The following is a 144,179-nucleotide window of genomic DNA, read 5'->3' as shown; positions in this document are numbered from 1 at the left end:
AATTAGAGGTAATGGCTAAGTATGATGTTGTAATAAGAATGCTAATGTAATGTATGTAGGTTATACAGTCAGCCACCTGGACAACCGATTCTTTAGAAATGCTTAGTCGCGCTAAAAGTCGATCGATACATGTTAAAATCAGCACAATTCAGAGATACACCTTTTTGCAATGAAATTAATTTTCTCGGTCAAATATAAAGCAATATTTTTTTTTTTCTTCAGTAATGTCAGTTAAAAACTTGGTGCTTGGATATGCATTTTTTTTTAAAATCCTGGTGTTAAAATTAAGCATCAAATTGTGTCTTTTAGTGTGATATTTTTGATTTTTATAGGCCTTGAATTCGCCCGCGAGCTTTTTACGGAATTCATGTTTTAGCGTCTCAAACTAATATAGTTTGCTAAAGAAAGATATTTCCCACCCCTGTAAGGAACGTCGTGTGGGTCTATATGTTATAGTTTTGTCAGAATTTCCGTTTTTGTTTTACCCTTTTTCCCTTCATGCTCCGATAATGTCAAAGTCAGTACTTTTATCTCGAGAGCAACCAGCAGAAATAGTCGATATTTCCTTTGTTGTTTATCCAGGTCAATTTTCCATTGAAAGCAAATTGCCCGACCAGCGATTTGGTAGCCCAAATCCCCAATTGAGTGTTCTGGTTAAACATGATCAGTAGGAGCGCTATAGGCCTGGGAATTTCTTTGCTATATTGAAGTTCTAGCAACACTGTAGCCATGCCGGTATTCCTATTAAACCCAGGGATATCGATCCACAATGCTAGTATTAGCCTTAGATTTCACGCGTTGATTTTGAAAAATGGTCAGCCGGCAGTAAAAATGGTGAAATGAAAACGCAAATTCTGACAAAACTATGATATATCGCTCACGGTGATGTGCTTTAGAAAGTTGGGAAAAATCCTTCATTAGCGAACTATCTTACTTTGAAAAGCTAAAAGGTTGATCAAAAAAAAGGCTCGCGGGCAGAGTTTAAGCCTATCAAAATCGAAAATCTTACACTAAATGACTAAATTTCACGCCTAAGTTTAACACTAGAAATTTAAAAAAAAAATACAGTATCAAGCACTACAATTTTTCCTGACATTTACTGAAAAAATGAAAATGATTGCTTTTCATTTGGCCGAGAAAATTAATTTTACATCGAAAAGGTGTAACTAAAAATTTAGCTCATTTCAACACCAAATTCGATCGTTTGTATTGCCTCATTAAATGACTGAGTGAGCCTTGCATAACAAAAGAATCTGTTGTCCAGGATGCTAACTGTATAATGAGATCTATTCTACAAAGTATATTCACACTTGGTACACTTCTTATAAGAACTAGGGATTTCGTAAAACTCGTAAAAATACAGAGCAACATGAAATTATTTTAAAAACATTTAAAATCGAAGAATTACTAACTTTGTATATACTTTTTTATGTATTCTTTTCTCCTAGATTAAATTTAAACCTCGGTGGCGGGGCTTGGTGTCCAGACAGCGTACGGCCAGAGAGCACGGGTGGATATGAGTACCTAGAGATAAGCCTCCTCAACATGACCATGGTCACTGCCGTTTCCATGCAGGGCCGTTGGGATTACGGCCTTGGTAGGGAATACGTTAGGAAGTTCCGTTTGGAATACACAACGAATGGTGGGAGTTGGTCGAGATATGCAGATCAGAATTTAGAAACAGTAAGTTTTTGCAGCAATTCACAAAGTCATTTTCATATGAAACCAACAATTTGTCATCAATACCAGTGCACATACCCTACGAATTGCTATATTATCGTTTATCCCAGCCCTCAGGAGATGAAGGTGATTCAAAACTAAGGAGAAGATACCGAGTCAAGTTAAAAATAAACACTTTAAGCATAAAGAGTTCAACAATGAATGATGCTTTAACGGTTTTTTAAATTGTTTTTATTTTAATAAAATGCAGGTTTTTCTACATCGTTCCTTCTTCTATCTTGTACAGCTTCATTTTGTTTATTTTTTTTAAAACTATAGTTTGTACTTTATGCTTCTCATCTATCATTACATTATTAAAAATCTCGTTTATTATATATGTGACACGATCTGCTCCATGGGGGCCACAGGAAGCATTTTGAAAATTGAGTTATTATAATAATTACCTTGCAGTAACATTAGGCTAAAAACTAGGTCTAGCATACTTGGCTCTTAAGTTATGAAGATTCGTGATGTGTATTTTCTTATGTATTTCTTTTTTTGTTCATTCCATATTTTTTGCTTTTTTCTGAATTTCAAATTTGCCGCATTTCTCTCCCCACATGGACGGGATCATGTCACATATTTGTTTTAAACTTTGTAGGTATTTGATGGTAACTCGGACACACAGACCATCAAGACGGTTGACCTTAGCCCAGCCATTATAGCCACCAAACTCAGGATTGTTCCTGTAGTAGAGAAGGTCACAACGGAGTGTATGAGGATAGAGCTCTTTGGATGTCTATGGCAAGGTATGTGATCAGAACATCAGGAATTCATTTATTGAAAGTTATCTGAAGTATCAAACTGCGTAGACTCTCATTCATCTTGGTATGTTGAAATTAAGATTTAATTTAAATTTGGTCAACCAGACATACCTATTTTGACGGACTAACCGACGTTGCGACTGAAACCTTCAGTCTTCAGCTGGGTTGTGATGCAAATGACCTTGAGTACCGGACGCTTCCGGTATTGATGACAATCGACGAGGAATGTCCTTTATGATTCAGTTGAGCAAGCCTGTGAATGTTCGGGTGAGCAAGCCTGCGAAGACTCTTACACAGGAGAAACCGCCCAACCTCTTCATAATCGCATGGTACAACACCGCAGAGCTAGCTCAGGTGGAAACGACTCAGCGGTTTTCTACATCTGAAAGCCAGCGGACACCACTTTGACACCAAGGATGTCCGTATTTTAGACCGTGAGCAGCGTTGGTTTGAGCGGGGTGTGAAAGGGGCTATCTGGGTGAGAGCGGAGCAACCATCTCTCAACCGTGAAGGAGGCGTCCGGGCCAAGCTGTCACACGGCTGGGACCGAATCATAAAGGACACTCCTCGTCGACTGTCATTAATAATACCGGAAGTGTCCGGTACTCAAGGTCATTTGCATCACAACCCAGCTGAAGACTGAAGGTTTCAGTCGCAACGTCGGTTCGTCCGTCAAAATAGATATGTCTGGTTGACCAGATTTAAATTAAATCTTAATTATCTGAAGTATGTTTATTTGATACATTAATGGTGTGACCGATTCAACAAGTGAGGTCATAATGACAAAAACATTTTGCTTACAAGGTAAAAAAGGCCTAAAATCTAAAATATCACAGTGTCCAGCATCTGAAAGAGGGCAAGATCTCTCACAGGTTTAGACCTGCCTCCTTGCCCCTGTTACCTACATACATACATAAAACATTTCTATAGCGCTTTTTTGCAGTTCAAAGCCCATTCTCTTTGTCACATGTTAATAATCCTTTTTGTTTTTTAATTTAGGCCTAACTACACCACAATCTACGCCTTTAGCGGGTACCACTGAATCATCTACCACAGAAGTCTTAATGACAAATGATCCCGGTACGTTATTTCTTTCAGCCTAACCATCTTTTGCAATATAAAGTTTGTCACTACTTTACAATACCTAAATAAGTATGTGATGTTTCACTGCTTTTTCTCAGCAAACATGATGGTAATAACTCTGGATATAGGATTCATTGGTTTTACGATATTTCTGTTTGAATCGGAACATAATCATAATTTATTGTTTCTTTTGTATGTTTGTATTTAAAGAAACATGTCGTTCAAGTCTCGGCATGAGTGACAGACGGATATCAAATAACCAGCTAGCAGCTAGCTCTGTGTACAGTGATGATCCACTAACTTACGGACCACAGAATGCAAGGTAGGCCTACTTAGTGTTGTCAAATTTAACCAATGAAGAATTTTGTTGTGTGAGAATATTGAGACAAAGGAAACTTTACAATTGAATTCCACTTTCACTAAATTATTTGTTGTAGATAACACGTTATATATCTTTCAAACTGGGTGCAGAAATTACGTACATTTTTAGTAACCGAAAGCATTCCGTTGGAGTTTTGACATACTAACGTATGGCGATTTTGGGGCAAAATGAGTTATATAAACTTTCAAAATCTATGAATGAACCTCTCTCTATATATATATATTCACAAGGTTTTGAGACGTAAATATAATTCGTTAATGAGATATGGCACTAATTAGGGTGATCGTTCTATGAATTGACATACAGTGCTGTCGTATCATCATGAAGATACGTCGCCATAGGCCACCGTGAAACTGCAGTTGCCTATTGTTTTGACATACTGTCGCATCACATGACGTATCATTATTAATTTATAGGTTGTCAAATTGGGCATGTTTTGGTATACTGTCGTGTGAGTTTAATTAATTACTTCGAACTAGTGAATGAATAAAAAGTTTGTATTATGTTGAGAACAAATACAGATATATTATTGATTATATTGTTTGATACTAATAAACATACTTTACTTTGGTGCTCTCCAGTTGATCTTCAAAAATTGTAAAAACTTTAAATGCGATTTTCTCAAAACTACATTTTTCGTCACAAGACAGTATGTAAAAACATCGATGATCATCATATTGCAATTTTAAAATGCAATTGGTGAGTGTTTGTTTAAAAATAACGGCTATTTTGTAGATATTTGCAAGTAATGAGGTTTGCAGTTTCTATTGCCTATATAGATGCAATATTATTACAGGTTTGTTTAAAAATGCATTTGAAACTGTGTACTACTGGTTACTGGTATGTGTTATATTATAATGGCAACGATTCCATAAAGTATATTCACAATTGGTACACTTTGTTTTTCTAAGAACTAGAAATTTATAAGAGAAACTCATAAAAATACAGAGCAACATGACATTTAAAATTTAAGAACAACTAACTTTGTATATATACTTTTTTATGTATTCCTCTCTCCTAGATTAAATTTAAACCTCGGTGGCGGGGCCTGGTGTCCAGACAGCGTACGACCAGAGAACACGGGTGGATATGAATACCTAGAGATAAACCTCATCAACATGACCATGGTCACTGCCGTTTCCATGCAGGGTCGTTGGGATTTCGGCCACGGTAGAGAATACGTTAAGAAGTTCCGTTTGGAATACACAACGAATGACGGGAGTTGGATGAGATATAAAGATCAGAATTTAGAAACAGTAAGTTTTTCAGCAATTCACAGTCACAAGTCATTTTCATATGAAACCAACAGTTTGTCATCAATACCAGTGCCCATACCCTACTAATTGGTATATTATCGTTTTATCCCAGCCCCCAGGAAGATAAACGTGATTCAAAATTAAAAGGAGAAGATACCGAGTTAAGTTGAAAATAAACACTTTGTACTGTAAGCATTAATAGTTCAACAATGAATGATGCTTATACGGTTAAAAAAATTTTTTTTAAAATAAAATGCAGGTATTTCTATATCGTTCCTTCTTCCATCTTGTACAGCTTCATTTTGTTTATTCTTTTTAACTATAGTTTGTACTGTATTCTTCTCATTTATCATTACATTATTAAAAATCTCGTTTATTATATATGTGACACGATCTGCTCCATGGGGCCACAGGAAGCATTTTGAAAATTGAGTTATTATAATAATTACCTTGCAGTAACATTAGGCTATCATATACTGAAAACACCAAAGGTCTAGCATACTTGGCTCTTAAGTTATGAAGATTCGTGATTTGTATTTTCTTATGTATTTTATTGTTGTTTTTGTATTCCATATTTTTGCCGTTTTCTCAATTTCAAAGTTGCCGCCTTTGCCCCCCCCCATGAACCAGATCATGTCACATATTTGTTTTAAACTTTGTAGGTATTTGATGGTAACTCAGACACACAGACCATTAAGACTGTTGACCTAAGCCCAGCCATTATAGCCACCAAAGTCAGGATTGTTCCTGTAGTAGAGAAGGTCACAACGGAGTGTATGAGGATAGAGCTCTTTGGATGTCTATGGCAAGGTATGTATGTGAAACTATGTGATCAGAACATCTGGAATTCATTTATTGAAAGTTATCTGAAGTATGCATACTTAAATGTTGTGGAAGATTCAACAAGTGAGCCCATAATTTGTTTGTAGCGATATTGTTGTTTTGCCAAAAGCGTTATAAAATATATCCCACAGAATCACAATTTCTGTGTCTCTACAAGTTTCTCTACAGATGAAACAGACTTGTTTGATTAACTAAGATGAAGTATTATTGTTGAACACCCTGTAGTAGTTCATTTGTCTTATTGTTGACCTACACATGGGTTAGCCCACTTTACCTTGGTAACAGTCAAAACATCGTATTGCATAAAAGAACTTTGCATACAAATTACCTCTAGATTTATCACATTTACATACATTCTCAACTGAAATATTCTAGAGAGGGGAGTACACCGTAACGTGTAAACATTACCATACTAGTTTCTATTTTGTTTGTCACTTACTGCAGATCCACCGGTGATAACTCAAGAGTTACGAGATGAGAGTGGTTTAGAGGACCATCCCATCGCCTTTATATGCAAAGCATCCGGGCACCCTACCCCTACATTTGAATGGATGAAAGGAAACAAAAAAATAGCATCCAACACAAGATACACATTCATGCCCATACCAAATGGATACATTTTATGGATCGAACTACTGAGAACAAGGGACAATTCACAGTACTCGTGTGTCGCTACAAATTCTGAAGGTTCTGCGACAACATCAGCCAACCTGCATGTATTTCCATGTAAGTACCTTGCATGCTCATTATCGGATAAGAGAATCATAAGTCGGACTTTTCTTCTCAAATGCGATCTTCAGTTGATAGCACCAATCAGTGGAGAGTAACTCTATTTCTTAAATTTACTGTCTACATAAACAATAAGAACCTAGCAATTGAGACGAATATAGACAAACAAGGACTATGTTAATACTAATTTCGGGAAATAGTGCTCAAAAGTATGTATCTCATATTTTTAAGCATATTAGTGCTCTTCTGTGGATTGATCTATGTTGGTTAAGCGTTTAAATATTCGATTTTCAGTTTTCAGTTGTAACATGAATATTGAATAATATTAATAATTGATAGGACAAGTATAGTCATACAGAAATTTGCAATCTGATTTCATATTTTTCTTTTTCACAGCACCCAGCATACCAAGAAGTTTTCCAGAAATCACAGTTTCTCCTCGTTTTACCGTAGTAGAGAAACATCGCCAGGCTGTGATGAGCTGTGCTGCCACCGGTACCCCAGATCCAGAAATACTCTGGTTCGTTAATATGCTCCCTGTGGACACCAGCTCTGATCGCATTCATATATCAGATAGTAAGTAGCGCCCTCTACGTGTACTAAAGATTTCCAGTTCCCCCTTCCTCTTACATGAGCACATACAGAAAGTTTGCAATTCAAGCGATAGTTAATCAAGGAAAGTGTGTGGTTATATTACATGGCAGTGTGCTTATCAACATTCATACTTTTGTGCTTTATATAATTTGTATTATCTTACTAATGGTACTCCCATTCCAACATTGTTGTCTTTGTATGTAATTCAAGAAACAACCCAAGTCCGGCATATATAATGACCCCGACGAAGTCCCTGAAATGCTAATCGTCATACCTAATAAACATGATAAAGTATAACCCACTCATTTGCATGTAAAACTTGCCCTATTGTCCAGGTAAATCTAATAGAAGGAATTAAAATGATTTAGTTTTCTCAAAATCACTTTACATGGACTTGGTCGGGTTTTGTACTCATGTATTCAATATATATCAGGAATGTGATTGAGAAATGCAGAGAGCATAGACTCTTTACATGTGCCTCTTTACATGTGCTTCATAGATTACAAAGCTTTTGACTGTGTTAGCCACCCTCAGATGTGGGAAACTACGAAAAAGATGGGTTTCCCAAGTCATCTTGTGGATCTGATCAGCTGCTTATATGAAGACCAAGAATCGGCAGTTAGAACAAGTAGTGGAGACACAGATTGGTTCAAGATTGGAAGAGGCTTACGACAGGGCTGTGTGCTATCCCCAAACCTATTTAACATCTACTCTGAAGACATAATGAGAACAGCTTTGGAGGGGTTTGAAGGTGGAGTGAAGTTTGGTGGTACAAGAATTACTAGCCTGAGGTACGCCGATGATACCTTTCTTATTTGTAGCAGCATAGTAGAGCTGATTGATCGCATCAAAGAGGCCAGCGAAGAAAAACACCTTCTCCTGAACATAAAGAAGACAAAAATAATGGTTGTAGACAGAGAGCGGAAAAGTGATGAGTTTGTGATAGATGGACAGCAGATTGAGGAGGTGAAGCAATTTGAATATCTGGGTTCGATGATTAACAACAGTGGTGACAGCACAACTGAAATTAAGAGAAGACTGGCTATTGCAAGGACAACTGTGCAGGCCATGTCAAGCATATGGAAAAGCAGAGGCATATCCATTGACCTCAAAGTACGCCTACTTCGTGCAACTGTGTTTTCCATTGCCACTTATGGATGCGAGTCTTAGGCTATGACCAAGAATGATAGGAAAGAGTAGATGCTTTTGAGATGTGGTGTTACAGAAGGCTTCTACGAGTGACATGGAAAGACAGGAGAACAAATTCCTGGATCCTCGACAAGATTGGTACAAGTCTAACCATCAGAAGCGGCATAATGGAGAGAAAGCTAATGTACTTTGGCCATATTGTCAGGGAACATGGAGGTGTAAAAAACAGATTTTGCAAGGGGCTATGGACGGCAAACGAGGAAGAGGACGTCCACCAACATCTTGGACTAATGACGTGAAGCTGGTTTCTAACCAAGGAACGCAAGGTGAAACACACTTGGCATCAGATCGAGTGAGATGGCGTACTCTTGTGAAGACCACAGCAGCGCTACACAGCGCCACCTGACACAGAGAGAGAGAGAGAGATATTCAATAGATTGGGTGTCTAGTCAGCAGATATGTTTCAAGTGCTTCAAGGTATTGTGGTTGTAAATCAGAATTTTAGAATATAGAATTTTTAGCCAATCTTCGAGGCATGAAAAGGCACCCTGTGTGTGTACAAACAATCTTAATTATGAAATTGCTGACAACGTACTCCAACAAAACGTGTGTGCATAATGATAATGCATCCATTTTAAATGCCACAAACATATCAAGTATAAAATGTCGGATTTAATTATACATGGTACTTGCCATATTCTGACAATTCAGATAAAATATGTAGACATTTATAGGTATCTAGGCCAGACAGTGAAGATGGCAGACAACACAAGAGAAGAATAAAGGCTGACTGGAGTTGCTTTGGCAGACACAAACAAATCCTATGTGTCTAAAGATTGCCAATGACACTGAGGACGAGAGTCTTCAACTAGTGTGTATTACCTACAATGACATATGGTTGTGAAACCTGGACAACACCCATATCAAAAAATGAGACCTGTCCGGATAACTTCCCGATAGTCACCGGGTAGACACCGGCAAATTTCACATGCCAATTAGGTAGGTAGCGGGTGACTACCCGATAAAATTTTGGGAAACCATAGTGGATACCTTTCAGGTAATAGGTACCGGATGACTACCCGATGACTTTTTGGGGAAACTAGCGGGTAACTTACTACCCGATGACTTTTTGGGGGAACTAGCGGATAACTACCCGATGACTTTTCGGGCACCTAGCGGAAAACATTTGGTGACGATATACCTGGTGACCTCTTTGGATACTTCCTGTTGATCTTTTGGGGAATGCAGAAATACAAATTCATGAGTATGCACAAATTTATTAGGCAATTTAGCTTATTTTTTGGAGAAATACAACTTTGCAGTCATGGCAGTTCAGCTAGTGCTATCTTGCTATAAGAAACTTGAAAGTGTACGTACAACCAAATTGATATGATATCAACATAATATACATGTATTACAGTACCTAATGTGATCACATCACTGACACAGCCTATAATTTTTATATCAAATATTATAATTTATTTACAACAAATAGCTTAACATAAAGCTTATATCAGTTAATTGAGACATTAGCTGATGATTAGTAATTTAATTGACATTAATTTACTGTCAAAATCATGTATGATTTACTAGAAAAGATTATACTAAAACATTCAAATGTGTCATATTGGTAGGCATGTCCACTAAAAATTGAAGTACTTTTAAATTGATTCAGACCTAACTTATTGGCTGGGAATTGATGAAAGAAACATTTTGGCGTTTAAATAATCTTAATCGGACGTTTCATTCCAGAGATATGGCCTTTCGAGTGTCACGGTTTTATATAGGGCTGCTAGAACAAGTTAAAAAGTTAAAGTCCAAAAGGAATACCAACAGAAAGTGCAACTTTAAGGTACTTTTTCTTAATGTATTTATTAACTAGCGTTATCTGGAACATTATATTTGCTTATAACAACATGAAAATAAGATCATCCTGAAAATTTAATCGATTTTGTTGACATACAACAAAAAATATAAGACCTCAAAACCCATGGTTTGTTTGGTGAAACCTCAAGCATGATCATAGATGGCCGCCATGGAAAATATCTCCATAGAGGAGATGAACAATAAATGCATTATTTCAAATGAATAGCGGTAGTCTTAAACATTGTTCAATCTTTTAAGGTCAGCACATTTTATCTTCAAAAATTATTATATTTCATCATGGCATAAGTTTGGTAACATTAATCACTACCAATTTTGAGACTGGCAACCCGGATTCCATCATGGCCGGACTTGTGTAATTTTTTCTCGGCCACCGAGCCTACATAAATTCAAAAAAAAAAATAGTATGCAGGGGAACAAAAACATTCTAAATTGTACATATAATCTTCGAAGTGGAAAGCCGCATCAGTTGAAACACAGGACATCAAAATTTGACTCAACTGAGATACAAAACCAGCGAAGACATGAACCAGGTAGTACACAGTACGTGAGTAACAACATGGCGGGCAATACAAAGGATGGACCCGATACCGTGTCCAACGCCGAACTAAAGACTATTATGTTACGCTTAAGGCCTGGTCACACAGTGACGAATAGGGGTGAACGGCAAGCGACGATAAGCTGCGAATTGCAATTTTGAATTTATCGTCACTCATCGTGGGTTGCCGTTAGTTGTCGCTGACGAATCCGTCAGCGACCGCAGACAACCGATATTATTCGTCGGGAAATTTTCAACATGTTGAAAATTTTGTGACGACAAAAAATCGTTGTGATTCCGTTCAAATTTCGTTGAAGACCGCAACCCTCATTTCTTTGACGTTTCCATACCGTGCGAAGCCGTCTCTAGTCGTTTTGAGGTCGTCACAATTTCGTTGGTAGTCGTTGTCAACGACCATTGACGAATAAACAACGGCAAGCGACGTCACATCACGAACCCTGACGACACGTTGCGGCAAGCCACGAAATTGTAACGATCTTGGTGCGACAGTGACTTGCGAATTTTGTCCGGAGAGTGACGGATATTGACTGTTGATGGCGGGTCGTTTGCGAGTACCTGCGGCATTGAAACGGCGGTCTGCGATGGGTTACGATTTCCAAACGATGGTCAACGATTGTAAACTTTTTGTGCGATTTTTGACGTTTTATTGACGTCAGTTCGATTTCAATAGACTGTCCGGCGCGATGCAATTTCGATGTTCATATAAAAAGAAACTGTCCCCCTGTTCTTCATCAAAGCTATTTCATCATCATGGAGGACGAGGTTAGGGTCAGGCTGCAATATGCCTTGGCCATGGCGTTTGTAGATCACCAAGTCCAGGTCGTCAACATTTACCAGTTTGTGAGGTCGCGGTACAGATGGAGAAGAGGCCAGAGAAGAAGAGGGTACTGGACCAGGCTGTGGATTCTTCGCAGACGTCAGTTTGGTCTCTACGACCAGCTCCTTGTAGAACTCCGCAATGAAGACCGGACAGCTTTCAAGCAATTTATGCGGATGCCGACAGAGATGTACGATGAAATTCTTGCCCGTGTTGAACACCGCATTCAGAAGCAGTACACCTTCTACCGTGAGCCTCTACCGCCAGGTCTCAAATTGTCATCCACTCTGAGACATCTGGCGTCTGGAGCTAAGTATAGGGATATGCAATTTGCATGGCGAGTTCCTCACAACACCCTCTCCATTGTCGTCCGAGAAGTCTGCCAGGCCATCTGCGATGAATATGCTGCTGAAGTGATGACTGCACCCACCGCCGAAGGCTTTATACGGAGATGGAATTTCCCCCATACCCTTGCTGCTATTGACGGAAAGCACGTCGCCATCAAGAAGCCTCCGAGAAGCGGAAGCCTTTACTACAACTACAAAGGTTTCTTCTCAGTGATCCTCCTGGCTATGGTTGACCACGACTACAAATTCATATGGTGCGACGTTGGCGGTAAGTATCAAATTATATATTATTAATGATGTAAAATAATTCAATAAACCTAATAATTAAATGTATTTCTCTCCATAGCATTAATAGTGAAGAATTCTTTGTAATTTTTGTATTTTCAGGATTTGGTTCCAGTGGTGATGCCAAGATATATAATGAGTCAGAGATTGCTGAGGCTGTCCAGAATAGCACCATTGGTTTCCCGGAACCTGATCCACTTCCAAACGACGACCAAGACGTCCCATACTTCTTCATCGGCGATGATGCTTTCTCCCTGAACAAGAACTTCCAGAAACCTTATGGACACCGGGGCCTTACTAAGGAAGAGCGCATATTCAACTATAGACTATCCCGAGCCAGGAGGATCTCAGAAAATGCCTTTGGCATTCTGGCCAATAGATTCCAGGTAAATATAAAAAAAATAATTCACAAGTATACTTTACAAGTGACTAACTTTGGAATTTAGAGTGCTCAAACCCATTACAGGTGAGCTATAGAAACAAATTCAAAGTATAGACCTCTGGCAAGGCAACCGTTACTTAAAGTTTCACGGAATACCCTCACTTCGACATTTACCCAATGATCGTAAGTGAGGAGGGTATTCCGTGAAACTTTAAGTAACGGTTGCCTTGCCAGAGGTCTATACTTTGAATTTGTAAAAAAATTAATTCATATTTAATCATAACAAGTCCTCTGAAATATCATATTCAATGGCTATATTGCAATATAACATTTGATTAACTTCTTATTAATGATTATGTACATTTTCTGCCTTTGCAGATTCTTCTCTCAACCATGGGGCATTCCCCATCTACTGCCCGGTTGATTGTGAAGACATGCTGCGTCCTCCACAACCTGATGAGAATCAGATACCCCAACATGCAGAACGCCCTGGTGGATAAGGAGGATCGCCGTGGAAACTTGGTAAAAGTTGAATGGAGGCTTCACAGAAACATGCAAGACACACAGAATGTCCAGGGCCACAACGTTGCCAACCGAGAGGGAAAGAAAGTTCGGAACACAATGAAGCACTGGTGTAGTAGTCCTGCTGGCAGCGTCCCCTGGCAAGACCGGATGGTCTAAAAACCTCTGTATTGAAGTGACCAAATGTTATTTGGAGGACTTTGGGAATTAAGTTAACGTTTTGCACTCCCCATTTTAAACTAGGGGCCTACTAGTACAGTATGCACAATAAAGACAAAGTATATAGAAATATGGGCTGTATTATTACAACACAACAAAAACATACAGTTGTCAGGTGGCATGGGTCACTTTTACCTACCTCCATATGAAAAAGTTATGTCATTTCGCGTAACCACGCTAGTTTCACATGCTCGTCAGTAATAATAAATAAAGCTAAAACAAAGTTGTTCTCTAATGGTGAACACTAGGGCATATTGGACCAACATATGAGATAACATATTGTTCTTTCTACTAGATATGTTTTTGCTTATAAATAAGAAGTTCAAAGTTTCATGTGAGCATATTGGACCAACATATGAGATAATAAATACACTTTATGTGTCTTTGCTTATCAATGAAAAGTTGCAAGTTGCGTGTGAGCATATTGGACCAACATAATGAGATAACAAATTGTTCTTTCTACTTGATATGTTTTCGCTTATAAATAAGAAGTTCAAAGTTTCATGTGAGCATATTGGACCAACATATGAGATAATAATACACTTTATGTGTCTTTGCTTATCAATGAAAAGTTGGGTCTGGCTGCCAGAAGCCGCCATAAGAAGAGGTCTGTCTGGATGGTGCGCCCATCTGGTTGAAAGGGGGTACGTTCACACCAGGGGGAGAAAAAGTAGAGGCCATGGAAGAAGAAGACATGCGCATACCCGCCTGAGACTCGTTGCAATGACAAAAAAGATACAAAATTAAGAATCAGAATTGTATAATCTCAAAGTATCATTAAATTATCAAATTCAATAATAAGTACAATAAATAACACAAATATTATACTTACAAGGTACAGGGGGCAGTGTTTGATGGCATAGTCTTCCTCGGAGGAGAAAAAGTATCATCCTCGGAGGTGCAGGGGCTGTATTTATGGAGAAGATCATTCACATCCTTCCGGAAAGCCCTCCCCCTCTTCTTCGACATCCTCCTCATCGAAGCGACCACGGTACTTCCCCATTGAGTTAGATAGTCATCTTCAGATGTGGATGCTGACTTCATCATGCCCGCGATGGTTCCGCGGCTCTCGTCAAGGCTCCTGAGAAGTGCTTCCTGGAAATCGGCCTCCTCCGATCTGGACTTGGATATACGCCCGGATACAGAAGCAGCAATCTGAGAATGGCACTCCTCAGCAACGTCCGTTTCAACGGCTTCAAGATCACCAGGGTGTTGCTGTACAAGGGCAGAAATCTGAAAAATATAGAAACATAAATTAAAATGCCGACGTAATAAAATGGAGCGTGCTGTCACCTGAAAATGAAAGACTAAAAAGACAACTTGGACATCCATTTTTCCAGAGTTGCAAATCTAAATATAAGGCAGGACATCTGAACCAAAAATAGAAACAATTATTGGTTTGCAAGTATTCTCCCCTCAAACTATACTCACACTGACCACTGGCGCCTTCATCGTTGTCGGTCGCTGCTTGAGGAAAGCAAAATTGTTAAGGATCCATTTCTGTTTATATGGGAGATCAGGCAGCTCCTTACCACTTTTCCTCTTGCTGAGTTTGGTGTAGGTATCACGATTGCTTTTCCACCATGCATTAATATGTTCAGCTGAAATGACACAAAAAAATAATTAAGTATATTTCAGAAAATAATCACAATTAAAATTGACAATAAATTGTATTTTACTGTAAAGTTTGACCGCCTATAAAAAGGCATGCAATGCACACTAATTAGTTGTAACAATTTTAAAGCCCCGGTAGAATATGAAAGTTGAAATTTTACCAGTGACCCCCAACTCCTTGGCCTTGTCCTCAAGTGCGTTGCTCTTCTTGGCGTGGTTCATATAATCCTTGTCTGTGATGAGCCAAAGGTACGTGTTGTCTTTATACCATTCTATTAGGTCTATTTCAGACTTGGGATCTTTGATACTCCACCTGTTCTTCGCAGAAGACTTCTTGGTGGACACAAGTGGTATGGGGTCATCTTCCTGGTCACTTGATGAATGCATTTCTTGTAGGCCTTCTTGTTGAGTGGGCTCCTCATCTGACCCAGGGGGAGGGGAGGGAGGGGGACTTGGAGTTCTGGGCCTGAAAATAGAAAGAACAAATTCTCTATTTTCAATCATACGTGACATGTCACAAATTTTACAGAAAATATTGACGACAGTTTTTTGTCTACACACAACATTTAAAACGAGCCATTTTTTACTAGAAACGAGCAAAACTTCATCAGGACTTCATATTTAGGGCAATCCTTCAATTTATTGTGTAATCAATATTGGATCTGTCTGGCCGTGTGCTAAATGTTATAAATAAATAAATATTTGTTACAGAAAAACTTGACTACACATTTGACCTTTCTCAGGACTGACTGGCTGGCAGCACAACTTAATCATGAACACACAGAGCAGCGGGCAATATTTTAAAAGCAAGAACAACACCAAACTTACGAACTGGCTTTTCTTGTCTTGCCACCTCTCTTCACTCTGCTTCCCCTTCCCCGTCCTCGTCCAGACATAGTAAGTTAGTAGAGCTCTCTGAGATGGTAACATGCAAAGAAAAAACAGACTGTAAAATTTAGTAGATTCTTCTCAGGCACAGCACAGTGTATGTTTGAGTGTATGACCAGATTCTGGTCATCCACTCTTAACATACGCTGTGCTGTGCTTGAGAAGAATCTGAACGTTGTGAACACAAGCCTGAAAAGGTGGAAGTGTTTGTGTATCCCAGTTCATCATACTGGAAGTCATTGACATTATTAGTCATCCAATCACAAGCCAGTATCCAAAATTGATTCTACTTTAAATTCAATATAACTTGATCATGTTCAAGATGTTAGCACGCTATTGTTATGCTGGATTGATCAATAAACTTGAAACTGTGCTTCACAATGAGCATGGCTAGAAACATGTAAAGGCCATATTGATTTAGTATAGGGCTTGTGTGCCCATAATAAGTTACCAGTGACATGTAAAATTAATGCATTTTTACTTTTTATGATTTTAGCTTATTGCAATTTGAAAAATATTTAGAACAATATGGGTTACATTTAGACAAGTTAAAGATAGTATAATTGTTCCAAAACGACATAGACGAGAAACATTTAGACTGACCATGCTACATAAAGTCAACAACAGTCAGGTAGCCATTCCAACGCGAACATTCTTGCAGCCGGTCCAGATGCGCAGCTCATCCCGGCTCAACCATAATACTAGTAAATCATCCTTTAAGAAAGTAAGTGGCAGAACCGACTACTACACTGTTCTTTCTTTCCGAACACCAAAAACAATTGGAACAGTACCAGAGCACATAGTAAACATAGAGGACACAAATCTATTCAAGGAAACCTTGGCTAACTACATTAACCAGCGAAAAGACCTGGACTAATTACATTCTTGCGCACACCATATCTTCTCAGTTGGCTTCGAATTCAGATTCAGATTCAGACAAAGTTAAAACTAAGTACTTCTATGTCATCATCTAAGTCAAGCTCAAACTTGAGTCAGAACCTTTTCTGGGGGTCTGGTTATATTACAAAAGTTATAAACCCATTATACTTAAATATTTAGGCAAGTCCGATATGTAAATATCCATATGGGGTTACATGTAGTATATTAATTTAAAAGTTATCAGGGTTTAAATCCGTGCAATATGTGACCGACAACTTTGGAAGACTTTCGTTTCCTCCCATGGCATTCACCTTCCAAAACTAGATATCATACAAATTCCATGCTTGTAGAGTACTTTTAGCTACTTTTTGAGGGCGGATCTTAGTATCCAGTCACGTGATTTTGAAACAACAGAATTTGTGGATGGTTCTCATTTTGCTTGTGCACGTGGCAGTTAGTATTTTTTTGCAATGTTAAATGATGAGCCTGAAAAATGTGGAGGATATCTCCTAATAACTTCCACTGACCTGTGTTCTCTGAGAATTGTGTGAGGAGTGGAGACGCCAAACCCCCACACACCCCACACACAAACAAACGTACACATGCTTCGATGTGGGGCGCTGAGTCACGTCATAGTCGCCGCAATCCACCGTCAGCTGCCGTTCCTTGCCGCCAGCAAATCCGTTGCCAGCCGTCTGACCTCGTTGCTTGTTGTCGGGCTCTGTCGAGACATCGTCACTTGCCGCCCAGACAACGTCCGATTTTGGTCGTTAGTCTCCGTTTCCTGCCGCAGACTTTCGTCCCTTGCCGTCGTGTTGTCGCTGAAGGTCGTTACCACTCGTCAGCGAATCTTGTTTTTCCTCTTTTTGTCGTCGCTTTGCCGTCAACATTTTGTGATTTTCACGTTCGTCACCTTTCGTTGCTTATCGTCCGTCACTGTGTGACCAGGCCTTTAGAGAGCACGCTGAATAAGCGAATGGATAAACTACAGTCACAAGTAAACAAACTAAATGAATCTGTTTCAATGAATGAAGAAACGATACGGAACCTAGAAGAAAAGGTAACAAGGGACTCAGAACAAACAAATGAGCTAGCACATGAAACAGTTCCAAATATAGACAAAAAGCTTACAGAACTAAAGCAGGACATTGAGAAAAAACTCTTACTCAACGAAATCCACGACAGGAAAACTAACCTACTGATTTATGGAGCGGAAGAAAATAAGGATAAAACTATTTATGAAGTGGTGAGAGATTTCCTGATCACAGACTTTAATGTACCACAGGCAGATGTATATAGTATCTTTATTGTCAATGCCCATCGCTTGCCCCGGCGAAATTATGGTGGTCAAAGAAAAGGCCCGGATCCCATTATCGTCAGGTTCGGAGCTATTGGAGATAGGGACTGGATCCTGGAACTAGCAAAAAACAGATACCATTATATGTACCTGGGCGGAAACCAGTGATGGTATATACTGATCTACCCGCAGAAATGAAGCGAAAGAGAGGAATGTTGGTAGCAGAAGCGAAGAAACTAAGAAGAGAAGGCAGAGTAACAAGAATCAAAGTCATAGGCACAGAAGTCATCATGGAACACAGAGCCAAGGAACAACGACAGGGGCCATGGGTGAAATACACAGGATGAATATGTAAATCTGCATAAATTGACTTTAGCACTAAAATACATGAAATGTTATAAACTCCAAAATGTGAACGATTTAAATGCAATATATAATATGAACAGTTGAACAGATCAAATCTAAATATCAAGGAGGTGTGAAAATCCCCCTCATATGTTCTCGTTAACAGTAAAAAGGTGCATCTCTGATATAAAAAAAAATATCAGTATAAATGAAACAACAAGTTGCTTTGAGAAATTATTGTATACAAATGTTTTGTATCACTTATTTGCTTGCTTGCACATTTATGAATAGTAAAACATACGGTGTAAATTAATCTGTGACAAAAAGTTTCTGACATGCTTGATGATTTATAAATCTTTGAAGTAAAAAAAATGAATCTCTGATATTAAAGAAATATCAGTATAAATGAAACAACAAGTTGCTTTGAGAAATCATTGTATAAAAATGTTTTGTATCATTTATTTGCTTGCTTGCACATTTATGAATAGTAAAACATAGTGGAAATTAATATGTGACAAAAAGGTTTTGACATGCTTGATGATTTATAAATCTTTGAAGGTAAAAATCATAATTTTTCCCAAAATTTATCTTCTTGGTGGGCTCGGTGGTTGGATTTTTTTCTCTTTCTTGCTTTTTTTTGTTTTTGCAACTTTCTTTTTTCTTTCTTTTATATAGTTTTGTGTGTGGTATGTATTATATTTTTCATAAAAAGACAGCTGTGAATCAAGTTATGTATGTTGTAATCAAAAATCAAATGAAGGTTTCTGTTAAACATGTTTACATGGTTAAAGAATATGGATAGTACTATAAATATATGTTCTGTAAACTGTAGAGGATTGAGTGATAAATCTAAGAGAAGAGATGTTTTAAATTATTTAAGGAAAAAGAAATGTTCAATTTATTGCCTTCAGGATGTACACTGGGACCAGAAATGGGAAAATATGATCAGATCAGAATGGGGATATGAATGTTATACAGCAGGTTATAAGACAAATGCCAGGGGCGTGGCAGTGTTAATGAATAACAATTTTGACTTCAAAGTGCGTAATATTCAGCGGGATCAAACAGGTAATTGGATTGTACTTGATATTACGATGATGTCAATGGATATCACGATAGTTTGTCTGTATGGTCCAAATGAGGATAATCCAGATTTTTATAATCGTGTTAAAAATGTTATCGAAAACGTTGGTAACCCACATTGTATTGTATGTGGTGATTTTAACTTAGTCCAGGATCAAAATTTAGATACATTTAATTATTTGAATATTAATAATCCAAAGGCAAAAGAAGCTGTTTTAAAAATAAAAGAAAATTTGAGTCTGTGTGACCCTTGGAGAATTATGAACCCAGATATAAAACGTTTTACCTGGAGAAGAAACAATCCCATAAAACAAGCTAGGCTGGATTTTTTCTTGATTTCTTCTGACATTTTGAATATAATTGGTCAAACAGACATTCTACCAGGATATAGGACTGACCATTCCATGGTAGTCATTGGCCTAAGTAAGAGCAATAATATACAAAGGGGAAGAGGTTCGTGGAAGTTGAATAACGATTTAATTGAAGATGATGAATATGTAAAAGTAGTTAAGGATTCGATAACTAAAGTAAAACAAATCTATGCTGCTTCGCCGTATGACAGAGAAAATATAAACAATATTGATCCAAATGAGTTGGAACTAACTATTAATGACCAACTGTTTTTGAAGCACTGCTTTTGGGAATCAGAGGCGCTACTATAGCATACTCCTCAATACACCACATTGTATTGTATGTGGTGATTTTAACTTAGTCCAGGATCAAAATTTAGATACATTTAATTATTTGAATATTAATAATCCAAAGGCAAAAGAAGCTGTTTTAAAAATAAAAGAAGATTTGAGTCTGTGTGACCCTTGGAGAATTATGAACCCAGATATAAAACGTTTTACCTGGAGAAGAAACAATCCCATAAAACAAGCTAGGCTGGATTTTTTCTTGATTTCTTCTGAAATTTTGAATATAATTGGTCAAACAGACAATCTACCAGGATATAGGACTGACCATTCCATGGTAGTCATTGGCCTAAGTAAGAGCAATAATATACAAAGGGGAAGAGGTTCGTGGAAGTTGAATAACGATTTAATTGAAGATGATGAATATGTAAAAGTAGTTAAGGATTCGATAACTAAAGTAAAACAAATCTATGCTGCTTCGCCGTATGACAGAGAAAATATAAACAATATTGATCCAAATGAGTTGGAACTAACTATTAATGACCAACTGTTTTTTGAAGCACTGCTTTTGGAAATCAGAGGCGCTACTATAGCATACTCCTCAAAAAGAAAGAGAGAGATGGACAAGTCTGAAGAAGTACTTGACAAATTAATAGAAAACTTAAATACGTCATACGAGGAGGCATCATTGAAAACAGCCCTAATGTTGAAATTTTAAAGAATTAGTTAGATAATGCTAAACATGAACTTGAGGATATTCGTAGTAGAAAGATTAAAGGATGTTTTATTCGAACAAAGGTCCGATGGCTATAGGAGGGAGAGAAACCCACCAAATATTTTCTTAATCTTGAAAAAAGAAACTTTGTAAACAAACAAATGGTTAGAATTGTGAGAGGTAACAACACCGAAGCAACATCTCAAGATGAGATTGAGAAGGAGGTAGTATCTTTTTATGAAAATCTGTATAAAGAAAAAGGTGGAAATAATAATGTTAAAATTGATGATTATGCTTCCATAAACAAATTAATGCAAATGCAATCAAATACCTTAAGAGGGTGAAATTACTCTTTCTGAGCTCACATATGCTTTGAAAAACATGAAAAACAACAAGACACCCGGACCTGATGGTTTTACAGCGGAATTTTACAAATGCTTCTGGTTGGAAATATCTTGTTTTCTTCTTCGATCATTAAATGAAGGTTTTAGAATTGGGACTCTAACTCAAGTTCAAAAAAGGGGTCACGTTACTCTTCTGCCAAAAGGAGATAAACCCCGTCAGTTCTTAAAAAACTGGAGGCCTATTTCGCTTCTAAATGTTTCTTATAAATTGGCCTCTGCATGTATTGCAAACCGTATAAAATCGGTTTTGCCATATTTAATTTCAGAAGATCAAACAGGTTTTGTCCCAAATAGATTCATTGGTGAAAGTATTCGCCTTATTTATGATTTGTTAAGTTATACAGAGGTTAATGAAATTCCGGGGATGCTTTTACTAATAGATTTTGAAAAAGCTTTTGACACGGTTTCGCATGATTTTATTCTTGAAACTTTAAGGGTATTTAATTTCGGATCAGACATTTGCAGATGGTTTATGGCTTTGTATAAGAACGCATCTTCTTCCGTAATCATAAATAGAAATATATCTAAACCGTTCCAAATTCAGCGCAGTTGTAGACAAGGCGATCCTCTGTCGCCATATATCTTCGTTTTATGTGCGGAGGTATTATCTACAATGATTAGACAAAATAAGGATATAACAGGAATTTGCATTAATGATATGAATTTTAAAATTGCACAGTATGCAGATGACACTACATTAATTCTTGATGGTACAGAAAAATCACTGGAAAGTGCCTTTAAAACATTGCAATCATTTTATGAGATGTCTGGTTTGAAAATTAATATTGATAAAACGGTTGCAGTATGGATTGGGTCTCAGAAATTCAGAAATACTATAATTAGTAAAAATTTAAAAATACAATGGAATTTCAATGGTAGCTTTGAGTTTCTAGGCATTTCTTTTAGTACAAACCTTGCTCAAATTGGAAATGATAATTATGATAAAGCACTTCTTTTGATACGAAAACTGTTATCAAGTTGGAAAAAAGGAAATTTAACGGTGTTGGGACGGGTTGTAGTTGTGAAATCATTAGCTTTGCCAAAAATAAGTTATATTGCTCAAATGCTACCAAACCCAAGCAAGGAATTTATCAAAACGGTAAATGATGAGATATATAAATATATTTGGAACGGCAAGCCAGATCGAGTTAAAAGAATACAATTTGTGCAAAATTATGAGAATGGTGGAGTAAAGATGCCAAATGTAGAAATACATATAAATGCTTTAAAGGTAAATTGGATTCGGAGGGTTGCCTGTGGTGATCAAAAATGGGTTAAGCTATTTCGTCTTTGTTTTAATGTAATAAGTGATGATATTTGTTGCCTTGGTATGTATCGTTTTAATGACATGAAAAACATGATAGATAATAAGTTCTGGTATGATACTCTGTTTTCTTGGTCCTCACTTATAAACATTGTAAATAATAATAATCTGGATTTCAACCGTATTGCAAAACAATATTTGTGGTGGAACGATAAAATAAAGATTGGTGGTAAATCAGTTTGTTATGCCCATTGGAAAAAAAAAGGGTGTGCTGTTTATAAATGATCTCTTAAATGCAAACGGATCCTTTTTGTCGATTGTCGAATTTACAAAACTTTATAAAGTGAAGACCAATTTCTTAGAGTACAATGGTATTATTAGGGCAATTCAGTCAAATTTTAATTACAATGGTACTATAGGCTCCAAACTAGCCTCCCCTTTTCAGCCGTATAATATGGAACTACTTTTTAAGCAACGAAAATGGTGCAAAATGTTCTATGACATTTCTATTGAATCAAAGATGAAGAATACAATGAGTAAGTCAAAGTGGCAAATGGAATTTGGAATGGAGAATGATGATTGGAAAAAAATATGTACCTTAAATTTCAAATTTTCCACTGATATTAAACTGAGAAACTGAGATGGTTTCAATACAGAATTAATCAGAGTATCATAGGCACAAATACATTGTTGTTAAAAATGAACATAAGTGATGATGACTTATGTACTTTTTGTAAGATAAATCCAGAAACAATCAAGCATCTCTTTGTGGATTGCCCTTTTTCTAGAAATTTTTGGGAAGATCTCAAAGACTGGATAAAAGACAAGATCAGTATAGATCTAGCTATGACCCCTCAGTTAATTCTTTTTGGATCTAAATATGATTTAATTCTAACACTGATTTTGACTATTGCAAAATTTCATTTGTATAGAGTAAAGATGACAGAGAAACGACCAAACTTACATGTTTTAAAAGGGAACTTAAATGTTATTATAATGTTTTGAAATACCAAGCAGTATGTAGCCTAAAGTTACAAAAGTTTAATAATGAGTGGCAATCCTGGCAACTATTAATGTTATGATATAATTTGTCATTCCTGTGTATTTTTAAGCCATAGTAAAGAAAGTAAAATATGCTCAACATGCTCAATGTGTGGTGGAGGGGGTCGGCGGGGTGGGTCGGGTGGAGCTTATTGTTGATTGTTTGTTTTTTGTTTTCTACTCAATTTGAGTACAAAATAATCAGCAGTTAGTTCTATTCGCTCATTCCGTTGCTCTTTTCCCTTATTTTTGTTGCTTGTTTTTCAATCCTCTTATAACTCTCTTGAAATGACTATGTCACTAATATTAATAAATAAAATGCACGTTAATGTATTTTATGGTCACTGATTAAGTGACAGTACTATGTATTAAGAAACTTGTAATAAAGACAGCTGTCTACAAAAAAGAAAAAAAAAATTGAGAAATTTGCTCCAACTCAAATGTTATCTTTACTACATTGAGCAATACACTGTGTGTGCATGGAAGCCATGATCACATGATGATGGATAGCATATGAAATGGACATGGTAGTGAGAAGTGCACAGGAAGTCCATGATTTGAGATGGGCCGCGGTAGGCTTAAACATTCTTAAATTTCTTAACATCCTGTACATTTTGTCTGCAAAAATAGTTAAATTTTATGAGTATGTAAGTTTGCTTGTCTGATTCACTCCAAATTCGGAGATAATTGCGTTTGAACACCTGATGCATGGAATGGTGTCACTTCAACCTGTTGTAGTTCTCATCTCATTAAATTTTTCATTAAAAAAAGTTGATCTCTTCATGAAGGAAGGTCCTCTCTATTTACTGACCAAACAGGAAAAAGTTTGGTTAATGTTTTCTGGTGGAATCAGGAATTTCTTGAAACACCCTGATATAGGCCTACATTTGGATCAAAACAAGTATGTACGCCATTTAACAGGCCTGGGATTTCTTGTATCGATCAGTTTCTCCATAGACAATACGTGTGTGAGTGCACGAACACAGTAAATGAAAAATCGTTCTGGTGGAAACTGTATTGAGAGTGGGCATCCCTAATATTAGGTACATGTATAAAGACTGCATCAATATACAAATCATTTCATACAAATTTTCTTACCTGCATTGTCATATGAAATCAATCATTCAATGCTTTATAATTGCTACAGCGTGTTCCAGATTAATTAGTAAACATCTTGTAATGTCTTACACGTAAATCCATACATTTTGGACCACAAATAACTTGAATATTCTGCACAAAATAGCCCAACTGCCAACAGCTAGCTACTCCATTTTGAAATCATTCAGTGACCTTTGACCATATACCCACCCACAATGCATTCTCAAGATGCCTTATGCTATTTTCAAAGCGGATAACCACCGGGTAACTCCTGCAAAGAATCTAAGTTTCTGGGAACCTTCTGGGTAACTCATTTGAAATATTTGAGTTTTTGTGAGACTTCCGGATGTCTACCCGAAAACTTTTGGATAACTTAATTAGGCATCCGCAAGGTATCCGCTAACGGGGACTTTTTGATAACTCTGGAAAAGGTACCCGAAAGGTTTCTGATGACCACCGATTGGTCATCGGGTGGTCAGCGGGAAACTTTTTTTTTGCTATGAGCAACCAAGTTTTTGGAACAAAAACTCAAGGTAGCACAGCATGCTATGGAGAGAAAATGCTACATATCACCATACGTGACAAAGTAAAGAATGTGGAAATTGGGGACAAAACAAATGCAAAAGATATCATTGAAAGAATCAAAGAGGTAAAGTGGAGATGGGCGGGACACGTAGCTCGTAGAGATGACAATAGATAGACAAAGAGGTTAACAGAATAGCAGCCAAGAACAGGAAAGGGAAGAAGGGGAAGACAAAAACGAAGATGGCGTGATGATCTCACATCCTATTTGGGTACAACATGGGCAAGAGAAGCACAGAACAGAAGTAAATGGAAGCTACTTGAGTTCGGCTAGTCATTCGGCAAACATCGGCATGATCTCGCTGAGTCGACTGTGATTGGTCCAGTGGCTGGAGCATGCGCGAGTAATTTAACAAGCATTTGGATACAGTAATATTTGTAGTGCATGGGCAAGAGAAGCACAGAACAGAAGTAAATGGAAGCTACTTGAGGAGGGCTACATTCGACAGTGGGTGCCACAGCCTGTGACGGACAGGGTCTAATTCTGCATACAACCGGGCAACGTTATTTCTATAGATCTGCTGCGCATTCAAATTGCATTGTATTGCATCGTAATTTCATTTGTGTCTATGCTAATTATGTTTACACAACACGAACTCACGTGTTTTCAAGCAAATTCGCCGATAATAGGTGATCAAAAGCGATCGGAATGTTACAAAAGTACAGATGGCATTCAGCTTACTTCATCGTAGAAGTACTTCAAAATCAATTGCCATTGCAGTGTTGTATTTCCGTGATAAACTACTACATGCACGCTCGTAATATCATTATGCATTTAAAGTGTATTTTGGTCAATCATATATAGTAATGCTATTCTAATTTAATTATATTGATTTAATTGTTACTACCTAAATGTATTGATATTTATTTATACCAATGACTCTTGTTTACGTTTAACTTTATTACTTTGTTGAGCTATTAGTATCACTTGTATATTGATGTTGATGATTGATGAAAATAAAATATGAATGAATGAATGAATGAATGAGATGATCTTTGGAAAAATACGGCATAATTGGTCTTGGTGTTTGCGGAATACCATGCAGTAAAATATTAATACGTTGCGGCAATTCATGATTGACAACTAACAATCGGCGTGTCCTTCACTGTCAATTTCTTATCCACTCACTAATCTTCACAAAAGCTTTGTGTTCATTACGTAATGTGTGGAGGCAAATTGCAATAAGTACAATGAAATAATGAGTAGGGCGGGCTCCGAGGCGGGTTTCTTCTTCATCTTACGTAACAGTATTGTTCTCCAAAAAAACCCGGAAGCTTGTCGTTTGGAGCTCTAGCTGAAATACAGCAAGATAATGTAAGATAGTAAATGTAAACCTGTATTTTAGCTAGAGTATCTCGAGCTAGCCTGTGAGGTGAGGTGAGGTGAAGTGAGGTACTTGCAATAATAATTTTTATTATTTGTTATTAATATTAATTATTATTCGCAGCATTCACACTCACAATTGATAATGCTGATGAGAGCGACCAAGGGCGGTACCAGTGTGCGGCTACTAACTCAGTTGGAACAAGATATTCATATTCAGCAAACTTGTATGTCAGAGGTATGCTTATTGGACATATGGAGTGGCTCAACTATTCATGTATTTTTTGTTTACCTCATGGAAAGTGGAAATACAGAAATAAATAAGATGTTTTCTATCATGTATAATGTATATTGAGTTATAATTTCAGATATTAATTAAACCTAAAAAACAAATTTGGAATTCCTGGCTCGAATTGATTTGAAAAACAAATGAGACCTCCCAAATGTAAGTAACACTTCGTCAATAAAAAATAGAATTCCCCATGCCCCTGAAGAAGACCGGTAATTTGGGGAATTTGCAGTAATTTTAAAAAGAACATAGTTTGTTTTGGAAATGTCCACTGTTAAATGATGATTTTTCTTACGAAAACGGTAAAAAGGGGCAAAAGGTGTTGTGAATGTCCATGTCTTCTTAACGTTTTTACGAGGGGGTGTCAATAATGCCTTTAATAGCCAAATCCATGATGTTACAATTTTTTAAATGATCTATAACTCTACTTGAAGTCAGGTACTAGGTATAATTCAATGATTTAAAAAAAATGGTTATATTGTTCCATGTAGTCTATTGGTGAAAGACGGGCGCAATTTTGGAGCTCATAATAGTGGAGCTGATATGAGAATGATATAATAGGATTAATGGACCTTGTGTTGTTTAACCATTGCGTTATGAGAGCATGTAATAAAAGTTTACTGGTGACACATAATTATGATAAGTATAAGTGACTGGCTTCCATGCATGTACGATAATATGAAATAAAAATTCACTTTTGAGGATCAGTCTGCGTATGTCTTTAGGTATTTTGAATCCATGTTTACAACATAAGAGTCAGACCATACACAGACTACAGGGTGACTTCAACTGAAGCAACAATTTACCTCCTTATTATGAAATGATTAACTTTATTTCAGAAAGAAGAGTTCCACCCACGTTTACAATCGATCCGGTTAACATGGAAATAGTTCCAGGCGGGAGTGTCAACTTAACATGCGTGGCTGCAGGGAACCCTATGCCGATGGTCAAATGGACACACGGCGGTGTGGATCTGACCACTGGAGAGCTGCCTATCGGCCGTAATATCCTTCAGCTGACCAATATTAAAGAGACGGGAGAGTACACCTGTGTGGCTATGAGCAGTCTGGGAACAATACAGACATCGGTTACCGTAACTGTCAGAAGTGAGTTATTCTACCAATCAAACAGGCCTCCGGGACAGGCCTATGGCACAAGATTTGATTTGATTTGTGACAAACCATAAGATGAACAGCAAATCTTTAACAGAAAAATCTGGCTATTTCCAGTACGTTTGACAATATTTTTAGGTATTTTCAACACATTTACTCAGTAACTCAGTAATATTTGCACATATGCAAACAAGATTAATCCTGTAGAGCAATTGTGGTTGTAAATGAGGCCTGTCAAATCGCATGTAAGAATTAATTTCAAATTATAAACATGCTTAGAAGTAACTTGTTAACGGTAAAATGTTTTAGAAATCGTTTTCACAATACATCAATCCCATGAGGATCACTCTATGTTTAGCTAAGGGCACATACTAAATTTAATATTATGCATGCAGTAGCGTAGCCATAACATTTTCACAAGGGCACGGGAGAAAGTCATCTTTCAAGGGGAAAAAGCTAAAAAAAAAAAAAACGATGGCCAGCATCCCAAAGGAGGAAAAGATCAGTCACTGGGCTAGGCCTGACCCCCTTTCCCCCGTTCAGCCCATTTTTAGTAAAAGATGAACAATTTATTTCCAATGCAGGCCTAACAACACAGCAGGCTACGACTGAACCATTCATGGCTTTATTGGGGACCACATACTCATCTACCACAGAAGTCTTAATGGCAAATGATCCAGGTACGTTGTTCCTCTCAGATTAGCATATTATGTTGCAATGTAAAGTTTGTCATTACTTAAAGTATGTGTTGTTTCATCGCTTTTTCTCTGCAAACATGTTGGTAATATCTTAGCCTGGCGACGCCACTGGATAAATTGTATCCATTTAGGATGTTTAATGAATATTATATGCAAACATTTATTGTTTCTTTCGTATGATTGTTTTTAAAGGAACGTGTCGTTCAAGTCTCGGCATGAGTGACAGACGGATATCAAATAACCAGCTAGCAGCTAGCTCTGTGTACGGTGATGATCCACAAACGTACGGACCGCAAAATGCAAGGTACTTAAAATCGAGACAGAGAAATAAGCTTTTTGATGTGTGTAAATTTGACAATATAACAATTTAATTCCTGTTTTCTATATTATTTGAAGTAGCTAACACTAGACCTCTAATTAAGACATATATTTCACACTGGATGCAGAATTGCGGCACAACTTGATGTTGTATTGCTTTTGTTTTTGTGTACAAAACTCATTCCATTGTACATCATATTGTGAATTTAAAATGCAGTTTCTCAGCCACAAATTTATTCTTGAGTGTTGGTAAAAAATAATTACTTCCGATTTTGTAGATATTTGCAAGTGATTAGCTTGGCAGTTCTTTTGCATTACAATATTTTGTATGGCCTAGAATATCGTATATTTTTGGATCAGTTTACCTATGCTGTTTTTACCATTTTCTTTAGCCGTTTTGTTAAAACAAATATATTTTAAACTGTGTACTACTGATTGCTGGTAAAGAAATTAGAGGTAATGTCTAAGTATGAATTAGAATGAAAAATGTCAATGTAATTAGTTATAATGGGTTCGATTCCCATAAAGTATATCCACAATAATACACGCTTTGGTAAGAACTACGAGGAACTCGTAAAAATACAGAGCAACATGAAATTCTTTTAAGGACATTTAAAATCTGAGAATAACTAACTTTGTATATACTTTTGTATTTATTCTTCTCTCCTAGATTGAATTTAAACCTCGGTGGCGGGGCCTGGTGTCCAGTCAGCGTACGACCAGAGAACACGGGTGGATATGAGTACCTAGAGATAAACCTGATCAACATGACCATGATAACTGCCGTTTCCATACAGGGCCGTTGGAATTACGGCCTTGGTAGGGAATACGTTAGGAAGTTCCGTTTGGAATACACAACGAATGATGGAAGATGGATGAAATATACAGATCAAAGTTTAGAAACAGTAAGTTTTTGTTTTGTTTTCTGTTTCCAAAGCCTTCGCGTATGAAGCTGACAGTCATATAGCAGTGCACATCCATCGTGTTTACTTTTTCTATTTCTTCCTTTTTCTTCCATTTATATTCTTCCTCTTGTTTTACGTCTCTCTTCCCCCATTTTTCACGCATTACTTCTCGTGATTATCATCTTGTACCGTTTCAAATTGTTTATTCTTTTAACTACAGTTTGTACTTTATTCTTCTCACTTTTCATAACATTATTACATCTTGTCTATTATTATTTGTTTTAAATTTCGTAGGTATTTGATGGTAACACGGACACACAGACCATCAAGACAGTGGACCTAAGCCCAGCCATGATAGCCACCAAAGTCAGGATTGTCCCTGTAGTAGAGATGGTCACAACGGTGTGTATGAGGGTGGAGCTCTTTGGATGTCTATGGAAAGGTATGTATGTGATCAGAACATCAGGAATTAATTCACTGAAAGTTATCTAAAGTATGAATATTTTAATACATTAATGTTGTGACAGATTCAACAAGTAAGGTCGTAATGTGTTTAATGTGTCGCTAATGCTGTTTTGACAAAATCAATTAAAATGAACAACAACATTCAATTCTCGTTCCTATGTGAGGCGTAAGGAGGCATGGTGGGCTATCACACAAAATCAGAATTTCGAAAACAAGATTTAAAGTTTCTTTACAGAGGAAACAGACTTTTTAATTAACTGTCCCATATTTTATATCAGATTCAACAAGTGAGGTCGTCCCGGTTCAAAATTCATATGGGTCCCTTTTTTCATATCTGAAAATGCCAAGAATTATCACATTTATATACATTCTCGAATGAAATATTAAAGGCCAGAAAGGGGAGAACATTGTTACGTGTAAAAATCAACTTTAATTAGTTTCTATATAATTTTGTTTTTCACTTATTTTAGATCCACCGGTGATAACGCAAGAGCTACGAGATGAGAGTGGTTTGGAGGATCATCCCATCGCCTTTATATGCAAAGCATCCGGACACCCTGCCCCTACATTTGAATGGATGAAAGGAAACAGCAAAACATCCAACACAAGATACACAATCATGCCCATACTAAATGGATCCATTTTATGGATCGAACCACTGAGAACAAGGGACAATTCACAGTACTCGTGTGTCGCTACAAATTCTGAAGGTTCTGCGACAACATCGGCCAACCTGCATGTATTTCCATGTAAGTAACTTGTATGCTCAATCTTTTTCCAATATAGGAAAAGATAATTATTAGTCGGACTTTTCTTCTCAAATGCTATCTTCATTTGATTGATAGCACCAATCAGTGGAGAGTAACTCTATGTCTTAATTTCCTGAATAAATTTAACTGTAAAAACCTAGCAATTGAAAGGAATACAGCTAAACAAGAATTATTTTAATAATGATTTCGGGAAATAGTGCTCAAAAGTATGTATCAGATATTTAAGCATATTAGAGCTCTTCTGTGGATTGATCTATTTTGGTTAAGCGCTTGAATATTCAATTTTCAGTTTTCAGTTGTAACATGCATATCGAATAATATTAATAATTGATAGGACAAGTATAGTCATACAGATATTTGCAATCTGATTTCATATATTTCTTTTTCACAGCATCCAGCATACCAAGAAGTTTTCCAGAAATCACAGTTTCTCCTCGTCTTACCGTAGTAGAGAAACATCGCCAGGCTGTGATGAGCTGTGCTGCCACCGGTACCCCAGATCCAGAAATACTCTGGCTCGTTAATATGCTCCCTGTGGACACCAGCTCTGATCGCATTCATATATCAGATAGTAAGTAGCGCCCTCTACGTGTTCTATAGATTTCCAGTTTCCCCTTCCTCTTACATGAGCACATACAGAAAGTTGGCAAAGCAAGCGATAGTTAATCAAGGAAAGTGTGTGGTTATATTACATGGCAGTGTGCTTATTACATACATGTTTATGCTTTATATAATTTGTATTATCTTACTAATGGTACTCCCAAACATTGTTGTCTTTGTATGTGATTCCAGAATATTTGTCCCGGGGGTAGCCTGTGTGTATAAGAATTGACGTCGGCCCAAACCCCGAGAATTGGCCCCGGGAGTGGCTCAAGATTTTTCCCGGGAGGGTCCGGGAATGGTCAGGTGTTATTTATTTATTTATTTTTATTCATATTTATCCAGGGTAGCCCAATTCAGCCGATAGCTGGTCTTACACGGGGCCCTGCAATACATTTACATAACATTAAAATGCAACAATTTACTACATGCAATTTATATAAAATATACAACTATTAGATACAAAATTAAAATACAGAAATATATACAATTTTCAACTTCTTACATCATTACTCAATTTATTCCAAACCTCAACCCCACTGTATGAAAAAGATGATTTAAAGTACCCAGTGTCATAACCATTTGTGCAAGGCGGTAGAGCCAATAAATTGGACGCAGCTTGTCTGGTGTTCACATTATGCTTTTCATGTACATAAGAAAACCTGTTGATAAGGTACTGTGGTGATATATCGTTAAGACATTTAAACATTAACAGTGATTTGAAATATATTGCACGAGTTGGAAGTGATTCCCATCCTAATATAGGAAACATTATATCAGAAGACGTAAGGTAGTTGGCACGCAATATTATTCTAGCACATCGCTTTTGTAAAACACATAATTTACGTACATCTTCATTGAAGCGACCAAACCAAACTACACTGCAATAGTCGAACTGCGGTTGGATAAGAGCCTTATATAAAACATTAAGAGTGCGAACGTCAAGAAATGTTTTTAGACGTCTCAAGAGTCCTATTTTACAAAATAATTTCTGTATGACTGAATTAACATGATCGTGCCAAAGTAATTTAGAATCTATCTTTACACCAAGACATTTGATCATCAATGGAAACTGAAAAAGCAGAGCATTTATCATTACGAAACTTAGGCTCACTACCAATGAGCATAACATTTGTCTTATCAGTATTAAGAAACAATTTGTTTACATTTAACCATGCCTTAATTGCAGAAAGATCGTCAGTGAGCTTTTTAGAAATAATATCAGTATCAGTACCACTGACAGACAGAGTGGTATCGTCTGCGTACATAGATATTTTCCCATGTGATATTACATTTGGCATATCATTGATAAAAATCAAAAATAATAATGGGCCCAATATACTGCCCTGGGGAACACCAACTTTTATTTCAAGAGAATCAGAGACAATACCCTTAAAAGTAACTCTTTGCTTTCTACAAGATAAATACGATGCAAACCATTTAACTGTATCTTCAGATGCCCCAATATAATGGAGCTTTCTAAGCAAAATATCATGATTTACGGTGTCGAACGCTTTTCTAAGGTCGATAAAGGCAACACCAGTCATTTCACCGCTGTTGATGCTCGTCAGCCAATCGTCAACCATGTCAACAAGAGCAGTCTCGGTAGAATGACCAGGACGAAATCCTGATTGATGAACATTTAAGATACCATTTCGATTTAAAAAGAGTAAACATGATTATGCATAGCCCTTTCAATGATCTTACTTATTACAGGTAGGATGGAAATTGGCCTGTAATTATTGGTGTTATCAAGATCACCTCCTTTATGCAAAGGGATCACTTTGGCTTCTTTCCACAAAGTAGGAAATATCCCCTTTGACAAAGAAAGATTCATTATATAAGTTAAACTTTTAACAATGACTGGACGAGCCAGTTTCAGGATCTTGCAACTGACATCATCCAGACCTACCGCCTTTTTAATGCTCATGGAGCGAATTTCTTTGTCAACAAAATCATATGAAATACATGGTATATTAAGAACAGGTTTATCATTAAGATCTTCACATGTATGTTTACCCGGGACTTGAAATTTTTAACCCAAAATTCACGGTCCACTACCCGGCCATCCCCGTGTACCCAGGGGCCGGGGTTGCATTTGATATGTGCATAATGATGATGCATCCATTTTAAATGCCACAAACTTATCAAGTATTTAACGTCGGATTTAATTATACATGGTACTTGCCATATTCTGACAATTCAGATAAAATATGTAGAAAGGCATCTAGGCCCGACAGTGAAGATTGCATACAACACGAGAAGAAGTCATGTTTAAGAATAAAGGCTGGCTGGCAGACACAAATAAATCATATGTGACAAAAGATTGCCAATGACACTGAGGACGAGAGTCTTCAACCAGTGTGTATTACCTACAATGATATATGGTTGTGAAACCTCCCGTGAAATCTGGACAACAACCAAGTTTTTGGAACAAAAACTCGAGAAATATAACTACAAATCACCATACGTGACAAAGTATAAAGAATGTGGAAATTAGGGACAAAACAAATGCCAAAGATATCATTGAAAGAATCAAAGAGGCAAAGTGGAGATGGGCGGGACACGTAGCCCGTAGAGATGACAATAGATAGACAAAGAGGTTAACAAAATAGCAGCCAAGAACAGGAAAGGGAAGAAGAGGAAGACAAAAACGAAGATGGCGTGATGATCTCACATCCTATTTGGGTACAACCTGGGCAAGAGAAGCACAGAACAGAAGTAAATGGAAGCTACCCGAGGAGGGCTACATTCGACAGTTGGTGCCACAGCCTGTGAGGTGAGGTGAGGTGAAGTGAGGTACTTGCCATAATAATCTTTATTATTTTTATTAATATTATTATTTATTATTATTATTCCGCAGCATTCACACTCACAATTGATAATGCTGATGAGAGCGACCAGGGGAGCTACCAGTGTGCGGCTAGTAACTCAGCTGGAACAAGATATTCATATTCGGCAAACTTGTATGTCAGAGGTATGCTTATTGGGGATATGGAGCGGAACAACCATTCATGTATTTTTTCAGGCATTTTTTACCTCATGGAAAGTTGAAATACAGAAATAAATAAGATGTTTTCTATCATGTGTAATGTATATTGAGCTATAATTTCAGATATTCATGAAACCAAAAAAACAAATTGGAATTCCTGGCTCGAATTGATTTGAAAAACAAATGAGACCTCCCAATGTAAGTAACACTTCGTCAATAAAAATTATATAGAATTCCCCATGCCCCTGAAGAAGACCGGCAACATTTTGGGTAATTTGCAGTAATTTTAAAAAGAATGTAGTTTGTTTTGGAAATGTCCACTGATAAATTATGCTTTTTCTTACGAAAACGGTAAAAAAATGCAAACGGTTTTTAAATGTCCATGTCTTCTTTACGTCTTTACGAGGGGGTGTCAATAATGTCTTTAATAGACCATGATGTTACAATTTTTTAAATGATCGATAACACTACTTGAAGTGAGGTACTTCGATGATTTAAAAAAAAATGGTTATATTGTTCCATGTAGTCTATTGGTAAAAGAAGGGTGCAATTTTGGAGCTCATAAAATAGTGGAGCTGATATGAGAATGATATAATAGGATTAATGAACCTTGTGTTGTTTAACCATTGCGTTATGCAGACAGAGCATGTAATAAAAGTTTACTGGTGACACATATGATAAGTATAGTGACTGGCTTTCATGCATGTATAATATGAAATAAAAATTCACTTTTGATTATCAGTCTGCGTATGTCTTTAGGTATTTTGGATCCATGTTTACAACATAAGAGTCAGACCAAACACAGACTACAGAGTGACTTCAACTGAAGCAACAATTTACCTCCATAATTATGAAATGATTAACTTTATTTCAGAAAGAAGAGTTCCACCCACGTTTACAATCGAGCCGGTTAACATGGAAGTAGTTCCAGGCGGGAGTGTCAACCTAACATGCGTAGCTGAAGGAAACCCTATACCAATGGTCAAATGGACCCACGGTGGTATGGACCTGACCACTGGAGAGCTGCCAATTGGCCGGAATGTCCTTCAGCTGACCAATATTGAAGAGACAGGAGAGTACACCTGTGTGGCTATGAGCAGTCTGGGAACAATACAGACATCAGTTACCGTAACTGTCAGAAGTGAGTTATTCTACCAATCAAACAGACCTATGGCACAAGATGTGATTTGATTTGTGACAAACCATAAGATGAACTGCAAATCTTTAACAGAAAAATCTGGCTATTTCCAGTACGTTTGACAATATTTTTAGGTATTTTCAACACATTTACTCAGTAACTCAGTAATATTTGCACATATGCAAACAAGATTAATCCTGTAGAGCAATTGTGGGTGTAAATGAGGCCTGTCAAATCGCATGTAAGAATTCATTTCAAATTATAAACATGCTTAGAAGTAACATGTTAACGGGCAAATGTTTTAGAAATCGTTTTCACAATACATCAATCCCATGAGGATGACTCTATGTTTAGCTAAGGGCACATAACAAATTTAATATTATGCATGCAGTAGCGTAGCCATAATATTTTCACAAGGGCACGGGAGAAAGTCATCTTTCAAGGGGTAAAAACTAAACAAAAATATCACGATGGCCAGCATCCCAAAGGAGGAAAAGATCAGTCACTGGGCTAGGCCTGACCCCCTTTCCCCCGTTCAGCCCATTTTTAGTAAAAGATGAACAATTTATTTCCAATGCAGGCCTAACAACACAGCAGGCTACGAATGAACCATTCATGGCTTTATTGGGTACCACATACTCATCTACTCATCTCTCAGATTAGCATATTATGTTGCAATGTAAAGTTTGTCATTACTTAAAGTATGTGTTGTTTCATCGCTTTTTCTCAGCAAACATGTTGGTAATATCTTAGCCTGGCGACGCCACTGGATATGGTACCAGATTGTCCAAATTGTATCCATTTAGGATTTCCTGTTTAATGAATAGTATATGTAAACATTTATTGTTTCTTTTGTATGTTTGTTTTTAAAGAAACATGTCGTTCAAGTCTCGGCATGAGTGACAGACGGCTACCAGACAGTCAATTAGCAGCAAGCTCTGTGTACGGTGATGATCCACAAACGTACGGCCCGCAAAATGCAAGGTACTTAAAATCGAGACAGAGAAATAAGCTTTTTGATGTGTGTAAATTTTAGAAAAAACGACACATATAACAATTTAATTCCTGTTTTCTATATTATTTGAAGTAGGTAACACTAGACCTCTAATTAAGACATATATTTCACATTGGATACGGAATTGCGGCACAACTTCTTTTTTGTATTGCTTTTGTTTTTTGTGTACAGTAATCATTCCATTGTACATCATATTGTGAATTTAAAATGCAATTTCTCAGCCACAAATTTATTCTTGAGTGTTGGTAAAAAAATAATTACTTCCGATTTTGTAGATATTTGCAAGTGAATAACGTATATTTTTGGATCAGTTTACCTATGCTGTTTTTACCATTTTCTTTAGCCGTTCTGTTAAAAATATATATTTTAAACTGTGTACTGCTGATTGCTGGTAAAGTAATTAGAGGTAATGGCTAAGTATGAATTAGAATGACAAATGTCAATATACTAAGTTATAATGGGTTCGATTCCCATAAAGTATATCCACACTAATACACGCTTTGATAAGAACTACGAGGAACTCGTAAAAATACAGAGCATCATGAAATTCTTTTAAAGACATTTAAAATCTAAGAATAATTTACTTTGTACATACTTTTTTATGTATTCCTCTCTCCTAGATTAAATTTAAACCTCGGTGGCGGGGCCTGGTGTCCAGTCAGCGTACGACCAGAGAACACGGGTGGATACGAGTACCTAGAGATAAACCTCATCAACATGACCATGATAACTGCCGTTTCCATACAGGGCCGTTGGAATTACGGCCTTGGTAGGGAATACGTTAGGAAGTTCCGTTTGGAATACACAACGAATGATGGGAGTTGGATGAAATATGCAGATCAAAGTTTAGAAACAGTAAGTTTTTGTTTTGTTTTCTGTTTCCAAATCCATTGCGTATGAAACCGAAAGTCATATAGCAGTGCACACCCATCATGTTTACTTTTTCTATTTCTTCCTTTTTCTTCCACTTATATTCTTCCTCTTGTTTTACGTCTCTCTTCCCCCATTTTTCACGCATTACTTCTCGTGATTATCATCTTGTACCGTTTCAAATTGTTTATTCTTTTAACTACAGTTTGTACTTTATTCTTCTCACTTTTCATAACATTATTACATCTTGTCTATTATTATTTGTTTTAAATTTCGTAGGTATTTGATGGTAACACGGACACACAGACCATCAAGACAGTGGACCTAAGCCCAGCCATGATAGCCACCAAAGTCAGGATTGTCCCTGTAGTAGAGATGGTCACAACGGTGTGTATGAGGGTGGAGCTCTTTGGGTGTCTATGGCAAGGTATGTATGTGATCAGAACATCGGGAATTAATTCACTGGAAGTTATCTAAAGTATGAATATTTTGATACATTAATGTTGTGATAGATTCAACAAGTAAGGTCGTAATGTGTTATAGCGCTAACGCTGTTTTGACAAAATCAATTAAAATGAACAACAACATTCAATGTTCGTTCCGATGTGAGGCTTAAGGAGGCATGGTGGGCTATCACACAAAATCAGAATTTCGAAAACAAGGCTTAAAGTTTCTTTACAGAGGAAACAGACTTGTTTAAATAACTGTCTCATATTTTATATCAGAATCAACAAGTGAGGTCATCCCGGGTCAAAATTCATATGGTCCCTTTTCATATCTGAAAATGCCAAGAATTATCACATTTATATACATTCTCAAATGAAATATTAAAGGACAGAAAGGGAAGAACACTGTACCGTGTACAAATAAACTTTAATTAGTTTCTATATATTTTGTTTTTCACTTATTTTAGATCCACCGGTGGTAACTCAAGAGCTACGAGATGAGAGTGGCTTGGAGGACCATCCCATCGCCTTTATATGCAAAGCATCCGGGCACCCTGTCCCTACATTTGAATGGATGAAAGGAAACAGCAAAGCATCCAACACAAGATATACAATCATGCCCATACCAAATGGATCCATTTTATGGATCGAACCACTGAGAACAAGGGACAATTCACAGTACTCGTGTGTCGCTACAAATTCTGAAGGTTCAGCGACAACATCAGCCAACCTGCATGTATTCCCCTGTAAGTAACTTGCATGCTCAATCTTTTTCCAATATCGGAAAAGAGAATCATTAGTCTGACTTTTCTTCTCAGATGGTATCTTCAGTTGATAGCATTAAATGAAAAAGAGTAACTATATTTTCTTAAATTTGCTGTCTAAATATAAACTATAAAAACCTAGCAATTGAGAGGAATACAGACAAACAAGGACTATTTTAATACTGATTTCAGGAAATAGTGCTCAAAAGTATGTATCAGATATTTAAGCATATTAGAGCTCTTCTGTGGATTGAGCTATTTTGGTTAAAGGCTTAAATATTCAATTTTCAGTTTTCAGTTGTAACATGAATAATTTTAATAATTGATAGGAAAAGTATAGTCATACAGATATTTGCAATCTGATTTCATATGTTTTCTTTTTCACAGCATCTAACATACCAAGAAGTTTTCCAGAAATCACAGTTTCTCCTCATCTTACCTAGCATTTTTCATGACATTTTGAAGTTGATTAAAACCTTTTCTATTTACATTATTATTATAGATAATTGAAAAAGTTTTAAAATGAGGGGTCAACCACCTCTGTAGGACCAGGAATACCAAAGTTATGGGGAAAAAAGGGTCGTCCAAAATCCACCTGTTTCGTTCCTCTTTCTGTACCTACTTTGTGTGACCATATACCACTGTATTACATGTAAAAAGTATGCTACTATTAATGTGTGTAATTTATGTTTACATTAATAATGTTTTTCCTGTTATAATATTTATTTATTCGTTATTTATTCAGGAAATTCCATCAATACAAATGTACTGGTCTCCCTGGAAGACCTGATTTTATATATATACATAAACATGATAATAAGAATATAAGAAATATATATATTACAAAATGAAGGAATTAAACATGATACAAAACAATACTAGCTCAGATTATTATACAAAACTTACAGACCAATTGCATTTTTAAATTCACCCAAACTCATTGAATTAAAATTGACACGAAGATTGGGAGGACACGAAGATTGTTTTTATAGCCTTTATAGGACAGTTTCTTAAAACTGGTCGGAAGTCGGAATGTTGCCGAGACCGATGCTAACCCAACAACACCCATTTGACCGCACCCAAAAAGCACCCAAATCATGTAAATAACACCCAATTTACATTCTGCATTACCAATGCACCCAAATGTGGGATTTTGGGTGATTTTACTAGTAGTAGTACTACTGCAAGACAGCATACAGGACCATCATTCATCTGTTCCTCTAACTTCAGTTGCCATTATTTAGTTATAAAAGCACCCAAAATAGCCTCTTTGGGTGCTTTTTACTGGTATAATTGATAGGAAAAGTATAGTCATACAGATATTTGCAATCTGATTTCATAATTTTCTTTTTCACAGCATCCAGCATACCAAGAAGTTTTCCAGAAATCACAGTTGCTCCTCGTCTTACCGTGGTAGAGAAACATCACCAGGCTGTGATGAGCTGTGCTGCCACCGGTAACCCAGATCCAGATATATTCTGGTTCATCAATATGATCCCCGTGGACACCAGCTCTGATCGTGTTCATATATCAGATAGTAAGTAGCGCCCTCTACGTGTTCTAAAGATTTCTAAAGTTTCCCCTTCCTCTTAAATGTGCACATACAGAAAGTTTGCAATGCAAGCGCGATAGTTCTTTCCATATTTTGATGTCTAAGTGTTTAGAAAGAATGAACAGTGAGTGTTTAGTTTTCGATATAAAAAGCAGATATATTTTTTTTCCTGACCAGTTAAGGAAAATTGAATTTTTTGAAGCAAATTTTATATAAATTAATAATCTGGTTGGGATTAGATAATAATCAGTAAGTAATTAAAGGTGACGGCCGGCGCGGCCCCATTCTAATTTACCCCATAAAAATGCAGGTGTTTGTATCAGGGTAAAATTCATATTTTTCTAATTAACATATTGAAGTTAGGCGTTCAAACTCGGTATATTTCTGAAGAAATCATCACAAACCTGTCGAAAAAATCTCGACGTGGTATACCACGTTTAAAAGGTTCAGTTTAGGCTGGCCATAGAAAAATAATATAGCACATTATTGTTTTGATCAATGTTACTTTGCCGAATGGGAAATTGTTGTTTATGCATAGACTTATCATATGTATAAAAGAACGAATACATCCAGCATGTAAGAAGGAACAACCCAAGTCCAGGACTTGAGACTTGTAACACATTCATTGATATCCAGTATGTATGAAAGAACAATCAAAGTCCAGGACTGGTAACACATTCATTGTTGGATAGTGACATTTGAAAAAATGGATTTAATCAAGGAAAGTGTGTGGTTATACATGTGTGGGTTTTTTTGTTGTATTATCTTACTAATGGTACTCCCATACAAACATTGTTGTCTTTGTATGTGATAAAAACAACCCAAGTCCGGCATATATAATGATATAACCCAATAATTTGCATGTAAAACTTGCCCTATTGTCTAGGTAAATCTACTTGAAGGAATTAAAATAATTTAGTGTTCTCGAAATCACTTTCCAATGACTTGGGTGGGTTTTGTACTCATGTATTCAATAGCTTGGGTGTCTAGTCAACAGATATTTTCCGAGCATATTACCAAATGCTTCAATGTATTGTGTTTGTAAATCAGAATTTTAGGATATAGAATTTTAGCTAATTTTCGAGGCATGGAAAGGCACCCTGTGTGTGTACAAACAATCTTATTATGATGCATAATGATAATGAATCAGTCTTAAATGTTACAAAGATATTACACATAAAACACCTAAAGTCGGATTTAATTATAGATGATATTTGCCACAATAATATTTAATATTTTTGTTACTATTAATCAATATTCCACAGCATTCACACTCACAATTGAAAATGCTGATGAGAGCGACCAAGGGAGTTACCAGTGTGCAGCTAGTACCTCAGTTGGAACAAGATATTCATATTCGGCAAACTTGTATGTCAGAGGTATGTATATTGGAGATAAGGAGTGGTTCAACCATTCATGTATTTTTTCAGGCATTACGTCATGGAAAGTTGAAGAACTGAAATAAGATGTTTTCTATCATGAATAAATTGGGCTATAATTCCAGATATTAACTCCTTAAGAAAACAATTCTTAAAAAAAAAAAAAAAAAAAAAGAAGTTGGGTATTCACTGGCTCAAATTGATTTAAAAAAAAAAAGAAACACTTCATCAATAAAAATTGGAATTCCTGGTGCCCCTGAAGAATACAGTCAAGTATTTTAAAAAGAATGTAATTTGTTTTGGAAATGTCTACAGTTAAATGATGATTTTTCTTGCGAATTCACACCTTTGTAATGGCAAACGGTTTGTGAATGTCCACCTGTTTTTTACGTTTTTACGAGGGGGTATGACGTGCCATGAAACTGACTTGTTAAATGTTTTAAATGACCGATAACACTACTGACATTTGATTTTCGACGCCTGTAGAGAAGTATTCAATACTTTAAAAAAGCAGTGGTGTTGTTCCATTATAGTATAAAAGATTCGTGCCATTTTGGAGCTCATAATAATGAAACTGATATGAGAATGATATAATAAAAATAATTGTGTTATGTTGAGAGAGCATGAAAGTTTACTGGTGACACATATGATAATCATAATGACTGATGCCATGCATTTAAAATATGAAATCAAAAATTCACTTTTGATGATAAGTGTGCACTCTTCTTTAGGTATTTTGAAACCACATTTACAACATAAGAATCAGACCATACACAGGGCGACTTCAACTTAATCAAAATGTTACCTCCATACTTGCATTACCGTTGGAATATATATGTAATTATTAATTGTTGTTTTTCAGAAAGAAGAGTCCCACCCACGTTTACCATCGAGCCAGTTAACATGGAAGTAGTTCAAGGCGGGAGTGTGAACCTAACATGCGTAGCTGCAGGGAACCCTATGCCGATGGTCAAATGGACTCGTGGTGGTATAGACCTGACCACTGGAGATCTTCCAATTGGCCGTAATATCCTTCAGCTGACCAATATTGAAGAGACGGGCGAGTACACCTGTGTGGCTCTAAGCGGTCTGGGAACAATACAGACATCAGTTACCGTAACTGTCAGAAGTAAGTTATTCTACCAATAAAAGAGGCCGGTGGCACAAGATTTGATTTCATTGCAAGGAGTGGCCTACCAAAAAGTATTAAACAACTTATTTGGAATTTTTAAACAATATTCTAAGCACTTGGCTGTTCAGTTCACCATTGATCAGCGCTGTTTAAACTTTTACATAGCATTTTAACAGTGCGGCAAACGCAAAGAGCAGGGGCCTTAATAGGCAAAGAATGAGTACCTCGAATAGAGACCTTATAGCTTACCCATAATAAAAGAAAAGAAATGATTCCTTTAAAGTTGGGTAACCTGATTAACAATCTCATCCCCCACTTTAACAAAGCAAAATGCTGATTTTGGTATCAGATGAAAGCTCATATTTTTCTCATAAACATATTGAAATTTGACGTTCCAAATCGTTATATTTCCGAAGAAATCATCAAAAAACTGCCGAATTAGTCTCAAATATGACACACCACATTTGAGACTAATTAGGTAGTTTTTTGATGATATCTTCGAAAAAACTTTGAGTTGGAAAAATAGGGCCTTTCACATGAAATCAATATATTAAATGATCATGATGATTATCATTAATAAAAACACTGTAGACTACCAATATCACGCCGTATAAATGTCGGTAATTTCATTAGGAATTAGTGACATTTACAAAAAACATTTACATGTTCTTTTTGCATGAGTGCTTGAAAGGGATGAAATTTTATGTTATACGTAATTTGATTTTCCAAATATATCAGGTCACCTTCCTTTAAATAGGAAAGTTTGAAGCAAAGGAAAGAGGCTTTAGTGGTCTCCTTTCACTGTTTTACGTGTCCATTCACTTCTTCCATTGTCGGTCATACTGAGGGTGGGATCTGTCCCTCAACATTATCTTAGTCAACGGTGACCAATATGTTTTGTTTTAAATTTAGGCCTAAATACACCAGAGGCTACAACTGACCAATTCATAACTGTATTGGATACCACAAATGAACCAGGTACGTTAGTTTTTTCAACTTAACCTTCTGTTGCAACGTAAAGTTTATCATAACGTTGCAAAAACCTATGCAAAAAAGTATGTAATATTTCACCGCTTTTTCAGCCAATTTGATGCCACCTGGCGACGCTACTGAATTTATCTAAGAATAGGAAAAGGGTGAAATTTTGAATGACCTTTATAGAGACTAATGTATCTGATTATGTTAAAATATATCGCATGCGAGACCAGCTCACACCTTTCAGAGTTTGTTTGCCTCTTTTTTTGGTCTTATAGTTGGTATAGCCACACCAAAAAGTGACCTCTCACCTTTCCTGTCTTTGCCAGTTGTTTCTTATTTTTTAAAACTCTGTATATGTCTCTTTACCATGATTGCTACGCTTACAAAGAATCATTTTTTTTAAATACTCATTTCCTGTGGCAATACTCATTAAAATGAGTATTGCCACAGGAAAATATCTCTTTTTGTCCGACACATTTTAGATTGCGACAAGTCCCAGTATATATGCTTTAATTCAAGCTGTCTAGACCAGTCCAGGGTGTGTGACAATAAAGTTGATTGTGAACAAGGCGAAGATGAAATCAATTGCCGTAAGCAGTTACCATAGGGTATTAAATTAAAGGCACTAAATGTAATGCCCACGTGACCCATGGGCGCCGCCATACAAAGACCACCAAGTGATCAGTAGATGTGCTACAATGCTAAGAGATAGGAATTTTTCAGACAAATATCATCAAAATTGCTGAAAAATTAATAGGCAAATTAATTACACATTGCAGCGCCCATCTGGTCACGTGGGCATTAAATTAAGTGCCTTTATTTAAATGCCCTAAGACGACTGGTAAGTATAATAAGCAAAACAAGCAGATCCGTGTGGCCAGTAGCGTAGCCATGCGCGTATGGGGGGGGGCTTTGGGGCGCGAGCCTTTTACTTGCCATTAACCTTTTCTGCAGCACCCCCACCCACCCACAAAACACCACTGGTAGCCAAGCATTTTTTAAAGACCAGCGTAAGACCCCACAACAGGGAGTTGTAATAAAAGTATTCGAAGCTAGTAGTATTACATCAGGCGCAAAAACTGCCCAAAAAACGCCAATAGCTTAACACTTGTGGTACTAAGTACCATTTCACTGCATTCTAATTTTATTTACGACTCTCTACTTACACCATGGCTGCTTCACCTTTGTTTCCAATGGACATTTTATTGTGAAATGTCATTGTACAAGGAATACATTTAAAAAAAATTCCACATAGCCCCCGAATGAAAAGTATAAAATTATCTTTGTAATCAATCAAAAAGCATTTTGTGTGAATTTTACATCAGAACTAAGTGCTATTAAAGTTTTATGAGCATTTTTATTTTACATGTAAAGTCTATGGAGGCAACGATTAGAAATGGACGGCAATATTGAAAAACCCTCATTTTGGGCCATTTTAGACACTAAAATGCCCATAAAAAAGAATAGCACTTAGTTCGGATGTAAAATTCACACACAATGCTACCTTTACTACTCAAGAAAATAGCTTTAAGACAGTAATTTATAAATGAGGCTCAATAAACAAAAAAGAGAGATAAGTGATTTGGAATATTTACACGGTCGTATGACATTGTAACCTTGCAATTTTTTTACAAACATGCTGAAAGTTGTGTCGGCAAAAATTGTGCATGCACAAGAAACCTTAAGCATAATTCCACGAAATAAAATCTTTGTCCACAGATGGCCAATGCCCTTCGGAAGATAAAGTAATCCTCACTTACGACGATGTACATGAAATGACGTCAGCAAATTATCCGAGAACTATGATAATAACATGTACTGTCGGTGGAGATTCGAAGGACCTGAAGATTCGGTGGTTATTGTTAGAATTATGGACTTTGATTTAGATAGGTACGTAGTATTTGAATGTTTTTATACTTTAATATGTTTTTCTCCTTTTTATCATAACAAATACTCCGTTGAAGGGACAAGTACAATGTATATAGTTCCCATTAGCAGCATAACTGCTCTTGCGAGTTCGGATTAGTGCCCTCACGCACAGTGTGGCTCATCAAAAAGACAAAACCTGTCCGCATGACATCTCGAGTGATATTATTGTTTTTCAATGTGTTTTTTTTATAATTCTAACAGGTATGGTGATCGTCTGGTTATTGGCAGTGGCAGTCTTTCAGGAGATTTATCACGGCTTATAATTGAGCTCACAGACACAGTTCGCACCGAGGTTCAATTTGCATCTGATGAGCCAGAGTTATGGATGACTTTCTTCTCAAATTTCCATGGTGCTGCAAAAGGTTATCGGCTGGATGTATTTGCTAAACCTGCAAATGGTACGCTATGATAAACAAGAAACCGAAACCGTTCTGGATAATAAATTTCGTGAAACCACAAAAGAAGTAAAGGGCTTAAAAAAATAAATTTAAAAAAAAATATATTGAAAAAAGATCCAATCCTTTATCAGTTTTTTCTTCATTACAACACAGAGATTCTGTCAACATATAACACTTCTGGGCGCTAGGTTTAATGTAATGTGTAGACGATTTTGTTAATATTTCAGGTCGAGGTGCTCACATTGCATCACAGCTATTCCAGTTCCTATCTCCTGCCCAGGAACCCAATCATACTGTGGATATGCCCTTTTTCCAACACGTAGTCTTATTCGATCTAGCTGAAGTAATTTTTTATTTTCCAACTGTTGTGTCTTGTCAAATGTGTGTTATTTCTCCTGTACCTATTGGGCTGATCTGTCTACAAAATCTCTGCACTATATTTTCAGATGTATTCGTCTGCTTTGACCAAAGTGGTGTTCTTACACAACAAAATGTATGTGACGGTATTGTAAATTGCATCAATGAGGCCGATGAACTACCTTGTGGTATGTATGCTGCATTCAGTTAACAACTGATCTCTTCAATTTTATCTTTTTAACCGTCTGGCTACACTCGCGATCAAATTGAAATGGCCCTTGATGGGGTCTAATTTGATGGAACGCCTTGGGTATTTCATCAGTTCTCCTGAGGATCTACTTTTAGCCAAAATCGTGCGACGTTTGAATACTTGTACAGATAATGGAATGATCTTTATTTCTGTTTGTTTTGAAAGAATGCAGATCTGACCAATTCATATGCGGCAATGGTCGATGTATAAGTGATGAATACAGGTGTGATGAGAACTTCGACTGTATGGGAGGAGAGGATGAGGCTAATTGCCGTGAGTATTTTAATAGAATAGCTCGTTTTCATAATTTTTCATTCCCCTATATTGCCAATGGCGACTCTCTCTCTCTCTCTCTCTCTCTCGCGCGCGCTTTCTTAAATGTCACTGATCCGATCAACAACCTCATCTCGCAAGTTTCTTCATCATTTAACGCCCAAGATTTTTTACAGTTGCAAAAATGGTTTATGGATTAATACTGGCCGCAGTGGTTAGTGACAACTGGTAAATTATGCTAAGGTTTGTAGATCAGCGACTAGGTGTTGTGCCTGTGCGTAGCGCACTATAAATCGTTGTGCTTCTTTAAAACAAACAAACAAACAAACAAACAAAAAACAAAAAAATAACAAAATAAAAACATTGTGGATTTTTACCTAACGTGGTTTAACTATAACAAGTCCACTGTTGGGTAAATCGGTTATTGTTACTTCTAAAGGAATGTTTTTTTATCAGGCAGTTGATTTGCTTATAGATGGGTTAGCATCACACATTTGTATTATTGTACTGTTTTGTTATTTTTGTTTTCTTAGATGAAGATTGTCCCATTAATGCTAATGTACCTTTGGAGTTAAACACTCCCACTGTACTACAATCAGCTAATCATTCAGGAACATACAGCAATAATACCCATTGTCTCTGGTTATTGTTAGGTAAGTTTAAATGCAATAATAACAATGTAATCGATTATATCCTTTATTCTAGCAAGATATGCCCAGCGGCTTAGTAAGACATGACCACTAAACATACAATTCTCATTTATATCACAATCAACTGATTATGCAGTAAGCATCAGAGATATATTCAAAAGGGCATATCGTCAAAGGTTGTGAGCCGATTGATATAATTGTTTTGGTTTATTAAAGCTAATGATTAAAGGTTTCTTTACATATCAAAATACTTTTCAGAGAGTTGCATAAAAACGTTTCAGAAATAGGAGAAAAAGGCGCAATGAGGGGCCTCTTTTTTTGGGACACCCTGTATATTGTGTTATGATAAAAGACCCCGTACCAACATATTTGCCGCATTTTCATACTCATATCCTATTATAGGGCCGTTTAACTCGTTCCTCAAGATCATATTTAGAGCATTTGAGTTGGAACCTCTACGTGATACACTTCGCATAGGATATGGTCTAGATCCTGGAAATTCATCAACTGTTATTGAGGTAAGACATCGACCTGGCGATATTCGCATGGAGTGCACAAACGTGGGTGAGACGGTCGAGCGGTCTACATCGTCTATGGCCGCGATAATTCGATCTGCGAGAGTTCGAGCATTGGACTTGCCTTTAGCTTCTTTTTCATCTACATACCGTTGCTATTCCATTCCATTAACCGTCGTGCTCTTGGCTTTTCATCTGTGGCTTTTAAATGAAATTCACACTCTAAAGCGGCAGCGGAACATTGGCTTCGAGGGTGTTTTTTCTGCATAACAACTTTATAAAAATCAGTGATAGGCCCCTCTCTTTAATTAAAAACTATTGCTGACAATAATTTCATTTCGCCTACAGATACTTGCAGGCACTATCCAACCTGATATGACAATGCTGGTGACGTCACCACATGCTTGGATGACGTTTATCACAGACGAATCTGTCAACCTAGCCGGATTTAATCTCGAAGTTGTGGCTTCAAGAACAATTGGTAGGTAATGTCATTTGATTACATCACCACATTTGTTAACTATGTCATTGTGTGCAATTGGTTGAACAAATGGTAGGTGACGGCTTCAGAAATCAACCGCCGGTTGCCCATCGGTTCCATCCGGTTCCGTCCGGTTGGAGCTGGTTTCTATTCTAAACAATGGAACGAGATTCAACCGCCATCAACAGTTTTGAAGCTGCATGTCCTTTGATAGGTTGGTTGCGTGATTAAAGAATATGCTGTTAATAATAAGGAGCTAATATATAATATATCTCAACAAAATGTTACAATTTTAATTTTCCCCCAAGAAATAAAGTTTATCAGCCATATTTTTTCATTAGTAGTTTGTGCATTAGAGAATGAATTTGGAGAAAACCTTCTGATAATTACAAACACTCGCTGAGCAGCAAGACTATTCCTCTAAGCTTTTAATCCGATAAGCTGATTATCTATTTGTTTTCATGAATTGGAAGACATCCTTTGATGTATTACTGAGCTCAATCATCTGAAATTACTGCAGCGTGAGCCACCCAGGCTGGTGGCTCAGCATAGTATTTTATTAACAGAAGGGTTTCTCCAAATTCATTTCCTAATGGGTATGATGTGTGATTTTAGAGTTGTTATTCTAATATGACGGTCAATGCTTGAATGCATTTGATTGAAATCCATTGTGCTACCTATTTATTCTGCTCTCTACTGACAAATATGTTTTTAATAAATAAAGAGAGTCCTTGGGCGACAACTCTCTAGTCGGAAGGCTCCCTAGTCCAAAGGCTCCTTAGTCCGAAGGTTCGCTAGTCCGAACACGTAATTTACCATTCGCTAGTCCGAATTCTGAAAGTCCGAGGGTTCGCTAGTCAGAATAATAAATAAGGTTCTTTAGTCCGAATATAGCATAAGGCTCGCTAACCATAACCCTAACCATAACCCTAACCCTATACCCTAACCCTAACATTAACCCTTATTCTAGCAACCGATTGCGAACGTTTTGAGACATACGCTGTACATGCTGTATGTTAAGGGACCGTTCAAAAACAATTGTCAGGGGGGCTGATGCAAAAACATTTCATCGCGAACAAATTTTACCCCCTTTTCAGATCTCAAAAATTTCTGCAAAAGAAAGAGAATGCAAATAAACCCAAATAAGTATGGTCTATGCTGTTCGTTTGTGTACAGATCCAGGGACTGCGCTAAATTGAGGACTATTGGAGACTGCTTCATCGTAGGAAATTGCTTGTCATCGGAATGTATAATAGAATAGTGGTTGCTTTTTACCTTTTATTTTTCATATTATGCGAATCGCGCGCACACTCAGTTTGCAAAACCGACCCCATTTTCCATCATAATTCAATGAAATGCTTGCATTTTAATATCAAGCGACATATTTACCGGAGAAGCAGAAGAGGATTTTTTTTTCTTATTTATTTTTTTAAATTTTAGATGACATTTAGATATTAAGACTAGATGTTTTCATTTTTTATTTATAAAGTCATACTCCGATGACCTCAAATCAGTTAAAGTTGCCTCTCAATTTTTAAACGTTTTTCAAATATTACATTTTTAGCAAGACAATAATTATGAATATTTTGTGAAATAATAATTAATAGACAAGTGAAAATAAATGGTGAAAGTGTTCTGTTCCACCTAATTTCTTAACTCTATACTTTGGTTGTCAAGAATAAAGCGTCAGCATGTTTAGTAGTGCGTTGTCTTCTTCACAGACGATTTTGTTTTCTTCCTAACAAACGTATGATTGCAATTGAGCCACATGCAGTCTAGCCCAAGACTAAAATGCAAGACAGTGATTAGCTGTAATATTAGTCTTTGGATAAATGTCTAATTTAAGAGAGACCATCACGATATGTTAATTAGGGTTAGGGCTTAAGCCCTAACCCTAATTAGCATATCGTGATGGTCTCTCGTAAATGGGACATCTACCAGTCTTTGAGCCAATAATCGAAACCTTAAACCTTTTTTTTTTAAATCCATCTACCATGTTTGTCTGTTAGCCACGGGGACCTTAGCTATCATAATAACACGGAAGGAAGGCATACAGTTTCCTCTGGGGTCTACGATAAGTAAGGGTGCGTAATTAAAAAAATAAACAAATAAAATAAAAGCGAAAATAGCGCGAGCGTACACACAAAAGTTGAGTCCGTGTGCGCTCAGATAAGCAATGCATGTCGCCAGGTCCGAACATTGTAACGGCGTAAGCTGAATTCAAGTACGCTATTAGGGCACACGCATGGAACGTTCCAATCTATGTGTTTGTCGTGGCTATTAATAATCTGCTAGTCTGACATTAAACTGGTGGTGAGAATGAGTGTAGGGGTCGATCAAAGGTAAACACAGGGGTCAAATTTCAAAAATAGTCAATTTGTTTAAAAAAACCGTACGAAAGAATTCCTCTCAACTCAAGGATTATGAAAATGTATAGACCTAGCTTAATCTAAGGTCTATAAGGAACTGCGATCAAGTGCAGTAACTCCGACAGTGGACTCAGAGCGCCACTCTAGGTGTCTAAAACGACCGATTTTGAAAATAATATTGCCTCGAAGGTGTTATAAGCATGTATTGCAATATGTCAGGATATCTTTTTTGAAATAATGAAAAAATCAATGGCACCCAGACAGTTTAAGAACATTTTGTGAAACATGCAAGACCAGTCGAAAATGTATGTTTCTAGAACTTGAATTTCTGAGGTAATGATATTAAAATTGAATTCTTGGGAATTTGATTTGCAACGAAAAAACCTCATACACTCCCAGTAATAATCTGTTAAGGGATCTAGAATGAGCGTTATATGGCGTTTCGACAGTATTTTTGTGGGACATGAGAGCACCTCAGACGTATCGAATTGCATTCTGAATACGAAGCATGTCTTTCTGATATCAAATGATTTTCATTTTTTGAAATTCACGATATAATACAAATTTTATGACAAATTATTAAAATTTGATATTTGTCAAATTTTTGATATATAACAGTCCTCAAAATAAATTTTATAAATCTAATGATATATTCTTAAAGTGTATGTAGCTGGGAGGAAAAGCCGACGATCAATTGAAAATTTCGACCTTATATATATATTGAAGATATGGATTTTTTTCCCAAAAAGACCTATTTTTTTTGGGTGTTTTGGGAAAAAATCCATATCTTCAATACGAAAGGTCAACATTTTCAATTGATCGTCGGCTTTTCATCCCACCTACATACACTTTAAGTATAAATCATCAGATTTATAAAGTTTACTTTAAGTACTGTTAAATATCAAAAATATCAATTTTTAATGATTTGCCATAAAATGTGTATTACATTGGGAATTTCAAAAAATCAAAATTATTTGATATCAGAAGGACATTCTGCGTATTCAGAATGCAATTCGATATGTCTGATGTGCTCTAATGTCCCACAATAAATACTGTCCAAACGTTCATACCCCTTCCCATAAGGCCATGAAGTGAACAATGGAAATATAATAATCCGTAAATCTTCCGCTTTAATAGGCACTATTACTTTCATCATCATCTTTTCGATGATCATTTCTAGGACACAAGTCTTTAAGTCTTAATTTGTGTTCTAAAATGTTTGAAATTATAAAGTGATATCATAAGTTGCTTATTTAATTAAACACATTTTACAATAACATTTGTTCCAGAGACATTGGATTTTTAATTGCAATTTCAGATACTAATACAGTTCAAGTTAAGCTTTCAACCATACCACTAAAAAGGTCGTGCAAATAAAATAGTATGCGTTATTTAACCCTAGAACTACCAAGGGGGTGTGGGCGGGGTTGTACCACCCCCTAAGATTATTTATCCGTCATAAAAAAACTCACGCATTTACGCCCAAATGACATAAGCTAATCATAGATCCATTCTTTGCGCTCATTTTAGTGATACAATTGTCACCACAGCACTTTACCCGGGGTAGGCCCAGCCATCAAAGATGAGCATAGATGGGGGGGGGGGGGGCGTGAAGCCCCAGTGTATTTCATTTCGCCCTTGTGAAATTATTCTTAGAGCTACTGACTTTTTCTTCGTTAGTTAGGTGAAAATAGTCATTACTAGTTTTTCCTTTTATATTTTGGGGACAATTTTGTGAAAATCGCATTTTAGTAGAATTTTTATCCGAAAATCAATTTTGCCTATACTTTTGTACATAGCAAGAATTTCCCAACTTTGCATGGGCAAAATTGGGAAGCGTACAAAGTAAAGGCAAATTGATTTTTGCTAAAAATTGTATGAACATGCCAATTTTAACAGAATTTCCTCTGAAATAAAAAAGGAAATAAATATTTCAAACTAGCACGTAAAAAGTCAATATCGCTTGAATTAATTTTACAAGAGCGAACTTGAATAAAAATCACGGATTTTACTGTAGAAACCTATGTTGAGCCTCACCCAGCAAACACAAAAAATGTTCTTAAAACGTTTATTTAAAACGTTTTAATAACATTTAAATGTCGGGTTATATAAAGATCATGAATACGTCTTTAAAACGTCATTGTAAAATATTTTGGGCAAACATTTTTGCAAAATATTTTGTCAACATGCAGTTAAATAACATTTTAGAATGTTTTGCATCACGTTTTTAAAAATGTTTTATGAATGTTATTAGAACGTTTATATAACCCGACATTTAAACCTTTCCTGGGGTAATATTTTGATCACTAAAATGAGCACAAAGAGACGGGTCTACGAGTAGCTTAAGACGCGCACTTTGATGACAGATAAAAAAAACACCTTTTGGTGTGGTACACCCACCTCCTTCGTAGTTCTATAGTTAATACTAAATAAACGAGTGACATTTGTTTTCCTTTTAATCTGAATAAACTTAACGAATGAAATTCTGTTGAATACTTAATACAATTGATGAATAAATGTGCTATCGTTTGACATTAACTATATTGAATGCATGTGTTTTTCTTTGATAATAAATAAACTTTGCGACTTAAAAGTGTTCTCTTAGTAAATAATCTTTACGAATAAACTCCGTGCTTTCCGTTTATTTTAAACTTTAAGGGGGTACTACACCCCTGTGGTAAATTTGTGACTATTTTTGCATTTTTCTCAATAAATAATAACACACTGGTAACAAAAGTTATGTATATTATTGGGACAAGGGATCCAATTACTACACTGAAATTTCAGTAACTCAAGACAAGCGGTTCAGCATATATGATAAGAAATGAGGTACATACTAGCGGTACCTTATTTCTTATCATAAATAACGAACCGCTTGTTTTGGGTCACTGAAATTCCAGTGTAGTAATTGGATTCCTTGCCCCTATAATACACATAACTTTTGTTACCAGTGTGTTATTAGTTTTTGAGAAAAATGCAAAAATAAACACAAATTTTTCGAGGGGTGTAGTACCCCCTTAATAGTAAAATGAACTTTACTTTGATACTAAATATGGTTTCCTTTGATGCAAGAAAAAGCTTTACGAATTTGCTTTCCTTTGATAATAAAAACAATTTCCCAGTACATTCCCAATACAATAATTATATTTCTTTTCAAACTAAATAAACTAATGAAATATTATTTTCTTTAACACTAAAGGAACTGTAAGAGCGAAATGTGCTTTTCTTTGATAATAAATACAATTTCCCAATATATTCAGTAGATTCCCAATATAATGTATTTTCTTTTCAAACTAAATAAATGAATGAAATATTATTTTCTTTGACACTAAATGAACTCTAAGAGCGAAATGTGCTTTTCTTTGATAATAAAAACAATTTACGAATGGAATATATTTCCTTTGAAACTAAGTACACTTTACAAATTAAATATGACTTCATTTGACACTAAATAAACTTAAAGATGAATTGTGCTTTTCTTATACTAAACCTACTTGATAATGAAATGTGCTTTCCTATGATAATACATAAACTTAAATAAACTCTAACAGTATTAACACATCACAAAAAACTTTTTTGTTTAAGACTACAAGCCACAATTTGAGATACGAAGGAGCTTAGCTGTAATAGCTATACAAGACCACCACTAGCAAATTATTATGCACATTCATGACGCATAACCAGATATAGGCTCCAAAACATGTTTGATTGGCGTAGCATAAAATACTAGGACATGAAGGTCGAGATTTGATTTTTTTTATAAAAGACTACTAAATCTTACGTCCTGTTTTCGAATATTAAGAGACAGTGATACACGCTGGATATCATAAGATGGTTGAAATGCATATTTATTGTATGGCATTATATAGCATTTGAAGACCTGAGCGCAAGAAGACCGTAAGTCCACTTAGCCCCTCAACATGTATACACTAAAGTTACGTGTAGTTTCTTAGGGTTTTATAATGTTAAATACATGTTCCAGGGTGAAAACATCATGAAAGGTTGTGAAAGATTTGTTTTGGCCCCGGAACATGTATAAAACATTACCAAATTATACGAAACTATATGCAACTTTAGTGTATACATGTTGAGGGGCCGGCCAAGTGGACTTACGGTCTTCTTGCGCTCAGGTCTTCTTTTGTTATCACAGTGTGTATCAAGTTTTTACGGTTTTTTTCTTTTCCTCCCTTTAAATAATAAATCAGAGGATGTTTAAAGGCATTCCCACAACCCAATGGGGTTTCTGACCTTGTATGTCTGGCTTTTGTACACATGTGGTACAGTTGATCATACCTTGCATTGGGCTTATGTGCAAATATCTGGTGTTTTCATCCTATTATTTAACATTCATAACATCGAGACTTAGGAATAAAATTCATGCAGTGGGACAATATGAATGTTTGCTGTTAGAAAATCAAATATCAGTCCTAAGTCTCAACTATTACCTCGTTGGCTGCAGTTTCAAAATTACCATTTTGTGTGTGTGGCAATGGGGACTTTGCCTTTAAAATTAGGTTATATTGATCAAATTTCCCAATCATAGTGCTTTGTAGGAATGCCTTTAAGCCTCCTCTGATAATAAATGAAAATAATATTTAGGGTCGGCAACATAATAGGTCGGGTTCCCGGTCGGGTTACGCCAATCAAGCGGTTGTTTCACTGCCTACTTTACGTCACTTCCTTTGAACATACTGAAAGGGTAGCCAGGTGAACAATGGCTATTAACGAGGTGCCAGAATATGTAGAATTAAATAGGGCTTCTTTTTGAAATTTTAGTAAAATGTGATACATAACAGGCTTTCATATGGTCTTAAAAACAAGGTTAGTATGTTTTTATGATGTGATAATTTCTCCTTATTTCTGGTTATCGTACGACGGCGCTTTGGTAGATGATGTACGATCCGACTACTTCTTTTTCATATCTTCAATTGTTAATATCTATAATTAAAAGACACATAAAATATTGAGAATTTTATTTCCTATCATTCTTGTATAACGACATCACAGAAAACAGGAAATTAATAGGTAATAAAGAAGAATGGTGGTCACTGTTCATTTCTTGTTAGCATTAACACCCTTGAAGATTTTGTGTTCGCTCATACTTTCAATTTTCCCACACTGTTTCCTGTCGTAATTGGGAAAATATTTGTACAGTAAACGAAACAGTAATAGATAGGCTCTGAAATAGTGTGTTTCTTTGATTTGTCGTTACTTGTGGTTAAATGAGCAGATTTCCATCCATAAAGGGTCACTCCATATGAAATCAAGGAGGTCCCCGTACCTGGCCCCCTCCGATTTGCTTTATATTTTAGTCATATGTTGTACCTGTAAAAATATTAAAAACCTGCAAATTTGAGGTGCGTAGCTCTTACGGATTTTTTGTGGCAGCCATTTAAAGTTGGAGTAGGGGGGGGGGGGGCTAAATTTAAACCCAAAAGTTGCCCTTTGGGAGTCTGTGCCTTCTTTATAAAAGGAGAGACATGTCTGAAACCTTGTATACACACTAACTGCATGCCCAATTTGTCAAAAAGTAAAAACTGGCAAGTTTAGCCCCCCTAAATTCATATTATTTGTCAGTTTAATTATTTTTTGTTGTCACTGATACTATATATAGGATAAATACAATGCATATCCAAAAAATTGAGGTCACAACTCAGTTACATTTCGAACAGCGCCCTCACGAAGATGAAATTTATTGCAAATTCAACATTTTCAGGGGGCCCAAAGTCGATGTGGTCCACCTTCAAAATTGAAAAAAAATCACTTTTATATGACTACTAGTCATAAATTACAACTTTGCTCAATCCCAGTAATTTTATAGGTTGACTTCATAGAAAACGACAAGCCCAAAGTTGACCATTTTCTTATGATTGCATGTACTGCAAATGTGCCGAATTCGGAAGGCTTACAAGTCAAAATGGCCACAATATTGCATATAAATGACTAGATGCGTAGTTATTGGCCCTATTTACTTTTATTTCCATTTTATTTTCAATATTGGGGCCAATTTGACTTCTAGATCAACTTAGTACCTATAATAGGTTGGCATAATCTTCTCAAACATGAGTATCATATTGGAAAGCTTTGATAATAATAATTTTAAAAAAAGCGCAGTGATGTACAAGTCTTAGCACACTTTACAGGTTGTCGTTGACCACTACGGCCTCACAACATTCCATAAACCATTTAACAGCAATTTAGTAATATTACTGTAATAGTTGGTAGATGTGTCTGTGAATTGACTAATTGACCAATTCAACATGGCGACAGGAAACGGTGTGGTTTTATTATATGTTTGTAATTTCAAAGACTAGGGTGTAAATTATTTTAAGATGGAGAAACATTTCATTAATCTAATACAAAATTAATAATAGGAATAGAACAGGACTTGGAGTTTGGATGTAAATATCACAAAAACCAAAGTGCTTGTTTTTAGACGAGGATGCAGAATTGGGCAGCGTGAAAGGTGTTTTAAGGGAAATCGCATTGAAGTAGTTTAGTTTAGTTTAGTTTAGTTTTTATTCGGATATCACTTTTACATCAGTGGCACTCATCAATATGAGGTGCATCCAAAAAAACATTTAAATAATAACAATGTAAATAAATATATAAAACAAAATCAAATTAAATTAAAATTAAACAGAATGTGCATATCTGAGCACTATCTTCATGTATTCAATGATAATCGATTTATAACTGCCATGGCAAGATTACGATGTTCTAGTCATTGCCTTCGAGTCGAAACAGGACGGAGAGAAAGTTTGCCTTATGATGATGAACGCGTTGTTGTGAAGATTAATAAAATCATAATCATATCAAAATCACAATTAGTTTGTGCTCAATGAACATTAAATCGCTGTTATCAAGGATTACTAAATATTGCATGTGTGGGGGTTGGTGTGTGCAATATGGGTGCGGTGTGTACATACTTGTTTCACAGTTCACTCCAGTATAGTTATTCTGGCAGTTACATGTGTATGATCCATCACTTTGTTCCCAAACACATGTGCCATGGGGATGGCATGGGGATGAAGAACAGGGATCAGCTGTGGAATGGAAAGAAACAAACAAATCACAGAAATGAAAATCATTGGCAATAATAATAATAATAATAATAATAATAATAATAATAATAATAATAATAATAATAATAATAATAAAAAATAATAATAATAATAATAATAATAATAATAATAATAATAATAATAATAATAATAATAATAATAATAACTAGCGCGGTTGTTGCACCGCAAAGCTTAACCATGCTAGGGGCTTCAACCAGCTTTTACGTTTTGCTTTTATTAAGGGCATCTATCCGTTGGGCACTGTTACCCGGGACTGTTACACATATTTGGGGCATTTATTAGGGATACTTATTTGAGGTACCTTATTAGGGAATTATGAATGAATGAATGAATGAATGAATGAATGGATGGATGAATGAATGAATGAATGAATGAACGAATGAATGAATTTATTAAATTGTTAATTCATTAATTTGTTAATTTATTAATTTGTTAAATTGATTAATTAATTCTTTCATTTTTTGATTCATTTATTTATTAACATAGTAATTATTTGGTTTTTTCTAATTTGTTAATTAATATACTAATTAGCTAATTAATTAAGGAATTACTTGATTGATTAATTAATTAATAACTAGTTAATTAATAAATTAATTAAATTAGTTAATATTAATTAATTAATTAATTTTAGTGTATTTATTTTTTTATTTGTTTGTTTGTTTGTTTGTTTGTTTGTTTGTTTGTTTATTTATTTATTTAAAGATTATGATTACCAACGTGTAATATCAGAACTACTACAAATGTTCTGGAAAAGCCATGCATTTATACAGCAGCTTTCTGTGTGGAGAAATAATTTTAAATTATTTATTTATTTATTTATTTATTTTTTATTTGTTTATTTATTTATTTATTTATTTATTTATTTATTTATTTATTTATTTAGTTAGTTAGTTAGTTAGTTTCTTTATTTATTTAAAGATTGTGATTACCAACGTGTAATATCAGAACTACTACAAATTTCTACTACATTTTCTGGAAAAGCCATGTAATTATACAGCAGCCTTTCTGTGTGCACTTAAACGTTACTCTACACCTGGATATCTGCACTCTGCTGTGACTATAAACATGTACATGTAGTACACCGAGGGCATAGAACAAGTTCCAACAGGCAGTTATTGTCATGTCTAAAGTTGCTAAACCTATCATTTTGTAGCCCAATTGGGCGGCTTCTAATGACTTTAAAGATCAAAATGGACCACAACTTTAAAACTATCAGGAGTAGAACCCCTTGTGTTTCTTTATTATATTCTTTAATGTTTTCTCTTCCATTTGACACCACTCGGGGGGAGGGGTCATACCTTCGTGGTATTTCGAGATATGTCCATTTCAGACCAAAAGGTTAATCAGTTAGAAAGCTAGTAAGTAAGGTAGTCAACTAGCAACATAAATTAATATAGGCTGATACCATGTCATGGTTCAGCAATAATAATAATAATAATAATAATAATAATAATAATAATAATAATACCAACAACAACAACAACAACAATATTAATATTAATAATAATAATAATAATAATAATAATAATAATAACATTAATAATAATAATAATTATAATAATAATAATTGTAAAAATAATAATAATAATAACAATAATAATAATAATAATAATAATAATAATAATAATAATAATAATAATAATAATAATAATAATAATAATAATAAATATTATTATTATTATTATTATTATTATTATTATTATTATTATTATTATTTAATAACAATAACATCAATAATAATAATAATAAAAAATGATAATAATAACATTAATAATAATAATAATAATAAAAATGATAATAATAATAATAATAATAATAATAATAATAATAATAATAATAATAATAATAATTATTATTATTATTATTATTATTATTATTATTATTATTATTATTATTATTATTGACCAATATTATTATTATAATAATAATAATAATAATAATAATAACTAGGCCTACCTCACTTTCCCAAAACTCTCCCATGTTTTCATCAATGACTTAAAGGAACGAAGTCAAGAAAACGCAGAGCAAGTAAAAATAATTAATTTGTGCCTCCTGATTGATGACTGCCTGATTCATCAGATGGTTATCAATCAGTAATAAGTCTTATTATTAAGTAACAAAACTAATTTCCTGAGTGTAATATGGCCAGCTTAAGAAATTAAAGACGTGTGTTTTCATTGTTCTCGTAGTGCCGGCACTTACCTGAAAGTGTCATATCAAATTCGAAACGTTTTGCTTTTAAAGGACTTGACGAGACAAACATATGTGTAATGATTCATTATAGTTTAAGCTGTGCGTTACTGTTTATTAGCTTTCTGTGTTACTGTTTAATATTTGACTCACTTTATTGAAGTTTTTGCCATTTTTGCCGGTTGAAACCAGGCAAAAACTGTCAAACACAGGTTTTTGCTAGTTTTTGCCACTTTGCTGTCAAAAACAAGTTTTTCGGCAAAAACCGAACCCTGAACAAAATCATTATTAAGCATTGTTGTAGTGTTTCTTGTTGCTTATTTCACCTATTCCAGGTGTTTTAATGGCAGTATTAATCACCTACCCCTTGCAAATAAAGAAATATGATGTAGGATAAATAGCGCCATCTATAGTTTGCATTTAGTTAATAATGAAGCCAATTCTATATACATCAAACATCCGTGGATGAAATATTTTGATATGTTACTTAAAAACCATAAGCTGTGCGTTGCTGTTTATTAGCTTTCTGTGTTACTTTTTAATATTTGACTCACTTTATTGAAGTTTTTGCCATTTTTGCCGGTTGAAACCAGGCAAAAACTGTCAAACACAGGTTTTTGCTAGTTTTTGCCACTTTGCTGTCAAAAACAAGTTTTTCGACAAAAACCGAACCCTGAACAAAATCATTATTAAGCATTGTTGTAGTGTTTCTAGCATCAGCAAGCCAGAACGCAGTATTTCTATTTTTGCTTATGTGGGTGCAAAGTGTGTTTATTGTTCCCGTTATAAAAGGTTTCTTTGAAGTTGATGTCCAACCCAAAAAAGGAGCATTCAGATTTATACTTTTGGGGCCAACAAATCACGTTTTAGGGAAAATGCATTACAGTTTTTTTTTCCAAAATTAGAAATACTAAGCTTTTTTCTGAAACTAGAAACACTGTGATTGTTTTACTACATTGGGAGAACAAGTTCATTATAGGAATGTGACAGACTTAAAGCAATAATGTGTGATTTGCATAAAGAATAGATTCCTATTTAAATGTTTGTTTTCACTGATCACATTATCCCCTTTTAATTTCGAGCCTTACAAATGAGGTATAACGAAACAAATTGCGATTTCATTCAGCGCCTACAATGCTTGTACTACGCTCGCCGATCGTAACATGTATACTACACGGAGCATCGCGCTCAACGTGTGTACACATAAGCTGACATCCACGGGCGATGCTAGCAAGCAGTCGATCGGCGAACTCTGAATTAAATGAATACGTGCTATAATAGTACACCACTGGGCATTATAATTATGCAAAAAGTAGAAATCCGAGTAAAATTGAGGGCGTCGATGTGAAGCAAATCACAAATCATGGCTTTAATGTGAGTGAGTTTCCTGCACTGGGACAATGAGTTTATCATAGGAATGTCACATACGTAATATGAGTGAATTTTGCTGACCCCCCCCCCCCACCCCCACACTTAAAAACCATACAGTTTGACAACTTCACTTGCATATGATTGTGTACTTACTTGTACTTGTCTCACAGTTGGTCCCTGTGTAGCCTGCTGCACATGTGCATGAGTAGCCATTGACCCCATCTGTACATGCACCACTATTCTGGCACGGGTTACTGTCACATTCGTCGATATCTGGAGAGTATAAACATTGAATCTAAACTTATGCTTCTATCAGGACATAACGTTTCGTTATTATTTCTTTTGTCTTTGTTTATAAGTTATTTTTAGACAAAAGAAAACAATACCCTCCAATGTCTAATTACTTTAAAATGAAGCAAATATTAATGGTTTCAGAATATTTCATATGTTTTTCCCAAAGAAAGAATCAAGCGTGACTGGAAGATGATGTTTAAATTATTTAAACATAATTGTGTTTATTTCCCCTTTATCCAAACTATACAACAACTTATAGGAATATAAATTAGCTGTGATGAAATATTTTGATATGTTACTTAAAAACCATACAGTTTGACAACTTCACTTGCATATTTGTACTTACTTGTCCCACAGCCGGACCCTGTGTAGCCTGCTGCACATGTGCATGAGTAGCCATTGATCGCATCTGTGCATGCACCACCATTCTGGCACGGGTTACTGTCACATTCGTCGATATCTGGAGAGTATAAACATTGAATCTAAACTTATGCTTCTATCAGGACATAACGTTTCGTTATTATTTCTTTTGTCTTTGTTTATAAGTTATTTTAGACAAAAGAAAACAATACCCTCCAATGTCTAATTACTTTAAAATGAAGCAAATATTAATGGTTTCAGAATATTTCATATGTTTTTCCCAAAGAAAGAATCAAGCGTGACTGGAAGATGATATTTAAATTATTTAAACATAATTGTGTTTATTTCCCCTTTATAAATTAGCTGCGATGAAATATTTTGATATGTTACTTAAAAACCATACAGTTTGACAACTTCACTTGCATATTTGTACTTACTTGTCTCACAGTTGGTTCCTGTGTAGCCTGCTGCACATGTGCATGAGTAGCCATTGACCGCATCTGTACATGCACCACCATTCTGGCACGGGTTACTGTCACATTCGTTGATATCTGGAGAGTATAAACATTGAATCTAAGCTTATGCTTCTATCAGGACATAACGTTTCGTTATTATTTCTTTTTTCTTTGTTTATAAGTTATTTTTAGACAAAAGAAAACAATACCCTCCAATGTCTAACTACTTTAAAATGAAGCAAATATTAATGGTTTCAGAATATTTCATATGTTTTTCCCAAAGAAAGAATCAAGCGTGACTGGAAGATGATGTTTAAATTATTTAAACATAATTGTGTTTATTTCCCCTTTATAAATTGGCTGCGATGAAATATTTTGATATGTTACTTAAAAACCATACAGTTTGACAACTTCCACTGCATATTTGTACTTACTTGTCTCACAGTTGGTCCCTGTGTAGCCTGCTACACATGTGCATGAGTAGCCATTGACCGCATCTGTACATGTACCACCATTCTGGCACGGGTTACTGTCACATTCGTTGATATCTGGAGAGTATAAACATTGAATCTAAACTTATGCTTCTATCAGGACATACGTTTCGTTATTATTTCTTTTGTCTTTGTTTATAAGTTATTTTTAGACAAAAGAAAACAATACCCTCCAATGTCTAACTACTTTAAAATGAAGCAAATATTAATGGTTTCAGAATATTTCATATGTTTTTCCCAAAGAAAGAATCAAGCGTGACTGGAAGATGATGTTTAAATTATTTAAACATAATTGTGTTTATTTCCCCTTTATAAATTAGCTGCGATGAAATATTTTGATATGTTACTTAAAAACCATACAGTTTGACAACTTCCACTGCATATTTGTACTTACTTGTCTCACAGTTGGTCCCTGTGTAGCCTGCTACACATGTGCATGAGTAGCCATTGACCGCATCTGTACATGTACCACCATTCTGGCACGGGTTACTGTCACATTCGTTGATATCTGGAGAGTATAAACATTGAATCTAAACTTATGCTTCTATCAGGACATAACGTTTCGTTATTATTTCTTTTGTCTTTGTTTATAAGTTATTTTTAGACAAAAGAAAACAATACCCTCCAATGTCTAACTACTTTAAAATGAAGCAAATATTAATGGTTTCAGAATATTTCATATGTTTTTCCCAAAGAAAGAATCAAGCGTGACTGGAAGATGATGTTTAAATTATTTAAACAAAATTGTGTTTATTTCCCCTTTATAAATTGGCTGCGATGAAATATTTTGATATGTTACTTAAAAACCATACAGTTTGACAACTTCACTTGCATATTTGTACTTACTTGTCTCACAGTTGGTTCCTGTGTAGCCTGCTACACATGTGCATGAGTAGCCATTGACCGCATCTGTACATGTACCACCATTCTGGCACGGGTTACTGTCACATTCGTTGATATCTGGAGAGCATAAACATTGAATCTAAAATTATGCTTCTAAGCAGGACATAATATTTCGTTATTATTTGTTCTTGCTTAAAAGTAATTTTTAGGCAAAAGAAAACAATACTCTCCAATGATTTACTACTTCTAAACCAATTCTCAATGACTTTAGAATGTTTCATATGTTTCCCCCCGAAAAGATACACGCGTGACTGGAAGTTGATGTTTAAAATATTTGTGTTCATATCTGGAGTGCATAAACATGTAAACATTGTATCTAAAATTATGCTTCTAAGCAGGACATGTTAAGAAACGTGTATTAGTAAGCCGGACAAAATTGGTGAACTGTGCATTTTTTAATTAAGCTTTCTTCTTAAAGTATGAACACTGTGATTGTTTTACTGCATTGGGAGGATAAGTTCATCATAGGAATGTGACAGACTTAATATGAGTGAGGAACATTGAGTTTGTAAGCAATGCAAACATTGTTGTAGTGTTTCTAGCATCTAGAACACAATGGTTTTATTTTTGCTTATGTGGGACCAAAGTGTGTTAATTGTACCCATAATAAAAGGTGTCTTTGAAGGTGTTGTCCAACCAAGATATGAGCATCCAAATTTATCCCTTTTGGGCCAAAAAATCCCGTTTTGGGGAAAATGTATCACACTTTTTTTCCAAAATTAGAAACACTGATATTTGATTTTTCAGATATTACCAAGATAACTCTATTGACAATCTCATTTTATAATATAAGTACTAAATCTGGAAGATTCTTAAAGTAGAAACACTGTGATTTTTTTACTGCATTGGGAGAATGAGTTTACCATAGGAATGTCACAGACTTTATCTGAGTGATCCCCCTTCTTCCGTCGATCATATGGTCCTTATCTATATTCACACTTAATAAGAGATTAAATGGGGATATTTCTAAACAACAAAAATAAAGAATATTATAGAAATACTGCATTTTGGTATTTCGATAGTGTTGTATTTTTATTTTCATTGCATTGTGATTTAAATGTTGAGTACTACTTACACAATTATTGTTGGGACTCATTTACTCAAATATTGGGCCACGTACAGGCTGTATCAATATGATTGGTACCCGCCAGCTTCATTTGATCATGGACAAGATTGCCGCTTCAAAATGCAACTCGGAGCTACCTTATTTATAGATGGATGTTATAACAGGTCACAAAACTATAAATCATGAGGATCCAATGTTGCATATTGAAGAAGTAGGTTTACCAACAAACACCAAAAACTGATGGATACCAACTTGACATTTTGATACAGCCTGTATAGGTCTATATTCAAGCCTTTATGTTTTGTGTACTCAGTTGTTGTGTTACTATACTATCTACAAGTCTTCAATTGTTGGGGATATCAAAAGAGTATCAATCCATCCATATTAAGTAAAGCTTGGCCTTTTAAGAGAGCCTCGACTTTGTATTTTGCAACTCATTTCAATGTCATGCCCAGGTCCTATACATAATACACGTCCATAATACTATACATTTTAACAGCCTATCATATTCCAACTGTTTCCTATAAAAAGTTTAGTATTAAAACCACAGTCATTTAATAATCTGAAAGTAGTCGCTTTTCAACTACATATATTTATGCGGTCGGCAACATGTGCAACTTAAATTCCATTTAACAACTACCGCAAGTTCAACACATTAGAATCGCATTCATTAACAAATCGTCATTCTTTGAGCCCATATCTAATTTGTGTTTACTTAACAGAAGCTTATTATTGAACTTACCTGTTTCACAGAAAACTCCAGTGAAGCCGGCCGCACATGTACAGGTGGCGCGTGTACAAGTACCTCCATTTTGACACGGGCGAACAGGATTGCATTTGCCATGTCCATATGCATGTCCTTGTCCTTGTCCTTGTCCTTGCCCTTGCCCTTGCCCTTGAGCCATTACAGAAGAAACAGCTGCTAAAAGCAAAGCTAAAACTAAAACTCGTGCGTTGTACATTTTCGAAATGCCGTTCTGATTCCTCCAAGACAGTTCAATCCTTGTATCTAAATGTAAAAGAAAGGAAACACATTTCTAACAAGCCATCGAAGAACACTATCTTCCAAAAAACATTGCAAGAATTCTTTGTGTCTTTATCCTTTTTCAAACTTGGTCCCATTTATGGAAAGCTATATTTTTGAATTCTAATCAATTCTTTTGTTTTGATATGTTTTCTCCTACTAAAAGTACTCAGCTTCTTCATTCTTATTTAAAATGGTGAAAATGAAACATGGTAATGATCACCCCATTAACCATAATAATTAAACTCATCTGATACGACTTCTTTCCAAAAAGGAACGTTATAATAATATAATTTTGACTATTTACTAGCAAGATTAATCAAGAAAACTCAAAAAAAAAATTGCCTGTAAAATTGGATGCTGGGAGAGGGCTGCTGGTTTCATGAGTAAAAAGTCCAATTGTGGTGTTGCCTATTTGACAATATATCTGGATAAATTTTTTTCAACTTTTACATATGTCCTCTGACTCAATTAAAAACATCTGAAAGGTTGAGAAGCACAGAATTGAGCCCTGTCTGATTAATGTTGCTATCTTCAATATATAACACGTGGTTAGCAATGTACATGCTGCATTATAACTGATTTGGTCAGCATCATACTTAAACTTGAATTATTTAACTTTTAATGGTCAAGAAAGGATGAAAGTCATTTAAAATGATCTTTTTAAACATGTGTTGCACCCTTATGAGATCATACCACTAAACCAGGTCCGCCTTTTCAGACTAAAAAATAACAACAAGTGTTTCCATTCGCAGGCCATACCTGTTCGATCTAAATGACAAAAAAGAGAGAGTGATATTACCTTATTTATCTTCAGTGATCTTCCTTCGGTCTGTACGAAGCAACAGTGCCAAGCGATATGAAACGTAAAGATACGAACCTTTATAAAATAAGGTTTTTTGCCAGCTGTTCAAATGGCTTCATTGAGAATGTTACACGCAGAAGGCTAGTCAGTCGATCTATTGTTAAACATGACCCACTCAGTCACTTAAAGCCATATTATAACATTTCTTTAAAAATAGATTTGCATTTATTTTCCATAAAATGTTAGCTTTTACTGTCAAATATATCCCCTTTAAATTTTGAGCCGAACAAGTGAGGTAAAGTAAAGAGAATTGGAATTTACTACTAGCGCTATTATATATTACTCCGGCGGTTGTAATACGGTACGATCCTCTTGCGTGTGTGTGTGTGTCCCGCACGCCGTGTACGTAGTATGTGTTATGAACATCGCATACGCGTTCGACTAATATATCTATCGTAATAATAAAACGACGGTTCCGGCGGTTTATTCAAAATCTCGGATTTTGACAAAACTACGGCACCTAAAGTCTTGATTTTTCCTGAGAATCTTTGTTTACTAAAGTACATTACAATCGTGAAAAAACCTGAATTTAAATTTTTTTGAGGGCGTTCTCCTCAGCAAATTTTATAATATGGCTTTAATTAGACGCTAGAAACGAACGAATTCGATGTTGAAATTTTTTTTTAAAAATTTAAAATTTTTAGTTACACCTTTTCAATTCATAAGTAATTTTCTCGCTCAAATGAAAAGCAATAATTTTCATTTCTTCGGTAAATGTCAGGAGAAAACTATAATGTTTGGATTTTTTTTAAAGGTATTTCCAAGCACTATGTTTTAAACTGACATTACTGAAGAAAAAAGTATTATATTTAACCGAAAAAATGAATTTCATAGCAAAAATGTGTATCTCTGAATTGCGCTGACTTCAACATGTATCGATCGACTTTTAGCGCCACTCACTATGCATAACAATAGAAGCTGGTAAGTGGCGTACTGAGTGGTTATCCCACGTAAAAAATTTCAAGCACGTATAATACCGTACCTTGGACAAATTCCAGGGACCCCGGAATAAAGGGAAAGAATGAACAACAAAGGAGAGAAGAAGAGAGAAAGAAAGGTGGAGAGAACAGGTCGAGAAAAGAGAGAGGAGTGGAGTATACTAAAAAAGTACACTATATCAAATTTAAGTGAAGTGTATAACCTTTTTGTACATTAGGAAAAAGGGTAAAGGTCCTGTGTCATAAACTGGGGTACCTTTGTGTTACATGTCACAAATTGTTGAAAATCAGAGGTGGTGTGGTATAAAGTGCTGTAACATTTTTTCCATAAATCTGACAATAGCAAAAGGATATATTTTCGGATAGCTTATAATATAGGGATAATAACTTTTTGAGTTTCAAGTTGATATACAGGGTTGCCCAAAATATATACAGGGTGAAACAAAAAAAAAGTGCTTGAAAACTTGTCCATGTAATTTACCTATTTATTTTTCAATGAAATGATTTTAGCAATAATTGTGATATATTTGAATTGCATAATTACGAAGCTTTCACAAAATATACAGTTTGTTTAAGTTTTACCTAAAGTTAAAATATACAGGGTGTGCCAAATACGCGTACAAAATTTATATAAAATATTTAGATAACTGTTTATGTACACATTATTTGGCCAAGTATAAACAAATGAATACCCAAATATACCCCAGAATGACTTGAATGTTGCAGATTACAGTAAAAATGTTAAATAATGCCATACAAAATTATATAGTGTGTCATTAAAAATTAACAAAACATAATTTATATGTAAAATTATACAGGGTGTGATTTAACGAGTCAATCAAAGTCGCTATCCTGGTACTATAATATTGCACCCAATTTGTTGCTAGTTGGAAAGAATTTTAAACAAATTCATGTACAGACCTGTGAGTTCTTTGAGTAGAAAAAAGAAGTCAATTATTTCAAAACCTTTTTGGTAATATTTGATGAAAACAGCAATGTAACTGTGTGGGGTTGGCGTGCCGATATTATGACAATAAATGACAAAAGTCTCGTTTCTCTTAACGGGGATTCCCTTACAGATTCCCTCTTAAGGGTAGACGAGGTACTGTTGGTCGAAGCAACCTAGAAATCGATTTTCATTATCTAGATCAATATATTATTGAAAATTAACACCTTGATGTTTTGCACAAGTTCATTCAACAAATCATATACAGGGTGTATCAAAATTAAGTATACAGTTTGAAAAATGCCGCTAGATTTAAAAGTACGAGTCTTTGGTCCAAATTCTCTAGTTGATAACTTAATCAACATCTTGTCCTCCTACAGCTGAAAAATCACGGGCGTGTGACCATTAATAAGGATTTGGTCGCTACTTTTGTGAGCCGAGTACAAAAGGCAGTTGCGCGAAGTCAATTGGGTTTAAATGCCCGGTGCTAGTTATTGTTGTGCAGCCAAGGGGAAACATGCAGATGTACAGATCAACTCCCTCATTGTTAGTGTTCTAATCCTGTGCATGTGTGAGTTACATAACACGTGACTTTTGGAAAATCTGGGTTTTACTTGACAAGGAGAATAGCAACATTAAAATGGACACTCCACAGTACACGCCAGAGCAAAGCACCTTCCTTGTTGCAGTGGCGCTATTTACAAAAATGTTGCGAAGTGTCAGATAACTGGAACTGGAACATTGTGGTCGCCCCCGAACTGGAAGATCTGCTGCTAATATCCTAGCAGTCCGTAACACTCTGCAGGCGGGGCAAGCAGGAGGTCAAATTAGCTGCCATCGAAATGGACTTGGAATACCATTTGCAACCTTTAACAGAATAACTCATTTATGACTTGCGATCTCATCCCTATCAGACGATAAGGAGACACCAACTTCAGCGAGCAGATCACCAACGTCGCACTGTGTTCTGTTAGTGGCTTCTTGTCCGTCCTCTACGTTTCCTGGAAGATTTCATCATTGACGATGAAGCAGAGTTTGCATTAAATGTTTTCACAAGTCCTCCTGCAGATCTTGATAAACTTCAGAGACGCATAATTGCACAAGTTGACATTCTCAGGCAGGACAGACCTCTCATTAGACGTGGTGTGAATGCCATGTTGAGAAGAGCCGAAATCTGCATACAGAAGAATTATGGGCATGTGGAAAACTAAGACTAAAACTGTCAATAACTGTAAACAGTAAAGAAAGTGGTGAGACTTTTTTTGTGATTTGTATGTTGCTTTGATTTTAATTGACTTCGCGCAACTACTCTTTGTATTCGGTTCACAAAAGTAGCCACCAAATCCATATTATCGGTTACACGCCAGTGATTTTTCAGCTATAGGAGGACAAGATGTTGATTCAGTTATCAACTAGAGAATTTTGACCACAGACATCATACGTTTTAATCTAGCGGCATTTTTCAAACTGTATACTTAATTTTGATACACCCTGTACTTTGAAAACGTGCTTAATTTATTGTTGTTAATGAGTTATGTACATTTTACAAAAGTGTTGTTGTTTCAGCCCTCTTTACAACATAACTCAAGAACCACAGGACCTACAAAAGTATTTTGTGATATTTGAATTCTTCTACACGCTCGCAAGGAAATGAGCAATGCAATTTTTGCCAAAGCCCACTACCATTCGCAAGAGGATGTGACCTACCAAATCGCAACACTTTAAAATAGTGTATTACCTTAAAACATAAATTCCACGTGGTGTGATCAAATTACAGGTGGATAGGAAGTAATTATGCATCATTATGTATCTGCAACAACCAGAACGGCAGATAATTAAAGTTTTCAAAGTCATATATCTGACGCCGGTGGGACAAAGCATAATATTACTCAAGGCGATAATTGCCAAAAAATTGTACGAAAGACGTAAACACCTTTTGATGGCAAATGGCACGGATTGATACCATTTTTCTGCTTGGTTTGTGATATGAAAATAACAATGTAATGGAATGTTGTTGACGTTAATGCAGTATTATGACATGATAAATCAAGGGTTACAAAAGTCTCGCTTACCACGTACACAATTGAACGAAAGACGTAAACACCTTTTGGATTGGTACAGGTGGTGAATGATGTGCATTCTCTAAATTCAGTAAATTTCCATCGTCAACCGTGTAATTGAATGGGATTATTTTGAAATTTTAAAATGCTTGAAATATCAAAAACAAATAGGCCTATGTTAATAAATAATATAAATACATGCTAACACCGTTGGGGTTCGATAATGAACCCCACAAAACTAACCAAGTATATTGAAAATGCCATACGGCCGGGCGGTTTCACAAGTTGCCGGCTCGATCATGCCATTCGCCGCCTGGATTGGTACTACTTATCGGCTTGGTTTATGTTATGAAAAGAACAATGTAATGGAATGTTGCTGACGTTAGTGCCGTATTATTACAATAAATCAAAATATGACAAAAGGTCTCGCTCTCCCACGTAAAATTTTACGAAAGACGTAAACACCTTTTAATTGCAAATGGCAAGGATTGGTACTATTATCGGCTTAATTTGTGAACAATAAAATGGAATATTGTGAACGTCAGCGTATTATTATGACAATAAATCAAAATAATGACGACAAAAGGTTCAATTGAGACATTGCGACATTGCAAAACTGGTTAGGTTTATAAGCATATTCAGCAGTTGGCCTAATTAAAGATACGGACGATAGACATTGACCAATGAACTACATTCATTGTGTTTGTAAAGTACAATCCACCTCATTGGTCAAATATTAGTCGCCTCTAGATAGAGTATAGGCCGTCCATACGTCCATACACCATAGGTTCTCGAATGTAATGATTCGGGCTAATTAAAACTCGATCTTGGTTGGTTATGTATATCATTTCGTCTGGTGTTTTAATCAGTCCACGTAAAATGCAGTATATACAATAAAATACTGTGTGTGGTTGTATTTAGTAGGCAATTGGTATATGAATGTTTTGCAGTCAATTTGCTGCCAAGGTAAAACGTAGTTTCTACCTTTAATTAGCAAAGTATGTGTTGCCTTTTGCCTTGAAGACCAGACTAGACAATTAGTTGCGTGCCGAATTATGCATGACCCTGAGATTGAACTTAAACCTACTCCGAGACAATCACCTTTACATAGAAACGATGACGGTGACTTTTTCCACTCTACTGCGTCTTCATAATCAAAACATTCCTGAAGTTTATCCTTCCGTTGGCTTGCAAACAATGTCTTTTGAATCTGTAAAGCCATTAATCTTACTGTCATTTTAATATCACCAAACCATTACAATACACTCAAAATTGGAAAAAACTAAGAATCACATGTCTAGCGATGCCTTTTGGAGCTCAAAGGACATTCAAAAGGTCGCATTAGACCCAATGATTCAACAGTGGGCTGTACAATTTTCTCTACAATCAGATTTTTGTGTAGGGTGCCATATTTCCCCAAGGTGTCATGTTACCCCAAGTGACCCTATACATTATATGTATATAATTAATGCTCCCAATACCATTGCTACATAGGATGTGGTACACCATTATTAAAAAGGACATTCAGAGATCTGTCAATTTTTTTTAATTCCCCCAAAAAAATTTCAAAAAGAAAAATTCATACATTTTTTTTTTTAAATCGACCTTTGACCCGAAATGATCCTCAAGGGGGTGTTTTTTCTAGAAACACCGAATTTTTGAAATAAGAATTTTTTCACTAATTTGAAACGTCGTATCGGTCGTTCTACGGTACGTATCGGCTTCAAATCCGGTATACAGGATGAGGGTCGATTTACAAACTACCCGCGGGTGTCGAGAGGTTGAAAGAGCGATGCGCTTAAAAAAATTATTTTGTCTAGGGAAATATCGTATTTTTCGTTTTATACTCCGTATCGAAGTAAAACTTAGAGGTGCGACCATGCTAAATGGAAGTGAACTTTGACCCGGAAGTGACGGTCGACCCTGAGTGCCCCTACACGATTTTGACCCCTACGTGACCTCTCCTCAAATGCGCAAATTGCATCAAACGCATCAATTTTGCGGCAAAATGAGCAAAATGAGCATTGAAATGCGCAAATGAGCGGGGAAATGAGCAAATGAGCGCGTAAACGAGTAAATGAGCGGTGAAATGAGCAAATGAGCATGTCATTGAGTCAATGAGCGTGTAAATGAGTAAATGATCAGGGAAGTGAGTCAGTGAGCGGTGAAATGAGCGGGACAATGCTATAAATAGAACCGGTTCTCCTCTCCCTTTCCATCACTACCAAATATACAACAAAATGCACAAATGCGTCAAAATGCATCGATTGCGTAACAAAATGCGTCATTGCGTCGTAAATTGCGTCAAAGCGTTACTAATTGCGTCGATTACGCAACGAAATGCGTCAAAGCGTTGTAGATTGCGTCAAAATGCGTCAATTGCGTCGTAAATTGCGTCAAAGCGTTACTAATTGCGTCGATTACGTAACGAAATGCGTCAAAGCGTAATAGATTGCGTCCAAATGCGTAAATTGCGTACCAAATTGCATCGATTGCGCGACGAAATGCGTAACGAAAAAGCTTATATAAGCCGTTTAACTTAAAACTCTCGGTAATTTCGATCCGAGCCTTCAAAGAGTCAACATGAATACCTTCAAATCTTACCCTTGTTCCCTGTGCGGCAGGACGTTCTCGCGCAAGTACGATCCCGAGAGACACGAGCGCCACGTACACTCCAAGGAAAGTGAGGAAGAAGAAGAGGAGGAGATGGATTCCGACGATAAAGACTCGGAGGTCGAAGAGCGCTAGGTGTCGGACGAAGACAAGAACGAACTGGAAGACAACGAGGCTTATCGGGAATGGTACGTGGGAGCTAAAGAAGCTACGGAAGACATGAGGAGGGAAAGATACGAAAAGTACATCAAAGACGGTATGAACCCGGAGATGGCTAGGGAAAAGGCCTACCTGAAGACCGTATGGGCCGTCAAACGCGACTTTTTCGACCAGTACAGTTACATTCCTACGAAGTCTCAAAGACGAAGACGTTTACACGGAGATCACGGACGATCTCGAGGAGAAAATGGAGAAAGGTGTCGATGTAGACAAAGCCGTGAAGAGAACGATGGCCAAACATCGGTCTAAATTTGACGTGTTGTTCCAGTATGACGAAGATGATGACGTTGATGAGGTTGCCACGGATGGAAGCGGCGATGATTAACCCGCAAATAATTCCGATAATAAAATAGAGAAACAAAATATAATCGACTCTTTTACTCGTTATTACACCCAATTTTAAACCTCTAACCTCCCTTTTGCGTTACGCATTTCGTCGCGCAATCGACACAATTTAAGACGCAATTGACGCATTTTGACGCAATTTACAACGCTTTGACGCATTTCTGCGCTCGATCGACGCAATTTACGACGCAATTGACGCATTTTGACGCAACCTACAACGCTTTGACGCATTTCGTTGCGTAATCGACGCAATTAGTAACGCTTTGACGCAATTTACGACGCAATGACGCATTTTGTTACGCAATCGATGCATTTTGACGCATTTGTATGTCGCGAGATTACGCGAACTAAATGATACGCGTTTTTTTGTTTGACGCGGCGTGTTGATACGCGAAGATTTAATTGATAAACAAGTATGATTGACAGTGTGTTTTAGAGAACGAAGTCCCAAAGTCCATAGTCGATTTTTAACTCGGATAATAAACTGGCAGATTCTAAAATTAGAATTGTTCAGTATTGAAGTGCCATTATAGTTATGCCATTATGATATGTTGCATTCAATAATATAAGCCTACGTAGGCTATTCTTTACTTTTACTGTCACAAATATAATTATATAAACTTTTTCATAACCATTTTATACTAGTATTTTGATGTAATAAATATCAGTATAATTTTGAGTTCAACTGAATGCGTTCATCATGATTAATAACATATTTTTATTTATAAAAAATCGACTATGGCATAGTCTAGGTATCTGCCTACTGGCATTGCTTAGTAGGGGCCTATTTGTATAAACTGATGCTCTAAAAAGGGGTCACACACTCACAGGGTATAACAAAATGAAAAAGGAGTAATTTGGTATAACATTTTGAAAAAATGGGTCATTTGGTAGAACATTTCCAAAAAATGAAAGTTTCCTCTTTATATTTTATGACATTTTGATGATAAAATTATAAAGATAGCCGACCTAAAAGTAAAGGGGTCATCCAGGGTATGATCATGAAAAAGGGGGTCATCAAGTGTATTTGTTTTGTTTTTTAATGGAGCCTATTGGCAGACTCATAGTACCTGTCACTTGTAAAGTTGAGTGCCCCCTGCCAAATCCATTAAGTTATAATGTTATAATTTTATAGCAAAGATTCCAATAGAGAATTTTGAACCAATTCCATGAATATACATGTACACTGTCATTTTTGTAAACAATAGAGAATTAAGATTAATCAAGCTGCTGAGTGGTAGGACTCTTCTCTGTTCTTTTACAATGAGACAACTACCCCACACCACTTCTCCTATACACACCCACTGTCAAACCCCACCCCACACAGGTGTCATTTCCATACCCTAGGTAACTCAACAATCCGGGGTGGGGATATTTGTGTGTGTGTGGGGGGGTGTGGGTGGGGTGGGGGTGTGTGTGTGTGTGTGTGACACACTACATGTAACTGAGTTGTGGCCAGGGACTAGAGAAGTGTCACTAGGTTGCATGTGCCAGCATACATTGTCATGATGATGATCATCATCGTCGTCTTCATAATAATATTAATACTAATAAAAATTCACCCTTTCAGAAATATGATTGTGTGATATAAATAAATTATTCTAAACATCTTTTTTTTTTAAATTGGATAAATGTCCCGGACAAATGTTCAGTGACTGCCAGTATAAGTAGTGAACACATCATACATGTACAAACCACAGACACCCTAGCCTATGGAGTGTACAGGGGTGTGTGCATGTTTTCTCTCTTTCAAGAGTTTAGAAAGTTTATGTATAATTATCGATTATTTCATTAAAGATAACAGTATTGATTCTGGGAAGTGACAGATAAATCTAAATAATTTGGTGCCTTGGTGGATATGTAGGATATTATGAGAGATCATAGACCCTCCCTCGGGTCCATGGAGAACGACTGGTAATGTAGATTACATAGCATTAAAAGTCAACCCATAACATGGACCCTTCCAGTCTGTAGGCAATCTGCCTTCCAGTTCCCAGCATTTTGTGGGAGTTCACTTTTACGGATTTGGAGTCACGCAATGTTTCCATATACCACGTCCATGTTTTCACTACATTAACATTTGTGTAAGCGACTAAAACAACGATATTGTATCCGACCAATCAACGCAGCTTGGCAGCGCGGGGACATTTGAAAAGGCTTCCCTAGCTAATAATGTGCAAGCATTTGCAAACCGCACGCGATAAAATACGCAATATGGACAATAGACCTAAGTCCGAGTCGAGTGGTTGCCTTTTAGTATTGCTCGTACCATGGGTCTATTTGACGCGTGCCACTTGAGCTCAATACCTCTCAGTTGTTGACATGTGTCCCATCCGATCTTGCGTCACATCCCGCGGCATAGCTTTGTGCTACCATATTTGATTTGAAACTGGGACGGGGCTTTCGTAATTGACATCAGAATCACCGGGCTTCGTTGAACGATTATTTGGAAGGGAGATCTGAAACAGATTGGACAAGTCGAGGATTCAGCGCTCAATGGACTTTCGCGTTCACTAATAATACGAGTATGTTTCTATATTGCTGCCCTGACTGTGTGTGTAATCAGTGGCGTCGATTTGTGGATGAAGAGGAATGGGTTTTTGGCATTGAGAAAACTAAGGGGGGGGGGGGGTTACAGGACTTTGGCTTTTTTTTTTCATAGGGCATTATGTAATTATTTATTGTTACATTATCCAGAGATGGAACTGAAACGAGACTGGGGGCCAGTCTAGACAGATCACAGATTTGACAGCCCCAGTTAATTAGGAAATTGGGCTAAAGTAAAGTCAACAATTTTCAATCAAATTTGAGATCTATTTTGACATTTTGAGATAATCATTTTACATTTTACATGGATTTAATTGGACCTTTTCTGTCCAAGTCTGAGCCGAGCCAAGTCTGTTTGTGTCCGAGTCCGACAAAAAGGGGACTTGATTACGAAGTAATACGAATATTACCATGCTATTACATAGGAACACAGCAATTCGTCAGAACTTCAAACTTCAGCAATTCGTCAGAAGAACTTTTAATCCTTTGATGAGGAAGAGCACATTAGTGTACGCGAAATCTCCTTCGTTGCTGTATTAAAAATAGCTCAATTATTGGCTAAAAATTATTGGTTAAAATGCACTTCTTTTTTGAAGCACGAAGACCATCACACACATGTGGAGTTTTACAATCTCCCATGACATTCTGTAATCAGCAAACTCCAGCTCTCACATTTTACACTCCCAATCTAATAATAGACCACTCTGTCACATGTACTTCCTGGGGGAATGTCCAAAATGATCTCCATTTCACAATCCAAGGGATTTTCCCAATATTAATTATACACATTAACCTTTCACATTACATCACTTGCATGGTTGTATTATGGTACATTCCCCTATTTCATGAAATACTTTCAGATTGTAAACAAAGTTAAATAATTAAATTTTACTCAGGGCACATCACACCCTCCCCCTTAAAAGAAGAAAGTTCGAATGTAATGAAAACTTTCTTAACTGTTTTCTGCTTTTACATCAACTTCAACATATTATTAACTTTGAGTATTTAACTCATCATACATATACACAGTGACTACTTGTCACACAATTTTCTTTTTATAGGAATTGTTGTTTATCAGGTTTTTTATGCAATTTTGGACAGGGCATCAGCCATTTCATTGTCTTTTCCTTTAAATTTCCAACTAGGAAGGATGCTATACTAGATCTTGTTTTTACCAACTTTAGTCAGCATTACAATGAACCAATTTGCTTACCACCAATTGGGAAAAGTGATCACAATTGCACTGTTCTTAAGCCATGTAGTTCAATCCCTGGTAATGTGGGCACTGTTGTCGTGACGGATTTTTCAAAAGCTTTTGACCTCATAGACCACAATTTACTCATCTCCAAGTTTGTTCATATAGGCGTGAGAGAATCACTCATTCCATGGATTTGTAGTTTCATTTCTGGTAGACAACAGTGTGTCAGATATAACCAAACTTTATCTGACTACAAAAATTTAAATGGGGGGTTGCCACAAGGCACAAAAATGGGCCCTTTGGGTTTCCAAATCATTATCAATGATGCAGCATCAGATGCTGATGCTAGTGTATGGAAGTATGTAGATAAATTATCTTTGGCATCAAATGTATCCTATCCTACTAAGAGTACGCTGCAAAAAGATCTGGACAGTTTTGTTGATTGGTCAAAAAAAAATAATTTGACACTAAATCCATCCAAGTGTCAAGGGCTTCAGGTTTGTTTCATGAATGACCCACCTGCACCCACTGTGTCTATTGACGATGTGCCCCTGCAGTTTGTTAAATTTGCTAAAATTCTTGGCATTTGGATACAGGATGATTTGAAGTGGGACAAACAAATTAATGAAATGCTAAAAAAGACAAATAGCCGCATGTATATGCTCCGTACTCTTAAAAGATTTGGTTTTACATCTGATGAACTTGCAGTTATTTACAAAGGCTATGTACGGCCATTGTTAGAATATGGTGATGTTGTATGGGATTCGTCTTTGACATGTGAACAGGTTAATTATCTTGAAAAAGTGCAAAAAAGGGCTTGCAAAATAATACTTGGCAAGAAATACAACTCATATACTGATGCAATTGAAGAATGTGGAATTCAGACTCTTTCTGACCGTAGGAAAAATCACAGTGTTAAATTTGCTCAGTCTCTGCCAAAATGTGATCGTACGAGCAATCTCATTCCCCCTACAAGGCGTTCTATGCATGGCAGAGAATTGCGCAATTCAAATTCCATCACTCGTTTACCTTGTAGAACTGAGCGGTTCAGAAAGAGTCCATTTCCACACTTCATCAACTTACTAAATGCTTAAAATTGATGTTTTGTTTCACCCATTGATGCAGTTTAACAATTTGATGCAATTTAATTTAATTATTTTGATGTGACAATATTTATAGTATGGGTATGACAGTGAATATGAGTGTATTGAGTGACTTGGTGTGTATGCATAATATTTAGGGTGACTGTGTTCGGAAGTACATGTAAGAGGTGCGCTCAAGAGTGAGTGAGGGGGGGTGTGTTTGTGAGGATAAGTGTGGAGATGAGATTAGTTAAGGGGTTTGCTTTCATAATTATGTGCAATATAATTTTTGTGTTTCTCTCATGCTTTTTTGATGCTTACTTGATTTGGTGTGTGGCGCGTATTATTTTTGTGGTCACTGTGTTTGGGAGTAAGAGGTGTGCTTAGGTGTCAAGTGGTGTGTGTGAGTGTGGTGTGATGGGGTGAGTGTGGAGATAAGCTTTTATAATTATGTGCAATATAATTCTGAATATTATATGTTTTTCTTATGCTTATTTCTTGTAATATGTATTTTAATAGCTTTTATGATTGTGTAATAATAAATAGTAAATAATTTTTTGATGTTTTAATATTGTAAAAAGTAACGCAATTTGGCTATTTGCCACGATGTTATTTTCAATAAATATGAAATGAAAAAATGAAATAAACATAGGAATAACAAATTACTTCGATAAACAAACTTACATTACGGAAATTTATGAGAAAACATCTGTGCTTGTATTTTATACTGTAAATAAATAAAGAATGCATAAATTAATGAAACTATATAGAAATTTTAAACGGATCGTCGACATAACAACAAAATTGAGGTTATAATGATGTATTGAACTTTATGGTCATGATATTCGAGATAGCGAGCATGGCATCATATTAGAAATAGCGAGCCCTCTCGTGGAGGAAAATACGATTCCGACATAGTGAACAGGAACGACATAGCGGGCGTTGTAAGATCAGTCCTGATAGGCACGCTTCGTAGCGCTTGAACAGGTACCCGTCAGATATCGTGAAAGTGTGACAAGAGGCTGGTTCTGAAATACTCAGTTCAATTATCAATAGAGGGCTCCATGCTCAATGACCCAGGGTACATACACCATTATTTTTTAATAATATGATGCTGATCAAGAGAGGGCTCTTTCGTCGGTGGACAAAAGAGACACTCAAATTTAACAGTATCGGTAAAGAGAGCCCTCTCCTATTATAGTGTCAATATGGGGAAATCAATGGTGTACGTAAACAGTGCCCTCTTTAATTCAGTTAATAATATTATGTGAGCATAAAATTAGAAAAGAAGTGCGAATGCGGTAGAAAGCAGTTGTGTCCGGGAGTGGTATAACATTTACGCAGATTCAAAAATAACAAATTTACGTGAAGCAGTGGTTGATATATGTTGTATTGCCGAGATCAGGCAAAGTGAAAAATTAAAAAAGGGTGACCAAAATCGACTATGGCCTGGTATAGAAATGGTGTTTACTTAGCTGGTCGTCAACTACTCTTGTGGTGTAAAAGCCAACCGCCCAGGTAAGTTTATTTTGGTATTATTTATGTCAATTCGTCGGCTGTATTCCATAGTGGCGTATAGTGATTTTTGGTAATTTTTTTGAAAATTGGCACATATGTTTTTAATGATGTTCTCTTTCATTTTTTCTAAGTCTCATCAGTCATAATTAGCTAATTAATTAGTAATTAATTAATTAAATGTGGCGTATAGTTACAAAGTGACATTTTTGTATTCCATAGTGGCGTATCGACCATACGACATTTTTTATACACATTTTATAATTATGAAATATCGGCAAAATGAAAAACATCGTATGTCATAGTGGCGTACGCGTATCGGACCTATACGCCACTATGGAATACGAACGACGAAAAGTAACGCCATAGGGATTACACGGCGACCGAGGTGGCGTACGGTTAACGTAAGGTTAGGGTATTGCGTTTTGTTCGTTTTCCATAGTGACGTATAGTTTTATTGTCAGTTTGCCAGCAATAGTATGTATTTATTTCTTTTGAAAAATATATAACAATAAAATCTATTTAGTTTACTACAGAAATTTCACATAATTTACAAAATATAATGAATGTCTGATTTACACAACTCGATTTTAAATTGGCATTTCTTCAAACACGATTTTCTCGAAAAGTTGTTTATTCGCGGCGCCCCACTATACGCCACTATGGAATACGGACGACGAATTTTGAATTGATTGTATATATGAATATTGTATGTGATATTTCATGCTAGTTTTAATTGAAATTCACGCTTCTATTGATTCCCCGCCAAATTTTGTTTGTGCCGCGAAGAATTTTGCTGCGTTTTTTTGCGTGATATTCTTGTATTGATATTCCGCCTCATTCACAATCAGTGGTGAGTGAATAATCTTCCAAAAGGCACAATAGGATTATGCCAAGGTGAACGTGGTCACTGCTCTATGAGTATTGATTGCCAATACATTGTCGAGTGTTCAGCCTATTGCTAACAAATCCATTTGTAGTACTCAATTTCTTGTGTTGAACAATAGCAATGAACCAAATTATTGTAATTATAAGATCCTCGAACAAAATTTGATACATTTACACTTTTAAATAACAGTGAAATCATTCATTTTACCGATATAGATGACTCTGTAGTAGATGAAGTACCTGTATCATCAGTCCAAGTAAAGGCTCAGAATTCGCCAGATCCAAAGGTACGTAAAGTTCTCTCTCAGGTCAATTTCAATGATTCTCATTTAACTGAAACCGATTCTGATATGTTATCTGATCTTATATCTATGTAGACTTTTTCAAACCAAAGATAGTCCTAGAGGAAGCTATACAAAAATTGAGCATGTCACAAGAACTGGTAATCAACCGCCAGTCAAATGTCGTCCTTATAGACAACCTCCTCATGCGCAGGCCAAACAAGTCAACCAGATGATAGAAGATGGTTTAATCAGGGAATCCATCAGTAGTTGGGGTTTTCTTGTTGTAATGATTCCTAAACCTGATAGTACACTAAGATTCTGTTGTGATATGAGATTATGTAACCAAATTGTAGAAAAGAATAATTTTCCTCTACCTCACATAGATGATGCGTTAGATAGCTTGGGGAAGACGGTTTGTATGAGTTTAATGTATTACCAATGGGGTGTACACATTTTCAGAGAGTTGTGCAAGAAGTGTTCAGAGGTTTAAATTGGAAATTTGTATTAATATATATCCTGATGATGTACTAGTGTTTTCCAATTCTTTTATGCACATATGTCAAAAATTTTGATTTTTATTTGTTCTTTTAATGCGTTGCTATGAGGATTTTGGTTGCTATGGGCGGCCATTTTGGATTGTTTTCAGTAGCAGACGATCTCATTTGTGAATAAATGTTACAAACATTGAATTGGTGTTCAATTTATAATACAAACGATGAATTAAGTGCACTTGTAATACATTTTTATGAGTTGTTTCTCAATGTACTGTATAATTTAATGTATTTCTAGTACAGCCAAAGGCGGCCATCTTGGATTTGATGACGAAGATGGCCAAAAATTGGTAAAATAACAAAATTAGTCGAAAATGACACCTTAATGACTTCAAACGACCAAAGCGTTCAGAAGATACCGAAAATTTTGGATTTTGGCCTCTCCCAGCTAATGCCCACACTTTGGTGAGGGACATAGGAGCTTATTTTGTTTAAAATACCCCAAAGTACAAGAATCCATCAAAAAATTGCTGTTCAGAAATGATGGTCACTGGAGGTCCAAATATGACCCTACTACAAGTGCCGGGGAATGTCGAGGATTGTTTTCCAAGAGTTACAGGCCGATCGGAGCAACTTATAATTTGACCTGACCTAAGATGACCTTTTCGGTTTCGCACTTACCAAGTGCCGGGGATTGCTTTCCCCTATTGCAGGCCGATCGGAGCAACTTTAAATTTGACCTGACCTTTGACCTCGAATGACCTTTGTGGATTCATACTCCCCAACATTTCAGGGATCATATTCACCGAGTTACAGTCCAATCGGAGCTTCTTTGAATTGTAACTGACAGCCCCTACCCATGCTGCCCTCCCATACTTGCCCCATCACCTAGCAAAATTGCACTCCTAGCACAGTTCTCTGTGACTCTTACCTAGTCCATTTATACAGCAAATACCACCCTACCCCCTAAAAGAAGAAAATCTTTGTAAGATCCACTGTCAGATATCTGTCCCAAACCACACCCCTCACCCCTCCCTGATCTAGATTGTGGTTAAGATTCTTCTTTTATTATTATGAGAATTTACTTTTAACCTTCTCAAATCTTCAAACTTAATACACACCTATGACGTCGCGCTATTGCTTTATCGCTCCATTATTTTCCATGAATGGAGCGATGATAACAATAACACGCCATTTGTAAATGCCTTTCTCTTTTCTCTGAAAAAGCAAACGCTTTTCTGGGTAAAAACAATGGTACGAAATATACGACAAGACAACGATTGTCATAACTACAATATTATTGAACGTAAAGTAACTGACCACCCGGCTTTTATATCTTTGCTTTGCAAGAGCACTATGTCAAACTATAAGAATCCTTCATATGAGAGGAATATGTTGGTATATTTAAAAATAAAAAAAGTTGAGCAATTTTTAAATTTAAACCATGCTGACCTTTGATTGACCTCTACGCTCATACCCAGATACGCCAGATATATAAGCAGATTATAATAGCTGAGGACAAAAAATAACATGGTGGATGAGAATCTTAAGTAGGGTGGTTTCCAATTTTGGCCCATGGACCTAATACACCTGATAGTGGTCTTCTCACCGCCGGTTGAAACCTTCGTGTGTGGTGCGGAGGCTATAGATCGAATTATATACCTCATATATAGATTCCTGTCATCTGATTGGTTGAAAGTGCAGTCATTGAATTAACTATACCCGCAAAATGAACCATGGACCGGTCACGTGCGTCACGATCAAACTGCGCGTTTTTCCCAGAGTAAAATATATTACGCACGCGTTAATGTTTTCACGCGCTATAATTACGCAGAAATCGCAGATTGTAATCTGTGTGCCGTTCGCATTGAAACTATTAATTTCTCTTCCCAAAATCGATGCTTTTAACCAAACAGATGACAAGAATCTTAAGATTTGGTATATAAAACAAATATTGACTGCTTTTTATTCGAGGCATGGTTAAAATTATAGGCCCGCGGTGATCTCAAAACCATGACTATGCCCCTCGGCTACGCCTCGGGGCATAGTCATGGTTTTGAGATCACCTTGGGCCTATAATGTTAACCATGCCCCTCATAGCAGTCAATTTTGTATACCATATCAGGGTAATTCGGGCATATCAACATGGTGCTTGCAAGAAAAACTGAATTATTTCGGAGGAGCTAAATTGTGCTGATTTGAATAATACCGATGCATATAAACCAATCGCCATAATACATGTAATATGGAATATTTTTTTACAAAATTCTAAGACTTGCCTGGGAGGGATCTGCATAAACCGCATGGGCTAAATATTAATTGGGGTGTGTCGGGAGATGGTGTAAAATAATTGTTTGACAGAAAATGTGCTTTTCATTAGTTTACATCGTGGCGCTCATAATGTAGTGAATTATCCTAAAATGGCGGATTTAAGGAGACTTAATTTGATTTGTGTGGGGGTAAAATTTCTGAATTTTAGCAACCTTAATATTCTGGTATTTTCAAATTCATTGAGGTTTGAGGTGATATTTACTGAACCTAAATACCAATCAGTGTTCGTCAGAACTGAAATGCACTTGTAATCTACAAGTTTTGAAAGTGGGAGGAGCTTTATGGGAAACTTGTGGGAAACACGTTTTCTATCGAACAATTATTTTACACCATCTCCCGACACACCCCCAATTAAAATTTAGCCCGTGCCGTTTATGCAGACCCATTCCTGAGCAGTCTTGGAATTTTACGAACAAATATTCCATATAAAATGTCAACTCTGTAATATAGCGTTTCTATTCAACTTGCCACAAAGTTACAAAGTTGTCCCGAATACATGCTTTACTGATGAAGTGCAAACGGGCCGAATTCGGAGTACCGAGGTATCTAAAACGACCGTTTTTGAAAAATTAGTCTATAATATTGCCTCGAAGGTGTTATTTGCATGTGAGAATCTGTTAAGGGGTACTACACCTGTGGTAAATTTTGACTATTTTTGCATTTTTCTCAAAAAGTAATAACACAATGGTAACAAAAGTTATGTACATTATTGGGGCAAGGAATCCAGTTACTACACTGAAATTTCAGTGACTCAAGACAAGGGGTTCATTATATATGATAGGAAACGAGGTACATCCTTGCGGTACCTCTTTTCTTATCATAAATAACAAACCACTTGTCTTGGGTCACTGAAATTCCAGTGTAGTATTTGGATTCCTTGCCCCTATAATATACATAACTTTTGTTACCACTGTGTTATTAGTTTTTGAGAAAAGTGCAAAAATAGACACAAATTTATAGAGGGGTGTAGTACCCCCTTAAGACATTGAATATAATAATCTGTAAAGCACTTTTTTTAAGCACTATAACTTTCATGTTTCCGATGATCATTTCTAGGACACATTTTATACTTAATATGGCTATCCTATTAGTATAGTGCCTTAGGGTCAAATAAGGCGAAAATCGTTACACGAGTGACAAAAGTACCAAATTTGGTACACAGGTTTGTATGACCCTAAAGTTTAAGAAAATAAGCGGCTCCAAAAATATGGACCTCATTTTGGCCATTTTGGGCCAAAAACCCCAATTTTTGGTCAAAAATACATCTTTTTTGATATTAATGTATTTGACAAGGACTTTTTTCTGCAAACTTACACAGGAACCAGTTTTTCTATGGCCAAATTGTATCAGGAAAAAGAATCTGTCAAAAATATTTCACCAGATGAAGTCTTAGGTCGGGTTTTGGCGAAAATTCAAAATGGCCGCCAAAATAGGTGTTTTTTCAAGATTTTGCCACTTTCTGTATAGTTTTAGGCCAAATGCAACAAGTAATATGTCTTTATATATGTTTTTGAGGCCGCTGATTCCAAATCTGCCATTAATATAACGGCCTTATGAATATCTAGATGGCTAAAATTCAAAATGGCCGCCAAAATAGGTGTTTTTTCAAGATTATGCCACTTTCTGTATAGTTTTAGGCCAAATGCACCAAGTAATATGTCTTTATATATGTTTTTGAGGCCGCTGATTCCAAATCTGCCATTAATATAATGGCCATATGAATATCTAGATGGCTAAAATTCAAAATGGCCGCCAAAATAGGTGTTTTTCAAGATTATACCACTTTTTGTATAGTTTTAGGCCAAAAGCACCAAGTAATATGTCTTTCTATATATTTTTGACGCCGCTGATTCCATATCTGCCATTAATATAATGGTCATATGAATATCTAGATCAAAATATGGCAAAAATTTAAAATGGCCGCAAAGATTACCTTTTTTTAAAGAATTTGCTGACAGGGACCCATATTGAGTAATAAAAATGTGTCTTTTTAGGTGTTTTCATGTCGCAGACCATGAATCTGTACTCGATAATAATCAAATTTGATTAATCATTGTGGCAATATCTGATAATATATTTATTATGGTACAAGAGCCACCATTATGACAAATGTACTGCACCAAGGTTTTTTTAGTACGCACAACTGTATGTCAATTGTGTAATTTCAGGTTAACCATAGCAGCTCAAAAACAAACACGAAGCCACAATATCGCTAAAGTCTTGCTGGGTCAGCGGGTAGATCAGCCCTAAATGAGGAATGCAAGTTCAAGTCTATCGCTAATTTAAGAAATGGATGCTTGAATTTGATCGGTAGAGTGATATTTCAGTGTCAAAGAGACAGTAGCCATGCAATATTCGCAAATAATGTCAGCCAAATTGTGACAAGTGAACTAACAGAGGACTGATTCAAGAAGAAAGTGTTGCTAAGAGCCTGCAGATGCAGGATGCCTTGAATCCAATAAACAAGTTGGTATACCCTGACTTCAATATTTTGTCAGAGTTGAGCACTTTGAATGCCTATACACTAGCAATTAGACTACAAGAAGCATGCCATTAAGTACTCCGAGCTCTGTTAAGCTTCAAATGGTAAATCAAATCCAGATAGATGGTCATGCCTACCAGACTATGAAGTCAGTCTGGATGATCTAGCAGGCATCATATTTCACACAGTAAACATTGTCTTTGGTCAGGAGTTGGGAACAAGAAAATGTTGATTTTCCAAGTGACACTTTATCGAAAATTCAAGGCTTACATCTGCAGTCTCTTAACAACACTTTCTCTCTCTCTCTCTCTCTCTCTGTCTCTCTCTTTCCGATTCTCACATTTTTCTCTAGCCCAGCCGATTCGGTTTTGGATGTTCCTTGTTTATTCTTTCGGATCCATGAGTTGGAAACAGTAGCATTGAAAGTAGCTTTGTAAAAAGTATTCCCCGATACAATTTTCCATGTAGATTTCGTCCTCTATAGTCATTTTTGACATCAAATTCTGCTTCTGTTTCTTTTAGTAGGTATCTGTTTTTGCATGTATGTCCTAAGTATTTTCGTCCATCCCAATTGAATTGCCTGACTTTATCAAACCAATCTTCAGATTTTTGATTAGAGATTTGAATTGGTCATAGTCAGCGAGGATTCCTTTGCCCAGAGATTATGTTGTCATCAGACACTTTTCTTGATCCAGTCCTCTGTCATTTCACTTGCCTCAATTTGGCTGGCACCATATGCTTCTATTGTTCATTGTCTTCTTTAGCCCTTAGACACTGAAATATCATTCTACCGATCACAAAGGATCCATTTCTTAGATTAGCGAAAGACTTAACCATGCATTCCTCGCTGTAGAGCTGAACTACCCGGTGATCCAGCAACACTTTAGCGATATTATTGCTTTTCCGCTGTTATATGGTGAGCTGTTATGAAGCTGAAATGACACAATTGACACCATATACAGTCGTGCCTACCAATAATATAAAAAACAAATGCCTTGGTGCGGTACATTGATTATTGCGGTGATTATTGCCACTATTAATCATATCCTTAAAGGAGTATTTCGTGATCCTAGCATCCTCTATTTATGTCATTTTTCATTAGATATCCACGAAAAAAAACCTATTCCCAAAATTTCAGTTGATTCCGATTTTGCGTTCGCGAGTTATGCATGTTCAGATTTCACACCACCAAATAGTATATATGGTGGTGCGCCCTTGAATTTCACTTCTCAGAAAAACCCATTGATTGTAAATTTAAGCATTAAAATGAGCAGAAATTTGCATAATTTTAGCCAAATTTGGATTGGTCATGATTAGTAATATTAATTCCTGCAAGTGTACCACAGATGGGAGAAATCGAATAACTTTTAATGATTTTAAGCAGCCTTTTCTTTACAGAAACACCGGCATGGTTTTGCCTGAAAAATAGGAAATTCCCAGACATCGTAGACTTTGAGGGCCAGTCGTAAAAAATAATGACGGTCAACCTATATTTTTTCCCAGCCAGAGGGATCAGGCAAGGGCTGATTTCAACCATCATAGCTGTCGCTTAAAACTGAGTCGCTCCTGTGAAGAAAAAATGACGTTTTCTTAAGGCAAATTTAGGACATATCTCTATGGGACTCTGATTTGGTGGTGTGAGATCATTATGTGTATTACACTGCTCCATAAACAATGTGTTGTAATTTCGTTCTGGTGCACCAGAACGAAATTCAAATTTCACGATATCTTTGCTAAACGAATTAATCTGCAAGAAATATTTTGTACATAAACATTATGTAGCCAGCGGTTTTCAGTGATATAAAAATCTCAACTTTTTTTGAGAAAAGTGGGGGGATGAGGCTGTGGATCACGAAATGCCCTTTTAATAGAGTAGAGATTCATAGTCTGCGAAATGAAAACACATAAAAAGACACATTACTCAATATATCAATATAAATGGCTCACTGTCCGCAGAAAGTCTTTTTTTAAAAAGGTGATTTTGGCGGCCATTTTGAATTGTTACCATTATCTAACCTAATATTCATTTGGCCATTATAGAAATGGTAGATTTGGAATTAGCAGCCTCAAAAACAAATAGGAAGACATATTACTTGGTGATTTTGGCCTAAACCTATACAAAAAGTGGCAAAATCTTGAAAAACACCTATTTTGGCGGCCATTTTGAATTTTAGCGATCTAGATATTCATATGGCCATTATATTAATGGCAGATATGGAATAAGCGGCCTCAAAAACATATAGAAAGACATATTACTTGGTGCTTTTGGACTAAAACTATACTAATAGTGGTAAAATCCTAAAAACACCTATTTTGGCGGCCATTTTGAATTTTCGCCAAAACCCGACCGAAGACTTCATCTGGTGAAATTTTTTTTGACAGATTCTTTTTCCTGATGAAATTTGGCCATAGAAAACTGCTTCCTGAAAAAAATTAGGGTCAGTGCCCACCCCTAGACTATAAGTTAGATACATTAATATCAAAAAAGTTGTATTTTTGACCAAAAATTGGGTTTTTTAGCCCAAAAAAGGCCAAAATAAAGTCCATATTTTTGGAGCCGCTTCTTTTCATGAACTTTAGGGTCATACAAACCCGTGTACCAAATTTGGCACTTTTGTCACTCGTGTAACGATTTCGACCCTAAGGCACTATACTATATCAAATTTTAGGGCACATTTTGACCAGTTTAAAAGTGTTAGTCCATAAAGAGAACTATGTGTCTTTAAGTCTTAATTCATGTTCTAAAATGTTTGAAATCATAAATTGATATCATAAGTTGCTTATTAAATTAAACACACTTCACAATAACATTTGTTCCAGAGACATTGGATTTTTAATTGCAATTTCAGATACGAATACAATTCAAGTTAAGCTTTCAACCATACCACTAAAAAGGCCATGCAAATAAAGTAGTATGCGTTATTTAACCCTAGAACTACCAAGGGGGTGGGGCGGGGTTGTACCACCCCCTAAGATTATTCATCCGTTATACAAAATGCACGCATTTACGCCCAAACGACCTAAGCTAATCATAGATCCATCCTTTGCGCTCATTTTAGTGATAATTTGTTTTACCCCAGCATCTTACCCGGAGGTAGGACCGGCCATCAAAGATGACCATAGAGGGGGTTTGTAAAGCCCCACTGATTTTCATTTTGCTCTTGTGAAATTATTCGAAGAGCTACTGACTTTTTTACTTGATCGTTAGTTAGGTGAAAATAGTCTTTTTTGTAGATTTTTTAGCCGCAAATCAATTTTGCCTATACTTGGGTGCCCTCACATTATGACGTCATAGCAATATTGCGTGGAGAATGTTTAGGCCGTATAAATTTAATGTTTTGGTTCTCGTCCCCTCCCTCTTCAATTTCTGGGATTTGTCAGATATTTTTTTTTTATAGATTTTTCAATTATTTTAGACTTTGGAATGATTTATGAATTTTTCATACATATAAATATGTTTATTAGAGAACAAGGATCACTTCCAAGTCTTTTTGTGGTACTCTAGGGGGTTTATTCATCAGAATCTCACATTTGAAAAAAAAAGTGCCTCATCGTTTCCTCAAGCACTGTTGGAAAAGGCCGAAAACTACTGACAATGCTGATTTTACATTGAAAAAAAAACACCTCCCTCCCTCCCTCATCAATTCATGAAAATCCTCTGGACGAGAACCAAAATATTAATTTTATATGGCCTTATACTTATTTTGGTATCACTGAATAGAGGGGACCTATAGCTATATACCAAATATTACGGTTTATGACGTTTATGATTGAAAATGGGGGGGGGATTGCAATCCGCCCCTTAGTAGACTGTACTGTAGTTAATAATAAATAAACTTACGAGTGAAATGTGCTTTCTTTGAATACTAAATACAATTGATATAAATGTGCTTTGTTTTGACACTAACTATTTTGAATAAATGACATGTGGTTTTCTTTGATAGTAAATAAACTTAACGACTTACAAGTGCTGTCTTTGTAAATAATCTTTATGAAAAATCTGTGCTTTCCGTTTATATAGTAAAATGTGCTTTACTGTTACTTTGATACTAGAAAAAGCTTTATGAATTTGCTTTCCTTTGATAACAAATAAAATTTCCCAGTACATTCCCAATACCATATATTTCTTTTCAAACTAAATAAACGAATGAAATATGATTTCCTTAGATACTAAATGAACTCTAAGAGCGAAATATGCTTTCGTTTGAAACTATAACATTTACAGATGATATATGATTTCTTTTGACACTAAATAAACATAAAAGTGAAATGTTGTTTTTCTTATACTAAACTAACTTTAAAGTGAAATGTGCTTTCCTATGATAATACGTAAACTTTAAGAGTCTTAACACAGCACAAAACCCTTTTTGCTCGAACTTGTTGAAAGGTTAGCCATGTCTGCAATGTGAGGGCTATTGACACATATGAGATATCAGAATATGTAGACTTTAATTGGGCTTATTTTTGAAATTTTGGTCGTAAAATGTACATAATAGGCTTTGATATCCCATCAAACACAAAATGTTTTACAGAAAACGTTTAAATGTCTGGTTATATAAAGGGTATAAAAACGTTTTAATAACATTCCAAAAACATTTTTGAAAACTTGATACAAAACGTTTTAAACAAAATGTTTGCCCAACATATTTGCAATAACGTTTTAAAAACAATTTCATGACCTTTATATAACCCAAAATTTAAATGTTATTAAAACGTTTTGAAAAAAAAAAAAACATTTAAAGAACATTTCTGCATTTGCTGGGATAACGTGATGTTCCCAACAAAAGAAGGTTAGCATGTTTGAATGATGTGATAATTTTTGCTTATTTATTGTCATCAGACGGCGGCGTTTTGGTAGATGATTTACGATCCGACTACTTCTTTTTCATATCTTCATGGAGCTATAATTAAAAGACACATTATAAAATATTAAGAATTTCATTTCCTATAATTCTTGTATAACGACATCACAAAAAAACAGTAGGTATTGAAGACCGAATTAAAAAGGACTAGTTTGCATCTGACGGCAGGGCAAAGGCGCGACGTGATTGCTTGCTGATCTGCGCAGTACGGCATTTTTGGTCTAGTTGACAGGACGCCATATGCAAGATATTCTTTTTAATTCTGTCTTCAATTATAAATATGTGATAAAAAAGATTGTTGGTCACTTTCCCATTCTTGGTCGGCGTAAATTGACATAATTGAACGGTGTTGTCATCCGTTCCGTTCTAAGTTATGAATTTTAGTTTCTTTTGTTTAGAAACTAAACCAAATATCAGGGAATTACAGAAAAAGAGTGGAAAGTTACATGTACAATTATAACATATTGTGTTACAGTCCCATTAAGTGATCCCAGCGCAAGTGTACAAAACTAAAATTGTTTATAAATTGCATAAAAATCGGTGCCACAGACAAGGTGGCTCGTAAAAATTTATAAAAATGGACCCATAAAAACAACGCAATGAGACCTCAGGGACCTGTAAAAAAGGGCCCAGACGTTCATTTTAGCCCGGGATCTCCGACTAAGGCTATTTACAATAGCCTGGTCACTGACCTGTGCAGATGTCAGTGAGCCTGGTACGTCATCTGCTTTAGACTACCTCCTGCTTTAGTCTACAATGCGCCTGTGTTTTGTAACCCTGCAGGGTTACACAACACTAACGAATTAGGACAGCAGTTATTTTTTTTGTTTTGCACATATAAAATCCGAATTTTTGCCAGTTTTTGATTCCAAAACGCACGGTTGTTTGTCAATGCCCACACTTACGGCTATCATGTTCTTTCTTAGGAAACCAAAAATGAATTATTCATCATTTTCTACCCCGATATCCAACGATTTATAGCCTGAATATCAAATAGCTGCCCAATTCTCCTACCCCACCTGAAAAGGACAAGAGCCCGAGCGGTTACTTCAAAGTATCCCATTGCCAATATGTGGTTTAATCATTCAGGAATTCTAATTTTATTGTCCCCTCAATAATTTAGGATTTTTATTCTGTTTGGTCATTACTAACAATAGGGTAGTTAACATTGAATAGGAGAGAATAGGTTTAGTTTCCCTGCCTGTATAATATAATTATTTACCTGACGTCGCTGTGTCACAGTCCTCTCCAGTGTATCCTGAGGGACAAGCACATGTGTATCCAGATCCAGTCTGGTTGCATGTGCCTCCATTCTTGCAAGATGGAGAACAGAGATCAGCAGCTGAGGAATGAAAAGAAACAAAACAAATTAGAGATATTAAAATCATTAGCGAAATAAGCAAAACTAATAATAACTACCTCACTTTCCCAAAACTGTTCCATATGTTTTCTTCAATTACATGAGCAGTTGTCAGAATGAAGCCAAGAAACACAGAGTAAGTAAAAATGATTAATTGGTGCCTCCTGATTAATGACTGGCTGATTCATCAGCTGGCAGTAATCAGTCTTGTGAGGCTTCACTCCCCTAACTTGGCAGAACAGCGTAACCCAAAATCTTGACCTTTGAGTTAATGCGCTTATAAATTTGACCTGAACTTTGACCACATATGATCTTTGCGGTCGCATATTAATACCAGGGACTGTTTGCCCAAGTTACAACCCAATCGGAGCATCTGACCTGTGACCTCGGATGCTTTTATTAATTATTTCTGGCAGCTTTATGATTACACATTCATGCCATTCCAAAGTTGCTTTATGTATATCAAGGTATGGTGCTAAGGTTTGTCCGCACCCCAATAAAATTTCAAATTTTGTTTTAGTTTACGTTAAGGGTGTCAAATTAAGTTAATTTAGTTAGTGAGTAAGCAGTCATGTTTTTACCAATTTGGTTTTGGATTCGTGAAACGAATTTTGTCCATATTTTGTAAGGTTTTGTAGTTAATATCACGTAGCACGAAAACATTATTCTTATGTTAAAATGAGTTCACATCAGGGGCCTGGTCAGCTTTCTTGGTCAGGGGGGGGGGGGCAAAATAAAAAAAGGGGGAAAGACAAAACAAATTCATCAATTTGATCCGGTATTTATTGATGGGATATGTCACTAAATGTGACAAATGTTTTTCACCCTTGACACCCAATCGGGGTTTTTTTTCTGGTCCGAGGTGGAGCAATTTTTTGTGTCTGAGGTGGAGCATTTTTTTTCTTTTCAGAGGTGGAGCTTCTTTTTTTTCTTTTTTTTTTTTTTTTTTGCTCAGATGGCGTGAATTTTGTTTAAAAAAACTACAAAGCTCTCTTCATATCTAATGGCGCGTCCCTAAAATGTATAAGCAAAATATACAAACTGATTAATTAATTTCAGTCAATATCTCATCACTGTACAGGTTAAAAATCTTTTAAAAAATGTGTTTTGACATCGTTATGTGACAAAAAGAGCACGAAATGTGCGCCTAAAATGTATGCAAAATATGCACACTGATTAATTTCAGTTAGTGTCTCATTACTTGACCTTGAAATATTAAAAATAGCTTCCATTTACAATCATCAGGTTAGCAATAGTTAACAAAATATACAAATTGATTAATTTCAGTCAATGCCTCATTACCTGACCTAGAAATATTCAGAATGGCCTCCATTTGCACTGTCTAAGTTATTGTCAAGTTAGCTCAATCGATCAGTACGACAGCAACTTAGCTCACTTCCGGTCATTTTTACCGGCGTGACCTCTGCTGTTACGTAACGTAATGTTGAAAATCAGGTGGCAAATACAGTTTTTCAGAAAACATCATAAAAATGGAATACACGAGTCGTTTCTCCCTTCATTTCCACATTGAGCCCATAGATAAGATATGAAACATGAGTATAAGGCAAACAGTAACGTGTAAAAGTCCAATTATTGTGGAGAAAATGAATGTTTATTGTGCGCGAAGTAGCCTAAAAATGAGAAAAATGCATGTCACGATCACCAAAATGGTTATATCTGCAACTATGAACCAACGCCGGTTATATGCTTTTCTGTAATGATAGATATTAACTAACTTGAGCTTGTATTAAATTTTCAGCGAAAATGATTGGTGGAATAATCTAGTCGTAGGTTGGAAAGTTGCTTTCAAAAGGGCTTCTCCTCGCAATCGTGCGTGACCATTAGTGACCAGTGTCACCAGGAAAATTAACAGCCGGCCTTGTCCATATATCGATTAATAATTGTCAGGATCGTCCAGTTGACTACAGTGATATTTATTTATTCATACAAAATACTGCCCTGTCTTACAAAATATCGAAGTCAATATAAAACGTAATTTCAAGCCATTTGACTGAACTTACAAACAGTTTATAAAAGATTTTTGTTGAACGAGACACTGAATTAGAAATAACATTGCAAAAGGTACGTGAATAAGTTAGCAGGTTGTGATGGTCTAGTGGCTAAGGCCGTGCCTGGAGTGCGAGAGGTTGGAAGTTCGAACCCTACCATTGCGGGTTTTTTTTGGTTTTTTTTAAATATTTATGATATTTCACCTTTCAGGAATGGTTTCTGATCATTTGAAGCAGAAATAATGAGGTAAAATGAAAGAAAGCATTTTTTTTCATCTTGACCGCCGTGTGGTGTTCTATAATTAAAGTTACTCTAGACAACGAAACGCTGATTCCAATTTTGTGTATGTCTGGGTAGGGTGTAAGAACGGTGTAAAAATTACAAATAATATTATGCCAAAATATTAATCAGGTTTGAAATTCGTAAATTATGGTTGACGCTATCTCATTTTTTAATATGTAGGCCTACACATAAAGAAAAACATTGCAAACGTGTTGCATAGAAATATTTTCAAATGATACTGACAGGCCTACACACATACACCATAGGCCTAACAGAACAAGAGAGAAAAAAATTGAAATGCTGAAGGATTCGAACCTTCAAACTCTCGCACTTCAAACCACGGCGTGAACCACTAGACCATCACAACCTGCTATACCATACTCGTATCTTTTACAATCTTATTTCTCATTCAGGGACTCGATCAACGATAATATTTTTAAAACTGCTTTCAGTTCGGTCAAATGAGGTGATACTACTTTTTATATTGACTTCAATATTTTGTAAGTCAATGCAGTATTTTGCTTGAATAAATAAATATCACTGGAGTCAACTGGACGATTCTGACGATTATTATTCGATATAATGACAAGGCCGGCTGCTATTTTGCTAGTGACACTTGTCACTAACGGGTCACGCAAGATTGCGACACGGGGCTGTTTTGAGAGTAACTTTCCAACCTACGACTCGATTATTCCACCAATCATTTTCGCTGAAAATTTAATACAAGCTAACGTTAGTTAATATCTATCATTAGAGAAAAGCATACGACCGGCGTTTACTCACTGTTGTAGATATAAGCATTTTGGTGATCGTGACATGCAATTTTTCTCATTTTCCCGGCCACTTTGGACATGTTCAAGCTTCTTTATTTTCAATATTATTCAACTTTTACTCGTTTTTGTTCTTTGCACAAATGTTTGGTATCTTATCCGTGATCATGGTACGCAATTTAAGCAAAAAACGACCCGTGTCTCCCATTTCTGGAGCTATTTCGCTCAAACATGTTTGCCGGTCAAATTTTCAACATTTAGTTACGTAACCCGTGTTCACCAACCCGTAAAAAATTTCTATCGAACAAAAGAGGTCACGAAGTTGCCGTCGTACTGGATAAGGCGTTCGACTATGGTGCGAGAGGTTGCGGGTTCGAACCCTGGTGGTGCCTAGTACGCTCTCGCGGAAAAATTGAGTTAGCTTGAAATTCCCCTGGACAAGGAACTTACTGCTAATTTGTCTCGTTGTAACCCGTACGCAACTCGGGGAGCTGATCCTGGTTGCGATGGTTATTTGTGGAATGTCTAGGGTGTGCGCTCTTGAAGCAGCAAAGTCCCCGAATTGTTGTTGTTTAATTGTTTATGGATTGATGTGGGGCCGTAGTGGTCAGCGACAACCTGTAAAGTGTGCTGAGGCTTGTGGATCAACGTCAACGGTTGTGCCTGTGCGTAGCGCACTATAAATCACTGCGGTTTTTTTTTTTTTTGGGGGGTAATTTTGTTTACGCATTTAACATTTGCGTCACATAAAGTTGTCAACATATATTTGTAAATGAATTTTAACCTGTACAGTGCAAATGGCAGCCATTTTGAATATTTTAAGGTTAAGTAATGAGTCATTGACTGAAATTTTTCAGTTTGTAGATTTTATTTATACATTTTAGGGGAAAATGATGTCAATATATGTTTTGTTATGATTTGTATCATTGCATATGGCAGCCATTTTGAATATTTTAAGGTCAAGTGATGAGACATTGACTGACATTTATCGGTTTGTATATTTTGCTTATACAATTTGGGCGAAAAAGTGCCATTTGCATCATATAAAAATGTCAAAATATGTTTTGTTATGCTTTGTATCATTGCATATGGCAGCCATTTTTAATATTTTAAGGTCAAATGATGATTCATTGACTGAAATTGATCGGTTTGTATATTTTGTTTATACAATTTGGGCGAAAAAGTGCCATTTGCATCATATAAAGATGTCAAAATATGTTTTGTTATGATTTGTATCATTGCATATGGCAGCCATTTTGAATATTTCAAGGTTAAGTGATAAGGCACCCGAAACAAATCTGTTCGATCTTTGGATCGACCGTCGATGCTTCTTCTATGCTTGTTATTAATGAACTATTAACTAATTAATCTAAATTAATGCCAAATTTATATTGGTCAATACCACTACAGGCATAAATAACAATTTTATCACAATTAACAATAGTAAATTAATTGATTTCATAAATAATCAGGATCGACGAAGTTTCTATGGTCGATCGAAAGATCGAACTAATTTGTTTCTATTGCCTAAGTTTGTATATTTTGCTTATATAGTATGGGCGAAACTGGTACCATTAGCATCATATAAAGATGTTTTTTAATGATTTTTATCAATTTAACCTCTACAGTGCAAATGACAGCCATTTTGAATATTTCAAATGAGGAGACATTGGCTAAATATTAATAAGTTTTGTATATTTTGCTTATACAGTTAAGGTTAAAAATTGTGCCATTCCGTCGCATAAAAATGTCAAAACAGTGTTTCCAGTGAATTTTAACCTGTACAGTACAAATGGCAGCCATCTATATAAATTTAGAATATTTCAAGGTCAAGTGATAAGACATTGACTGAAAAATAACAGATTTTTTTTTTTTTCTTTTTTACATTTGGATATATTTTAGGCAAAAATAATGAGGCATTTCGTCGGCCGTATCACATACTGACGTATTCGACATTTTTAACATTTTTGAGAAAATTGGTATATTAGTTTGTTATGTTCTAATCTATATATTCACCAAAAACCATGCCTCAAAGTGGCTTAATTAGTAAGATATTAATTAATTTAATAATTATGTCGTATTTACAAAACCTTGAAATGTCCGCATCACATAACGACGTATTTGCCGATCACCTATACTGCGCAAGCCCAGTATATCGTATCTGCAATTTGAAGAATTTGCCGTTTCACATACTGACGTATTTGCGCAACGTATTTGCGCGACTCTGTCATTTCACGGCAAAATTGCTGTTTTGTCCTTTTCACATACTGACGTATTTGCGCAACTGTTTCACATACTGACGTATTTGCGCGACGTATTTGTCATTTGAACGGCGAAATTGACATTAGTCCTTTTCACATAGTGACGCATTTTATTTAATATTGATTTTTTGCAGAATGGAGTTATGCTCTGATAGTGATAAGTGAATTATATTGAAAATATGGCATATTTGCATTACTGTTAACCTGGTTTTAATCGACAATAATATTTTAATCAAGATTATAAGGCAAATGAAAATCGCTAAATTTTCAAGTTCGATTTTCTCGAAATGCGTATTTTGCAAATACGTCAGTATGTGATGCGGCCGACGATTTGCTCCTTATAAAGATGCCAAAACATGTTTTTATAATGATTTTTGTACACTTGGTGATTGGGGGCGCCATCTTGGATTCAAGGCAAAATCGAGGTGGCACAAAAGCTTATTTTGATTCTATTAACTCAAGTAACAAATGTGCCAAGTTTGGTTCTGGTAGGAAAATGTAGTAGTATTTTTCCTGGGATGGACCTACCTAAATGGGGTTGGAAAAAATCTTGAAGTATAGTTTTGGCAAAGAATAAGAAGGGCACGAAATATTTTGCCATAATGAAGCTAAACTAGTGATTTGTGGTGCAACAGTGGAATAAATTCGCACAAAGTATGCACAAAACCTTTTGGGCTAAAATGGCCAAATATTAGGTTAACTTGGTCGGAAACCCATTTACAGGAGTCAAAATTAATTTGCGGGGGATGATTGTATGCACCACCCCTTTGTATGCACGGAAAACTACTTGATGATATGATAAAATATTATACTTACCCCCCGTTTCTCCAGAATCAGATTCAGTAGTAGATTCCGCACTGGATTCAGTAGTAGATTCAGCACTAGATTCAGCACTAGATTCAGCACTAGATTCAGCACTAGATTCAGCACTAGATTCATCACTAGATTCAGCACTAGATTCAGCACTATATGCAGTAGTAGATTCAGCACTAGATTCAGCACTAGACTCAGTACTAGATTCAGCACTAGATTCAGTAGTAGATTCAGCACTAGATTCATCACTAGATTCAGCACTAGATTCAGCACTAGATTCAGCACTAGATTCAGCACTAGATTCAGCACTAGATTCAGCACTAGATTCAGCACTAGATTCAGTAGTATATTCAGCACTAGATTCAGCACTAGATTCAGTAGTATATTCAGCACTAGACTCAGAACTAGACTCAGTAGTAGATTCAGCACTAGATTCAGAATTAGATGCATGACCTTGACCTTGCCCATTTCCTTGTCCTTGCGCTTGTCCTTGTTCCTGTCCTTGTCAATATCAAAATATTTAGGGGAATTTATTTATTTGAAGTGAATTTTAAATTCCATTTAACAACGACCTCAAGTTGAACACATTAGAATCGCATTAATTTACAAATCATCGTCCTTTGAGCCCCTGAGTTTAATGAAAAGAAGGTTAATATTATACTTACCTCCCGTTTCTCCTCCTCCTTGTTCTTCCCCTTGTCCTTGTCCTGGTCCTTGCGCTTGTCCTTCTCCTTGTCCTGGTCCTTGTCCTGGTCCTGGTCCTTGTCCTTGTCCTTCCCCTTGTCCTGGCCCTTCCCTTTGACCTTGTCCTTGTCCTGGCCCTTGCCCTTGTCCTTCCCCTTGTCCTTGTCCTTCCCCTTGTCCTTCCCCTTGTCCTTGTCCTTGCTCTTGTCCTTGTCCTTGCCCTTGTCCCTGCCCTTGTCCTGGCCCTTGTCCTTGTCCCTGCCCTTGTCCTTGTCCTTGCCCTTGTCCTTGCCCTTGCCCCTGTCCTTGTCCCTGCCCTTGCCCCTGTCCTTGTCCTTCTCCTTGTCCTGGACCTTGTCCCTGTCCTGGCCCTTGTCCTGGCCCTTGTCCTTCCCCTTGTCCTTGCCATTGCCCTTGTTCCTGCCCTTGTCCTTGTCCTTGCCCTTGCCCTTGTCCTTGCCCTTGTCCTTGTCCCTGCCCTTGCACTTGCTCTTGTCCTTCTCCTTGCCCTTGTCCTTGTCCTTCCCCTTGCCCTTGTCCCTGCCCTTGTCCTGGCCCTTTTCCTTGTCCCTGCTCTTGTCCCTGCCCTTGTCCTTGTCCTTGCCCTTGCCCTTGCCCTTGTCCTTGTCCCTGTCCTTGGCTCTTGTCCTTGTCCTTCACCTTGTCCTGGCCCTTGTCCTTGTCCTTGCCCTTGTCCTTCTCCTTGCCCTTGTCCCTGCGCTTGTCCTTGCCCTTGTCCCTGCGCTTGTCCTTGCCCTTGTCCTTGTCCTTGTCCCTGCCCTTGTCCCTGCCTTGTCCTTGCCCTTGTCCTTGTCCTTGCCCTTGTCCTTCTCCTTGTCCTTGCCCTTGTCCTTGTCCTTGCCCTTGCCCGTGTCCTTGTCCCTGCCCTTGCCCTTGTCCTTGTCCCTGTCCTGGCCCTTGCCCTTGCCCTTGTCCTTGTCCTTGTCCTTGCCCTTGTCCTTGTCCCTGTCCTTGCCCTTGTCCTTGTCCTTCTCCTTGTCCTTGCCCTTGTCCTTGTCCCTGTCCTTGTCCTTGGCCTTGTCTCTGCCCTTGGCCTTGTTCCTGCCCTTGTCCTTGTCCTTGTCCTTGCCCTTGTCCTTGTCCCTGTCCTTGCCCTTGTCCTTGTCCTTCTCCTTCTGCCCTCTCCTTCTCCTTGCCCTTGTCCTTGTCCCTGTCCTTGTCCTTGGCCTTGTCCCTGCCCTTGGCCTTGTTCCTGCCCTTGTCCTTGCCCTTGTCCGTCACCTTGTCCTTGCCCTTGCCCTTGTCCTTGCCCTTGCCCTTGTCCTTGTCCCTGCCCTTGTCCTTGCACTTGTCCTTGTCCCTGCCCTTGCCCTTGTCCTTGCCCTTGTCCCTGCCCTTGTCCTTGTCCTTGTCCCTGTCCTGGCCCTTGCCCTTGCCCTTGCCCTTGTTCCTGCCCTTGTCCTTGTCCTTGTCCTTGCCCTTGTCCCTTTCCCTGCCCTTGCCCTTGTCCTTGTCCCTGTCCTGGCCCTTGCCATTGCCCTTGTCCCTGCCCTTGTCCCTCACCCTGTCCCTGCCCTTGTCCCTGCCCTTGTCCTTGCCCTTGCCCTTGTCCCTGCCCTTGTCCTTGCCCTTGTCCTTGTCCCTCACCTTGTCCTGGCCCTTGTCTTTGTCCCTGCCCTTGTCCCCTGCCCTTGTCCTTGCCCTTGCCCTTGCCCTTGCCCTTGTCCCTGCCCTTGTCCTTGCCCTTGTCCTTGTCACCTTGTCCTGGCCCTTGTCCTTGCCCTTGTCCTTGCCCTTGCCCTTGCCCTTGTCCCTGCCCTTGTCCTTGCCCTTGTCCTTGTCCCTCACCTTGTCCTGGCCCTTGTCCTTGTCCCTGCCCTTGTCCCTGCCCTTGTCCTTGCCCTTGTCCTTGTCCCTGCCCTTGTCCCTGCCCTTGCCCCTGTCCTTGCCCTTGTCCTTGCCCTTGTCCCTGACCTTCACCTTGTCCTTGCCCTTGTCTTTCTCCTTGTCCTTCTCCTTGCCCTTGTCCTTGTCCCTGTCCTGGCCCTTGTCCTTGTCCCTGTCCTTGTCCCTGCCCTTGTCCTTGCCCTTGTCCTTGTCCTTGTCCGTCCCCTTGTCCTTGTCCCTGCCCTTGTCCCTGTCCTTCTCCTTGTCCTTGCCCTTGTCCTTGCCCTTGCCCTTGTCCTTGTCCGTCTCCTTGTCTTTCTCCTTGTCCTTCTCCTTGCCCTTGTCCTTGTCCCTGTCCTGGCCCTTGTCCTTGTCCCTGTCCTTGTCCCTGCCCTTGTCCTTGCCCTTGTCCTTGTCCTTGTCCGTCCCCTTGTCCTTGTCCTTGTCCTTGTCCCTGTCCTTCTCCTTGTCCTTGCCCTTGTCCATCACCTTGCCCTTGCCCTTGTCCTTGTCCGTCTCCTTGTCCTTGCCCTTGTCCTTGTCCCTGTCCTTCTTCTTGTCCTTGTCCTTGTCCCTGCCCTTGTCCCTGCGCTTGTCCTTGCCCTTGTCCTTGTCCTTGTCCCTGCCCTTGTCCCTGCGCTTGTCCTTGACCTTGTCCATCGCCTTGCCCTTGCCCTTGTCCTTCTCCTTGTCCCTGCCCTTGTCCTTGGCCTTGTCCCTGCCCTTGTCCTTGACCTTGTTCATCACCTTGCCCTTGCCCTTTATCTTGTCCTTGCCCTTGTCCTTCTCCTTGTCCCTGCCTTTGTCCTTGGCCTTGGCCCTGCCCTTGCCCTTGTCCTTGTCCTTGCCCTTGTCCTTGTCCCTGCCCTTGTCCTTGTCCCTGTCCTTGCCCTTGCCCTTGTTCCTGCCCTTGTCCTTGTCCTTGTCCCTGCCCTTGTCCTTGGCCTTGTCCCTGCCCTTGCCCTTGTCCTTGTCCTTGTCCTTGCCCTTGTCCTTGTCCCTGCCCTTGTCCTTGTCCCTGTCCTTGCCCTTGCCCTTGTTCCTGCCCTTGTCCTTGTCCTTGTCCCTGCCCTTGCCCTTGCCCTTGTCCTTGTCCTGGCCCTTGCCCTTGTCCCTGCCCTTGTCCTTGCCCTTGTCCCTCACCTTGTCCCTCACCTTGTCCCTGCCCTTGTCCTTGTCCTTGTCCTTGTCCCTGTCCTGGCCCTTGTTCTTGCCCTTGTCCTTGTCCTTGTCCTTGTCCTTGTCCCTGCCCTTGTCCTTGTTCTTGCCCTTGTTCTTGTCCCTCCCATTGTCCCTTGGCCTTGCCCTTGCCCTTGTCCTTGTCCTTGTTCTTGTCCTTCCCCTTGTCCTTGTCCTTGTCCTTGCCCTTGTCCTTGTCCTTGTCCTTGTCCTTGCCGTCGTTCTCGTCTTTGAGGCATTGCAGAAGTAACCGCTGCTAAAAGTAGTAACAAGACTAAAACTCTAGCGTTGTACATTTTCGAATTGGCCTTCTGATTCCAAGTCAGTTCAAACCTTGTCTCTAAATGTAAAAGAAAGGAAACATATTTCTAACAAGCCATATGAGAACACAATCTACCAAAAAACATTGCAAAAATTCTTTGTGTCTTTATCCTTTTTCAAACTTGGTCCCGTAAACGAAAACTATATTTTTGTATTAAAATTGCTTAAAGTACCCGGCTTCTTCATTTAATTTAATATTGGGAATGAAACGTGTTATTTCCAAAAATACACGTGGTAATGATCACTCCATTAAACATATAATTAAACTCATCTGATATGACTTCTTTCCAAAAGGAACGTTATAATAATTTGTCAGCAGACACCAGACGTTGTCAACTATATAATTAGGCCATAATTCTATGAAAGGTCTCAAAATAATATAATACATACAATTTCTAAAAGTGTAACTTACTGTCCGCACAATGAATTCAACTAACCTGGAATGTTCGATGTGTGACACACATCTTCATCGGAAGTCCTCTGATGTCGGACTTGCCCTTTTTTAACCATTGGTGAATTTTGGTCAAATGAGGGCGTTGTATAAGGACGGAAATTATAGTCTTTGATCGCGATTTAGATCTTGATTTGGATGGCAAATTTCATATTTTTTTTAAAAAGGATAAAGACACAAAGAATAAATTTCAACTTTGGGACTTCTTTTACGTTTTTTGTTTGTTTTTGTCTTAATGTTTTTTGGGTTTTTTTTGCGATATTTATGATAGTATGGAGGCCCCACGAAAGAGGGGACATTATGGCAGACGTCCGAATATTTACCAAAACACTTATGAAATAATCGTTTAAGTGCAGTTGAAAAAGGTTTGATTAAAAAAATAAACGAACTCAAAAGTCGGCCCTAATATACGTGTGTGTGTGGGGGTGTAGGGGTTGTGGGGTGTGTGTGTGTCTTCTTTTCGTATTTCGAGTCTCAAAAGCATGCCTCCAAAAATTCTTTCTCACTAGCCGATGATATTTTGATGTAGAAGAGACACTAACTCAACTTTTGATACCAAAATGCAGTGCACAATGTCGTCGCCCCGATATCTTCATGGCAAAAATCAACATGATGGTAGATCGAATCCACTTGTTCAACGCATGGCCATTTTGTTTAGACCTGTTTAATAGCTTTGAGACGCATATTGCGCCGAGGGACGTCCGACTAAGGCTATTGACAATAGCCTGGTGACGGACCTCTGTAGATATCATTGCGCCTGGTACGTCATCTGCATTAGATTGCCTCCACCAGTGGTCTACTTTGCACTTGTAACGTAATTTGTTTACGAATGAGGGCAGCTATCATTTTTGTTCTGCACATATAAAATCTAATTTTTTGTCAGTTTTTGATTTCAAAACGCACGGTTGTTTGGCAATACACTCGCTAACGACTATCATGTTCTTTCAACACATATATTCAAGTGCAAACCTTACAATTGGCTTTCGTTAAAAGCAAAACTACGGGAGATATTTGTCATTTTCTACCCGGTATCCAAAGATTTATCGTCTGAATATCAAATCGTGCATAGCAGATATACGTGTATTGATCCGGGTATTGATTTAGTTTCCGTGCTTGTACAATATAAGTATTTACCAGGAGTCGTCGCTGTGCAGTGTATGCCATCTCAAAATGTCGTTTTATCCCCCATCCCCGCCCCCCACCCCCGCTTTTTTGATGCATAAGTTTTAATGTTACGCACAATATCCGTGATTCAGTATAGAATTTTAAATATATGTCGTAATATTTTTTAGGATTTTTATATTTTCTGCTTTACAATTACGTCCTTCGTTATTCACCTCCATACCTTTTCCAAGCTATACCGGATAGGTGGCTGTCGGGTTGCGTCAAGTTATTCATTGAAGAACATAACAAGGTCTAAAATAATATTTTATTAGGGTAAGTTTTGCATAATTTGCTGACATTGTTTCAAGAAGAATAAACCTGATAAGCTGATGAAACTTTACCATTTGTTTTCTTGCACATGATTTAAAGTTTTGCTCATTGCAAGTTAACAAAAGTCATGATTTAGTAACCAACGCGACAGAGACCGTGTTTACACAAACAACAGATACACATTAGATGTCATCAAAACTTCGGCATTCTTTGCATTGACCAATGTTAAAATATTTACGAACCCTCATCAGAAATATTAGGCCACTGTCGAACATCATCTTCCTACATGTCCATGATTGAATCGCAATGAAATATTATTAGATAAAACGCAAGAAAATGGAAGTTAAATTATTTAAAAATTAGTTAAAATTGCCACTTGTTGTACTGGTGTTGTATTGTGGTGTACGAATTAATTGGTTGGATATATTATTTAACAAGCCGCGAAACATTTGCGAATTGCAAAAATAAAACTTTATAGCTGTAATAATATTTTTGGCATAGGACCTACTATTATACTGACTTTTTAAAAAACAATTTACACTTTATGTTATTGCTGTTCACCCTGATACAACACTTTTGTAAAACATACATAACTCATAAACAACAATAAATTAAGCAAGTTTTCAAAGTATATGATTTGTAGAATGAACTTTTGCTAAACACCAAAGTGTTATTTTTCAATAATATATTGATTCAGATAATGAAAATCTATATTTTTTTTGGCGGCTTCGACCAACAATACCTCGTATACCCTTAATGGTCAAGAAAGGCTATCAGTCATGTGAAATGGTATTTTTAAACAATTTTTGCACCCTTACACACCACTAAACAAGGTTCACCATTTCAGACTGAAAAATAACAATACATGTTTCCATTAGCAGACCTGTTTGATATATATAAATGAAAAAAGTTTGGAATGAAGGCTAAAATGCCTATTTTTCTTGTGTGATAGTTGCGCTCTGTGAATGTTTTTTTAATTTTCAGCATAGACCATGTTCTGAGCTTGTTTTGCCTCATAAAACATTTTTAGTGTATCTGATTTCAACAAGTAAGGTGTCATTTTCAGTTTATCCTAGTGTTTAAATCTCCATTTTCATTACTGCCGCGAGGTGGTCTGTTTCGATGTGATGGGTCACAAATATTATAATTTATGTTTTAGGGTTTAATTCACCAAATGACGTTTACCACATGGAAGCACCACTCCGGATAATTGAGCCGCTCAACTACCGATAAAGTTGAATGCACGATGTTTTAACCATGTAAAAATGGCTAATTATTCTGTACTTTTTAACAAAATTACAATAAAAGACAGAGATAAAAATAATTTATCGCGTCTGATGTCACTGTTAATTACGATCCTTGATTGGTTAACACAGGTTAATAGCGCGTAAAAGGAAGACCGATCTATCTGGTGCTGATCGGAGAAAAGGAACAGCAACAAATGGCGAAAATTTACGTACTTTTACAAGGCAAAAATCAGCGTTTCTAGGCATTGTTGACATGGTGCCTTCGCGAAAGAAAGTTTCCTACTATAGAGACCTAACTTTTGAGATGGTTTTCATGTTTGAATGTGCAAAATTAACAATAAGGCGCCCGATTATACCGCCGCGTTCAGCAGGTCATCACGACACTTGTAAACAAACCGTGCTCGAGTTTGATTGACATATGACGTCAGACGCGAAATATTCTTTTTATCTCTGTCTTTATTATAGGAACTTTTGGTGGAGTGATCCCTGTAATAGCCATTACTCACTCACTGACAAGAGTCTTCAGAATAGATTCGTCCACTTCTTTTTGCGTATTTTCTCTTCTTACTTATTTTACTTCCTTTTCCTTTTCCTACTCCCTTTTCCCCTTCCGTGTTTCTTCCTTTGATCATTTTATTCTCCGATCCGGATGGCAAGTCTAAAAAAACCCTGGCTACGTCACTGAGAGTGAGATCTTACCTTATTTATCCCGTATTTATCTTCAGTGGTCTTCGTTCGTTTTGATTCCAATAAATATAACTACATGCACAACATCATAATTGAAAAGAAAAACAAATAAGCAAAGTTTATGCTTGTGAATAAGAAACAAAATTCTATTTGGATGAGTTAAAACAAAGTCGGCTTTTTGTGCTTTACCAAGAAAACTAATCAAACTAAATTAAATGGATCTTTTCAGAGCCACCGTGACATAAAAAAAGACCACAATTTATCCTAGGGTAGTAACGTTATGCATTAATGTTGTAATAAATTAAGAATATAATAATCAATAGTGTATCTAATTTTAATACGTGTAATACAACGGCACATATGCAGGGTTTTCTTTAAGCATTTTGCTGAAAGGGTATTTTCAAATTTTTTGACCCTTTCAATTGTGAATTTTTCCTCTGCAGCAGTCAAAAACATTGCCCAAGGGGTATTTTTATAATATTATTTGTGAAGACATTTTTAACAATATGTGTGTTTTGGAGCCATAGGCGTAGATCCGGGGGGGGGGGGAGAAATCTCCATACAATCATCCCCCAAGTTGACGCCTGTATGTGGGTTTCTGAACAAATTACCCTCATATTTGGTCATTTTAGTCCCCCAAGTGCAAATTTTTGCGCGGTTAGCGCGAATTTATTCCACTTTTGCACCATATTTCAACAGTTTAGCTTCAAAATGGTAAAATGTTTTGTACCATAAACTTATTCACTATACTTCAAGACATTTTTTCACCCCCCCCCCCCCCACCCACCAAGTCAAAAAGAAATCCACGCCATAGTTGGGAGCACTGGCGGATCTAGAGCAGTCAGAAGGGTGTGGGGCAATTTTAAAAGAAAATAGTAATATTTAAAATGCCCCCTGGGAAGTTAAGACCTAATTGAAGCAATTTGGTGGATCATTTTGGCACTATTAATGTGTAAAATTTTAGCTTAAAAAGCCGAACATTTGTGAAATGAGCAATCCATGGAGCCTTTCGTGGACGGCAAGTTTTCCCTATTATGGTAGGCCTATAAATAATGTGTTAAACATAAATTCGTCGGCCGCATCACATACTGACGTATTCGACATTTTTAACATTTTTGAGAAAATTGGTATGTTAGTTTGTTATGCTCTACTCTATATATTCACCAAAAATCATGCTTCAAAGTGGCTTAATTACTAAGATATTAATTAATTTAATTATGTCGTATTTACAAAACCTTGAAATGTCCGCATCACATAACGACGTATTTGCCGATAACCTATACTGCGCAAGCCCAGTATATCGTATCTGCAATTTGAAGAATTTGCCGTTTCACATACTGACGTATTTGCGCGACGTATTTGCGCGATTCTGTCAATGCACGGCAAAATTGCTGTTTTGTCCTTTTCACATACTGACGTATTTGCGCAACTGTTTCACATACTGACGTATTTGCGCGACGTATTTGTCATTTGAACGGCGAAATTGACATAAGTCCTTTTCACATAGTGACGTATTTTATTTAATATTGATTTTTGCAGAATAAGTTATGCTCTGATAGTGATAAGTGAATTATATTGTAAATATGGTATATTTGCATTACTGTTAAACTGGTTTTAATCGACAATAATATTTTAATCAAGATTATGCAGCAAATGAAAATCGCTAGATTTTCAAGTTCGATTTTCTCGAAATGCGTATTTTGCAAATACGTCAGTATGTGATGCGGCCGACGAATTGGCAAATGTCGAAAGTAGAAGTGAAAGTGGCCATTTATTTATCAACTACGCAGAATGATGTCCCCCCCCCCCCTCAGAACTTGGACAATTTTGCAAAATGAAGACCTAATTGAAGCGATTTGGTGGACCATTTTGAAAAGTTGAAAAGCCGAAAATTGTGAAATGACGGTCCATGAAGCCTGTCGTTGTCACGTTTTCCCTATTAGGCTTATAAATTGTGTTAAACATATGGCCTAAATTGGCAAATGTCGAAGGCAGAAGCGAAAATGGTCACTTGTTTATCCACTACGCATCGGGGTGTCTGAGGGGATGTCCCCCCCCCCCCCGAGGGAATATTTTGCAAAATTAAAGTCCAATTGAAGACATTTGGTGCATCATTTAAACAGAATTAAAATCACTAAAACATGCGTGGATCAATGCTGACAAAATGCGATGGACCCTACATATCGGGAGTAGGTCCTAAATGCCAAAAGCCGAGAATAAATGCACAATATCGGGTGTTTCTCTATTCAAATCTTGCAATATCTGAACGCGTACGTTTTCAAGATTTTGTACGCGTTGGACTTTGGGACGTTGGATTTGAAGGAGTCAGCAAAGTGCCCGAACGCGTAAATACGCGTGTTTTGTGCGTTAAAGTAAACTCTGCACAGTGCACATATGTCATCTACTTATTCTGTGGTTTTTCATTGCAATAGCTTGATTTGTTTTGTCATGACATTGTTATTTTTTTTAATGAAGTGAGCTGTTTTCTTTGAATTTAGTATATATAGCAACGTTTATATGTATAGTAAAGTTAAACACTTGGAATCAGTCCAATTTATTGCGAAGGTGCTATACGTTCGGCTGCTGAATGAAGGAGAATATAGATTAAGCCAAAAGTGTACAATTCTCTGCAAGAGAGGGATTTGAAATTCCTCTTTTTATCCCTCTTTTTGGTAGTGCTTCTGCCTAGTGGAACAGAATTGATAAATCTTCCTGTATGTAGGCCAATCAAATTATGAAAAAATAAAATGCGGTTATTCTACCACTAATTGCAACAGAATCCATTTGGAAAAGTGCTCAATTTTCATAAATACAAAATGGCCGCTTATGCAGGGAATGGTGCCATTTAGAAGTTGGTCAAATTTTGTTCAAAACCATATCAATCTATTGTTCTCATCGTAAGGATTCAGAAAAAAAAATATTCCTAATATTGATGTTTTGTAGAGAAAGAAATGCAAAATGTTATAAGTCAATGGAAATGTAACCCTTCAGCATTCGGATCCTCATGTACTGCTGTTAATTCTTGAACTTCTCATCGGCCCCATTCTAATTGTCCATACCATTATCTAGCAAAGTGGATAATTTAGGGGGTAATTTATGGACCGGAAAAAGTAAACGTGTTCAGTCATTCTCAATACCTGTAGGCGCCTATTCAGGCACATGTTGCAATAGTGTGACTATATAATTGCAACTACACCAGGCACAAAAAGAAACTCGTCAGTTATAGTCATCCTTGCTGTTCAACAACCTGATAATTTTAGATTATTCTGAAATATACATTTTGTTAATTGGACTTTGCTTTCTCATTTGATACCCTGTTCGTAAAAATCAAGCAAGAATTGACCAAGATATGCGGCTCCAAACCCTCAAACCCCAAATCAAAATTAGCAATTTTAACGATTCAATAATGTGCCTGTTGCACTGTGTGCTTTATTGAGTGGCCCGTGGTGCTTGTGTGCAATACAATGATGCGTTCCCTTTGGTTAATGAGTAAATGTGGAGTAAACGTGAAGATAATATAAGTATATCAACTACAGCCTTTGATTACCAAAATTAAAATATACGTGTTAGTTTCGAAAGTAATAGTCATAAATGGTAGTCACTATACGGTACAGTGCTACATAATACAGCACAATCCCAAATTCTGCGCCTTTTAAAATATACATATTAAACCACTTTTAAGTCAAAACATAAAAACACCCCCCCCAAGAAATAACACTCCCCCACACATATAGCAACTATCTCCTAAAAATATGCCCATATGTTCACCGTAATCTGATAATATGTATAACTTACTTCACAAATCAAAGTAGAATAGTTTATTGTCACTGTTGCCTCCTCAAAATGGCGGCAGCAATCAGTTCCAGATACATGTAGGAATGACTAATTTAAGGAACAAACCAAAAGATCGATGACGTTTGTACAAAAACACCGTGTGTAAACGGGATGAATGGGAAATTGTGCACCTCTGGCCAAGTGTGCCCCTGCAAACCAGAGATCTACAAAAAATCCAATAGATATAAGACATAAAGCAGCAAGCCGATCTGAATTTCATATTGCTAAATATTCAAAGCAATGATTAATATGACTTGTATACAGTAAAAGTATCAGTACAAAAGTAACCATGGGTACCGCAAACCGGTGTAAATAGGGACAGGTGGTGCATAGGAACAAAAGTTTGAAAGATATTCGGGGTGTTCAATAATAATAAATATGAACCCTGGTGGAGGGTAAACTGGGGTTGGCCAGCCGAAAGTGGGGATGCAAGTAAGTTTTGGCAAGATGAGAGGGAGCTAAGGGGAAGCGGTTTTTGATATACATTCACGGGGTGCCTTTTAAATAGAATGCTCTAAAAGGCTTGGAAAATAGTACGGAAACGCTTAAATATGCAAATTTACCAATTCGCTGCGCTCCCAATAGGTCAATATAATAAGACCATTTAAGGTTTGCAAATTGGGATCCCCAAAACTTGGCATGTGCAGGGGGGCTGTGGCAGGCCGTGAAGGGAGGGGGGATTTTTGGCAGTTCAAAGGAGGAGGGGCAAGTATTTTGGCACGTACTTTTGAAATTCTGCTCTCCTCATGGGCTCATAATTATTGCTCAGCCCCTTAATATCTCTGCTGAACCATCTTCCAAGCACCGATGGTTTGCTGTTTATTAAGTTTTTAAAAGTCACCTCTAAAATACTGCAAACTTTTTGTCCGTATTCATTTGTCCTTATAATTTAGTTTCACGGTCATTTGTGTTTTAGGAACAATAACACGAAATCTGTTCAATGATCCAAGCTGGGAATCCAATGACCGTGAGAGGTTCATATGACCATAACCTATTAAATTTTGTACAAATAACTATATTAGATTATATTTGATAGGACCTTTTATAGGACCTTTTTTAGGAACAATAACACGAAATCTTTTCAATGATCTAATTTGGGAACCAATGACCCGCGAGATCTGTTATACATGCGACCTTAACCTTGTATCACAGGAGATTTTAACAGAATGAACATTGACTCAATAACTCGTGGAAATGATCTTAAACAAATGGTAACTTTCCCTACTAGGGCTCAAGCCACTCTAGACCTTGTTACCACTTTTCAAGATCATTACTTCCCACCTATGCCACTCTCTCCGATCGGCAAAAGCGATCATGTTTGTGTGTTATTGAAACCAAAACACAAAATCACAAATAACATGAAGATATCTTGTGTTATCTGTCCTTTTGGAGTTTTTGGTAGGTGGATCCAAGAGCAATCCTGGAATGAGGTCTATGATGGCGAGGGCACTCAGGCTAAAACTGACGCTTTGTACTCTATCTTAAACAAAGGTATTGACATGCATTTACCAACTAAATCTATTAAAATTCATCAGTCAGATAAGCCATGGATAACATCCAACATGAAGAAACTTATCTCTAAATGTCTTTCTGCTTTTGCAGAGAACGTCACTTCGAATTGGCGTAAACTTAGAAATGAAGTCCAAAGAGAAATTGGTAAAGCTAAAAGTGTCTTTGAATGCTGAAAGAGTAAGAATACTGCAAAAAAACTGAGCCACGTAAATGGTATCAAAGAATTAAGTCTGCGATGAACTCTACAAACTCGGACCTTGATATGCATATACCTGGTGTTGATCCAATCACAAAGATTGCTATCAATTCCAAGTTTGTCAGTATTTTATCTCATATTGAGCCCCTGAAGTATTCAAATCTACCTGTATATCTACCTGTCACATATTCCTCCCTGAATTGCAACCTTGGGAAGTATATTCTGAGTTATTGAAGGTTAAACCATCCAAATCCAGTGGCACAGATGGCATCCCTCCTAAACTCACTATAGAGATTGCGTATGAACTGGGTAGTCAACTGACTAATTTGCTTAATTGTTTTTTCCATGAAGGGTAGTTCCTTGCCAGTGGAGGTCTGCCATTGTAGTCCCTATTCCCTAGCAGTTCCCCGCTTCCGTTGACAAAATGCGTCCAATATCGCTCACTGATATATTTGCCAAAATAGCAGAAGGCTTTATTGCCAAGTGGGTTGTAAATGACATTCAAGACAGTATTGATACCAATCAATTTGGTAATATCCAAGGGGTCTCAACGGCTCATTATCTTCTCAACCTCACACATTTTTTTTGGACAACCGCCGCCAATGCGTCCGTTACAATTAAACTTTGCCCGCTTACCTTCCTCTTAACGCTGGTGTCCCACAGGGAACAAAACTTGGCCCCACAACCTTTCAGGCAGTCATCAATGACCCGGCCAGCGATTGCAGGTCACACTATTATTATTATTATTATTATTATTATTATTATTATTATTATTATTATTATTATCATTAGTATTATTATTATTATTATTATTATTATTATTATTATTATTATTATTATTATTATTATTATTATTATTATTATTATTATTATTATTATTATTATTATTATTTATTCTTTCTTTATTGAGGGCTATACTGCTTCAGTGACAAGCACTGCTTTTCAAGCAGGCCCTCATTGATACATGTTATATAGCAACAAAATATATTACGACACACAATATTTACAAAATATCATACAGTATTTACAATGTATTTACAATATATTACAAATAAGTATAATGGTATCAGCAACTACAAGATAATTATAAATACCATGATTCAAAATACAGAATACAATAATTATATTTATATACAAAAATCAAGCAGGTAAATGAATAAAATATAGATAAATACATGCCTTAATTTCTTTAATTTTTGATTGAAATTGGCTTAAAGTCATATTTTCCATCAGAGCTCTTACTGTCGGTGGCAAAGAATTCCATGCATAGGCTGCCCTGACATGAAATGAAAAGTACGTTGACCTGAATTTGATTTAAATGTTGGTACAATCAATGTATTAGAAGTATGATTTATAGTTATATGATTATGGTTATCATGAACAAAGCCAAATTGAGAAGAAATGTTGGAAATATGTTGACGACCTCACCTTCGCTGAAAACCGTTCCTCTAGTGTGACTAGCAATTTGCAGACAGATCTTGATGACTTCCTGAAGTGGTCGGTAGATAATCAACTCTAACTTAATACAGTTTTGTTTCAAGACAGATTCTCCTCCTCAGCCAGACTTAAAAATTGGTTCCACTACTTTTTCTTTTCTGTCTTCTACCAAAGTGTTTGGTATTTGGACCTCTGGGATGGTCAAGTTAACCACATGTTGAAGAATTCAACAGAAGGATATTGATGCTTCGATCTCTTCAATTTGCTTTAAAAACCGTACCAAAGAATTCCTCTCAACTGGGGTAGGTGCGGGTGGTGCGACGCCACCCCTCCCCCTATCGAATAGAAAGTGTACTTTCAGAGTAAAAATATCAAAGAAAAAAAAAGGAAATAAGTTTAAATTTTGCAACACAGAGGCCCAAGAGGAAAAATGGTAAACTGGGTTATAACTTTTTCAAAGAAATTGCGCGCCGCTCCACGAGAAAAATTTGCTTTTTTATTACTAATTTGGTCTTAATAGAAATGAATTTTGGCCATAACTTTAAGCAGATTATAACAGCTGAGGACGAAAAATAACATGGTGGATGAAAATCCCTGAGGGGGTGTTCATAAATACTTTGGTGGGGTGAGTTGGAAAAGTTGGAATCTCGAACATTTTTGATCCCTATAAAGGGGGGGGGGGATTTTTATTTGATCCCCCTTTTTATGTTCTAATTGTTTATGATCTCGCCCCCTTCAAGTGCTAAAAAAGAAACCAAAAAATAAAAAACATTTGAAGATTTCGACTTGGAATGTCAGGACGATGAATCTGGGAAAGCTAGACATTCTAACAAATGAATTAGAGAGAAATGATGTGCACCTAACAGGAATTTCAGAGATGAGATGGACAGGAAAAGGACATTTCACCACACTAAGTAAACACGTTGTTTACTACTCTGGTACAGAAAGTAAAAGAGAGCATGGAGTTGCTTTTGTTGTCAATGAAGAAGTCACCAAATGTGTTCTAGGTTATAACCCGATAAATGAAAGAATCATTACCATTCGTATCCAAGGCAAACCAATGAATATGTCAGTAATCCAGGCATACGCACCCACCTCTGCATCAAGTGATGAAGAAATCCAACAATTCTATGACCAGCTACAGCAGGCCATAGACAGCATTCACAAGAGAGACATTCTTGTCGTCACAGGTGACTTCAATGCTAAAGTTGGAGCAAGGAGTACCAATAAATATGTGATGGGCAGTAATGGCTTAGGAGAACAAAATGAGAGGGAGAGATGCTTGTTGACTTTTGCCAAGAGAACAAATTTGCAATCATCAACACCTACTTCAAACAACACCCAAGACGACTATATACCTGGTCATCACCAGATCAAAGCACCAGAAATCAGATTGATTACATCTTGGTACAAAGAAGATGGAAATCTAGTTTCATATCTGCGAAGACCCTCCCAGGAGCGGACTGTGGATCTGATCACCAACTTCTGATATCTACCATGAAAATGAAACTAAGGAGGATCAAGCGACAGCGAAAACCAGCCAGATTTGATGTAAGCAAGATCAATGACCAATACAGAGTGGAAGTTAAGAACCAGTTCCAGAGTCTAATGGAGACTGACTCCGAAGAATCTACTCCAGAAGAACTGTGGCAAAACATCAAGAAAGCAGTGACAGAAACAGCTCAAGGGACTCTTCCCAGATGTAAGAGCAAGAAAAAACCCTTGATCACAGAAGAGGTCTTCAAATTGGCTGATCAAAGAAGAAAGGTTAAAGCAAATGGTTTGAAGAACAAAGATCAACGTGGAGAGTATCGCGAGTTGAACAGGAAAATCCAGCAACAAATCAGAAGAGATAAAACTTCTTTCATCACCAAGAAATGTGCTGAAGTGGAAAAGGATAGTGTATCAGGCAACACCAAAGATATGTATAAAAATATCAAAGCACTGACTTCCAAACCTGTTCCAAGACTCAACGTACTGAAGGATGAAAATGGAACCATCCTAACGGAGGTTGAAGAAATTAAATCAAGATGGAAACAATACTGTGAAAAATTATATGCATCTCAAGAAGACAATCAGAGGAGGAAGATGGGGTTGAAAGCGAAGACACTGACAGTGAACCAGAGATCCTGTTGAGTGAGGTTAACCAAGCAATGAAGAGGCTCAAGAATGGTAAATCACCAGGAATTGACAACATCCAGGCAGAACTGTTGAAAGAGAGTGAAGGGGAAGGTGTTGCAATAATTCACAGACTATGTAACAAGATTTGGCACAGTAAAGAATGGCCAGAGGACTGGAAAAGGGCTGTATTCCTACCTTTACCAAAGAAGGGAGACACAAGGGAATGTGCTAACAACCGCACCATCGCCTTAATTTCACATGCTAGTAAAGTCCTCCTCCATATCATTGCTGAGAGAATTAGAAATCATCTTGAGAATGAATTACCACCAGAGCAGGCTGGCTTTGGAAGGGGAAGAGGGACAAGAAACCAAATTGGCAATTTGAGGAATTTAATGGAGAAAAATAGGGAATTCCAGCAACCATTATACCTTTGCTTCATTGACTACTCAAAGGCATTCGATTGTGTGCGGCATAGGCAGCTGTGGAGAATAATGAAAGAAATGGGCTTCTCCGAGCATGTGACTGACCTGATTTGCTCATTATATCACAACCAAGAAGCCACCGTTAGAACAGAGAGTGGAGACAGTGAGTGGTTCACTATTGGGCAAGGTGTTCGTCAAGGATGCATTCTGTCACCGTACCTTTTCAACATAATTATATGCAGAGTACATCATGAGGAGAGCATTTGTTGGTGTTACAGTTCAGGTGTCAGTCGGAGGACGAAAGATTAACAACCTCAGATACGCTGACGACACCACCCTTATTGCAAAGACATCAGATGAGCTTCAGGACCTTATAGACAGAGTAAAAGCAAGTAGTGAGGAATTTGGGCTGCATCTCAATGTCAAGAAAACAAAGATAATGATCTGTGGAGGAGATACAAATCAGCAAGTGAAGGTGAATGGAGAAGATGTGGAACAAGTTGACACTTTCAACTTTCTGGGATCACTAATAGACAATGCAGGGGGCAGGTCACAGGAAATCAGAAGACGCCTAGCCATGGCAAGATCATCGGCAATTGCGTTGACAGATATATGGAAAGACAGAGGTATTTCTAAAGCTACCAAGATTCATATTATGGATGCTCTGGTTTTCCCGATTGCCTTGTGTGGCTGTGAAACGTGGGCGGTTGGAATGACAGATAAGAAAAAGATCATGGCGTTTGAAATGTGGTGCTGGCGGAAGATGATGAGAATATCGTGGAAAGAACATAAGACCAACAAATTTGTAAGAAACCAAATTGGAGACCATGCTTCCGTGTCCCAAAAAATAGATCGTTTTAAACTGGCGTATTTTGGCCACATTTCTAGAAGAGAGGGTGACAGCATTGAGAAGATAATTATGCAAGGTCACATAGAAGGCAGTCGTAGAAGAGGTAGACAGAAGCTTAGATGGACTGATGGAATTAAACAATTAACAGGCCTTTCTCTCGTCGCAGCCCACCGTCTGGCTCAAGACAGAAGCTGCTGGAATACCATCATCAACAGGGTCACAAAGGGTCAGTCATGACCCATAGGACCACGACGACGATTAACTCATTAGCTAAAAATTACCGTTTGGAGTTATTACTCATTGGAGTCATAGTGTTACACCCTAATTGTAAAGTGCGCAAATTTGATTGATTTGAAGCTTGAAAGTACACAATTGAAATGCTTAGCATTCATGTGCGCAGAGCGCGCAAAAGCAATTGGAATATGCATGTTTTTTTATACAACTTACCCCAGTCTTTGACCCTCACACTATTTTGATCCCCCGATTAAGGACTGAAGTTTATTTCATCCCCCTTTATATGACCCAGAATATTTTTACCCCCCCACCCCATATTTTCCACACCCCCATCACCACCAAGGTATTTATGAACACTCCCTAAGTAAGGTGGTTTCCAATTTTGGCCCATGGGCTAATATACACCTGATAGTCTTCTCACCCCGCCTATAGATCGAACAACATCTGGGTAATTCGGGCATGTCAACATGATGCTTGCAAGAAACCCCGAATTAAATCGGATTTAAAAGGTACATTTGGAAGCAAATCCATGAAAACTCATACACTCCCAATGTTAATCTGTTAAGGGAAGGGGTATGAACGTTTGGACAATATTTTTGTGGGACATTAGAGCACATCAGACATATCGAATTGCATTCTGAATACGAAGAATGGCCTTCTAATATCAAATAATTTTCATTTTTTGAAATTTGCAATGTAATACACATTTTATGGCAAATCATTATAAATTGATATTTTGATATTTAATAGTACTCGAAGTAGACTTTATAAATCTGATGATTTCTACCTAAAGTGTATGTAGGTGGGATGAAAACCGACGATCAATTGACAATTTTGACCGTTAGTATTGAAGATATTTTTCCCAAAACACCCAAAAATAGGTCTTTGGGGAAAAAATCCATATCTTCAATATAAAAGGTCAAAATTTTCAATTGATCGTCGGCTTTTCCTCCCAGCTACATACACTTTAAGAATATATCATTAGATTGATCCAATTTATTTCGAGGACTGTTATATATCAAAATTTGAAAAATATCAAATTTTAATAATTTGTCATAAAATTTGTATTATATCGTGAATTTCAAAAATGAAAATTATTTGATATCAGAAAGACATGCTTCGTATTCAAAATGCAATTCGATACGTCTGAGGTGCTCTCATGTCCCACAAAAATACTGTCGAAACGCCATAAACGCTCATTCTAGAAGATAGCAATGGAAATGTAGTAATCTGTAAACCTTCCCCTTTAATAGGCACTGTAACTTTCATATCTTCTTCTTTCATCATTTCTAGGACGGACACAAGTCTTTAAGTCTTTAATAGTTTATATTATAAAAGTTGCTTATTAAATTAAACACATTTTACAATAACATTTGTTCCAGAGACATTGGAATTTTAATTGCAATTTCAGATACTAATACAGTTCAAGTTAAGCTTTCAACAATACCACTAAAATGGTCATGCAAATAAAATAGTATGTGTTATTTAACCGTAGAACTACGAAGGGGTGGGGGCGGGGTTGTACCAGCCCCAAGATTATTTACCCGTCATAAAAAAACGCACGCATTTACGCCCAAACGACCTAAACTAATCCTAGATCCATCCTTTGCGCTCATTTTAGTGACAACATTTTCACCCCAGCACCTTACCAGGGTTTAGTACCGGCCATCAAAGATGACCATAGATGGGGGGAGGCCCCAATGGATTTCATTTCGCCCTTGTGAAATTATTCTAAGAGCTACTGACTTTTCACTCGTTAGTTGGCCTGTCCTACACCGGGTAAGGTTCTTAGGTAATAATTTGATCACTAAAATGAGCACAAAGAGTCGAGTCTACGATTAGCTTAAGTCGTTCGAAAAGACGCGAATTTTAATGACATTTTGGGGTGACCCCCCCCCCCCCCATCCTTCGTAGTTCGATGGTTAATACTGACGATACTTACGATACAAGTGAAATGTGTTTTCCTTTGAATCTGAATAAACTTAACGAATGAAATGTACTTTCTTTTGAATACTAAATACAATTAATGAATAAATGTTTTTTCGTTTGACACTAACTATATTGAATAAATGAAATGTGCTTTTCTTTGATAATAAATAAACTTTACGACTTAAAAGTGCTCTCTTAGTAAATATCTTTAGGTATGATTTCCGTGCTTTCCGTTTATTTTAAGCTTTAATAGTAAAATGAACTTTACTTTGATACTAAATATGGTTTCCTTTGATACTAGAAAAAAGCTTTACGAATTTGCTTTCCTTTGGTAATAAATACAATTTCTCAGTGCATTTGCAATACAATATATTTCTTTTCAAACTAAATAAACTAATGAAATATCATTTTCTTTAACACTAAATGAGCGAAATGTGGTTTCCTTTGATAATATATACAATTTCCCAATACATTCAGTAGATTCCCAATAATGTATTTTCTTTTCAAACTAAATAAATGAATGAAATATTTTTTCGTCGACACTAATTGAAGTCTAAGAGCGAAATGTACTTTCCTTTGATAATAAATACAATTTACGAATGAAATGTCTTTCCTTTGAAACTAAATACACTTAATGAAATATGACTTCATTTGACACTAAATAAACTTAAAGGTGAATTGTGCTTTTCTTATACTAAACCTACTTGAAAATGAAATGTGCTTTCCTATGATAATACATAAACTTGAATAAACTCTAACTAAAACACATCACAAAAACCTTTTTTATTTAAGGGGTGGGGTATGAAAGTTTGGACAGTATTTATTGTGGGACATTAGAGCACATCAGACATATCGAATTGCATTCTGAATAATGAAGAATGTTCTTCTGATATCAAATAATTGCGATTTTTTGAAATTCGCAATGTAATACACATTTTATGGTAAATCATTAAAAATTGATATTTTTGATATTTAACAGTATTCGAAGTAAACTTCATAACTCTGATGATTCATACTTTAAGTGTATGTAAGTGGGATGAAAAGCTGACGATCAATTGAAAATGTTGACCTTTCGTATTGAAGATATGGATTTTTTCCCCAAAACACCCAAAAATAGGTCTTTTTGGAAAAAAAATCCATATCATCAATATGAAAGATCAAAATTTTCAATTGATCGTCGGCTTTTCCTCCCAGGTACATATACTTTAAGAATATGTCATTAGATTTATAAAATGTAATTCGAGGACTGTTATATATCAAAAATGTGAAAAATATCAAATTTTAATAATTTGTCATAAAATTTGTATTATATCGTGAATTCAAAAAATGAAAATTATTTGATATCAGAAAGACATTCTTCGTATTCAGAACGCTCATTCCAGATCCCTTAAGACTACAAGTCACAATTTGAGATACGAAGGGGATTTATAGTGCGCTACGCACAGGCACAACGCCTAGACGATGCTCCACAAGCCTCAGCACACTTTACAGGTTGTCTACAGCTATACAAGACCTTCTTCATATTATTATGCACATTCATGATGCATAACCAGATATAGACCCAAAAAACATGTTTGATTGGCGTAGCATAAAATACTAGGATATGAAGGTCGATATTATTTAATAATGTTATCACTAAAATGAGCACAAAGAGTCGGGTCTACGATTAGCTTAAGTCGTTCGAAAAGACGCGCATTTTGAACGCGATATGAAGGTCGAGTTTTTTTATTTGGTAAAAAACTACTAAATCTTACGTCCTGTTTTCGAATACTAAGCGTCAGTGATGCAGGCTGCATATCATGCCCGGGGGTCACCCCCATTGTGGCCTGTACACCATCCGCGATAATCAACTTTTGAAAAGCACCCTAAACCAGGATTTAACCCTTGCTAAAATGATGCCCTAAACAGGTAACACGCGCCTGTTTTCACACCCAAAACAGGGATTTTATTCCTTGCATCAAATTTCATACCCTAAATTTCACTTCCGCGTATCAGCCTTTGCAATTTTACTACCCTTTTCCCGATTTTTCATGTTTTTGACACCCTAAACAGTAAACACGATACGCGCGTATCGTTCCTATCCACCAAAAACTACCCTTTTCATGCGTTTTTATTATCACGGATGGTCCCCCCCCCCCGATATCATAAGATGGTTGAAATGAATATTTATTTTACTATTACTTCTTTTTACTGCAAATGGTACTTTGTGGTATTATATAGCATTTATTATCACAGTATATCAAATTTTTACCTTTTTTCTTTTCCTCCCTTTAAATAATAAATTAAAACAATATTTATGGTCGGCAACATATGCAGGATATGTCGGGTTACGCCAATCAAGCAGTTGTTTCATTACCTACTTTACGTCACTATCTTTGAACATGTTGAAAGGGTAGCCATGTGAACAATGGTTATTAACGAGGTGCCAGAATAATTATGTAGAATTTAATAGGGCTTCTTTTTGAAATTTTAGTAAAGTGTAATACATGGTCTTAAAAAAGAAGGTTAGTCTGTTTTTATGATGTGATAATTTCTGCTTATTTCTGGTTATCGTACGACGGCGCTTCGGTAGATGATGTACCATCCAACTACTTCTTTTTCATATCTTCATTTGGAGCTATACTTCTATAATTTAAAAGACACATAATAAAATATTGAGAACAGTGGATAAATAGGTAATAAAGAAGAATGCTGGTCACTGTTCTTTTCTTGTTAGCATTAACACCGCTCATACTGTTTCATTTTTCCCACACTGTTTCCTGTCGTAATATTGAAAATATTTGTACAGTAAACGAAACAACAATAATAGATAGGCCTTGAAATAGTGTGTTTCTTTGATATTTCGTTTTTTGTGGTTGAATGAGGAGATGTCCAGCCAAAAAGTGACATTGAGTGTTAGAAAACGTTGATTTTCCGAACAAACCAATCTGTCCTAAGAGATCAACTTAGTACCTATAATATGTTGGCAAAATCTTCTCAAACATGAGTATCATATTGGAAAGCTTTCATCAGCACACTTTACAGGTTGTCGCTGACCACTACGGCCCCATATCATTCCACAAACCATTTAACAGCAATTTAGTAATATCACTGTAGATATTGTGTAATAGTTGGTACACTGCAAAAACTCCGGTGTTGAATATGCAACACCGAGCTGGTGTTGAAGCTTCTGGTGTTCATTTACGGTGTTAGATTGTTAGATTAACACCAATAAGGTGTCAATACAAAATCTTAAATGTGCGCTGCATGGACTTTTTTGTAGATCTAAGTGATCTATTATTTGGGTGGAAACCAACAGAAGCAATAGAAACAATTCACACTCATTGATTAACAATGATTAAAAATGATAATGTCAACACCCGTACTAGTGTCACTTCTACACCAAAGAGTGTGGACCTCTCAGAACACTGCCGCAGTGTTAAATATGTTCCATCAACACCCAGTGGTGTTAAATTTACATCACATTGGTGTTGAATATGAAATTAACACCGGAAAAAGGATCAAATTAACACCAGGATACAGTGTCAAAATAACACTTCGTAGTGTCAAAATAACACCTAGCAGTGTTTCATTTAACACCGAAAAGTGTGGACCTCTCAGAACACCACGCCGGTGTTGAAATCAACACCCTCGGTGTTACTTTTAACACCGGCGTTTTTGCAGTGTAATTGGGAACTTGTGGCAATGAATTGACTAAGATGCGTTCGAACTTTTAATATCATTTCAACCAGTTCAACATTGCCACAGGAAACGGTGTGGTTTTATTATGATTGTTTGTAATTTCAAAGACTATGGTGTAAATTGTTTTTAAGACGAAGAAACATTTAATTAATCTAATACAAAATTAATAACAGGAATAGAATAGGACATAAATTTTTTTTTTTATTATATATTGTTTATCACCATAAAACGGTTTTTGCAAACATTGAAACATATATGAATATGAATGTTTCTTTAAGACCGTATATAAGTAAACCTATTATTATTGTTTAAAATGACATTGGAAATGACGGACACATGTATGTTGATCGTGTAGCATATGGCCTCTTGAACTTTAATTCAAATAGATATGTTTTGAGTCATTCAGATTGACCGAACTCGAGATTCGTGCAATGTAAAAGTATGCATGTACTACCTTGAGCCTTCGATGGTGGATATTTAAGAGTTCGTCGCCTAGATTTATCAAAGTGGGGATTGGCATTTTTCGCGATGCATATGCACTGTTTGTTACGCGTATTATGTTCACTGTACACGATGTGTCGCAATGTTCAGTATTGTATAGGCTACTCCTAATATAAGGTCCACAACTTATAAGTCCCCCCATAAATACTTTTAAAATAAATCAAAAAATATTTGACAAAATGCAAACGTGAAAAAAGGTATGGGTAGCCGTATTTGTTTCGAACTATTCTAAAAAGTATTAGGGGGAACTTTTGAGCTATGGGCTGTATAGTAAGGCTTATAGCTAGGTACAATGTTGGCGTAATGCATGGAAATAAAGCTGTAGCCTTATTGTGCCCGAGAGTGGAAATTAGGTTTGCACTGAACATGCATTACTTTAGTAGACCTATACTGCGCCAAGAAAGTATCCTTACAATTTCAAAAGTGAACCATATTGGGGTAAATCTGTTTTGTTTTTTTAATAGATGCACTATCTAATCCTGCACATTATGATACCACATTGAATCCAATGTGACCTTAAGAAGTAAAGTTACAAGCAATTGAATAGACGAAGGTTCAGTTTTAAAAAAGATCCCAACAAGCGCAACAAAGAGACTAGACAGTTTCTTCAATCAAGCCTTATTTAAGGCAGTATTTATTTCAGTTATTTGTTCTGTATTTTTCATAACTTTCATGTTATTTGTCAGCTCTTTTGTTTCAGTTTTCTTTTGTTCCTTTTGTTTTAATTTAAAGGCGCACACGAATTAGATATTTACCACTCTCAAACCAGATGTCTAGTCCTTGGCGTTTTGAATAGGCCAGTGTTTCACTTTAAACCGGGACCTTCGTCTAATCAAATGCTTGTAACTTTGCTTCTTGAAGTCACATTGGATTCAATGGGGTGTCAATATGCCGAATTAGATAGTGCATCTATTAAAAAAAACAAAGTTACCCCAATATGGTTCAGTTTTGAAATTGTGATTATTTTTCCAAGCGTAAGGATACTTTCTTGGAGCAGTATATTACGTTTTCTAGCATTGGGCTATTCTACTTGAAATTCCCACTACCCCTGTGGAAAATTTAGGAAATATCTCCAGCAGGGGGAGTATGTTTTTCAAATGTAACTGGTCAAGGTTAATCATTTTGAAACCCATACTCCCCCTGTATTATGGCTTTACCTATATCTTCCACAACTGGAGTGAGTACTTTAAATGGAAGTTACCAAATTGTATATTTTCTTCAAAACTCATACTCCCTCTGTGAAAGTAAAATTAGTTGAATCTTCCACAGTCGTAGTGTAGATTTTAATTGGAATAGCCCATTGTTTCGCAAGGATCGTAATGCAGAGAGATAAGGCTTACACAGAACATTGGTTAGATTTTCTTTTTAAATCGGATACATAGCGCGTTGAACTGATAAAACAGAAAACAAAATACAATAGTACTTTATGTACTAAACAGTTGATCTGATGACTTCAAAGATGTTATGATTCAGCATAAATTTTTTGCTTATACTTTGATCAGCTCGTAATCGGCGGGCCTTATAACATCGCGGATTAATATTTATATATTTTATTTCGAGAAATATCTTGTGACCTCTATCCAGAAGCATCACAAATTATTCATCAAAACTATGTCACTGTTAATGTTGGTCTACTTTTCGGCGAGGTGACTAAAGCCTAACAATTTCCGCGAATTACGAGCTGATCAAAGTGTAGGTCGAGCGTATTTTAAGCAACAAACGTACAGAACCTTTTTATAACTAGTATTTCAAAGTGTTGAGCATGTAGCTGTTTAAAGTATTTATTGGTTAAAATTAAAGCAACAGTGGCAACGTTTAAGGATTTTTACCAATTGTTAGAAGAGATGGTCCCGAACCTAGCGCGTGCTCAAGATTGTTTAAGATTAGTTAAGAATGTTTATATCTTGAGTATATATGTGACGCGTCATGTCAAAAGGAGACACTTTTGGGCAGGATCATAAATGGAGAAATAGCCAAAAATCTCCCCAGGGTGATTTTTTCACTATTTGAATTTGTTGCGAATTTGTAATGTTATTAATGTTAAAAATATTGTCTGATAGTTTCAGACCGGAATATAACTGGCATCTTGTTTTTTTTGAGATATTTTTCGAGGTAATTCCTACTCTCAACATTGTCAATAATAATTTTAAAGGCTGATATCTCAATTTCCAATTTTATAATACCATAACTTACGAACTCACTATATTCGCTTAGGAATGTCTGATTTCATTGCGGTAAATGGCGTTGTGGAGCAAAATATCTCCATATTTCAGATATGTAAAAACCTCAAAATTGATAACCTGCCCAAAAGTGTCTCCTTTTGACATGACACGTCACATATTTCATGGTGCCACACAATTAGTCCTAGGCATCTTCATACAGAAAGATGCTGGTGGATCACATGTGCAAGTGTGCTAACAAACACCTCTTCATGCTCCGTTCTCTGTAACGTTTGGTTTCCACGTTTCGGAGCTGACCACAGTTTACATTGGTTACATACGTCCCCTATTGGAATACTCTGATGCCATTTGACATTCATCGCTCACTGTTAAACAATCCGGTACACTTGAGCGTGTCCAAAAAAGGGCCGTGCAGAATCATTTTGGGTGCTAATTATATTTCTTAAGATCGCTTGCTAAATCAGAGCGTACCAACATGTTGCTCCCTCCTAGTAGATGTGAAGTCCATGGAAGACAGCTGAGAAATGCAGCCCATATCTCCAAATTGCTGCATGCATAAGAAGATTTGCCGAAAGCCCCATCCCCTACTACATTAAAAAGTAGTAGCTTGCGTACAAATGGGTTCCCTTTGTGGCCTTTTGCATCTCTCTGCTGTCCTCCATGCCAAGTTGCCTTTTTCATTTTTTTTTTTTTGCTTTATATATGTTAAAAATTTCCTTTTATTTGTTGTGTTTCTTGTATAATACAATCCGGCCGTTTGGCTGCGATGTTGTGCAGGTTAATAAAATCATAATCATATCAATATCACAATTAGTTTGTGCTCAAAGAACATTAAAGCCATAATGTGTAATTTGCTTCACAGCAACGCCCTCAATTTTACTCGGATTTCTACCTTTTTGCATAATTATAATGCCCAGTGGTATACTAAAATACCACGTAAAAGACTAAGCCTGAAATGCTTTAATAACAGTAAAACTTAACTTTTTGTATTAAAACCGGGTCGACCCGGTTTTATTCAGAATTCAACGATCGAGTGCTTGCTAACATGTACCGCGGAGGTCAGCTTGTATGTGCACACGTCGAGCGCGATGCTCCGTGCAGTTACATGTAATACGATCGGCGAGCGTAGTACACGCATTGTAGGCGTTGGAATGAAATCGCAATTTTCTTCGTTTCACCTCATTATTTGTTTGGCTCGAAATTAAAAGGGGATAATGTGATCAGTGAAAACAAAAAGAATCTATTATTTATGCAAATCACACATTATTGCTTTAAATCGTTGTTATCATCAAGGATTACTAAATTTTGCATGCGTGTGTGTGGGTGTATGCAATATGGGTGCGGTGTGTACATACTTTGTTCACAGTTCACTCCAGTGCGTTTTGGACGGCATTGACATGTGTATCCATTTGCACCCGGAAGACATGTGCCTCCAAATCTGCAGGGGGATGAAGAACAGGGACCAGCTGAGGAATGAAAAGAAACGAACAAATCACAGAAATTAAAATCATTGGCGAAAGCAATAATAATAATAATAATAATAATAATAATAATAATAATAATAATAATAATAATAATAATAATAAATAATATTAATAATAATAATAATATTATTATTATTATTATTAGTACTTATTAGAGTTACCTTATTAGGCAATTACGAATGAATGAATGAATGAATGAATGAATGAATGAATGAATGAATAAATGAATAAATGAATGAATGAATGAATACATAAATGAATGAATGAATGAATGAATGAATGAATGAATGAATGAATAAATTTATTAATTTGTTAATTTATTAATTTGTCAAATTGAGTAATTGATTCTTCAGTTTCATTTATTGATTCATTTATTTATTAATTTAGTAATTAATTATTTAATTAATTTATATATTTTTTAATTAATATACTAATTAGCTAATTAGTTTATTTATTTATGTATTTTTTTATTTATTTATTTATTTATTTATTTATTTATTTATTTATTTATTTATTTATTTATTTCATTTATTTATTTATTTCATTTATTTAATTAATTAATTATTTATTTATTTATTTATTTATTTATTTATTTATTTATTTATTTATTTATTTATTTATTTATTTATTTATTTATTTATTTATTTATTTATTTATTTATTTATTGTATTTATTTATTTACCAACGTGTAATATCAGAACTACTACAAATGTTCTGGAAAAGCCATGTAATTATACAGCAGCTTTCTGTGTACACTTGCAAGACGTTATGAAAGTTACTCTACACCTGGATATCTTCACTATTAGTTAGGTCAAAAACCTCAATTTGGTGACCACTCTCTGGCGAGTAAGGTTTGACGATTGATTGGACTTCTATGGACCATTTAGGAAAAAATAGCCCCCATGTCCCTCGGGAAAATCCCTGCATTTTTCGCTTGAGGCCAAAATCCAAAATGGCCGCCGCCACCATTTTGAAAATTTAAGTTTTGAACCAGAGCACCTATAATCATGCACAAAGACACTTTTCGGATATGTCGAGTACAAGGATTCCGATTCTGACATTAGCAAAACATTACGGCTTCATTTTGCAAAAATGCATCACAGTTTTTTTGCCAAAATTAGAAATACTGATATTTCATATTTCAGGTATTATCAAGACAACTCTATTGACAATCTCATAGTACGAAATCTGTAATCTGAGACCCATAATTTATGTTAAGAAACGTGTATTAGTAAGCCGGACAAAATTGGTCAACTATGCATTTTCTTAATTAAGCTTTTTTCTTAAACTAGAAACACTGTGATGTTTTACTGCAATGGGAGAATAAGTTCATCATAGGAATGTGACAGACTTAATATGAGTTTTGCTGACCCTCTACTTCCGTCCACCATATGGTTCTTATCTATATACACACTAAAGGGAACATTGAGTTTGTAAACAATGCAAACATTGCTGTAGTGTTTCTAGCACCAGCAAGCAAGAACACAATTGTTTAATTTTTACTTATGTGGGCCAAAGCGTGTTGATTGTACCGATAATAATTCTTTGAAGTCGCTGTCTAACCAAAAAATTACCATCCAAATTAATCCCTTTTGGTCCAAAAAAATCACGTTTTTAGGAAAATGCATCACACTCTTTTTCCAAAATTAGAAACACTGATTTGTCATATTTCGGATATTATCAAGATAACTCTATTGACAATCTCATTTAATAATATTAGTACGAAATCTGGGAGAAGAAACGAATGCCAGACCCATATGTTAAGAAACGTGTATTTGTAAGCCGAACAAAATTGGTGAAATATACATATTTTTTAGTTTAGATTTTTTCTTAAAGTAGAAACACTGTGATTTGTTTACTGCACTGCGAGAATGAGTTTATCATAGGAATGTCACAGACCTAATATGAGTGAATTTTGGTGACCCCCTTCTTCCGTCGACCATTGGTCCTTATCTATATTCACACTTAACAAGAATTTGTCTTTAAAAAGACACGTTCACGGATCAAGTGTATAGTACATGTACTTTGAGCTACTTTGGTCTAACATTTAATAGCCATATCTAACCAACTCTGCACTTATTCGACAATAAATAAGTGATATGAAGCTTAATAATGATACCTGCGTCTTAACTCTGGAAAACAAATTTTTTAAAAACCTCATTTTGCATTTAGTTTTTTAAGCCACCTCGGGAGCCACCTACAGGATCTCATTTTGCATTTAGGGTTTTTATTGCGTTGCAAAGTAGCAAAACTTTCTTTATAATTATTATGGCCCAATTCGTACCTGGAAAAGGCCATCCCCTCTTACAACCTATCGACAGGTCTGATATAATGAGGTGTCACCGGGTTTGCAAGAGATAATTATACCAAATCTAAACACTGCGAAGTAATTGTATGCAAGATGCCTTATCACTAAAGTAAACAAATTACACAGCCATTTGCTCTTGCTACCTTTTGTCAGAGTCAGGGATATTTGTCTCATAGTCCTACTTTTATATGAACACCAATATTATACAGGTTTATACACATGGGTTATTACAAGAGTTAATAGACATTCAATTAACTATAAATAATGGACTTAGTTGTGAAATGTAGTTATATTGAACTTTTTCTAAAGTAAATCACCTGTTGCATAGTTTTCTATACAGATGATATGTTTACTTTGTAATTAGGCCTGACCATGACCTGACCTGCTAGTTTTATTTAACTGCTGTGTACTGTCAGCATATAATTAGGGATAACCATCAAAATTTCATGTTGCCCCTATTGCTACAAAAGATTGTTTTCTGGATAGAACTCACCAATAGAAGTATTTTGGTGGTTAAATGGTCAAAATCGGTCAAAAACTTTTCGAATTATGAATTTTCAAAGTTTCCCATTCTGACCGGTCATTGGAACGAAATAAAATGACAAAGTCCAAAAATATCAATTGGGAGCAAAATTGGCATAAGCATATATTTACCTTTATATATTTCTTTATTTTAACATATATGCAAACATGAAACAAGCATATTGTGAAAGTATCAAAGGGGTTTCTTATGAAATGGCACTTTACTAGTCAATGGCATAAATTATTTTTTCAAACCGAGGCATTGAAATCATGCATTTAGCGAACATTTGCCAAAAATCATCCAAGATGGCCGATATGGCACAAAATCAAAATTGCACTAAGTCCAGGTAAATTTTTCACAACCAAAAATGTCAATGTTATTGGGTTTAATATGACCAATTAGTAGGTGTATGCAAATTAAATCTTAAGTGTCATTGAAGGTCATTGACTCATTCACAACAATAGAGGTTATCCACTCCACTCATCATGCTCATGTGTGACTTCTAACAAAAGGTGCTGGTTCCCGTAGTATTCCTCATTCAAAATAATTCAATACATGACCTCGGAGTTACCTGCATGACTTTCGCGGGCTATTTTGAAACAGTTACGGTTGCACATTCAGGTACTTCTTTTGAAAGTTCTAAACAAGGTATAGCCAGCAGCAAGTTGTAGATGTATAGGCCTAAATATACATGTAAGAAAACGTTTAGGGTTGAAATCAGGTGAAAATACATCGAATGGGCACGAAACTTCACATTTATATTCAGAAAGGTGTCTTCTTAGCATGATTCGAAAGGAGTATGGAAATTCCAAAGGGAAGCTGGTGATTTAATTTGTAACTCGAGATCTACTTGTTTTTTAACCTTTATACAGAGGGTATGATAGAGGTATTACTGGCAACTCTGCCAAATTACAGCTCAGTAGGCCACGTTTTTTACCTGAAATTATTGACATGAATATTTTGTGCCATTCTTGAGCAGTGCTGAACTCAGCCACTGGCAATTAAGCGCACTGTGGCGATGGACCAATTTTGACTCGCACTTACAGGAAAATGAAATAAGTTATGTTGCTGTAATTTGCAAGATAGTTACAAATCATAATTGGCATTAACTTCCCCAATGTTTATAGAAAAATATTGAAAAATAAACGAATGAGATCAATTTAGAAATGTCTGTGCAAGCAGTGCACAGTTGAGCTCCCTGCATGTCTATGGGAGTGTTCTAATCAAGTTGATGGTTCATTGGTCATCCCTAATATAATGAATATAAGCCAATTGCAAACATGTTTATAAAAAGGCTAAACAATTCCTACACTGAACAGGCTCTGTCGGGTTTAACAGCTAAATAGTAAGTTGTCATGTGGGGCAAGATTAGATAAAGGCATACAAACTAGGGTAGATATTAGGAATTATTTCCTAGCCTCTTAACCACAGGGTTGGTGGGCTATATAGCTATTCAAGACACAGGATATGTAATGGATAAACTGTGCATATGAGATGTGGGGCAAGTGGCATCATTTCACTGCCGTGAAAAAAACCATACAGTTTGACAACTTCACTTGCATATTTGTACTTACATGCACTTGTCTCACAGTTGGTTCCTGTGTATCCTGCTGCACATGTGCATGAGTAGCCATTGACCGCATCTGTACATGTACCACCATTCGAACACGGGTTGCTGGCGCATTCGTCGATATCTGGAGAGTATACACATTTAATCTAAACTTATGCTTCTATCAGAACATAATATTTCGTTATTATTTCTTTTGTCTTTGTTTATAAGTTACTTTTAGACAAAAGAAAACAATACCCTCCAATGTTTAACTACTTTAAAATGAAGCAAATAATTAATGGTTTTAGAATGTTTCATATGTTTTTCCCAAAGAATGAAACAAGCGTGACTGGAAGTTGATGCTTCCAGTCACGTGACTGGTAGTTGATGCTTAATGTTTAAACATAATTGTGTTCATTTCCCCTTTATTCAAACTACAACTTATAGAAATATAAATTAGCTGTGATGAAATATTTTGATATGTTACTTAAAAACCATACAGTTTGACAATTTCATTTGCATATTTGTACTTACTTGTCTCACAGCCGGACCCTGTGTGGCCTGCTGTACATGTGCATGAGAAGCCATTGACCGCATCTGTACATGTACCACCATTAGAACACGGGTACGAAGCGCATTCGTCGATATCTGGAGAGTATACACATTTAATCTAAACTTATGCTTCTATCAGAACATAATATTTCGTTATTATTTCTTTTGTCTTTGTTTATAAGTTACTTTTAGACAAAAGAAAACAATACCCTCCAATGTTTAACTACTTTAAAATGAAGCAAATAATTAATGGTTTTAGAATGTTTCATATGTTTTTCCCAAAGAAAGAAAAAAGCGTGACTGGAAGTTGATGCTTCCAGTCACGTGACTGGTAGTTGATGCTTAATGTTTAAACATAATTGTGTTCATTTCCCCTTTATTCAAACTACAACTTATAGAAATATAAATTAGCTGTGATGAAATATTTTGATATGTTACTTAAAAACCATACAGTTTGACAACTTCATTTGCATATTTGTACTTACTTGTCTCACAGCCGGACCCTGTGTGGCCTGCTGTACATGTGCATGAGAAGCCATTGACCGCATCTGTACATGTACCACCATTAGAACACGGGTACGAAGCGCATTCGTCGATATCTGGAGAGTATACACATTTAATCTAAACTTATGCTTCTATCAGAACATAATATTTCGTTATTATTTCTTTTGTCTTTGTTTATAAGTTACTTTTAGACAAAAGAAAACAATATCCTCCAATGTTTAACTACTTTAAAATAAAGCAAATAATTAATGGTTTTAGAATGCTTCATATGTTTCTCCCAAAGAAAGAATAAAGCGTGACTGGCAGTTGATGTTTAAAATGTTTAAACATAATTGTGTTCATTTCTCCTTTATCCAAACTACAACTTATAGAAATATAAATTAGCTGTGATGAAATATTTTGATATGTTACTTAAAAACCATACAGTTTGACAACTTGACTTGCATATTTGTACTTACCTGTCTCACAGTTGGCCCTGTGTAGCCTGCTGCACATGTACATGTGTAGCTATTGACATGATCTGCACATGTACCACCATTCACGCACGGGTTACTGGCGCATTCGTCGATATCTGGAGAGTATACACATTGAATCTAAATTTATGCTTCTAAGCAGGACATAATATTTCGTTATTATTTCTGTTGTCTTTGTTTAAAAGTTATTTTTAGACAAAAGCAAACAATACTCTCCAATGATTTACTACTTCCAGCTGTACTTCTAAACCAATTCTGAATGACTTTTGAATGTTTCATATGTTTCCCCGAAAAGACTTAAGCATGACTGGAAGTTAATGTTTAAAATATTTAAACATAATTGTGTTCATTTCCCCTTTTATATCCAAACTAAAACTTATAGAAATATAAATTAGCTGTGATGAAATATTTTGATATGTTACTTAAAAACCATACAGTTTGACAACTTGACTTGCATATTTGTACTTACCTGTCTCACAGTTGGCCCCTGTGTAGCCTGCTGCACATGTACATGTGTAGCTATTGACATGATCTGCACATGTACCACCATTCACGCATGGGTTACTGGCGCATTCGTCGATATCTGGAGAGTATACACATTGATTCTAAATTTATGCTTCTAAGCAGGACATAATATTTCGTTATTATTTCTGTTGTCTTTGTTTAAAAGTTATTTTTAGACAAAAGAAAACAATACTCTCCAATGATTTACTACTTCCAGCTGTACTTCTAAACCAATTCTGAATGACTTTTGAATGTTTCATATGTTTCCCCCCGAAAAGACTTAAGCATGACTGGAAGTTGATGTTTAAAATATTTAAACATAATTGTGTTCATTTCCCCTTTTATATCCAAACTAAAACTTATAGAAATATAAATTAGCTGTGATGAAATATTTTGATATGTTACTTAAAAACCATACAGTTTGACAACTTCACTTGCATATTTGTACTTACCTGTCTCACAGTTGGCCCCTGTGTAGCCTGCTACACATGTACATGTGTAGCTACCGCCATGATCTACACATGTACCAGCATTCATGCACGGGTCACTGGCGCATTCGTCGATATCTGGAGAGTATAAACATTGAATCTAAAATTATGCTTCTAAGCAGGACATAACATACTCTCCAATGATTTACTACTTTTCAACCAATTCTGAATGACTTTAGAATGTTTCATATGTTTACCCCCGAAAAGACTCAAGCGTGACTGGAAGTTGATGTTTAAAATATTTAAACATAATTGTGTTCATATCTGGAGTGCTTTATGTGCTGGATTATGCTTCTAAGCAGGACATGTTAAGAAACGTGTATTAGTAAGCCGGACAAAATTGGTGAACTGTGCAGCTTTTATGAACACTGTGATTGTTTTACTGCATTGGGAGAATAAGTTCATCATAGGAATGTGACAGACTTAAAGCCATATTATAACATTTGCTGAGGAGAAAGGCCTCAACAAAAATTTAAATTCAGGTTTTTGCACGATTGTAATGTACTTTAGCAAACAAAGATTCTCTGCAAAAATCACGACTTCAGGTGCTGTAGTTTTGTCAAAATCCGAGATTTTGAATAAACCGCCGGAACCGGCGTTTTATTATTACGATGGAAATATTAGTCGAACGCGTATTCGATGTCAACACACCCCTACGTACATGGCGTGCGGGACACACATGTCAGAGGATCGTACCATATTACAACCGCCGGAGTAACATGCATTGGCGCTAGTAGTAAATTCCAATTTTCTTTGCTTTACCTCACTTGTTCGGCTCAAAATTAAAAGGGGACATACCTGACAGTAAAAGCTAACATTTTATTGAAAATGAATACTAATCTATTTTTAAAGAAATGTTACAATATGGCTTTAATATAAGTGAGGAACATTAAGTTTGTAAGCAATGCAAACATTGTTGTAGTGTTTCTAGCATCTAGAACACAATGGTTTTATTTTTGCTTATATGGGACCAAAGTGTGTTAATTGTACCCATAATAATAGGTGTCCAACCAAGATATGAGCATCTAAATTGATCCCTTTTGGGCCAAAAATCTCAGAAACACTGATATTTGATTTTTCAGATATTATCAAGATAACTCTATTGACAATCTCATTTTATAATATAAGTACTAAATCTGGAAGAAGAAAGGAATGGCAGACCCATATGTTAAGAAACTTGTACTTGTAAGCCGGACACAATTGGTGAAATATGCATATTTTTAATTTAGCTTTTTTCTTAAAGTATAAACTCTGTGATTTTTTACTGCATTGGGAGAATGAGTTTATCATAGGATTGTCACAGACTTTATCTGAGTGATCCCCCTTCTTCCGTCGATCATATGGTCCTTATCTATATTCACACTTAATAAGAGATTAAATGGGGATATTTCTAAACAACAAAAAATAAAGAATATTATAAAAATACTGTATTTTTGTATTTCGATAGTGTTGCATTTTTATTTGCATTGCATTGTGATTTAAATGTTGAGTACTCTTACACACTATTGCTGGGACTCATTTACTCAAATATTGGGCCACGTATAGGTCTATATTCAAGCCTTTATGTTTTGTGTACTCAGTTGTTGTGTTACTATGCTATCTACAAGTCTTCAATTGTTGGGGATATCAAAAGAGTATCAATCCATCCATATTAAAGGAGTATTTCGTGATCCTAGCATCCTCTTTTTATGACATTTTTCAGTACATATCCACGAAAAACGCCTATTCCCAAAATTTCAGTTGATTCCGATTTTGCGTTTGCGAGTTATGCATGATTATGTTGTAATTTCGTTCTGGTGCACCAGAACGAAATTCAAATTTCACGATATCTTTGCAAAACGAATTAATCTGCAAGAAATATTTTGAACATAAACATTATGTAGCCAGAGGTTTCCAGTGATATAAAAATCTCAACTTTTTTTGAGAAAAGTGGGGGGATGAGGCTGTGGATCACGAAATGCCCATTTAAGTAAAGCTTGGCCTTTTAAGAGAGCCTCGACTTTGTATTTTGCAACTCATTTCAATGTCATGCCTATACAGGTGCCTATACATAATACACGTCCATAATACTATACATTTTAACAGCCTATAATATTCCAACTGTTTCCTATAAAAAGTTTAGTATTAAAATCACAGTCATTTAATAATCTGAAAGTAGTCGCTATTCAACTAGACATATATTTATGCGATCGGCAACATAATATGTGCAACTTAAATTCCATTTAACAACTACCGCAAGTTCAACACATTAGAATCGCATTCATTAACAAATCGTCATTCTTATATCTAATTTGTGTTTACTTAACAGAAGCTTATTATTTATTTATTTATTTATTATTATTGAACTTACCTGTTTCACAGAAGACTCCAGTGAAGCCGGCCGCACATGTACAGGTGGCGCGTGTACAAGTACCTCCATTTTGACACGGGCGAATAGGATTGCATTTGTTATGTCCATATGCATGTCCTTGTCCTTGTCCTTGTCCTTGTCCTTGTCCTTGTCCTTGTCCTTGTCCTTGTCCTTGCCCTTGCCCTTGCCCTTGAGCCATTACAGAAGAAACAGCTGCTAAAAGTAGTAACAAAACTAAACCTAAAACTCGTGCGTTGTACATTTTCGAAATGCCGTTCTGATTCCTCCAAGACAGTTCAATCCTTGTATCTAAATGTAAAAGAAAGGAAACACATTTCTAACAAGCCATCGAAGAACACTATCTACCAAAAAACATTGCAAGAATTCTTTGTGTCTTTATCCTTTTTCTAACTTGGTCCCATTTATGGAAAGCTATATTCTAATCAATTCTTTTGTTTTGATATTTTTTCTCCTACTAAAAGTACTCAGCTTCTTCATTCTTATTTAATATAGTGAGAATGAAACATGGTAATGATCACCCCATTAACCATAATAATTAAACTCATCTGATACGACTTCTTTCCAAAAAGGAACGTTGTAATAATTTGTCAGCAGACACCAGACGTTGTCAGCTATATAGTTGGGCCATAAATCTTTGAAAGGACTCAAACGTAAGTTCATACAATTTTCCAAATGTTTAACTGACTGTCAGCATAATGAATACAACTAGCCTGGAATGTCCGATGTCACGATGTGTGACACACATCTCAATCAGAAGAAGTCCTCTGATGTGGTCCTTGCCCTTTTGTTAACCATTGGTGATTTTTGATCAAATGATGTGCGTTGTATAAGGACGGAAATTATTTTCTTTGATCGCGATTTAGTTCTTGATTTGGATGGCCTCCTTCACTAGTTATGAAATGTATTACGTAAAAAGATGTAAATTTCACATTTGTTTGGTAAAAAGGATAAAGACACAAAGAGTATTTTTCAACTTTGGGGCTTCTTTTACGTTTGGGGACCGTTCACAAACACTTGTTAGGGGGGCATGATGCAAAAAAAAATTAAAAACATGAAAATGCAATCGGGCTTACAAAAAAGGGTAGGAAAAACATGCCTCTATTCACAGGTTTTTAAATTTTTTAAATCAACAAAATAAATGCAAGGAAATGCAAAGAACTGTTTTGTAACTCCTAAATTGATTTCAACATTTTAGAAAAACCGGCTCAATAAAATATTCTAGAAACAACCCGTACATGTCAATGAATCATTGTTTTAAACTGCAATATGATCATATGGGTTATCTTATACATACAAATTAAAGAAAACAAAAACACCATTAAATCAATCAAAAGAATGTTTTGTACATTACATGTATAGGATGTGGAAAAGTACAACTTTTATTTTTGGCCAAAACAAAATGACTTTTTAGTGACAGAACTTTGGGAGGGTGGGGGGAAATGATACATTTATTCATAGGGTTTTTATTTTTTCAAATCAACGAAATTTATGTCAAGTTAACGCAAAGAAATGTTTTGTAATTTTAGAGGGGTAGGGTATTTTTTTAACCCTTAACTATTTGGAAACATATGTTTTCTAAATTTATAGTCTGGTTCTATTTTGGAAAGTTTGGGTAAAAGTTGGTAACCAGCTTGTTTCTGTTAATTTGGGTATGCTGAACTCGAACGTGTTGTCTGTCAAGCAGTCATTTAAGACCGTAACCCTCATAAAGACCCCCCGTGACCCTATAGGATCGTATAAGGAGAAAAAAATAATTTGATCTCAACAACACTTTCAAATTTGTCAAATTATGCGTCGGGCCCCACGGATCCAAGAAATGCAATGTTTGTGCGTGTACGACCTATTAAGAAGTTATTGGGGCACATAAGGTTCCTCTTTCCGTAAGAAAATGGGATTTTGTCATTAATAGGCTATAGCCTGCTCAAAAGGGTATTTTGTGATATACAACCTCATCCCCCACTTTTCTCGAAAAACAAGTTGAGATTTTTATACCACTGGAAACCTTTGGCTACATCATGCTTAAGTACAAAAAGCTTTTTTCGTGGATAACTGCTGAAAAATGTCATAAAAATAGGATGCTAGGATCATGTTTTTGTTCAGGCGTATGATCATCAAGGCATCATGGATGAATTTAAAGAAGACATCCCTCAAGCAATTTTGACTATTTACTAGCAAGATTAATCAAGAAAACTCCAACAAAAAAATGGATGCTGGGTGAGGGCTGCTGGTTTCATGAGTAAAAAGTCCAATTATGGTGTTGCCTACTTGACAATATATCTGGATAAATTTGTTTCAACTTTTACATGTGTCCTCTGAATCAATTAAAAACATCTGAAAGGTTGAGAAGCACAGAATTGAGCCCTGTCTGATTAATGTTGCTATCTTCAGTAGATAACACGTGGTTAGCAATGTACATGCTGCATTATAACTGATTTGAGTCAGCATCATACTTAAACTTGAATTATTTAACTTTTAATGGTCAAGAAAGGATGAAAGTCATTTAAAATGATCTTTTTAAACATTTGTTGCACCCTTATGATATCATACCACTAAACCAGGTCCGCCCTTTCAGACTGAAAAATAACAACAAGTGTGTCCATTCGCAGATCATACCTGTTCGATCAAAATGACAAAAAAAGAGAGAGTGATCTTACCTTATTTATCTTCAGTGATCGTCCTTCGGTCTGTACGAAGCAACAATGCCAAGCGAAATGAAACATAAAGATACGAACATTTATTAAATAACGTTTTTTGCCAGCGGTTCATATGGCTTGATTGACAAAATAACGTCATATAATGATGTTGCACCGCCCATTAGGCGGCGCAAACATGATTTATTTTGAGAATGTTACACGCAGAAGGCTAGTCAGTCGATCTATTGTTAAACATGACCCACTCAGTCACTTAATTAGGCGCTAGAAACGAACGAATTCGGTGTTGAAATTAGCAAATTTTTTTGTTACACCTTTTCAATTCATAAGTAATTTTCTCGCTCAAATGAAAAGCAATAATTTTCATTTCTTCGGTAAATGTCAGGAGAAAACTATAATGTTTGGATTTTACACTATGTTTTAAACTGACATTACTGAAGAGAAAAGTATTATACAGCGTGTCCCAAAAGTAACTTAACATTGTGAATTTGCCATATCTCAAATATTTCCTACTTCATACCAAAATGGAGAACATATTCACATAGATTGATCTTTTAGAATTATTCTGATACCAAAAACAGCATTATTGAAGACCCCTTGACTTTACTGTGCGACTGTACATATGTGTGTATCAAACGCAAACGCAAGCTCATATGTTCTTTGTTCAAGCACACGAATGATGTGCTTCCCTGAACGATAGAGTTGGTTCACTCATTGCACACGCTACATATGGGTATGAACATTCATGGATTACATGGCCTAGCGTAAGCGTGACTGCTGTTTTAGATTATAATTAGGATATATTTACAATGTTAAACTTTACTTTAAAATTTCCTATAGATCAACGGATTCAGATTGTTTGGTTCTATGCCGAGACAAAGTCGGACAAACTCACTCAAACAAAATTTAAGGAACATTTTAATGTAAATTATGCACCCAGCCGAAATACAATCCAGCAACTAGTGCATCAAAATTAAACAAAACAGATTTTAAAACGATAACACGTTTATCGTGTTATCACGTCTCAAATGACGAGACTTATTTTGCGTTTATAAAAGTGGGTTTTACGGTACGGTAGATATCCATTAATTTCATGCCAAAGGGTCATGACCACATAGGCATGTGTGGTATCATAACATTTCTAAAAGAATTATCTACATACTGTGCACAGTAACAGTAACAGTAACAACACTATTAACCTAACACAAGTTATGGCAAATTCACAATGTTAAGTTACTTTTGGGACACCCGGTATTTAACCGAAAAAATGAATTTCATAGCAAAAATGTGTATCTCTGAATTGTGCTGATTTCAACATGTATCGATCGACTTTTAGCGCCACTATGCATACAATTGAAGCTGGTAAGTGGCGTACTGAGTGGTTATCCCATGGAAAAAAAATTTCAGGCACGTATAATACCGTACCTTGGACAAATTCCAGGGACCCCGGAATAAAGGGAAAGAATGAACAACAAAGGAGAGAAGAAGAGAGAAAGAAAAGTGGAGAGAACAGGTCGAGAGATGAGAGAGGAGTGGAGTATACTAAAAAAAAGTACAAAAAATGTTTTAGAAAATATTTATGTGTTTGCTGGAATGTTATGTTAAGATGCAGAATTCAGCAGTGCGAAACAATGTGTTTGGCTATATTTTCACGGCTCATTTTGCAACATCATTTTATTTTTCAGATCAACTGAACATTCTGAAGGTAATGTGTAGCCTAACTTACATGAATCATAAATCTATATAATAATGACCTATGGGGAAAGGTTGATGCGACTGTTTTGAGTGGACAAAGAGAGGACAGTAGTGTTCAATTGTTATTTCAGTCTCTAATACAAATCACATTTGGCGCTTTATTACATTAGTAATATTGATATGCCAGGGCAAAACTCAAAAATCAATACTTGTATCCTGGCAAATAATTATGTCCCATTTTGGGCATGAGATATCTAATGCTAAAGTATGTGTATGCCTTAGTTAAGAATTTAAAATGAATAAGTCATTGACCAAAAGGGGCTAGTTTTCTGATTTCTGACCTCCTAGAAATAATCAAATATAGGTTAGGTTTTAGTTTGAATTTTAAAGAATAGATGAAAGGGCTATATCGCGATTTTGTACCCATCTTTAAAGTGAGGTGCAAAATTGCGATGTGATAGGGACTTATTCCAGATCTGTATCTACGTAAGATAGCATGCATATGCATTGGCCGTGAAACATTTACGAGAGAATAAAATCATTACATGTTCAATTCGCCGATAGATCCGCCATGTGCTGCTGTGGCGTGTGGTGGTGAGTTCAACGACATGTAATCGTCAGTGCGCCCTGGTTAGAACCCGGACGGTTCTGATTTCTTCTCCTTTATTTATAATGCCAGTTTGTCTGAGCTCCATTTCTTCATTTATGCATATATTTTGTTAACAAGATTGTATGAATTTAAAAAAAAATTAAACATTGACAACGTGGATGCTAACGCAGCAGTTGTTGGAAATGATCACATCAATTTTAGAAATAATGTGAAGGATAAGTTCCTTGATGTTACTATACATCAAAATAAATTGATCATTTCAAACAAGTGACAGTTTGCTAACAGGATCTCGTGATTTCAAAATATACTAAATCTAATGCTAATTGATATCAACATGCAACAGTTGTTTATAATGATCACAGTGAATTTTTAAAAATGAAAGTTTGATGTAACCATCTCCAACAATGGAAGTTCTGCGCTAACGCGTATCTCTCAAAAAGTGTTACAAAGCGCTAAAGAGACGCCCAATTTATTAATGCTCCCCCATTATATAGCTTGGGCCCATCAAGAAAATGTGCGTTTTTTAAAACGGATGCAAAGTAATATACATAGCTTTTTAATCGGTGTTTTGTTCGCAGTGTTTAATGGTAAACCGACACCAATGTGTAGTTTTCCAATCACCTCATGTAAATATATTACTATCACAGCCAAAGTCGTCAATCCGAAGTTGATCGGGTTGGGTGGTTTTTTTTTTGGGGGGGGCACCAGTTTTCTTAAAAACTCAGTCGTTGGAAATTTACAAAAATTTTCAATATGAAGGACCAATTGAGGGGGGGGTCAGTTTACAGTTCATCTCTAGTGTCGTGCCCGGACTGAATTTTTGTCGAGGGAGGGGGGAGATGGCAAAGAAAACTAAATTGCCAAGTGAGCATTATTCCGGCCCGATTTGCTTGGATATATGCGCTCGCGAAAATGTAAGTTTAATACTATTTGAAGTGAAATGTGTCCGTGAAAGTTGACACACGTTGATTTCAAGTGAGCAGAAAATTGCATTTTTACACTATTTTATACTCATGGTGTTTACCAAATGTGTACATAATTAAACATAACTAAGAACATACCAAATGTGTACATATTCAAACGGAACTAAGAACAAGGATTTATTTATTCAATAAGGTTTTGAATTAAATCAAATACTGGAACTTACATTTTTTGCAACTTGCTACGTTGCGTCTGAAACCATCACACTTCATCAGGCAACTGACCCGCTGGGCTGGTCATGTGACACTTTGAGACGGCTAGGGATCGGATCGAATCTGTAACGTATAATCTCGCAAAGTACGCGGCTAAAATCAAAGTAGCCGTCTCAAAGTGTCACATGACCAGCCCAGCGGGTCAGTTGCCTGATGAAGTATGATGGTTTCAGGCGCAACGTAGCAAGTTGCAAAAAATGTAAGTTCCAGTATTTTGATTTAATTCAAAACCTTGTGATTCTAACGACTGGATGACTGAGAATATTCACTATAAGGATTTATTTTCTTGGGGGGGTCAAAGAAAGAAGTTTAAGAATGAAATGTTTAATCCCTGGTGATTTAATATGTTAGTCGGCTTCTTAACGTGCACATCTGCGTCTTGACTTTCTTCAATCTTTCTACTTCCAGGGACAATAATATTGCACGTATTGTTAACACAAAACTCACTATGTGAATTTGAAGGTATATAGGATGAAGTGTGCGCGGAGCGCGAAAAACCTCAAACTATTTTAGCTAAAAATTAATATTGAGTGCATTTTTACAATAAGCCTGCTTAGACCAAGGAAGTATTTGCTAAAACGTGGGGGAGTGGGGGGGGGGGCATTTGATATTGTGTCCCCCATCCAAAAATGTGGAGGGACATGCTTCTGCCCCAACCACAACAAGGAGCTTTTATATAGCAGCCTTTACATGAGCAAACACGACCTTTACAAAAATATCTTAAACTGCACATCTTACATTACTAATTAACAAATAAACAAAGCAGCTTGAAACATG

General features: G+C 36.3%; 6 protein-coding genes and 1 long non-coding RNA gene across 10 annotated transcripts in view; 5 read left to right on the top strand and 2 right to left on the bottom strand.

The window, feature by feature from the left end:
* The window catches only part of LOC140161818 (epithelial discoidin domain-containing receptor 1-like), a 14,609-nt gene extending 7,735 nt beyond the window's left edge, over positions 1-6,874 (top strand). Inside the window, exons 6-8 of the mRNA XM_072185115.1 lie at positions 4,970-5,204; positions 5,867-6,014; positions 6,492-6,874. Of these exons, the coding sequence (XP_072041216.1) occupies positions 4,970-5,204; positions 5,867-6,014; positions 6,492-6,874 (766 nt within the window). The remainder of the gene's footprint in view (positions 1-4,969; positions 5,205-5,866; positions 6,015-6,491) is intronic.
* Positions 6,875-7,196: 322 nt separating this feature from the next.
* LOC140162185 (uncharacterized) lies at positions 7,197-26,941 on the top strand. Its single transcript, XR_011860212.1, has 2 exons — positions 7,197-7,352; positions 26,828-26,941. It is a non-coding gene; the product is annotated as an uncharacterized lncRNA (long non-coding RNA).
* On the top strand, positions 11,609-12,340 carry LOC140163257 (uncharacterized). The gene is given in 2 exon segments (XM_072186655.1): positions 11,609-12,297; positions 12,299-12,340. Coding segments are annotated over 2 exon segments (627 nt in total). The 5' UTR covers positions 11,609-11,712.
* LOC140163256 (uncharacterized) lies at positions 14,349-16,044 on the bottom strand. The gene is made up of 4 exons (XM_072186654.1): positions 15,977-16,044; positions 15,310-15,614; positions 14,966-15,135; positions 14,349-14,767 (listed from the first exon to the last, which is right to left on the bottom strand). Exons 1-4 carry the CDS (start codon positions 16,042-16,044, stop codon positions 14,363-14,365), a joined length of 948 nt encoding a protein of 315 aa, XP_072042755.1. The 3' UTR covers positions 14,349-14,362.
* Positions 26,942-27,901: 960 nt separating the features above from the next.
* Positions 27,902-46,362, top strand: LOC140162184 (uncharacterized). Its single transcript, XM_072185452.1, has 13 exons — positions 27,902-28,098; positions 28,689-28,784; positions 28,995-29,106; positions 37,626-37,860; positions 38,155-38,302; positions 38,789-39,067; positions 40,443-40,622; positions 41,903-42,016; positions 42,879-43,145; positions 44,061-44,126; positions 44,609-44,716; positions 45,846-46,016; positions 46,257-46,362. Exons 1-12 carry the CDS (start codon positions 27,930-27,932, stop codon positions 46,010-46,012), a joined length of 1,941 nt encoding a protein of 646 aa, XP_072041553.1. The 5' UTR covers positions 27,902-27,929; the 3' UTR covers positions 46,013-46,016; positions 46,257-46,362.
* Positions 29,607-36,043, top strand: LOC140163255 (receptor-type tyrosine-protein phosphatase S-like). Its single transcript, XM_072186653.1, has 7 exons — positions 29,607-29,614; positions 29,791-30,025; positions 30,320-30,467; positions 30,961-31,239; positions 31,652-31,831; positions 34,724-34,837; positions 35,727-36,043. Exons 1-7 carry the CDS (start codon positions 29,607-29,609, stop codon positions 36,041-36,043), a joined length of 1,281 nt encoding a protein of 426 aa, XP_072042754.1.
* A 7,997-nt stretch (positions 46,363-54,359) lies between the features above and the next one.
* Positions 54,360-140,034, bottom strand: LOC140162775 (uncharacterized). 4 transcript variants are annotated; one of them, XM_072186069.1, is made up of 15 exons: positions 139,908-140,034; positions 137,233-137,541; positions 134,847-134,960; positions 134,360-134,473; positions 133,399-133,512; positions 132,896-133,009; positions 132,393-132,506; positions 64,441-64,554; positions 63,989-64,102; positions 63,538-63,651; positions 63,086-63,199; positions 62,635-62,748; positions 62,148-62,267; positions 58,278-58,394; positions 54,361-56,286 (listed from the first exon to the last, which is right to left on the bottom strand). In XM_072186069.1, the coding sequence occupies exons 2-15, from the start codon at positions 137,492-137,494 to the stop codon at positions 56,273-56,275; spliced, it is 1,653 nt and encodes a 550-aa protein (XP_072042170.1). In that variant the 5' UTR covers positions 137,495-137,541; positions 139,908-140,034; the 3' UTR covers positions 54,361-56,272. The 4 variants fall into 4 exon arrangements, with proteins under 4 accessions (XP_072042174.1, XP_072042170.1, XP_072042173.1 ...); XM_072186073.1 differs by lacking the exon at positions 132,393-132,506 and having other exon boundaries at positions 54,360-56,286; XM_072186072.1 differs by lacking the exon at positions 63,086-63,199.
* Between the last annotated feature and the right edge of the window lie 4,145 nt (positions 140,035-144,179).

The sequence above is a fragment of the Amphiura filiformis genome, chromosome 10 (genome assembly GCF_039555335.1).
Source record: "Amphiura filiformis chromosome 10, Afil_fr2py, whole genome shotgun sequence".
Classification (NCBI taxonomy): domain Eukaryota; kingdom Metazoa; phylum Echinodermata; class Ophiuroidea; order Amphilepidida; family Amphiuridae; genus Amphiura; species Amphiura filiformis.
Note: the sequence above shows the minus strand (reverse complement) of the source record. Positions and strands in the feature narration are given on the sequence as shown.

Coding starts and splice junctions, on each gene's coding strand:
- LOC140163256 (XM_072186654.1), bottom strand. CDS start 16,044: ATGTCTGGACGAGGACGGGGAAGGGGAAGCAGAGTGAAGAGAGGTGGC. Junction 15,615..15,976: donor AAGACAAGAAAAGCCAGTTC/GTAAGTTTGGTG, acceptor TTCTATTTTCAG/GCCCAGAACTCCAAGTCCCC. Junction 14,768..14,965: donor TGAAGGCGCCAGTGGTCAGT/GTGAGTATAGTT, acceptor TATATTTTTCAG/ATTTCTGCCCTTGTACAGCA.
- LOC140162184 (XM_072185452.1), top strand. CDS start 27,930: ATGCCGATGGTCAAATGGACACACGGCGGTGTGGATCTGACCACTGGA. Junction 42,017..42,878: donor GGCAAACTTGTATGTCAGAG/GTATGTATATTG, acceptor GTTGTTTTTCAG/AAAGAAGAGTCCCACCCACG. Junction 44,717..45,845: donor CGAAGATGAAATCAATTGCC/GTAAGCAGTTAC, acceptor CTTTGTCCACAG/ATGGCCAATGCCCTTCGGAA.
- LOC140163255 (XM_072186653.1), top strand. Junction 31,240..31,651: donor CAACCTGCATGTATTTCCAT/GTAAGTAACTTG, acceptor TCTTTTTCACAG/CATCCAGCATACCAAGAAGT. Junction 34,838..35,726: donor GGCAAACTTGTATGTCAGAG/GTATGCTTATTG, acceptor ACTTTATTTCAG/AAAGAAGAGTTCCACCCACG.
- LOC140162775 (XM_072186069.1), bottom strand. CDS start 137,494: ATGTACAACGCACGAGTTTTAGGTTTAGTTTTGTTACTACTTTTAGCA. Junction 62,268..62,634: donor AGGGTCCGGCTGTGGGACAA/GTAAGTACAAAT, acceptor TATACTCTCCAG/ATATCGACGAATGTGACAGT. Junction 58,395..62,147: donor CAACTGTGAGACAAGTACAA/GTAAGTACACAA, acceptor TCCATTCCACAG/CTGATCCCTGTTCTTCATCC.